Source organism: Neopelma chrysocephalum, unplaced genomic scaffold (assembly GCF_003984885.1).
Source record: "Neopelma chrysocephalum unplaced genomic scaffold, ASM398488v2 Primary Assembly neopelma1_24, whole genome shotgun sequence".
NCBI lineage: Eukaryota > Metazoa > Chordata > Aves > Passeriformes > Pipridae > Neopelma > Neopelma chrysocephalum.
In genome coordinates, this window is record NW_020897693.1 from 1,360,648 (window position 1) to 1,504,826 (window position 144,179).

Below are 144,179 nucleotides of genomic sequence, written 5' to 3' on the forward strand. Positions count from 1 at the left end.
CTACTTCTCTGGGCAACCCATTCCAGTGCCTCACCACCCTCACAGCAAAGAATTTCTTCCTAGTATCTAATATAAACCTACTCTCTTTCAGTCTGAATCCATTCCCCCTTGTCCTGTCACTACATGCTCTTGTAAAATGTCTCTCTCCATCTTCCTTGTCGGCTCCCTTCATGTACTGGAAGGCTGCAATTAGGTCTCCCCAAAGCTTCTCTTTCCCAGACTGAACAACCCCAATTCTGTCAGCCTTTCCTCATAGGAGAGGTGCTCCTTCCCTCTAATCAACTTATTTCCATTTAGACAACTTACTGAAACTCACAAAGCCAAATGAAAATTGGACAGTAGGATTTTCCATAAGGAACTGGCCTGATCCAGTTGTCCTGGCCAGGATGAAAAGCCTTTGTTTCAGAGAGTTTTGAAAAAAGCACAAGAACTATTTATGAACCATAAGAAATATTATTCCCAATTCTCAAGGTTTAAAGAGTGTTCTTTCCAGCAGCATAGCTTGTCTAATTTTTTAGGATTTTGATAGAGGATAGCTTTGAAAACTTTTGCTAATCATTCATATCTGATGTCTCTTAATTTCTGTCAAGGGGTTTGTCCTCTGCTTTACTCCAGGGCAAAGAGTTAATTTGTGCATGAATTCTGTGTTTACTTTTATTATAACTTCTCACCTTACAATTTACTAGAGCATGAATTTACTTTCAGGGGGCGAGGGTGAGGGGAAGGTGTGGTGTGTGCAGCTTCCCAGGCATTGGATCTGGAGTTAAGTAACTTCAAAGATCTAGTTGAAATGTTGACCTTCGTGGAAGAAAATTTGAAGCTGTGACCTTGAGGCCGGTGAATACCTGAGATTGGAAGAAAAAGAGATAAACATAGTTTATTTTAAATGTCAGAATTTTGAGGATCTAACTCTTTCTAATTCTAAAACTCTTAGAACTAAATGCGAACTGTAATACAAAATCTGACTTTTGTTTACCGTTCATATTTGTGTTTACTTTAAGAGCAGAAATGTTCATAATTTGGTTCAGAAACTTTCCTCTCATGTATTTTACCAGGTAATTCTTTGTTCAGCTGAAGTTTATATCCAAAGCATTTATTCGTTGTGAGGTTGGTTTTTTTTTAATTTTAACTAGTTAGCAGTTGGAACTAGTTAGATGGGTACTGAACTAAAATAATTAGGGTGTTTTTTCACCTAATACAGTAACAAATAATGAATGAAGATTTGCAAAGTTGGAAGCTGTAACATTTTCCTTTATATCATGTGTAACACCGAAAACTTAAAATATCTGATAATTTAAAATTAAATTAAGAAGGACTTTATTAAGCTTTTATGAAAAAATGCTTAAAACAACAGTAAAGGAATGAAGGGTTTTCAGTTGCTAGAAGTGTTATAGAGAGGAGCTGAAGGAAGCTCACTTTGCACATGCCATTCTGTCAGCATCAGCTTTTATATGTAAGGATGAGACTTTGTACAAACATGAGTAATGAAATTTGGTTATGGTACCAATAGTAACTGTAACTCAATATCCACAAGTCCTGTGGAGGAGCTGCTGTGAGGTGATTTGTGTTCTTAAAAGCATCATAAAGTATCGGTCAGATATAGCATTTTTTAAAGGGTGCTTTCTCTTTTCCTTCTCCCAAATTTCAGACTTGTATTAGCAAACTTAATGGGTTTGTTTTTGGAAAGAAATGTTCAGCTTTGCCTTTGGTACTTCATAGTACAGTAAATTTAACGACATTCAGTTCCCTTTGTATCTTAAATCGAATTATTTAGCATAATATGTTTAAAAGCATCGTAGTTCTTAGTGCTTGTCACTCTAACTTTTATCAGTAGCACACAAAGGTGGTGGTTTTACAGTGCCAGGGTAATACCCACCTGCCTGTATGAGCCAGTTTAGCTTATTAAGTTAGCTGGTTTTTATCATGGAGATATTGTACTGTGCTTCACCTAAGGATGTCCCCTCATATAAGGACTCCCAGCAATATACTGACCAGAGAGTTTAGCAGTTCTACCTGAAATAGTTCAGTATCAGGTCTTTGTTCAACTTTGGCTAATCTGTATTTCTCTATAAAACTTTCCCCTCTGCCTTAGTGTGGACACTTCATACTTTCTTGCTGAAAATAAACAGTCTTGTTTTTATTTATTACATAATGGGTAATCAATGAAAGAATTTTTTACCCTTCTGCCTATTCCAATGAAGCATATGAAAGGGAAATAGAACAAGTAGTGCCTGTATTAGGAAATAAAATGAATTTGAGCCATAATCAGAGAATTATAGAATGATTGGGATCGGAAGGGATGTTAAAGATCATCTAATTCCAACCCCCCCGCTGTGGGCAGAGACACCTTCCATTAGACCAAGTCCCATTCAGCTTGGCCTTGAACACTCCCAGGGATGGGGCATCCACAGCATCTCTGGGCAACCTGTTCCAGTGCCACACCACCCTCACAATTAAAGAATTTCTTCCTAATATCTAACTTAAACCTACTCTTCTTCAGATTAAGGCCATTACCCCTTGTCCTGTCATTACATGCCTTTGCAAAAAGTCCCTCTCCAGCTCTTTTGTAGCCCCTTTAGGTACTGGAAGGCTGCTGGAAGGTCTCCCTGAAGCCTTTTCTTCTCCAGGCTGAACAGCTCCAACTCTCTCAGCCTGTCAGATAAATAGGATTTCTGGCTGGGTAGCCCTGGAGCATCCTTTATAATTAGTGTTCCTTAGGCGGTCATTCTAGTGATCATCAGGAATTCTTCTGCTCCCAGCAGCTGTGTATGGTTATTTAGGACTAAGGATTATCTTAATTAGAGAGTTATGGCAGGTTCTAAAAGGCCAGGATGCAAATATGCATTTATAACTTTTGTAGTTGATGGTGTCATGAGTCCTGCGGAGCCAGTGGGAGACATGAATCAGCAGTTGTGCTCCTGTGGGGTGTCTGGATACCACAGAGCATGTGGCTGGGGGAGAAGCAAGGTGGGAAATAGCGAAGGTGGAAATTGTGCACATTTCTTCATTCCAGGGCAGGAGTCGTCTTGCAGCTGAAGAAGAGTGTGGAGGACTTCTGAAGCTTACCCAAGGCACTCGTTATTTCATTATACCATTAAGTACAAAGCAGCGTAATACTTGAATTTGAGTATTTAAACAGTTTACAAACATATATTTATTCATCCTAGGGAAAAAAATGGTGGTGGTAGTTAATTGTTAGCTGTGTCTGCTAAACGTCAGAGGAATTTGTAGGCCACAGACAAGATCCAAAGATCTGGATTTCTGGAGTTCTTGTCAAAAACCACACCCCTCTCCATAACTGATAGTATTGGCAACCTCATTTTTAGAAGCAACCTTGGGAAAACATCTGAGTTGCCTGAATGTTAACATTCTTACCTCTGGATAGCTGCTGGTTCAAGCCAACCATGAAAGATTCAAATTTAATTAAAGCTTTTCATAATTCTGAAGAACATCTTGTTCATAGTGAATACGTCTGTTAAATATTATGTTCTTTTTGGACACAGTAAGCTGTAGTTTTACATACAGAATGTAGGTTAAGATATTTGCAAGGGATATTGACTCTAAGCACAATAGTTCTGCCAGAGCTTTTTCATTTTATTTGAAATGCAAATCTCAGACTGGGACTTATAGGGTAAAACTAGCTTAGCAAAATAAGTTTAAGAGATTCAGACCAGTTTGCTCTGTCTGCACTTCCTGGAAGATCTCATTACTTAGGTAATTATAACAAACAGGGTTGCAGTATCTCTGTGGGCTGGGCTCTAAATTAGTATGAGCGTGTGGCTTAGAAGGGTCGGTAATAATTTAGACTTATGTCTGCTTAATAGTAAAACTTTGGCTATTAATAGCGAGGAATTTTTACTGATCAGGCAAAAAAGTAAATTCTTTTCTTCTTAGGGACCTCAAAAGGTGAGTAGATTGGTTCTTGTATTTTGCTGTCATATAAATTAATCTAATAAGTCCTGAAGGTTAGAACTTGCTAATATTAAAGCTTGTACTATAATATTAGGGATAGTTTTTGTTCAGTCCTTATCAAAGCTGAAAAAACCTTTTTTTCCCAAATATATGTATATTTTTACATAGTTAAGTAAGTCTTCACGTTCTGCATCTGTTGATGTCATTCAGGAATGAAAACTGTAAAAGGAACTGTGATTAATATACCAGCAAATAGATGAATCCTGTTTGAGGGATTGATAGAGGTGTCTTATTATTTAATAGTATTAGAAAAAGAATCCACAATTGCAGGTATTTGTATAGAACTAGATGAGAAATGGTAACTGAAAAGACAGGAGATCTAATGAGCTGTTTTCACAATATTGCTCAGAACAGTCCAGCTGTAAGAAGGGAGTGTCTGGGAAAGTAAGACTTGCCCGAAGCACAAGCAACAGGTCTGTCTAGAAAAAGATGTCAAGCAAGTAATATTACATTATCGCTGTGGAGCAAAGAACATTGCTTTTATTAATAAATCGTTTGGTAAGCAGGTTTTACTCTAGCTTAGTGCAGTTAAGCAGCAAATACACTGTGGGTACAGGTGAGAAAACAGGCTGAGTGTGGAGGCTGGGAGGAGATAGAAGACTTACTTCTGGTGGTGGTTTTCAGCAAAATTTCCTGGATTTTGCCAAGGTCTTGATGGAAGGTTTTTCTATAAGTAAATTTTCAAGTTTGTATCAGCATTTTCTGTACCTTTGTCGCTACAGGTGGTCAAATAGTAGATATAAAAATATTAGATGTTCACAAAAATGGTAGTTCTGCATTTCTTGTTGTGACAACAGCCATGCTTTAGCTGCTTTAAGCCCGTGGAGAAGTAGCCTACAGCACAAAGAAGGGCATGGACTGCAATCTAGAAATAGAAACTCTATGCTATTTTTAGTATTTTTCACTCTTTTTCCTCCTCCTGATTTTGAGCCAGTCTGCTGTCCTGATTTACCAGCACAGCTGGTGGCCATACATTTCTGGGGGAGTGGCTGGTGGCCACATCCGCCAGAGGCACAGGGTATCCTTGGTGCCTCTCTGGCATCTGCTCCTGTGGGTGGATTTCCTTTCACTAAGGTGATTATTACTGATGTTGTGGCTGCTTTGAACTAGAGGAAATACTGCAAGCAAGGAGGCTCTCTGCAGTGGAGAGTCAGGGATCTCTCAAGTCTTTAGTGGCATGTAAATGTGGCAACAAAAGATGGAAATCTCCCCGAACCAACAAACTGGAGAAAGAATCAGAGGGAGTGTCTGTAGAGTTCACGTGTGCAGGGGTTCTGAAATTTTAAGTTTATATCAACTGACTTTCCAGATTATTCTGAGCACAATTTTTGTTATTTCCGGTACCATTAAATGAAATATTTGTGTGACATGTATTTTGGTTAAGTTCAGTTACATTTAGCATTGTTCATACTTAAAAGATTATTTTGACAAAAAAATGGAGAGTCCAGAACCAACCATTCATTTACATTAATCTTTGCCTTGGGTGACACTAAAGATAACACATTCTCATATTGCTCTTCAGATCAATGTGATCTGAAGTTAGATAATGGCTCACCCATTATGACAAGCTATAAATGGCAGAGTTCAAATTAGAACATTGTAGTTTCTGACTCATTCCTGCATCTGTCTCTCTAGATAGTGGGGTTATATACATTGACTGGCATGGACATAGGACACTGATAATACAGAGGTTACTAATAAATTAGCTTTCTTTGTGTATAATTCACCAGTGCTATGGAGAAAAGTCTGTGTCTCAGGATTCTTAGTTTGCAAGAGAAGAACATAATTTTGACTTGATAGTACAAATTTTCATTGAATCAGGCTTCATACTGAGACTGAACATCAGTTGTGATGCAGTAATTTGGAGTCAGCCATAAGTGTACTTTTAGAGATTTTTTTTTTCCCTGACAGTCCCACTGAAAGAAAAAACTATTAAGATTTTATTTTAAAGCTAACTTTATCCTGGGTGCTGATTCTACATTCCAGTGTTTAGTCAGGCTGCAACTGAGAGAATAAATGTGAGAGGTTTAGCTACCAGTCATGTAATTGGCCTTGGTGGCCAGTGCCTGAACTGTCACTGGATGAACACAGTGCAAATCTATGTGAATTGCCATTAAAGACTATTGTAATATTTATTTAAATTCAAAATATTTGATTTCTTAGCGTAAGTAATCACACAATAAATACAGATTAGTGGCATTTCAGTAGCATTGGACAAATAGGCCCCACAAACATAGGGCCATTGCCTATGCACTTACCTACAACCTGTGTCATTTGAAGGATATGTCTATCCATTGTCAGACAGATGTCTTTTGTGAGGCTTAGAAAGCTGTCAAAATGGAACAGTTTTTAAATACAGATCTTAAAACTTGCTGTGTCAGAAGACTGAATGTCAAAAGACTGAATTGCACCCTTCATGGAAGAGAAATGAAAATACTGTGACCCTTTGTAGGCTTTGTCAGTATTTTGAGTTGTGTGTTAGAGCACTGTGAAAGTCATGCATAAGTATGTTCCTCACTGTGTGGGCACTGGTCTCATGTTTCAGCGATGAAGTGATGTGCAAAAGGGCCTTATTTCAGAGGGAATTTTCTCACTGGCAGTGAAATGGGCTGCATAAATTATTTTCCCCTTTGAAATGTCATATGTTGACAACAGTGACTGCTGCTTGACTAAGAGTCCGGCAACACCAACTCACAAATAGAGACTCATTTTGGAAGATTTTGTTTGTTGTCCTTAATGTCAGACGGTAACATCATGGCTAGGCTTCGCGAACGAAGATTTGGGAAGGGCTCTACCCATTTTTCATGCAAGCGCGTTGGTGGCTAAAAAGGCCAATACGAGAAAGGCATGTCCGGTTGCAAAAGACACAGCAGAAAGACTCCTTAGATAGTATATTCTGCAAGGTTCGATTCTTTCTGCGTTGTCTTTTCTCCTCAAGAGTGATCCTGCGTGCTTTCTCAAAAGCATCAGCAGCGTTATAAATGGTCTGTCTCCAGGCCTCCCGATTAGAGGCCAGAGTGGACCAGTTATGGTGATCAATATGCCCGAGGCTGAGTTGTTGCTTCAGGGAGTCCTTGTATCTTTTCTTTGGAGCTCCTCTCTTGCGGCAGCCAGTGGCAAGTTCACCATAGAGCAGGATCTTAGGGAGGCGGTGGTCCTTCATCCTAGAGACGTGCCCTGCCCATCGCAGTTGCGTTCTCAGTAACATGGCCTCAATACTCGTAATTGCTGCCTGTTCGAGAACAGATGTATTGGTCACATAGTCTGACCAATGGATGTTAAGGATTGTACGGAGGCAGCGTTGATGGAAGCGTTCTAGGAGACGCAGGTGGTGGCGGTAGATGACCCATGATTCGGAACCATATAAAAGAGTAGACAGCACTATGGCTCTGTAAACACTGATCTTGGTGCTTTTCTTCAAGTGTTTATTACGCCATACTCGTTTATGGAGTTTTCCAAAAGCACTATATGCCTTCGCTAACCTATTGTCTATCTCCCCATCAATCTTACCATCTGAGGAGATGAGGCTGCCTAGGTAATTAAACTGTTGGACTGAATTGAGTTCTGACTGGCCGATGGTGATGTGGGGATGGTGGGGGACTTCCTGAGGTGCAGGCTGATGGAGAACTTCTGTCTTCTTTAAGCTGACTTCCAGCCCAAAGAGCTCAGCAGCATCTGCAAAGCAGGATGTTAAACGCTGCAGAGCTGCTTCTGTGTGGGCAACAAGGGCGGCGTCATCAGCATAGAGCAGCTCCCGGACAAGATGGTTTAGGGTCTTAGTATGGGCCTTCAGTCGCCTTAGGTTGAATAGGCTTCCATCAGTACGATATCGAATGTAGATACCGTCCTGATCATCGAGGTCTGCCGAGGCCCTTTGGAGCATCATACTGAAAAAGACTGTGAAAAGGGTAGGAGCGAGAACGCAGCCTTGTTTCACACCATTCTTTATTAGAAAGGGCTCAGAAAGTGTGTTGCCATATCTGACTTGGCCGTGCTGATCCTCATGAAGTGAGATGATCATTTTAAGGAACTTGGGGGGACAACCTAAACGTTCCAAAATCTGCCAAAGACCTTTTCTGCTCACAGTATCGAAAGCCTTGGTGAGGTCGACAAAGGTTACATAGAGACCTTTGTTCTGTTCCCTACACTTCTCTTGCAGTTGTCTGAGAACAAATATCATGTCTGTGGTGCTCCTGTTGGCTCTGAAGCCACACTGACTTTCAGGTAGAATTTCTTCTGCTATAGCGGGTATTAGTCTGTTCAGGAGTATTCTTGCTAAGATTTTGCCAGCAATGGAGAGCAGAGTAATACCACGGTAATTTGAGCAGTCTGATTTAGTACCTTTCTTCTTATACAAGGTGATGATGACTGCATCTCGAAGGTCTGAAGGTAGTTCGCCTAGTTCCCAACAGCGCACCACAAGCTCATGAAATTTAGCATGGAGTGCAAGGCCCCCATGTTTCCAGACTTCAGGTGGGATTCCATCCACCCCAGCTGCCTTGCCGATTTTCACCTGCTGTATGGCCTTGAGGGTTTCTCCTAAAGTGGGAGCAGTATCCAATTCATACTTCACTGGTTGTTGTGTGATGGACTGAATTGCTGAGTCTTGGACTGCACGGTTGGTACTGAAAAGAGTTTGAAAGTGTTCAGACCATCTATTCAGAATGGAGGTTTTATCTGTCAGAAGCGTTTGACCATCTGCACTAAGTAGTGGGCTATGGACTTGGTATGTAGGTCCGTATGCTGTTTTCAGGGCCTCATAGAATCCTTTGTGATCCCCTGTATCTGCACAAAGTTGAGTTTTTGCAGCTAAATCGGTCCACCACTTGTTCTGGATGTCACGGAGTTTCTGTTGGAGTTTGCTGCATGCAAGACGAAAGGCTGCTTTTCTTGCGGGACAGGATGGCAGTGCAAGATGTGCTTGGTGGGCAGTTCTCTTCTTCCTCAACAATTCCTGGATTTCTTGATTGTTTTCATCAAACCAATCTTTGTTCTTCTTGAGGGAGAACCCTAAGGATTCTTCAGAGGATTGCAGGATGCAGCTTTTAATATGATGCCAAATTGCTTCAGGAGAGGAATCTGCAGAATCTGTGGAATGGTTTTCAAGCCTAGTTTGAAGGTTTGCCTGGAATCTTTCTCTTACTGTGGTTGTGGTTGATTGGAGATCGCAGACGGTAACATGAATGTATTTAATGCTGTTTTAAAGAGGCAGCAGTAACTTCAGACAATTCACACCTGGGGCATTTTTGTTATTTGAACGGAAAGAATTGTATTTTCAGTGTCATGAAAGAAGTGGTGGAAAGACTGAATAGGGATACAGAAAGGAGGAGTAAAAACTTTCAGAATTGTCTTTACTCTTGAGGCAGCAATCAAAAAGGAGAGTTTTGTTTATGGTTAGGTGTGTTTTTCCCCATGTCTCCATTCCTTTATTGAAACCTAGTCAATCCACTTTTTTTCCCACAGAGCAAAAGGTTGAGATGCACTGAATTTGAATCTAGGAAGCCATTGTTAAGGATGAGGAGTAGGGGCATCTCAAGCTTCCAGTATTTGAGGTTGTTTGGTTTTGTTTTCCTTGTTTTAGTAAAGTCTCTTCAAAAAATGAATCAATGATGAATTAAAACCTCAGAAATCCCAAGTCATCTATCAAGAATAGAAACAGTTTTTTTGTTAGTTTTCTTCTTACTGGGCTGTATTTTTGCTAGCATGGACTTCTGTTTCTGTGGCTTGATTTATAGTGTAACAGTGACATATTTTTCTGTCAGGTTATTTAGTGTAATACACATGGTTTCATCTGTCTTTTCAGTAGAAAGAGCAGAGATCTGAAGAAATCCCAGATGATGGCTTCTGACGCGAGTCATATGCTGGAGGCAGCTTTGGAGCAGATGGATGACATCATTGCAGGTATAATAATGCTTTATTTTACAGCATATTATTTTGAGATTAAGTATGTTTCTCTTTTTTTACTTTTTAATAATTATTCTGAATTTATCGAGTTCTCTGACACACAGATTTCACTATTGACACTCTGGTTCAATAGTTAAGTGAAGAAAATTGAAAGTAAAATAAAGGAAGAAAGCCTGCAATTCCCCCTCAGACACGTGAATATTGAAGTAAGAGAGATTTATTTTGCTTTAATGCTATATGGTAACTTAAACACATCCTCAGCCATGTGGTAACATTCCATATTGTATATGTTAGTTTTTTATTTCAGTGTGTCTTTGAAAGCAGTTTTCACTGAGTCTTCTGGTTAGCTGGGTAGTATATATCTGTATTTTACACACACAAGCCCATATGGGGTATATAAAAATATGTGTGTTTATATAAAAATATACATAATTTTCTTTATGATGTATATATTCAAAATAGTTTGCGTAACAATTATCTTCACAGCCTAATGAGTTAAAATGTGTATCTTTCTGTCGACATTTATATCCAGAAATGGAGCTAAGAATTGTATTTTACACAGCTGTCCACTAGAAAGGCATATGATGCAAGACAGGATTTGCTGTCTTTTGGTGCTCTCATGGTAAGGCAATTAAAAGATCTTCTCTCAGCATTACAGCATTCAAAAAGAGAAGTTAATTTCTGTGGTTAGGCCTCGGTAGCCTTGGGGTTTGTGCTCACACACATTCAGTGTGAGCTCCTAAAAGGAGTGTCTGGGTAGGGCCATGTTCTCACCTGTGCACAATGGGAAAGAATTCAGTAAAGCTTTAGAAATCTAAATAGTGACACCCATGCTGTGCCTTCTTCCCTAATGATGAAGATGATGACATCAGCCTCTTGTTGCTGCAGTTCTGCTTCTTCCTCATCTTCTTCCTGCTCTTCTACTGAAGCTTTCTATCCAGAGACTAATGTGGAGCTTCAAACCTCACCACCTGGCTAGCTGTGATTAGGCTGGAAGTCGTTATCCAGGATTTTTAGTTTAAAGAATCTCCAGGGTTTTGGTTTTTTTTTCTCATCCACATATGAGTCTTCGCTTCATTCTAAATGTGTAAGCTTTACCAGACTGCTATTTGTGAATGTGAATATGTGATAGATGTAACTACACAAATAACTTTTCACACTGATGGAACAAGCCCTAGACAAATAGGAAAAAATTAGATATATATTTCCTTCTCCCTTCTGTTTGTGAATGCAAAACCTTATTCAAACAAGGTTTTAACCAACAGAGAACAATTGGGATTTTATTTTTTCACCCCTCACAAAACATATAAACAGGGAAGCATTGAACTCCCCTTAAATGTCTAAGGAGAGAACAAGTAAAACAAGTCCCAAACCATAACTCACAAACTAGGAAACTATAATGTTTTTTAGCCACTGCAAACATTGGATTATGATTCTGGCTAGTGCTATAAAGTAACCAAAGTAGCATAGAAGGCCATATCTGTTTAATGAGGATATGGAACCTGTGTCCACAAATCACCTGCCTACGTGTGGAACTCTGTCTCTCTTCTGTGATGATTTATACCCAGCTCAGCACACACTGGTGATATCATGGATGCACTGATGATTCAATTTTTTTCAGAAAACTCAAGAAAAAAAAAAAGAGTTGTTATATTTAAATCAATTTTCAAATTAGACACTTATTTTTTTCCAGGAACTGTCAGACTTGTGAGTAAGACAATAGATGTTTAGTGTTGGGTGTTGTTTCCATGCTATGGAAAGATAGCCTCATAATATGTGGCATAACTGATTAAATGGCAATATATGACTGCCTAAGAAATACACTATTTTTTTCTAGGTTTCATGCTAGGAAAATAATTGAGGTCAGAAGACAGATTTTATGTTGTTTGTTTGTTTCTAATATTCTTTTCCACACACCTTTTTTAGAGTGTTTGTGCCATTACATTTTAGGGTTCAATTATGATAAATAAAACTTGTTCCAGGCTTCCAAACAACATCACTTTTAACTCCCTCACTGAGTTGTCGTGATAGTGGAGACAGTGATACAGAGAAGCAAAGCAAATGCTGGAAGAACTGTTCTGTGTGAATCAGCTGCATGCAGGTCCTGTTCACAGCTGTTCTGTAGTGGTGTTGGTGACCAAGCTCTAAAACAAAAAGGCATGCCAGTGGTACGTGGAGTTTGTTTCCACAGTGCATGGGCAGGTCATGAGCAGATTGGTAACCTCTTCAAGAGAGCTGACTTTGTGGCTTTCCATTACCTACTTTTTTAGTCTAATGTTCACTGATAATCAGTGTAACACTGAAAATGGGCTTATATAAATATATCTAATGGGAGAAGAACCAAGATGTTTCCCAGACAGTGCATCTGTCAAGTCTCATCAATGTTAATTGAATACTTCCCATATGATTCAGAATTATGTCTACCTGTACCAATAAAGAATCATATTGTTTTATTCCTTTACTTAGTAAAAGCTCAATTAGTTGGGAAGGTTGTTTTACCTTATTCATTTATTTATTATTTTTCATCACTAGAAATAGATAAGATGTTTTAAGAGAGGTTGAGTTAAGTCTGTTGTGGTCATTCTCCTCTAGCTGATGTTCTTTGTGTTCCAGAACTATTTCTTGAATATTCTGGTATGATTTAAGGACCAAATGTATCTGCTGGAGTCTATACTTGGATACAGTTATTATCCCAATTTGTCTCAAATTGAGGACCATAATAATTATTCAAGTTTGATTCTCTCTAATTCAATCCAATAAGCTTCTGTCTGCAATTTGGGCAGGGACTGGAAAACAGGAATGTTCTCTTGTCCTGTATGCTGAGAGAACAAATAAAGTAGAAAACTGCTTCAGAAGGATAACTGGGTGAGTGTCATGAAACAAACCAGGACTGAGATTCTTCTAACTGCAGATTTACGTATACCATAGTTTGCAAATATTGGAAAAATAATCTGTACAAATGTAGCCACTCTTAGAGTTGACTGGAAACAGCAAAAACAGCTAAGAGCTTGTGCTATTTCAGTTCACTGAAACATGGACATCTCTGGGTAGTTCTGGATTCAAAGACCAAGGCTAAACTTCATGACTGAGGTAAACTTAGGTAGATGACAAAAAAAATGTTTCCTTTGGAATGAGGCCTGAGTGGGTACTAGGAGAGCTATGCTCTTCTCTTGACCTCAGAAACCTTGGCTTTAGGCACAAAATTAGTATTAATCCCTATTTTAGAGAAGTGAGAAGTCCACAGCTGAATATCTGGCCCTGGTTAATTTTTGAAACTTGAGTATGTATGTATATATACACACTCAAAACCAGCATCCTCCCCGTTTAATGAGAAAACATTCCTGATTTCTTTTATTTTCTGCAGTTACTATTAAAGAATTGCATTGTGATCTTGTACTCTAAGGTAAGAACTGGGCATGCAAATATATATTACAAATATTTACAGATTTTCAGTCCTACTTTTAGCCTTCTAATTCTAAAAGTCATATCCCTTGCTCCAACTGTTAACATCACTCATACGTGAGTCTGATTAGTCCAGCTAAGTCTCACTGTAGACTGTGCTCCTCAGTGCAATACAAAATGTTTTAGTGTTTAGAGTGCATGAGGGTAGGATTGTGAAGCAAGATTAACAAATTGAATTTCACTGGGCTTGATCAAATTTGACAGATAGGTCAGTGTTCCCAAGTCTTTTATGCTCCAGTACATCTGTACTGATAACCCACCCTCATGGCTATATAAATTAGGCACGCTAAATGATTAGCCTTATTTGACTAAAATAGCAAAAAGGGGCTAATGTGATTGTCAATGGACAAGACTTACCCATTAGCTGGAATGACTTGCACTCCAAACAGAGGCTTCCTCTAAAGAAAGCACCCATATGTCAGGTCCATCTACCCATTCTTTGTTTGAGGTGCCTGACTTTGGCATTGCTTGCCTCTGAGGTTTAACCAAGTCGTTACTCTTCTTTCTATTCAGCTTGTACCCATTTATTAAAATTTGTTGCTTTGTAGGGCTGTAGATTTTGGTTATTTTTCTTTGTAATATAAAATAAACTAAAATAAAAATTAGTTTAATTCATTGGGATATGTCAAACTGCTTCTCTTTGTCAACAGTTTGGGAATCCATTTTTTCCCTCTGTGAATAATGACCATGACTGTAAGATTGAAAAGCTCCTGTCACAATATTAGAGTGTGCTGCAGCTCCAGAGTCTCTTCAAATTCACCAAGTAATCAGTGTAATTATTGTTTCCTTTTAACCAGAGCTCCTTCAATTATTGCTTACTGGAAAATAATGAGAAAGTTAAATGTGTTATCACATGAGTGCTTACTAATATTTCAGTATTAGGACTGCAAGATTACAAAGTAAATATAATTAAAAAGTTGTCCAGGAAGTATGTTTGTTTTAATTCCCTTCTCTTGAGGTGGCAGAATGTTCAGTTCATGGCTTTGGCTTATGTGCTACAAACCCAACCACTTCCCACACCCTTGTTGAGAAAGGGGCCTTTAGAGGTAATTGTACTTGAGAGATGAACAAGTTTTTAATTCAAGTTTAATGTGTTTTCCTCATGGGATACACTTGCCAGAATTTGGAGGACGACCTGTTTGTGGGGGGTTTTTTTCTTCTTTTTTTTTCTTTTATTGTCTGCCCCATCATAATTTTACTAAGAAAACAACAGAGTTCGAGTTCCAGAGCTACACTATGACCGTGGATGTGTTAGATTACTAAATCACTGCTAGTTAAGTGATTTGAACCTGAATTCTAAATGCAGGAGTGGACAAAAAATATCGACATTCATTTGAACCTCTTTGGATGAATTTTAGGTTTTGTGAAATAAGTTCCTATATCAATAATAGGAAATCAAAGTATTTCCTAGTGACCTCATCCTTTACCATAAATAGTCATAGGTCATCACAGGTTTCATTCAGTCTCACAGCACTTTAACTGAAGGAGATAGACACCTCTGTTCTGCTTCAGAAGGGATTGAAATTGTCCAGACCAGACAGAAAGCACTTAATCCTATTTTTTTGTGGTGTGTGTTGTGGGGGTGCTGGTGGGTCTTATTTGAAATGCATGCTGGGTGACATGCAGCTGATGGGCAGTAAAAGCCTGGGTAGGATGACTGGAGAATAGCTTTTATTTTTTCTTTTCAATTTGTACACTTCCAGATGGCTTTATTTCTTTATCACTTATGTCCCAGTCAAGGTTCGCGATATTTTCAAATTAAAAATTTTGTTTCTATGGTAAAGGTGTGTAACTTTTTAATAATTTTAATAGGAATCTGTGTAGAATTCCATTTTAGAGCACTGAACTGACTGTAGTTAAAATAATGATGAGAGAAACAGAACAATTTAAATAATGAGCAATTTCTTTCATTGTAGATCAGAATAATTGAGCAGCTACAGCTGCAGTTGTTTTCTTGTATTTTCCAAATAAATCGTAATTGTGTTAAAAGGCTGTGCTTCAGTTATGATTAGTGTATTTCCCTTTCATTTTCTGTTCTTTTTCAGTCAATAACTCAGGGTTTTTTTTCTGAACAAAAAAATAGTGTATCTACAGCACTTGTTTATCTTGTTACTGCTATGCATTAAGTAAGGTGAGCATTTGTGAAGTTACAATATTGTGGCTTTTTTGAACCCTTAGTTACAGTGTGTTTATGCTTAGATCTTATGGCAATAGAGAGATGAAAAAGGAACTTAAATAGTACATTACTTGAAATGAGGTCTTTGATAGAGAAATATATAACTTCCTGTCATAACAGTTACAGAAAATTATATATCAAAAATATTGTGAGGGGGAAGAAAAGATAAAAATCCAGGATATTAAAGGGGAAAATATAAAAAGTTAACACAAATATTTAAGGCTTATAATTTGAAGTTCTTTATTTTATAACACTTCTTAGAGCTTGTTTTAGATGCTGACATGTATCTTCAGATACTTGGCTTCAGAAAAGCTGATTAGTTAATTCCTTAGATGTCAACAATAACAGATATATAAAAGTTAAAAATATTTTAAAACTTTAAAAACATAGCAGTTCACTCTCTATGTATTTAATGCATAACTTTTCAGGTCAGCTGTCTGTGGTCTAGCTTTTAGGTTTGTTAAAGACATTTTAAGGCACGGCCTCTCAAACTGTGCACACAGTCGAATAACCATTGCAACCATTTGTTACTGTGTTTTGTAGGGCCTTTACACGTGCTGTAGCCTTCAGGTTAAGGCCTTGCACGACTGTTCAGGTGCAGTTTTGATCTGTGTTTTAAGAGCATGTGAAAATCATGGCAACTCGCGTGTTGATTTGTGCGTGTGCAGCGTTGGCTACTCATTCCTCAGTCAGGGTTGCCAGAGCAACCTGAACTTTGGAATTTCCTCAGTTTTGAGTGCTTAACCTCGCCAGAGGTCATTGGAGCTGTTTGGGCTACTGTTCCAAAATATACTCTCACTATCCTAAGCATACTTTCTCACAGATAGTGGGGCTCTGAGCGCGGGATAGAGTGAAGACTCTGAGTCCTGTTTGTAGGACTGATGGATTCCTTCTGTAAACAGGACAGTACTGCAGAACCTTATGAAGCTGAGAGCACTGAGAACTTGTTTCCTAAACACTTAATGATCTTCTACAAAAAATAAGTGTTTAAAATTGTTTTACCTAAGACAAAGTTTTCCTTTCAATGTCCAAGTCAAACTGATTTACTGACCGATTTCATCTTTGACTTCCCTTGCCTTTCCAGAAAAACAACAAAATTAGAAGATTTCTTGAAAGTGAGAGTTTAAACTAATTTGAAATGAGTGAATATTTACAGTTTAACTATGCTACTTTAAATTCTTCATCTCTGACTACAGATAAACAGTTCTGTGAGTTTAAAACACCAAAAATTATGTCATGTCCTCGACACCCACACCAGTTTACCAGAACTGCAGTACTGGATTGCACCTGTGCAAAACAAAATCCACACATCATAGCTGTTTGTATTAGGTTTTGAGGAAGGATTGAAAAGAAACAGAAACGCAAATAGCTGCAGATACAATATGTAGCAAAGAAAGGCAGTTAAACCATGATGGCCATAACCCCATGGGATTGAAAATCTGAGGCACAAAGGTTCTTTTGTGGTTTGTATGATGTGATCTGTTTTTCAGTACATGAGAGAGTCAGTTGTTTAACCAATTTCTGAGACTTAAATTTAAACAAGTTTGAGATCTTTAAATTCAAGATTGTCTTGTCCACTGCTTCAAGGCAATGAAATTGATTTGAGAGTCTTTTTAAAAATCAAAATAGTGTAATCTTTATAAAATAAGTTGCCTTTATATCCTCACAAAATGAGTGCTCTTTTTTTCCCTATGCTTACAGAGACTAATTTTTTTTCATGAAATAATATTCATGTTACCAGTAGTTTACTACTGCTTACTACAAACAGTTATGAATTTTGTACTAAAAAGATGTATTGGTTGTCTCACAACACTGTTTTTCTTAGACTATGGGTTACACTGGCCCTAAATGCCTTCCTTTTTTACTTGTAATTTAAAAAAATAAAGAGAGAAAATTGATGCAAGTATTTTTTATTCTTTGTCTTTAATAAATGTGTTGACCCTGTTTTTCCTTTGCAATGGAGACTCAGCCTCAAACCTCCATCATAGCTGCATAATCCCTCTTACTTTTTTCACCAGCTGTAAGGCTGCTTAGCTTGTGTTTCTGGACAGGAGAGATCTTTTTGTTGTAGCTGTGTATGCAGTACCTAAATGTGCTGCACATCACAGCTCAGCGTCTGTAAGCATTTGGAAGGAATAAGTTTGAGTAATTACATACGTCATTTACATAAGAAATTAGAGGCAGTTTTTGAAAATTGTCTCAAAGATTCCACGTGTGATTGTACGTAGAGCTCAGTGGAAAAATCATCTGAGCTGCATGAAACTTGCATCTGAATGTGGTCATTAACGTTTCTAGGCTTGGAAATTTTTTCCTAGGGCTTCCTGCTAATCCAGCTTAATAGTTACTGTTCCCTGTAGTTAAAGATGTAAAAGCAGAGATTTGAGGAGAAGTTAATGTAAGCTATGATTCAAAACATACCGTTTGTGATGTATTTTGCATTACAGTATTAGAAGAAAGGATTGTGTGAGCTACCTCTTCACTCATTTGACAGAAGGCTTAGGAACGAGGACACTGAAATATGTCCCATCTAGACCTTACTACTAGTTTACATAAATTCACATTTTCAAGACTATCTTCATGAGAAAAAGAAAATTGTGCTTCAAAGAAAATTACACTTTGTAGTCTTGGAGGAGAGAGGAAGAACTTGGACAACCTATTTGCTCACTGAGTAAAAATTCAGGTAAAAAAAAGTTCTCTAGCAGTGTAATGATTAACTGAAAGGCCAGATAAAATATATGTTTATAACTTTATTCTAACCACTGTTGGTCAGATATCGAAATTGTTACTCTTGAGTATTTCAGCTTTATGGAAAGTCATCCTGACCCAGCATAGATGTAGTGTTTGGTTTTTGCTGTGGGGCTTTTGTTGTCTTTTGCTGGTTTCTGATCTAAAGGAGCCAGCAGTTTTAAGAAAATCTCTTTTTAACCACTGATGGTTGAGTTGTGCATTACCAGGATTTTTTTTTTTTTTTAAACTCAGCCAGTTTTAGAGCGAAAAGACTGAGGTGACAAGGAGGAATGCGGGGGATCAGAAGCTAATGTGCAAGGGAAAGTGAGAGATCAGACACAGTATCTACTGCTAAGAGAGATGAAAGTTGTGTGATGGACAAATGTGTAGAATATAAGCTCAGGAGAGTGGATTTTCAAACTGGCAAGCCTTTCTGCTTCTTTCATTATTTCTGCTTAGTAACTTATTTTTGTGGGCTACCGGGAGTGCTGTTTTCTGAATAGGTTATGTATTTGCCCAAAAGGAATGTTTCTTTGAAGCCATTCAGCTAATTGCAAGGAACTTTGAAATAAAAATGTGCTTTAATGGTCAGGGTGTAAGAAATGTGTAACTTAAAAGTTGTTTTCCTTTTTGTACTGCTTATTTTACTTTCTTCCTCCATATAATGTGCAGCTACATTTAACCTCCTGCATCCACTGTCTGTCTGGGGAAGCCAGAAGTGAGATACTTGGAGTGTTGTAGTTTCAACACTTTTTTTCCCCTTTCTTTCCTACTCCTCTAAAGTGGACATTTATGGTGATTAATTGTGTTCCAGTAGTACACTAGGAAACCATGGTGTTGAGTATTATATAAACATCATGACAGAAGATTCCCCTGTGTCCTGTTTATCCCTGGAAAAAAGTGAGGCACAGGAAGATTGTGACTTGCTCAAGAAAAAAATGAGTCTTTTTCCAAGAGTTCAAAACTGCACTCATCTTTCCTGAGCATTCTTCTTTTTTTTTTTTTTTTAATGAGTCTGCAAGGACATCCCAGTTCTTCCTGTCTGGTGCTAAAACTAATGCAAAAAAATGTAATTATTTACTCCTACGCACTTCTGTTTTTCAGGGTGTGTTCTTGTCCTTCTGGTGAGCGATACAGATCCTATTTAATATGAAACTACATGGAAGACAAATAGGAGAATCAAGCCTGTGATTCATTTGAATTTTAGCAGTAAACCAGGAAGCTTTCTGAATTAAAATACTGAGTTGAACTCTGATTTTCTGCATTTCCTTACCTGGTATAAAGTGCATTAATTGTTGCATTCAGAGGAGTTCATTTTCCATTTCATCTAGGAGAATGAAAGGTACTACATTAACGACCTATAGCAAACCAGTTTTAAAGTAATTTCAAATTTTCCAAAATGTGAGGCTGCTTAGAATTCTGCCACTCTGAACAGAGAGTTGAAAAGCCTGGGATAACTCAAGCATGCATATGGAGTATGCCCAGTCTCAGGGAATCACATAATTCCTGACTGGCCCTGCCTGTGCTCCAGCACTTAAGGATATTTACATTTAGAGAACGGAGTTTCTTAAGGGTGACCATTCTTTCACTTGCCAAGATTAAAGAATGTGAGTATATGTTGTTTTTCCTAGTGTTTTGATAGAGGCAAACCAAATAAAGGCATGCTGAAATGTCACTGAATCTTCCTATGGAGTTTAAAGTTATTTTCTGTAAATGTTGCCAGGAATGTTATAGTCATGATGATCTAAGGATGGAGGCAAGATAGGATACACAGTGAGACATTTAGACTGGTGAACAAAGATGTCACAGTGGCATGTATGGTACAGCTGTGTGTTTGTCTGTATAAACTACCTACCAACTCTAACTGAACTCCTGCACAATTTTTTTACATTGTATTTAGCTTAAATGCGATGGTTTTTATTTCATACCTGAAATGTTGTTTGTGAGGTTGAAAGTTTGTGCTGTTTTGTTTGTGTGGAGTTTCACTTGTTTGTTTCTCTCTTGTCTATAAATAAAAAGTACTCATATAAATAACATGAAGAGCTCCATAGCAGAATGCTCCTTTCAGTTTTTCCCATTCCATATCTATTTTAAATCCTCTGTTCACTGAAGGGGTAACTACCAAAGCTGATTATGAAATAACTTTGAATTCTATCCGCTTTTCTAGTGTTAAAGGTACTTGCTAAGCAAAAGATAGAAAAAAGTGACGTGGAGTTTTCCTAAAGAAAGAGTGAGAAAACTATTTGACAAGAACTAAAGCCACAATAACCAAGGAGGCCACATCTTTACAAGTGGCATCAATGCCACTTCATTAGTCAGTGCCATATTTCAATTTGTGTGCACATCTCTCAGAAAGTAAGTAGCGAGCCACCCTGGCTGAATGAAGGTTATATGATCCAGACGGCTCCTACACAATTTGGAAATCTGCTATTTTTAGTCACTAGAGTTTAACATTAATCTACATTAGGAACCACATAAACATAAACAAGCTGTCATGAGTGGCTGAGAGTATAGAAATACATAAGAAAATACCTTTTAACGAGCAAGTCCAGCAAAACAGTCAGTTGATCCTGTGCTCAAAAGGAAGTAATTCAGGAAGACAAGGTTGATTTACGAGGTGAGGTTATCTCATACAGCAGTCTTTGTAGCACCGGATATTAAAGAAACTTTATCTTGGACATGGTCTTAGCCAGAAATTAAGATGAGATCTTGCACTTGGGGTATTAAAATAAACTCATAAGCAGCGGAAGTCAACAGGATCAAAAGGAATATTTTGAGTCTGAGAAGAGGTTAAGATAATATGAAATACTTCGGTAGTGAAAATTAGCGTTGCTTTAAGAAAAAGTTAAAAACCCTACTACTGAGCCTTGCAAAACTTCAGAAATTTCTAGGGATGGTTGATTTTACATTGTTTAAAACAGTCAAACAAAAAACCAAGTGCATTGTGCAGTAGAATTCAAGCCACACAATTTTTTGCAAAGATCTGACAGAACACTTTGTGTCACTAAAACAGTGGTTGAAGGTATAACCTGGTTAATATTATTTAAATTTTCCCCAAACTTTGCGCAGAGTTGAGCATTCACAAAATGAGAGACAAAATATTGCCTTTGTTCAAAAACTGAGTGACATGGGGAATAACATTAGTATTAAATGATCAATTGGCATTTTGGTTAAAAGCTAATGTGGGTGCAGAAGGCATTTCAGGGTACTAGGACCCAGAGTGTCAGTGTATTCATGAGTTGTGTTTCAGGCTACATGTAAAATGAAACACTGGGTCCAAACATAGTTTGTAGTGTCTGAATCATGGTAGATAAATGACTGTAGCAGGCAAACTAACGTGGATTAAGGCAAAGCAGTGTGCATTCGAGAAGAAAACTTGAATTCCTTACACATTTATGCATCCCATTGGATATGTCAGCTCAGGGGGAAAAAAAAGTTAGTAAGTAATTTTCAAAGGCCCAGTGAAGATTTTTGTTCCTTTCATAACTAAGATGTAAATTATGTTAAACACAGAGGTAAAATGAAGAATAGTAAGGAGATTATTATAATACCCTTGTGTTCATCAATTATGTAGTCTTCTAATGAACACTATATGGATCCAGTGAAGTATGAATGATCAAAAACCTAAAAAAATCTCCATTAAGGTAAATAAAAGGGGGAAATGGGATGGCTTATGCCAGAGAGAACATGAAGACATCTGTACAACCTATTACATACATGAGGCAATGAATTGTAAATAAAAACTTTAAAAAGTAAAGCAGATCGTTTTCCACCTGACTAGTTCTTAAAGAAACAAAGGGATATTAAATGATACCAAGGTCTGAAATTCAGGACTGAGAAAAGAGAGTTCACTTTAATGTGCATCTCATTGAAACACAAGGTATTAAGACAGAAAGATTTAGAGATATTAGAATTTGTATTATTTGTAATCCTTCCATAAGTGAGATATGTTTTTTACTGTGCTTAATGTTGTTGAAAAAATAATATTGGTGCTGGAGGGCTGGCAGGAGGGAGGTTTTGTAATTTAGAGATCTTTTTGTAATTTAGAGAGCTAACAAAGTTTTATGTGCCATTTTTATTGCTAACTTCGGGTGGGTTGTTCTTTGTGGGAGTTTTAAACCTGCCCACAGTCATATATTTTCCTAGATCTGGTAACATGATCTATTTTGATCTAAGTTTCTTCCCAAGGGACTGCATCAGTTGTTCTTACATTGCTTAACACTGCTCTGTGTAGGGACTTCTGTGTAGCTGAGAAGTTAGTGACATCTCATGGCAACCGTGGAAAATTACAGGTGACTTGAGAGAAAGGTTTTGGCATTAACAGACATTGCAAATGTTTTCTAGGTCAAATTTCTTTTTTAATATGCCTGTACAACCCTTTCACGTTTAATTCTTCAGTGCTCGTGATTTATCCAGAGACTAATGCAAGTATTTCTAAGCCTGAAATACTGGTATTTGTCAGTGAGCATCTGAAGTCCAAAAGTTGTAGTGTGTAGTATCTGTGTATTTGTCACCTACAAAACAATTATATAACGTTATTGTCTCTCCTGGTTTTATTTGTTTTAGGTACAAAGTCAGCTACAGAGTATGCTAATGGTGGTTATGATATTGTGTCGCCCGCTCCGTCAGTGTACTTGGGCACGTTTCAAATTCTGCATCTCCTGGAAGATCTAAAGATGGCACTGGAAATGCTGGAGGATCCTCAGGAGAAAGAGGCATTGCGAAATCAAATTCCAGGGGCCACAGCAGTGTGCCTGCGGGAGTGGTTTGAAGAGAATCTGGTGAGTAGCTATTTGAGCTTTTCCATTTTGTTTGCAATGGAAACAATGGATTGGTTCAAGTATTTTCATATTACTGTTTTATGTGCTGATTACCAGAGCAATGCAGATGAGAAGTTGATAAAATACCTTATTTTGTCCTGGGTGAGGGAAAGGATGGTAAAAATTAACTACAGCAAAAGTTGCCTTTTCCGTGGGTTGTTTTTGGTTTGGTTTGCTTTGGTTCATTCTTTGCTGGAGATAACAAATTTATAAATAGTTAGAAAACTTTTAATTGTTAAAGTATCAATTTGGAATGCAGTGTTATTGTCTGTTGAAGGACCAAATTCAGACTGGATGATTCTCCTGTCCTTTCCCTTAACTGTTGGTATTACAAATCTCCAAAGTATCTTGTACACCAGGCAGAGGTGGTAAATCCAGGAACGCTCTTGATTCTGCAGGTGAGACATTCATATAGGGATAGATGGGGAATAAACATTTGGCTGTACTGGGAAAGACTGAGGCTTACCAGGTGAGGGGCAGATCTTCAGACAGACCTCAAAAGCAGAGGGACATTATGGATATAAAGGAATAGAAACAACAGGTCCTGCCACAACACCAAGCCTGACACTGCAAGTGAATGGTGGTGTTCCTCATGTGTAAAAGCTACTTTTCATTGTCTCAGCATCAGAAAAGTTATCTAGATGAATGGATTTTCTTCTGGTTTTGTCTGTGGATGTGACCTTTTATGTAATTTTTCCTGTGGCTTATGTTTTAGTGTTTATCTTCTGATGTAGCTGCCCTGTGTCAATTGTAACCTGATGTTGTTGGAAATGTAGTTGCTTTTGTTTGAACTTGTCAGCTGCTGGTTTGTTGGCATTCTTCACAGAGTGCAGGTCTGTGGCTGGAAAATCCTGTTTGGGTCCATATGAGAGAAAGGAATGAGAATTTGGTACCATGTTTGAAAACAAAAGGTGTAGGCAATGTTTGATTTGGATTTATAGTATTAGCTTTTGGATTTAGATATCCTTAGGCCAGCTCTTATTGAATTCCTGCCTCAGTAGAAATGTTTATGTTTATTCAAGTCTTTACAATAGCTAAAAAATGTTTTTAATGCATAAAAGACATAAATTTTCAGAGTTGTTCACAATAAATTTAGGCCTAGACCACCAAGTTGAAGAGTTTGAATCTGGTAATCTGGCTTTTGGTCTTCTGGTGCAGAAATATTAAGCTCACCTTGCAGCCCTGCAACGTAGGTACCCTTTGATGCTTTGACTTCTCATATTAACTATATATGTGTGTCTCTTCTATTTCATGGGTAACCAGCCAAAACAGAAGACACAGACTTCTGCCTTTTAGACTTGCAGTTTACTGATGTCCTAAAAGCCTTATCTGCTGCATCAAGGGTAGTATTTGTTTGATAAAGCAACTGGGGAGTCTGGATTCAGAGCCAACAGAACAGGGGAAATTGATGGCATGGAGTATCTCTAGTGCACTGAGATCACTGTTTTGAAAATATTTTGCTGTGTTCTGTGTCAAGGAAGGGAAGGGCACAGCTGCTGTGACTGTTATTTGAAAATGGATAGTAATCTGTGTATTTGTAGAGCTTTCTCAAATTTTTTAAATGCAAATAATTTGTAAGTGTGCACATAACTCCCGTGACCTTTGAATTTGGGAGAGCTTTCTCCACTGACAAGCTCCAGTTCCACCTGGAAATTGGGAAGAAATCTGGTAAAATTTAGGTCAGTTCAGTGAAATGGAATATGTATTTCATAGTTATGTCCCATACTGAAATTTTCTTCATTCCAGCCCAGAGCTATGAAACATGACACTAACTATGTGGATAAGGACAGGTGAGGTAGTAAGCTGTAGAGAATGAGAACTCTGTCTCCATTAATCCATTCACATTGGAAGCCTCAAATGAAGTTTGGTAACCATTACTCTGTGAAATGCAGAAGTGCCATTAAATAAACCTCACTCAATTCCCATGGTTTAAACATATCAGGATGGACGCAGTTTGCCAATTTATTAAAAACATAATTAACTAGAGATCAGGAAACTATATATTTAGGACCAACATCAGCAATACATTAGATAAACCGTAATACTAGATGCTTAAGAAATGTTAAGGAACACCTACAAATTTCTAAATGCAGCCCTAAAACTAATTCCAAAAAGTTAAAATCCCACAGACATGCGCACACATGTTCACAGTTACACATTTCCTCTCTCACAGCTGGTGTTGGTTACAAGCATGAACAGCCTTTTCTGTGGATGTAGATTCCCCTATTTTTCACATATCTCCTCACATATGTGGGTGCTTTAGCTTTTGTGTGTACCCGTGGAGTACTGATGCCTTTGAGCTTTTTTTTTTAGAGCTATTGCAGATTGGTGTCAAAAATATTCCCCGCTTATAGTGGTTAGGCATGCAGTGGAAACTAAAGAGGAAAAAAAGCAATCTGATGTTTATTTTAAAAGCAGATAAGCATGCTTCATTCAAGAAGAGAGTCTTATTTTATGATTCTTCTTCACTTAAATGTGTAATTAAATATAGTATTAAAAAAATTGTTGCACCTGCCATTGTTAATGAAGAGTACAAACAATGTGCCTTATGGAAATAATTTGAGTATGTGTTTTGCTACTGCCCCATATTGCTTTTATGGGAAACCACAGAAAGGGAAGTCAGAAAGATGACTTGAGACTCGTTCCTGCTGGATAGTATCAAAGAGCAGCATTTAACAGCATTTGGGTTTGAGCAGAATATGGAATTACTGATCAGTCAGGAAGTTTCTGTGATGATTATAGATGCTAGAGCTGATGTCACCTTCGTTCAGTTCCATAGCAGCAAGCTATGGAATTTATCAGACATGAAATACCACCAAGTTATGTTTGGTGGTTTGATCAATTTAATTATTTATTTTTTTTAACCAATGGTAACTGTTCTGCTCTTTGGTCTGTCTGCTCTAGGTGTGAATACCAAATCTGTGGGAAAATTCAGATATTTGACCTCATGTTTCATACCTGATACTGCCTTGTTTACTTGCCCTTTTGAGAACATCTCCTTTCTTCTTTTTCTTGAACCATTGGTGATTTCTTTTTCTCTAAGGAAGAGGCACACCATTTGTGGAACTAAAGGTGTGCTTTTTGGAAAGGCTCCTTTTATTGTTTCCGTGGTCTGGGATCTATGAAGATATCAGGTTCCTGAGTTTGCAGTATAACTGGGCACAGTAACTGTGCTGTCATTGCTCTGAGAGAGACGAAACAGGTTTGACAAAGTTGGCACTGAATTTAGAAAGGTTATTACTATGTACCATAGAATGAGGATTTTATAGTTGCTGCAGTTGCACAAGTCTTTTGACAAACCTAAATAAAAAATTATTAATTATAGACTTTTAACTACTTAGAAATTGTATTAAAAAATTCTTCCTTGAAGAGCATGTCTGAAGTGTTTTACATGGCTTTATGATTGTAAACTCTTTGGCCTTAAAAACAGAACAAAAAGACCTGGGGATTAGCATGCAGAGTTCATATAAAACAAACTTGTGGATGGTATCAATGCTTCTTGTTAAATATTTTAGTATTGCCAGTGACCACGTGACATATCACAAAGCAGGTAGTCATTTCAGCATTAAAAATTAATTGCTGCAGTAACAACTGACTGTGTTTGGCTCTGTGAGCTACGAGAGAATATATTTGTTTACAGTTTCATAACTCTAAATGAACTTCTACGCTGTTTAATTTTGGTTTTTTATTCCATACATCTTTATGGAACTCTTTTCTGAGTATAGAGGAACACTATTGTTCTTATAATGGTCCTTGAGCATGAGTGAAGGCCTCATTTTCAGGATTACAAAACACAATCTTCCTCCTAGTGGAACATCTGTGTTTAAAGCACCACTTCATGATGTAGTTTTATTTACTGACCTTTAAAGTGTTGATTTTTGAAAACCCATTAGTATTTTCCTCATTATGGGGTTGGTGGGGTTTTTTTGTTTCTTGGAAGCCTAAGTCTGAAAACCTTCCTAAATATTCTAAATTTGAGGAAACAGAAAGGGGAGAAGAGCATAGGAAATAGTAGAGGAATGTGTGTTAGAGGCATTTTAAAATATAATGTGATTTGCCTTATGATATATGTTGTGCCTTGTTTGTTTTCATGATCTGTTTTATTGGTAAAACCAGAACTTTTTAGTAGAAACAGGATAAATTCCTTAGAGTCTTGACTGCTATTTGGTCATGATTAAAGTTCAAAAGAGATTGTTTACACTGTGTGTTAAAATCAAGGGATTTTTTTTCTCCAATGACTTCACAGGGACTTGGATTAAAAGAGTAAACCCCAGTTCAGAATTCTGACTTGGTGGAGTTTGTGAAATTTTGAACTTACTTCAAAGTTTTATTTTAAGCATGTGTTAAAGTGCTCTGCTGAAACATAATCACTGGTCTCTCTATTTCACTTTTGTCTAAGATTCATTTCACAGAGTTATCTGTCCAGAGCAGAGGCAGAAAACAACTGCACTTCAGGGCACTTCCATGTACTTCAAAATGTGCTTTTATAAAAGCATCAATAGCATTTTTCAGCAACAGCTGAGTGGGAATCTTAGCAGTGCCAATTAAAGCCAGTATATTTGTCTGCTGGTAGATTTGACTATGGAACTCAACTGTTGAGAGCCATGATGGAGCTATAAATAGCTGAATCTTCCCGTTGCCAAGTGGTATTAACACATGGTAAATTGAAAATGGAGCAGTAGAGCCTGCTTGGGATAGTGTAGAAAAGCCGTCATTCTGAAAGCATTCGTGTTTATTTTTGCCAGCTCGAAACATTAGATGGGTTATGTTTTCTGAGGAGGAGTCAGAGTTCAAAGTTGTATGACCCAGTCCTCCAGCTCCTTTTCAATGAGTTGATGATGCAAGGAAGCCCTGAACTGGAAGATTTGGTCCCCTCAGAGTTCCCCAAGCGCGTTAGAGCAATTCATGGTACATGAGAAACAGCAGAGAAACATCCGTCATATGTGCAGCTATTTCTGAATACCAGAGAGTGCCTTGGAGCTGGTGGAACAGGGGTGTACAGAGCTTGCATGGAATTTTTCTAAACCAGGCCTAGCATTTTCAGTGTTCTGCAGTTGTTTTGTCTGGGAGCCAACCAGACAAACCAGACACCTCTCCCTGTGCCTGCTCACTGCAGTAGCTCTCAGCAGAGGTAGGAGTTTTCTCTGTATGAAGAACTGATAGAAGCTTAAAATAGCTTTGCAGTGAGTAGGACTGATTTAGATCTCTTTCTTAAAATGAGATTAGGTTTTGGCTTCTTCTTTCACCTTTGTAATGATCAGTAATGTTTAACAGAGCCACCTTAAACGAGAATGACCAGAAGTGCTCAAACAGAATTGTGTTATGGCCTTAGGCTTAGAGTACTCATGGAAGAAAGGTCCTGTTCATCTTTCCTTTTGTGTCTGATGTAATATATGGTGTCCCTTTTTCATTTCACCTTATGATCTGTCACTAGAATTTCCAGCTGTTTTGGCTTTTCGTGGATTTAAATATTATGCACTGCATTAATTTAACAAACATTAATGCATAAATGTAAATAGTATGAAGTATCTGCCTTTCGAAGTGGAGATAGAGGAAACATAAGAAAATGTTTTCCATAAAGTAATTAACAGAGGGACTGGTAAGAGAAGTTATTTAATTAAACAATGGTGCTGACAGATATGATGGAAAGGTAATGGTCACGTAAAGAAGATGGGGACAAAATTTTCTTTTAAAAAGTCCTGTATTGATTCAGGTATTACAGCATAACATTGAAGTATTTCTATATATAAACTCTATTCAGATTACACAGAATTTGGATAGGTTGACTTACCTCATTTGCTAAATTTTATCAGTTATGACAAACATAGCAATAACGTATCGACAACAAAATTATTTCGTTCTCTCTTGGATTAGTATGCTAATAACAGCAGTAAACAGACCTGTATTTTAAAGTGCAGCTAAATATATTTTCAGGTTTTGTGATCTTTCGAAAACAGAAGCAAATTATGCTTATTTTAGACACATAGTACATAAATGTTGGCATGCTACTCTTCTTCATGAGTAGATCAGCAATGTGCTTTATTTTCCTAAATAATGAAATACTTGCGAAGAAATTTATGAATATTTGTACATTCCTTATCAGAAGTAAGGACCTGTAAAGGTGTATCTGCAACTTATTCTGAGTCTTGTTACAATTTTTTTCTGTTCTGAAATTTAGAAGAGAAAATCTGATGTGTGTCATCGGGAGGAGAGGCAAAATGTTACTGTTGTATGTGCAAGTATTTGGTAAATATCCTGTTCCAAATGTTTCATATACTGACTTACTGCAGGTTTAGTAGTTTCAGCAGTGCTTTGAAACCTTTCAGACTGGAAACTAAATCTGAATTATTGTAATGTGTTGTGTGGTAGGATGTAAATATATATCTTTAATTATTTTCTCTACGTATCAGTGCACTCTTGCATATAACAACTGGGAGAGGTGTTCACAGTTGTTTTGATGTTCTGCTAAGTAGAAAATATCTTTTGCTTTTCATGTAAAAATATAGTACTCAAGTTTCTTACAATCTACATTCTCTTCTAAATAAGCTTCATCCAAAAAGTCATATTTCTTGTAGAACTTGGACTGAGAAAAGCATTTCAGCATATGGCAAGGAATGTTTGAAACTGCCAAGAATGTGCAAATGTCTGTGAATGAATTAATAAACAGTAACTTCATCTAAGCATCAGTAATACATTCTTTGTGCAAGCCAAGGGAAGAGAGCTACTTATTGCTTGAGCAGTAACCTGAAAGGACATCGTAGTGCTGGAGATACATGATATCATGCAGCCTGCAGATGGGAATGGCTCCAGAGATGTCAGCACCTGTTTGAAGTATTACCTCCCCCCTCCCCCAAATATGGAATAAGAATAAGGGTTAACCATGCTGGCATGGAACTAATGGCCATCTAAATCTGTTTAATTCTGAAATACAGATTTTAATCAAAGAATTAAGCCATTACGATTGAGTGTATTTTATGCTGGGAAAGGATTATTTGTTCGTGTATCTACATAATGTTATTTGTTGTCTGTTTCCCAGGACATGGTTTGTTTTTTTTTAAATTATCACAAGTAAAGCAAATTTGCTCATCCGCAGAATGCAGTACTTTTTTTTCTTCTGTTCCAAGAATTTCTTATTTCTCTTGTCACTTAGGCATTATTGATAGTGATGATTAAGACTCGAAGACATATTTCCTTTCTGGAAATAATTCATCTAGATTCCTGAAGCCATTGCTCACCATGAAAAAGGAATTCCTTCCTCCATTGTTTTCTGCACAAATGGCCTGAATTTCTTTATATACAAGTTTTCTCATATATTCTCTCTCTTTCTTCAGTCTGAAGCTCTCACATATTTCTGCAGCGTGAGAATGACATCTGTGAATTGGCATGCTGAAAAAAATTTTTCCTTTTAAAATCTGGTCCTAATCCCTTTGTTTCCAAACCAGCCCAAACACTAGGACTGGAAAAAACATGTAGGAAAAGTTGATACTAATTCTTGGGAATGGGCAGATTTTTGTTGCATGTGCCATCCTCAGCTGGACTCCCCTGATGAGGCTGGGAAGATTCATAGCTGGGCATTTCATTTCTTGGCCTAAGAAGTCAAGTTTGTTTTCTTTTAGTATTTTCAGAGGCTGATGGGTTTTGAAACCAAAATGATCTGTAAGTTACTGCTGAAAAGGCAGACAGGTGCTATGGTCCAGGGACTTGGACCTGTTGGAGGCTGAAGAACTGCTCTGATTCCTATTCCTTTGTCCTCTAATTTTCCAGGAAGTTCAATGGCAGTAGAACCCTATTGACCATTTGCATTTGTGCTGCTCTGAGAGATCACAAAAACGTGTGTTTTATCGCAAACTTAACTGAATAAAAAGTAAAATTGCTAAAACAACAATAATAAGTATATTTTTATAATGTTCCTCGAGCCACAGTTGGGTGGAAGAAAGAGGGACAAACAACTCTTTTTTTTCTCAGCTCAGCATTGGTGGAAGAGGGAATACACCAGACAGTCAGATTGCCTTTTCTTCCACAGTTCTAAGAGGATTTGTGGATATTTTCTTCCCTCTTCATAGGCCTGGAATGGAGGGACATGAGAAGCATAACTGAATGTTTAAAGCATTCTGGTACTTTCAGTTTCAAAGCTCTTGCAGCATGTTTATTTACTATTTGAAACATTTAAAATCTCGTTTGAAGTATTTGACATGCTGACTAACAGAGTACTGGGTCGTTTAGCTGGGTGTTTTTTATAGGTTGTGTATCAGCAGACCTTCTTTTGACCAGCACCTTTGGTGTTCTGCAAATGGAGTTTTTACTTTTACCAACACTGGCAGGAGTCAGCAGTTTTCTATGGAAGTAGAGAATTGGCAAAGAAATCCTAATGGGTTTTCATACAGGTTGTAGAGTATATAAACTTTGTTAACTTTAAACGTTTTAGTGCTCTAAATTGCATTTGTATTGGAGACAACACTAAGAAAAATAATTTGTTGGGGAAGGGAGCAATAGCTGGATCACTCTCTGTGGGGTAACACTTGAAGGTGGCGGTTCTTAGGTAGTAGTGTGGCATTTTTGCTTGTTTGATTTTTAACTCTCCACTGAATCAGAAGTTGGTGCTCAGTGAAGAACTGCACACAGACATGGATTCCCTGAAAATAAGAAAAACATACGGTGGTAACCTGATGAAGCAATCCTCAGGTTTCAACATATTTTCCTTATTTTCACACTGCTCAGAGAGACTAACCTGCTTTTCTAGTGAAATGGAAAAGCATTCTAAGCAAATCTGGGGCAATTGATTTGCATTCAGTTGGTATCTGAAACTTGCAGGCCAAAGCTCAAGCAGGACGTAAAGTTCAGCATGCAGGTGACAGGCTCAGAGTGAGCATGTGACTGTCTGGAATGTATGCTGTCAACATTCGTGGCTGATAAGATGCAGAAAATTCAGACACTTACCTTTTAATCAGGAAGAATGACTAGCAGAAATCCTTTGCGTGAAATCCAGCAGAAATGACAAGGCAGAAATAAGGTATGTTTGTCATTTTTAATGCTTTTAAAAGAAGAAATGGATACTAACCTAACTGCAGATGGTACACTGAGGCACTAGTAAGTGGAGTAATATAGTTTTTCTGTAGTTTTTATATGAAAAACAAAATCACTAGCTGGTAATGCGTGGTGGAGTGTTTTAAGAAAGGTGTTTCCTTCTTCCCTGAAATGAGAGTCTTAGAGCTCATGTTTTGAAACAGATGAAATGTGGAACTTGAGGCACCAAGTGCTATGGGATACACAATACTGTGAGGTAAAGTTTGATGTATTTGCTGTTCTTCATAATTAGATAACAAGTTTTCAAGGGAAAAAATGCCTTAAGCTGTTGGAAGTTCATTATTTAATGTCAAGAGAACCTCTGTTCAATCTTCAGTTTGTCAGCCATGACAGAGGCTGTAGTGCATGGAGAAGTGTGCTATATTAAGTATTAATTTCTTTTTTTTTTTTAAAGGACCACTGAGAATGTACTGAGACTTTTGCCAGACAGTGTAAACTATTCAAGAAATAGTTGCCCTCATCAACTTGAAGATAGCATAAAAACAACCACATTTTATGCACACAGCAAGCCAAGTCCCCTTCTGATCTGTCTTGTAGCGTGGTTTGCTTTTTGGAGCTGACAGTTCTTTTATCTTGTCACATTTACTGGTGATTTTAGATATCCTAACACCTTTAGAAGACTCTTAGCACTAACTTTCTAAAAATGGTAATGTTTTCCTTGTCATGTGACTTTAAATAAGGACAGTTAATAAATACATGAAGGAAACCAAAAGTCTAGGTTTATATTCTTCCCTCTTTGTGTTATGGAAGGTTCTCAAAGAGTTCTATAAGGTCAAAAGGATCACGAATGGCTGAAACAATAAAAACCCATGTCTCTTGCAGAAACTTCATCACATGGCTGTGACTTTCCCAGCTTGGAATGTGGGTAGATGCCTAAGTGAGGCAGGTCCCAGTAAGAACAGCTTTTCAGCCTCAGACTTCAAGTCCTCTGTATCTATCATTGGTGTCATGGGCTGCTTTGACACTGGCTCTTCCAAACTGCTGTTTTACTGCTTCTTAAATGCAGGAGTCAGTTTGGCTGTAGAATCTGAACAAAATGAGGAGATAACTAAATGTTCTGAGATCATCACAAAAATTCCATGCAGACAGCTGTGTTTAGGTCTTAACAGACATTGCCCAAGCAGTTGTCTTTGTGTGTGTAACAATCAGTTTCCCAGTTCAAGTCCAAAGCCACTTTGAAGTAGTGGGGAGATACAGCATTGAAAACTGGAGTTTACTGGGAAAAAGTTATGAGTTATGAATAACTACTCTGTGGAGGCACTAGAGGACACCGCAGTAACAGGCAACACTTTTAAACTTCCCTTCTTGCCAGAGCATTGCGTTGCATATGCATTTATCTTGGTGTTGCAAGTTTGAAAAGTTGCCATGCTGTGAGATTTCAGCTTCAGCAGGAACAGACAAATATCTTGGAAGGGTATCATCATCTTCTGTTAAGATGGAAAATCGCCTCTTTGGCAATAGCAGTATTTATGGGATCATTAACTTATTCACAGGATCGTCCTTGAATTCCTCCTCTTTTATAATCTCTTTTGAGAGGACAGGCAAGTAATTCAAAGAGCAGAACTTATTTTTAGGTTTAGTCTGAGCCTGAAATAAATTGAGAAGGCTGAGTAGTGTTACAATAAACAGGGAGTAAAACAGAGACAGGAAATAGGGGGTCTTTGGTAATGAGTTCCAGCCACTCTTGAAACAGAAAGCCAGAGAAAGCATTACTTGAAAAATAGTTTCTCAGTGACAGCTTAATAATTTTTAGCTTGTTATTCAACATTAAAGGGGAACAGTTTTTGCAGATTTCTACTGTTCTTGAAAGATCCTTTTTTAAAGATCATTCAGCAAGTTATATTTTTGATGATTTCAGAGTCGCATTGTTCTTGTTGCTAACTGATCTGCTGTTTAAAAAAACCAGATGTTTGGGGGAGAGCCTGAAGTTTATACAGTTGTGTGTTATATATACATCTGTGAGAAGCCTTTGGGATAAGACCGTGGGACAGGGGCAGGAGATTTAGCTTAAAATATGAACAGGCACTGAAGGTTTCAGAAGTTGAGGGTTGAAAGGGGAAGAAATCACAGCTATATCCTGTAGAACAAAGCAGTGCGCTCGCTTCCAAAAGTTCCTTTTCAACCCTGGGAATGTAACTGCTGAGATGGGCCCAAAGCATGGATGGTGAGATTGATATTTACAAGCACTTCACGTGGCTAAAAAGGGTAAGTGATTTGCTGGGCTTTTGTTTTCTCTTTCTAAATGCACTTTAGCAAAATCTTAGAATAGTCAGCTTTGTGAAAGGAAACGTATTCAGTGTCTGAGATATAAAATAGTGTAAGTTTCTTCATGAGAAATGAATTAAAGGCGTTTCTTGATGTAGGAGGAGAAGGCTTAGGGAGGGGGGGAGAGAATCAGCTGTCTTTGTCTTTAAAAATGAAACTCTGGGATCAAACTTTGAGCAAATGGCAATAGATTCTGGCAAGTGCTCGTGCTTTCTTGAGGTTGCAGCACAACAAAGCAAATCCTGCATGGGAATGTATGGCAGAAAAAGGAGAGTATGTTTATCATGTTGTGCTTTAAAGTGAAAAATGTTTTGCAGTATCTCTTCACTTAATTGATTCTTCATCGGGGTAACTGTGTGAGACCTTTCTGGATGCCTTTGTTTCGGATAAAAATGGTGGTACTTTTTTTTGTGCATGTTACTCTGATAAAATAACTTTTTTTAAAAAAAGACAGTGCTATTTATTTTGTGATGAACTGCCTGAACATAAATTAACTGCATGAGATTGTTTTTGTCTTCCTATAAAAACAAAGTAGGTTTGTGTAGTAGTTTCATCATCTTGGAAAAATCACTTTGTTTTTGTCAGATTTTAGAATTTTTTTATGTTCTATTTATTTGTTTTTCAGTGTTAGAGATTATGAATGGTATGTGAATAGATCCCTCACAGTAGGCTGGTTTAAATTACTATATGAATTTAATTGTGTGTCATGGAAGCAGTACATTCTCATTACACTCTTAAAAATCTATTTTAACCTGTGTATCCTTTTTTTTGCAAATTCTTGTATGTGTATATGTATACACACATGTATACATATGCACATGCACTCTGTTTTTTTACTGACTTTATAAACATAAAATATAGGTCCATACTTATGTGAAATATGATTAGGAAGTTTAAGTTGGGTAGTCTCTTGAATTAAATATAAAATATTAACAATGTGTCAGTCTTTAATAAAAGCTTGAGAATCTTGAAGTTAATTTACAAAATATCTACATCAGGTTCTGGAAACTTTTACGCTTCTGGAGTGTGTCTGGGTGGGGATTAAATGGGAAGCGAGTGGGATAGTGAAGGAGGAGAGGCAACAGGAAGTAGCTGTCAGTAGCATTATATATTAGGTTAACCTGTGCTCTGAGCAGTTAAGGCTAATTACCTATAAAAAAAGATGTATTTTGAGCTCACATGTTAATTTGTTAATTAAATGAGGCCATGAATACAGTCTGCCTGCCTGAAATTTCCTGGCGCAAATTTCAATTCTGTAAAGAGAGGTTTGCTAACAAAAAGCTAATAAGGTGTGCTGCTATCAGGTTCTGTGTATTCAGAAAGGATACTGTGTTCAAAGGTAGCACAGAATTTTACAGAAATTAATAATACCCTTGCTGCTGTTGCATGTAATTCTTTTAATGTCAGGTACATAAAGGAGAATATCAGTACTGCTGCTTTTCTTTGCAAGCACTTTAAAGGGCTGAGCACGTGGGGGAAGGGAAGAATACTGAAAATGAGCTTGTGTTGTTGCCAGAAGAACTTAAACAGTTTGCTCCCAAATTCCTCTGACAAGTGATTTAGAAATAAAATTTTTTATTTTCTTTTTTTTTTTTTTAAAGTTTTAACAACATAAGTTGCTTATTTAATTCTCACGTTCAAGAATCCCAACGTCACATGTCTGGCACTGGCTGTTACAGCATATAAAGATTTCAGTTCCTGCAATCATAAACTGTTGCTCTTTGGCTGATAATAAAAGTAAGAGTTGCTTTCAGAGTAACAAATGGCATTTAACAGAGAATAACTGCAGCAGACTTCCATAAAGCCTTGGTGAAGTATGCCAGAGCTGGCTCAAATTTCATCATTAGCAAGAATCACTTCAGAGACCAGGACTGGTTTTGCTGTTGCAGTGGTTGGCTAAGACAGACTTGTGTGGTATCTGCGGCCTGGACTGGGTTAGGGCAGTAAACAAATACAAAAATCATGGGATCCAGGCAGGCAAAATGACAGATACAACTGCTATTTTCAGATGCTTAGAACTGAGGGTCTGGTTTTAAGCAGAGGTCTTGTAACATAGTCTGTATAGTAGCATCAGCTGCTGTTGTTTCCGTGCAACAGCAGCAGGGAAAAAGCATTATTTAGATCAAATCGAAATAAGGTGTCACCACACTTCAATGCTTTCCATTGGACTTCACTGTGTAAACGTAACCTGTGGAAATGCTGTGCCAAGAATGGCCAAAGGTGTGGACAGAGTGGGCGGTAAAATGTAAGAGCAGATGGACAGAGCAAAGAAACAATTTAGCCTTGTCTCAGTTCTATGTGAGGCACAGTTCATGTGCTTTCCTTTGTTTGCTGTTTTTTCTCGTCTTTGCTTTTTTTTTCTGCCTTTTGCCAATAATAAAAATTCCAAGTCTGCAGTGGTACCTCTCACAAGAGAAAGAACTTCCTCTGATAATATCATGCCTAATATCAGAAAGACAAAACTCTTCAGTGGGTCCAGCTATACTGGACTTCACGGCATGTCATACTTCGATGGCAATTTCTGAATTGTCCCAGTTAGCTTATTTTGCCTGAAAAGCTGAATATCTGACACAGGCACACAGAACCACCCTGGTTTCATGCCATGTTGTAAGAGTTTGTGACAGTGCAGGTATTTGAGGATACCTTGTTAGTCAGACTGAAAGCCCGGATAAGGAGGTCACAGGAATTATTAAGGGAGACATGTCTCTCAGCAGTCTGTTTATGGAAGGATATGGAAGAGTCCTTGTGTATGTACAGTGTGCTTTTAACATTACAGTTTGGGCAGCAGCACAGATCTCATAAAATAGCTGGTGGGCAGTTTGTGGGAAGCATTTTGCAGATAACTAACGCTGGGTTCTTTCACAAGGCGTAAGCATGAACCTGTCAATGTTCAAAGTTTCTGTTGCAAACTAAGGAACCTGAGATACCTCCACTACCTGGAGCTGAAAGTGAGCCATTTTTAGCAAATGTTCTTTGGTTCTCCCAAGGGATTTGGGTCAGAGGGTTCACATACAATTTTATGTCATCCTGTTGCTTTATTCTTAATCTTTCCCTCTGACCTTAATTGGAATGCACCATTCCAAATAAAAACAGCTCAACTCCCATTTTGGTATGTAGGCATAACCACAAATTATTAATACAAATGCTAATATTTACTACAAAAAGTGTTATGGGCTCTCTAAGGATATGTTAAATTAACTGAGCTATTTGAACAGGGGTGGATGGAGTCCAAATGAAAGGTCTCCAACATCTGGAAAACTTTGCGCAATGGTCAGATGTCTTATTTGGGAAGAGAGATGCCTTCATGGGAAGTGGAGGCATCTGATTACTCTTGTAGCTTGCTTTAGACTTACCTTTTGAAGTGGTTGCAGCACAAAGCTGATGGTTGGCCTGAAATAGGTGTACATTGTTCTTATCCTTTCCTTTCTTCTGAAGCTGATTCATAACCTGTACTAGCAAGAGGTGGAGTGATCAAACCCATGATACAGCCATTAAGTTCAAGGTACTGAAGGTGAATCTTATGACTTCTGTAAGGATATCTTCCTTTCAATGATGTAACTATCTGAGGAAAAAAACAGGTATTAGTTTTCAGAAAAATTATCCAGGTAAAATATAAGTATTTCTTCAAAATTCTTTATTTTAATGACTACTAAAATTTACCTACCTCTGTCTTTGCTTAATTTCAGACTATGCACTGTTAGCTTTTTCCAAGTGACTGCCACTTTCATTTAACCAACAAGTCACAATGGCAAATAAAAAATCCTGCTGTTGATTTACTAATTACTTTCAGATGAAAGGCAAGAATTATAGATCCAGAAATCATGTTCCAACCTTCTCCTCCTCCTCTCAGGTGCACTGAGGGAATGTACATATATTCAGATGGGTGTGTATCTGAGGTAGCATTAACGTGCCAAGAGATTAAATTTGTATTGCATCCATAGTCAGAAGCAAATAAAAATGTTTACTGTGTAGGCTGTTCAATCATCACTTCATAATACTACTGTGACTCATAACATAATTCTACTGACCGAAAAGAGTATGACAGAGATGGAAAGACCATAGTCTTGTAAATATTATCAGCCCCAAATAGACTGGAAGAAGTCTGTAGTCTACATTTTCTTGTGTTGAAATGTAATACTGCTGTTTGTGTGCTGCTGGTAGTTTGTGGTAAAGCTGACTGGTTGAACTCTGCTGGCTCTACTCCTTGTTTTCAGCTTCTAAACTATAACAAAAGGCAATGCATGAAGCATGTCCCTAATCTTCCCCATTAATACGAATCTTATTGTTGCCACAGTCATCCTATTCAATTATCAGTGGAACTGAAGGTGATTCATGTGACTGAATAAGAAGAGAGGAGGGTTATGACATAATCTGTCTTCTCAAAGAGGCGGGTGACTTGTTGAAAAAGCTTACAAATCACCACTTTAACTGACTGCCAGGTTTCTTTTCCCAGCTCCTCCCCGCTCCACAGCCCAGTATGAGATCCATGGTATTCGTGACAAATTTCTGTGTAACAGCTTGCTGATCAACTTCACAAGTTGGTGGGGTTTGTGTTAAAATTAGCTGTGTTGGAGACTCTTTGTGCTGAAACATCACACACGCTAGGAAAACATAAACTGGCCTGTGCTGAGCTTCATTCCCTGGCACATGTGCTTGCTTTCAGGGTCTTACTTTTGTGGTCCATCAAGATACAGCTAGAAGTTCCCTTACAAAAGCTTCCCAGCAGAACCTCTGTAGAGAAACACCATACAACAGTTGTCACTCTGTTCTGACAATAAACTTCATTCTGAATTGTTTCCTATTAAAATAACATGCAAGAAAAAATAACATTCTGTGCATAACAGACTATGAGAAAACTACTGAAAATTAAGATAGCTGAACTGATCAAACATTTCATCCCTTCCTTGCCATATTCTTTTATACTTTTGCTGATCACCACCATTTTAAATTAAACCTACAGAATCCTTCTCAGAAGTCTGATTTTTTGTGTCATGTATTCTGAAGGAAAATTTAAGCCCTTTTCTTGGAAAATGACTCTGTAATGACTGGATCATGTAAGTGATACTTAGACATTTAGAAGTTTCCAGCAGCTACCAATATTGTGTTCAGATTAAAGAAAGGAGTGTGTTCCAAAGCGAGATTTGGAACCTAAAAATGAACAAGAAGCTAAAGCAGGTGATGGAATGCAAAAGCTTTTTTTTTTTTCTTTTTTTTTGCTTTTCTTTTTCTAGAACTGGGCGAATCAGTTGATTTGGAATTGTTTCAGGAAACTTTTCATGCTAATATCTTTTGCAGTATGATGCGCATTAAAGTATACCCAAAATCTCTAAGGAGACTGTAATGCAGGTGTTCAAGAAATTGCTTTGCAACTCCTGGCTTCCCATGGTGTGGACAGGTGTACTTTTCACTGGGTAAAAACTGGCTGGATGGCTGGGCCCAGAGAGTGGTGGTGAATGGAGTTACATCCAGATGGTGGCCAGTCACGAGTGCTGTTCCTCAGGGATCAGTGTTGGGTCCAGCCCTATTGAACATCTTCGTGGACAGCCTGGGCATTTAGTGCACCCTCGGCAAGTTTGAAGATAACACCACCTTTGGGTGGGAGTGTTGGTCTGCTCGTAGGGTAGGAGGGCTCTGTGGAGGGATCTGGACAGGCTGGATCGATGGGCCGAGACCGGTTGTATGAGGATCAACAAGGCCAAGTGCCGGGTCCTGCACTTTGGTCACAACAACCCCAGGCAGCGCTGCAGGCTGGGGGTAGAGTGGCTGGAAAGCTGCCTGGCAGCAAAGGACACGGGTGTGGGGGTCAACAGTGGCTGAACATGAGCCAGTGTGTGCCAAGGTGGCCAGTGGAATCCTGGCTTGGATCAGGAATAGAGTGTCCAGCAGGACCAGAGCAGTGATTGTCTTCCTACACTCGGCACTGGTGCGGCCACACCTTGAGTGCTGTGTCCAGTTCTGGGCCCCTCAGGATAAGGAAGGAATTGAGGTGCTGGAATGAGTTCAGAGAAGGGCAACAAAGCTGGTGAAGTGTCTAGAGAGTAAGTCCTATGAGAAGCAGCTGAGGGAGCTGGGACTGTTTAGCCTGGAGAAAAGGAGGCTCACGGGAGACCCTATTGCTCTCTACAGCTGCCTGAAAGGAGGATATAGTGAGGTGAGGGTCAGTTTCTTCTCCCAGATAACAAGTGACAGGACAAGAGGAAACGGTCTCAAGTTGTGTCATGGGAGGTTTAGATTGGACATTAGGAAAAATTTCTTCACATGAAGGATTGTAAAACATGGGAACAGACTGCCCAGGGAAATGGTGGAGACGCCATCCCTGAAAGAGTTCAGAAAACGTGTAGATATGGCACTTGAGGACATGGTTTAATGGTGCAAATGGAGGAGGTGCTGGTTGCTGGTTAAGGATTCTAATATTCCCGTAGGCAAAGTATTTATGGTATACAGTTGATTTTTCATCTGCAGTGGTAATACCATCAACATATTTTCAGCTACCTTGCCTTAGCAAATCTTTACTTTGCAATCATGTGTTATCGTGAACTTCTTTACACGTTTTATGCAATTTCTCTCATTCTTTCATTATAAGACACATAATTAATATTAACGCTAACTTATAATTTGTCAAGCCCACGTAACAATTTTTGATCTTTAATGCTACATTTTCTGAAATACTAGCTTTGTAGAAAATCTTGTTGATTCAGCCTTTTAGACTTGTGCAACCACATGACCCCTGTTTATTGTTTGTGAGCTCTTACACCAACTGGAATCATCCATAGCCTTATGTCTTTAGTGTTACAAGTCCTTTATTCAGTTGCTGCTGATACGTGTGATATGTAACTCGCTGTTTCCTCTCAGTGCTGACTTTCACAACTGCAGAATGCACTCCAACCATCCACAGATGGCCTTGGTTCATGTTACATTGTTTTATCTTGTCTTTATACATGCCACGAAGAATTACCAAGTCCGAAACAACTGCTGGGTGTCAATCAGACACTTTTATCTAGCAGGTCATTTTTCTGTCTACTGTACTTTCCTGTACTTATCTGAGCCCTATGGGCAGGGTGGATATTTTGGTGTAGTGTTGTTTCCCCTTTTCTGTTCCCATGGGTGATTCACTAGGCTTTACATTGGTATGTAGTGAAATATCTATTGATTCTATGTTGAACTAATTCTTAATTATGGATTATATGTTGAACTCCATTTTGCATTCACGGCAGATTGCTTAGGTAACAATGCATTGGCAACAATGCTTGCACAAGTGGTTACAGGTATATTTCTTAAATCTAGCCTGGAAAAAATAGCACATGATGGCAGGAGAAAGTGCAAAATCTACTTGATTAGGTTCTGTCATTAGGAGACTCTTTCCTGCCTAGCAACGTGCGGTTCTTCCCTGAATACTTGATGTTCCAGGTGCAGGAAAGCCTCCCCAGCCACTGGGTGTGAACCAGAGGTATACTGAGTAAGGCTGGTGGGCTCTCCATTGAGAAAACTCATTTAATGGCATTTAATGAAGTCTTAACCCTAATGGAAACATAGCTGCTAAGGCTAAAGATTTTGGATTCTTAAATGCAGTATAAGACTTTGCTCTCTATGTGGAGTAAGGACCCAGGCGGGATGTCTGGCAGGATGATTGAGGATGCAGAGCTGAGGTCAAAGGATTGTCTATGCAGACATACAGAAATGCATATTGTTTACTTATAAAGAATCTTTAGTTTCATTACAATACCACAAAAATTAATAAGGAACGAACTTTTAAGACCACAGAGAGTGACTGGCTGACTGACTAACTCAATACAGAGGGCCTAAGTTAAACATGTTTTATGAAAACTGGGCGGGGGGGTTAAGGGGTGGGGGTTTTACTTTAATAAGAGGACAAGGCTTGAAAAAATTACACTGAGATGTGAGGACAGAAATTCTAAAAAATTAAAACTAGTTAGGAGAAAAATAGTGAGTGAGGTCATCATTCCTTTAATGCATGGGCCATCTCCCTGCAGTTGCCACGGTAAAACTTTATCTGAGACTTCTGTTTGTGTGTGTTGTGCACTCACATCTGTATGTTTAGAGCCATTTCTCTGAGGTCTTGAATCTTAGCTGTACTTGCTATAAACTGGTCAAAACCTTGTGACAAAGGTTTATTCTGGGTAGAGTTAACATGTTCTTCTTTTGACGATGTAATAAGTGAGGTGTGGAGTGAGATTCTGCACATCCTGTTTTTAATGTTCCTGTTGACCCTCTAAACAGGGACAAAGGACAAAGCTTAGTGAATTTATAGGTGATTCTAGTTAAGGGCCTTGCAGCCTTTGATTAAAACGTAAGAGCCTGATGTGTAGGAAAAGATTATAAATAATAGGATGCAATTCAGTGTAGACTAGCTCAAAGTTACACATTCAGGCAGAAACTGCGAGTAAACACTGAGTGAAGAAAAGGATGGCAGCTAAATAAGAGCATTAAAAAAGGATCTGGAAGTTATGGGTCCTAGGCTGAAAATATGTGAGTTTTACTGTATGGTTAATATGAAAAGAAATATGGCCCAAGGGTCTATGAAAAGGTTTTTCCACTGAAGCCAATTTCAGCTGGAGTGCTGTGTCTCCTCTTAGGCACTTAATTTCAAAAGAAGTCAAGGAACAATTGGTGCAAAGGAACCAAAAGAAAGCAACAAAACAGTTCTTGAGAAATTAACCTCTGAGGAAAAGGCAGAAGAACTTGTGTTTGTTTAACCAAAGGGGGACGTGCTAGTTAGAGACCCACAGACAGTCTTCCAATAACTAAAAAAAAATTCTGAAGTGAAGAACCTTTCTTTTATCCATGGTGGTATGATAAGCACCAGTAGGTTGAAGTTGAAGGGATGATGGTTCAGGTTAGACATTAAGGAAAATATTCTAATGTTGGGTACCTAAGAAGAAGATGGAAAGTCTCTGTAATCCAAACATGAGTATCGGTCCTAGGATAGAACAGTGAACCAGATGATCTCTTCAGACATCTCTCAGCACTGTTTGTTGGTGTTTTTGTAATTCTCTCCATTTCTTTCAACATAATCAGAGACAAGGGTGCTTGGTTTCTCTCAGCTTGTAAAGATTCCATGCTTCTATCTAGTTTAGCACTTTATGGCTTGAAAAGTCTCTTCTGATTGAATAAAAATTTGATTTCTTGGTTTGCATTAATTAGCACCACATGTATTTTCATCATCTGTGTTACATTTGTGCCTGTAGACCTCAGTGTAGATCAAGAAGCTATGTATATAGCTAACATTTTTTAAAAATCCTGTTCACAAATGTTCAGTTGAAAAAGAAAGGACAGTTGGGGAGGAGGATTATAATTATATTGGTGCCATTATGCAAGTAACTATAAATGAGGAGTCAGCTGCAGATGAGTGCAGTTGAAGGGAACTCATTGAAGTTGGATTCTTGTGTTAGCTGACAAGCCAGGCCCAGTGTTACATTCCCTGGCAGAAATGCATTGCCTGCAACGGAGCTGGGAAATGAACCTCTGAGGGCTCAGGTTACTTTTGATGCTCTGAGCCAACATTCCCACAGTTACACAATGGTTTGATATGGAGGATAAGACTATGAGGCTCTTCCAAACTTTTTAAAATAAAGCTGCAGATTTTTTTTTTAATTTTGGTGTTTCTATCTGAAGTATTAAAATTCATAGGAAATGGGACCTAACAGTTAGAAGCAGGCCATGTTTTAGAAGGTTTCGCTCCCTAGAGCCATTTAGCAATCCATAAGTGATTACGTGGCTAGAGTAATTCCCAATGAGTATTTGATAATTTAAATAGTTTTTTAATTGCTAACAAAAAAATTCTACTTTTCTTTCAGTAATTTCTAGGAATGGTATAATACCTATGGCAGTTTTTACCACTGAAACACCAAGATTCCTTGACTTTGGCAAAAGACTGTCGACACTAGATATTTCAAATTAAAGGGTTTTTGTTTTGATAAGATGGTATTTTTCATTGATATTATCATTTGATAGAAAATATCAATCTATTTCTATACCATTCTTGGTTGCTGCAAATGATAGAGTATTTAAAATCCAGCTAAAAAAAGGTGCATTCAAATGTTCAAAGGTACATTTAATGCCTATGAAATGAACAGTTTTGGTCTGCACTTTTTTTTCATATTTTTGGTATCATAAAACCCACTTAATATATATAATTTTTCTTAAATATTGCTTGAAACTTTAACTGTAAAAATTCTCACAGCACTTTTTTCCCCCAGTCACAGGTGAATCATCATTCATCTAATAATGAAACTTATCAAGAAAGGTTGGCACGATTAGAAGGTGATAAAGAGTCGCTCATACTGCAGGTATGTCCTAAAGAGAGAATATTGTCTACAGAGTTGCTATTCAGTGAATAAATGATGAAGTGAAAGAGTATTTTCTGTTATACAAATGTCAGCAGATCACCAAATGTAACTGATATTTGATCAGGAATTAATTTATAATTTGTATAATCCCTCTGATTGATTTCGTGGTGGGGTAGGGGGAGTAACAGCAGTAAGAGGAGGGAGACCGACAAAGAGATGAAAAATAATGCTGTGGAGTCCCAAGACACTGCTGTGATAGTGGTTCTCATTCTAGGTTTACTCACCTGTACCAGTTTTCTAGGTTCTGTGTCACTGTTTTTAGTGAACTGAAAGACTGTTGTGTAGAGAGAACAGCTGTTTTTCCTGCTTGTATGCTGTACCAAAATTGTTTACATCATCAAAAAACTTAAGGGGGAGATAAAGGGGGGAAAAAATGACATTTTTTAAATTCATGCCTAAGCTCCTCCAGGTTTCCTGTTTCTCAGTTTACCAACCCTTTGTCAAACAGATCCTCTGTCCCATATAAGTTTTCCTCCTGGAGAAAACACATGTTGCACAACTTAAAAAAAACCCTTAATTATTTTTTTCTGCATATTTTTGCTATTACTAAACTGTATATTCCATGCTTTTCAAAACTGAAGCTGGAGATTCTTTAAATGGTCTTTGCCTATCCTGCCTCTTCTTGCTTACAAAAACATAAGCATATATATTTATATCAAACAAAACTTAAGTGTGTTGGGTAGCTGTTTCAGTCACCAGTTTCTTTAAGCATGTCTTATCCTGTATGTTCTGTTCACTCTTGTGTTCATTTACTGAGCAGAAGTCTCACTGCTGTTGTTAAATAAACAATAAATGTTTTGTGAGACACAAGCTTTGGCTTGGTTGGATTTTTTTCATTACTATTAAACTAAAATTGCTATTGACAAATTTAGGAAAAAAAAAAACAACTTGAGGCTGTCTGAGGGAGACAACATCACAACTGGTATCTATGAGAACACCTTTCATTAATCAAATGATTGTTAACTCTAGCTCCTGATTCCATTAGTAACAGCAAACAACTTTTCACACGGTGCGTCCACATCGTGCACAGTTCACTCGCACACATGAGCAGCTCATAACTGGAGCAGCAATTAGGAGGCCAAACCCAGCTGTTTACTCCAAAGCAGAGGGTTGCACTGGTGCACCTGTGGCTTTGCTTGTGAGACCCTCCTTTGTTTCTCACGTGTCTGTTTAGCCCTGTGATCTTTCTGCAGATCTGTTGGTGCTACCCAGTGGTTGATGGTTGTGGGTGCTGGTGGGCTTGAACAGGTTTGGCAGAGTCTTGATGTTCAAACTGTATCAGCTTGTGTGGATTTAACAGGACCACAAGTCTCCAGTGCTTACAAGTTCCTGAAGATTGCTCCAGGCTACTGCTCAGTATGTGCTTTCCCTAACTTTGTCCTGCAGATTTTTAGTAACTATTTCTTCATCCGCACAAATAGGTACCCAAGGATGGAGCAAGCCAAATGCACAAAGGAGGTATTCTTATTACATGGTTTGGAGACCTGCCTAGAGTTTTTCTTAAAAGGAATATAGTAAAATCAGGTGTAGAAATTGTCCTTCTCTTGCCTTTTACTCCCATCACCCTCCCATAAAATCAAAAGGCTTAGTCAATATTTATGAATTTTTCCGTTCCCGCTGCACAGCACTGCAGTAGAATTGCAAAAACCCCAGGCAAATAAGATAGACAAAAACCTCAGTCTGGTAGATGAACATCAACAAAAACAACAACAACAAAGGTGCCACGATGGTGCTGGGTTTAGAACCTGGTTTGCACCAGCTGTGCATACTCTGTCTAGGCAGTCGAATATGAGGAGCGCAGGCAAGTCCCGTGGTGAGGTTACAGTGGCCTGAGGGAGTCTGCTGGTACAAACCTGGCTCCTGGGTGTGACCATTGGCATGAAGGATGAGAAAGGAATGGGAAACAGAGCACCTCTATTCTATGGCTCATGTTGAATTGTGCTAATGACTGTGGCCTGCAGCTGTAATCTGCAGGGAATATGAGGCTGGGAGCACTCCAGTCTTGCATCAGACTTGCTGCATGAGCAGCAGTACAAGGCACTTTGTACTGGGCACAGGCAGTGCCCACTATTCCTGTCCACCAAGGCTGAGTCAAACAGTGCACCTGGAAACCTACTTCCACTGTCCAGTCTGAAGTGGAGGCTGGAAATGAATGCTACAGCATCTGGGATACCTCTTACAGCTCACTGCCTATGTGAAGCAGCTAATGTTCTCCTCTAGGCATTTTGGGGGGGGTTTTGGGGGGGGGATTGGTTTTTTTCCCACAAAGAAGTTTTTAACCTTTATACCAGTTGGTTTTTAGCTAATTGTTCAGTATGCCTCACTTTTATAGATACTCACAGAAAATATGTTACCTACAGGCTGAGTGTGGCAGGTGTTGCCCTCCTAAGGCAAGATGGACTTGCTAGGGTAGCATAAACTGGGATTATGTTCTGTGTGCAGCCTGCTGATTCCCTGAAGAGTCTGGCAGATGTGCTCCTGAGCAGAGGGGAAAATATGAGCTCAAAGTGGCTAATGTGCCTCTCAGCCTAACTACTGGAACAGCCAACACATGCTTTTAAAGCTACTAAGGTTTTACTGAATTCCTTTGCAGGTCACATTTAACATACAGAGTTTTGCTTCTCGGTTGCAGTGCTGGTTGGAACCTAACCTGACACCCTAAACAGAGCTGGTTTTCTTTCTCTGGAACCTGCATCAGGCTGAAGGAGAAGATTCAGTTTGTTTCTTCCTGCTTTCTGACCTCACAGGGGGGTTTTGTGTGACATCCCTGTTTTAATGAGAGCAAAACAGAAAAGCAGACAAGCAGAAGACTTCTGTGCAGGGAGTTCTCCTCCTGCCCCAGCTTGGATGTGTCCCCCTGCCATCTGCCTCCACCCACTCCTTCCTATCTTCTCTCACCCTGAGTTCGTCTGTACTCTTCTGCAGCCAACTACTTTAAAGGGGGAAAAAATAGTCTTTTTTGGTCTATTTCTTTTTCTTCTGTATTCCTTTCCCAGGCATGCTTGTCATTATGTTTGCAGGTAAAACAAATACATATCATTCAATCTCTCCCTCTGCAGCTTCCCTGAAATGAACTCAGTTGTTTACTGGGTTTTAGAAATGCCACGTAGTGGGTACATCTTAAAAGTTTCCCTTAGATATACTGTACCTTTGTTTTTTCTTTTTTTCTCTATTAAAGGTGTTGCAGAGTTGGATATGAGAGCAGGGATAAGATTTTGTTAATGCATTTCCCTCAAAGTGGAGTTTAAACACCTAAGGCTCCTTTTCTTTGTTTGTTTGAGATAACATTTTTCTAGTATAATCAAGGCTTTTACATAAATAAATAGTGAAAATGAACATACAGAGAGCATGTGCTGCTTAACACAGGAATTAACACCGGGTTTTTTTTCCACGTCTTTCCAATGTTATCCTGGGTGTAGTTTTTTCTGCTTTGCAAGCTTTGAATTCAGCTGCTGGGCTTTTCTTATTACACACTGGTCTGTACCACCATTCCCACAGTCCTTTACCAGTATTGCTTATTGTTTCTTTTCCTGGGATTCATTGTCTGTATCTCTCTCACTTCTTTTGGTTTCGTGTTTTGGCTTGCCAAAGCCTGGGAATTTTTCTTGGAATAGAACTTTGTCACTGCTAAAACATGCCTTTTACTCATTACATTCTTTATAACTTCAGAAGGCTTTATTGATAGGTAAGCTGGTTTTCTGTTCTTGTAAGAAGTAAAGTAATTGGTTGGTTTCGGAATGAACAGTTTTCCTATTTATCTGTTTTAGGGAGTGAAATGCCAACAGAACTGGAAATGGCAGTGTATGCTCCAAAACCACATAAAATATTTTCAGCATCCTATGTTCTTGTTTTCTGCTTTCTAATTTTTCAGAAATTTTGCATGAAATGCCTACCTATAGTTAGCATTCCATCTCTTCTAGAAACGCTCTTTCTTTTTTATATCAAAACAAAATAATTGTGGGGGAGGGGGATGAGAGGGCGTGGTTGAAGCGAAGTAGAGGTAAGACTGAAAAATCTTGGTAGAGCAGGTTGCTGCAGTGCACAAGAATATTAAACTTGCTGTTAAAACGTGCCTTTGGATGTTATGTGTATAAGGTAATTGACACTTATTTACAGTCAGTTCAGTAGCGTTGTACTTCTCTGCTCAAATTACAGGTGAGTGTTCTTACAGACCAGGTGGAAGCTCAAGGAGAGAAAATCCGGGACTTGGAAATCTGTCTTGAGGGGCACCAGCTGAAGCTGAATGCTACAGAAGAAATGCTTCAACAGGTAAAAATCTGGATTGCAAACAGTCTTGCATAATCTTCTCCAGCGGAGGGGTGAACATACATGGTCAGCTTGTCTGCATGTGTGAGTGCCTTTGGCAACAAGATAAAACAGGCATAAAAAAAATGCCTCTTTTATTGTTCTCTTGCTGCTTTGTACTTTTTTTTCTCCCCCCAATGAATGTTTCTTTGTTTTCCTGTTGCAGAAAAGTTTTACTGGCTGGTTGCATAATACTGTACGTGGCAGCATGTAAAATGAAACTATTGTGTCTTATTTGTACTGTGCTCATTTGGACATGGCTGAGTAACTGGTTAGGCAGGTTAAATGTATCTAATATATGTAGGAGTTATAGAATTAAGAAGTTTTATTTAAATGTCTTCTGTTTTTCTATGGCTTTGAAGTTGAACAAGTAGCTAGTTGAAATGAATTACTCTAACAAGTTCTGTTCTAGAACCATTTTTGCTTAACTTAAGAACTTTCTCCTTATTTTTATGTAGGAAAATTAGTATATAGTGACATATTTTTCTTTATTTCAACTGGCACTTTCAGGCTCTTTGATGTTCTATGTTGAGGGAGCAGAACAAATGATAAGTTAAATATGTTTAATTTCATATGTTACTGCAGAGCTTGCAGGTCTGTTGATGAAAAAGAACTTTCATGTTTTTACAGATGCAGATCTTCTGTTAATACAGTATATAGATACAAAACTAGATCTGAAACTGTAAATAACCCTCAAAATCTATGCCAGAAATTTGCAGGATGGATACTGTTCTTGATGAACCTAGTTCTCCCCACACGAAATTTTTATTAAAATTTACTATTTTATGTGAAATATAAAAGTCTTCTTATGAACTGATCATAGCTTGAAATTATTATAAGCAGCCTTGTACATATCTGTGTAAGCAGCAGCAGTTTCTATAAGATAAACTTGTATCCTAAACCTTTGAAATTACTACTCTCAAAGATTCTTGGGAATCTTCCATCTCGCACAACTATTGTTGCTTCTGACTGGAAAAGGTTTTATTCTGAGGGGACATTTTTAAAAATGCAAATAGTGAGTGCATTTAGTTGTCCAGTGAGATCTGAAGTGAAATTCAAAGAACAGTAACTGTTTAAGTTATGAAAATCTGTTTTCAGACTTCAGGAAGGCATTCACAATAGAATGTAGAAGCTTCCTGTTTCAACCTAAAAACTAGATAGTTGTTCTGTGGCTTCTGCTGAAACTGTTCATTGTTTCTCTGACTTCAATTTTTTTGCCCTGATAGTCTTCTGAGGAAACTGTGAATTTAAAGCCTTATTTAACATAAAACTGAGGCGTCTGAAAATAGAATATAATGTTGCACGTACTTTGCTATTTCAGTGAAAACATTTGCATCTACTCGTCTGGCATTATGCACGTGCACAAACTGCTTACAAAGCTGATCCTAAAGGGATAAGCTACAAAGCACTGTACTAAAGCTAAAGAAGTCAGAGGATCTCCAGATACGTTTAACATAAACCTTAAATTTAAATTTTGAGATAACTCTGAACGGCTGTAGTTGTTGTTTCTCACACAGATTACATCTCCCAGTAGAGAGTGGGTTGTGGGAAACCCAGGTTAGGTCTCTCAACATCTCAGTAGTCAGAGAAGTTGTCCATTCTTTAGGGCTCAGCAGAGGGTCCTATTTATTATAATTTATTTTGAAGGTTCTTTTCTCAGTTCATCTTGTTGAAAAGATTAGCCTCTACAGGGAGTGAGCTGAGATTTAGAGAGAAGAGAATGATCTAATCGTGTGGTGATTATGACATTCATGTAAGATATGTGGCCAACAGACCTTCCCGCAGACCATTTGTCAAAAGCAGAGTGAGTATGTGGCCTCAGGGGCTTCAACAGATGGATTTGGGGGAGAGTTGGGTTCAGATCTTCTCAGCCAGCAGTTGCTAGTGTCCTGCTTTTCAGAATGACTTCTGTTACCTTCCTGAGGTGTGTGTAAATTCAGTTTCATTTCATGGGTCTGCTTGTTTATGTACAATATATTGAATTCCACCCGTTTTTGTCTTTGTGAACTTAAGTCAAGTGCTTCTTCTAAATGGAAAATGGAGCGATAAAGATAATTGCTCCAGCTTGAAAAATCTTTTATGTTTATTAGTAGAACTAAGCTAACTGCAGTATGGATAAGCATATTATTTACTTAAATATATCTGAGTTCAGGATAAACCCTATCTTTTTAATTTTGGGAATTGTAAGAAAAGTGACTCTTAATTAGTTCTGTGCCCAAAAATAAAAACAAAAATCATAAACTTTAGGATAATTTAATGATGATACATGGCAGTTCCACAACAGAAAGGGTATGCAATGCTACCCTGAAAAATATTTTTTGCTGAATCTGTGCTAGCAGAGACTTGTTCTCTTTGTCAGGGTGGGGTTACTGGCTAAAATCCTTCTGGCTTATGGTTTATGCACAGTTGTTTTGAACCTTGCTACAAAGTGATCATGGAACCACTTCTGAGACAGCAGCTAAAATAAAATTTACACAAATAACATAAAATGGCTGTTCAGCATTTTGGGTGGGCATCTTGGATGTGGAATAGTAGCGACAGATACTGCTGCTGCTTTGAAGAAAATCATGGTTCTTCATTGCTCTGAGAGGATGGTGCAACATCCTTTAGTCAAATCTGAACTTTCAAGAAATGAGCTGAGCCAATCTAAAGGTTGCTGTGACAAAAAGGAGAAGGTCTCATTCTCTTTTCATCCTTCTCCCTCTTCCTGACCGTGTGCTTCTGCAACTGATTTGATGCTGTCATGCTCATCAAACTTTTTCCTTAATGACTGGGAGAAAACTAACTTGGGGTTTAAAAGGAAGGGGATGATTTTTCTGCTGGGTGAGTTGAAACAGCTCACAGAAAAGGTCAAGGTGTGGCATAAGGGCAATGGAGAGATGTGTGTTTGACCTACTTGTCTGTGGAACCACAGCCAAAGAAAATACAGCTGAGCAGCGTTTGAGGAGCAAGAGAATCCTGTGTAAGAGAGGCAGAGATGCCCTGGTGTGCACAGTTACAGATAATGCAGGCATGTGATGCTTATGGTGTCAAACTCAACATTTTACCTTTGTAAGGACACTTTTTCCACTACAGGCTATAATCAAGAAAAGCAGTTTTCACCTTGAAGGTGTTCACATTTTCTTTCTTCAAAAACAAAGCAGGTCTTTCGAAAACTCAAGAAAGTCAATGGCAAAACTTCAGATCACTCTTTAAGTATGATTCTTGTTTGGGCCAAGAAACAAGGTCATCCTTCATAGTAAATGATAAGAGAAAATTTCCTGGAGCATGACTGGGAGCAACACACAAGTTTGATCTCATTGACTTGCCTTCCAGTGGTGTCTCTGTCTTGCCATTAAATGTGTAAATGATATGGAAAAGCTGGCCTGTGTGAATAGTTACCTGCATTTCCCCTTAGCACATTGTAATGAATATGTCAAAAATAAAAGAAAAAAACTGCCTAGAATTATCCTATGAAAACAGAATATGCTATGACATAGTCCATTTCCAGTACATCAACCGCTTTAAAATGTAAAGTTACAGCCAATTTTAGGAAGCAATGATGTATGTGTCTTGTTCCAAGTTACTTTGTGGCATCACTTAAGTACTTTCTTCCAGTCAATTTTAAGAAAGAAATATATTTTTTTCCACGAGAAAAGAGGATGTTGAACATTGCTATGTTAGCCTTGGGGGAATCTCCTATCAACTTGCTATAGAATTGGAAAGCAGAAGTAAATTTTGCTCTATAAAGTTGCCTAAACTGTCCCATAGCAGAAAGTACCAGCCATGCCTAATGTAAACACATCAGTGCTATGGAATCTGTGCTGTCAGGCTTGACAGCTGAGTTAAGTCAGTTTGAAAAGTGAATTTTCTGCACATACAGATTTTACCTCCACAGTTCTTTTACGTGCATTTTTTGGTAATTATTGTAAGATTAGTTAGTTACCTCTTTGCTATTCCAGAGCTGCATTTGATGTATTTAACAGATACTAATTCCCTCTGAAGCTCTCTGGCATAAAGTATGGCAGTTTGTTTTGCCAATGAAAATACTGGTCTGTGTGGCAATGTCTTTCCTGTAGCTGATCTGTACCAAATCCTGGATGTGGTTTGACCATGTCCTTCTGCCTTCCACATTATTTCTGACACATAATTGCAAGATGCAATCTAAGGGACTCTTGTTGCATGGTTGTGTTGTGTAAACTCAGTTTTGTCTTCAGTGAAGTAAATTATCTTGCAATGTAGAAAGCACTTGGTTTTAGGACGCTTTCTATCTTAAAAAATAAACTAAGAAACTGAAATGTTTGAATGCTAGCAGGAGTGGATTTCTTTTCTCATGGCAGTTTATGTCCCACTTCTGCCTGAGTGCAAGGGCCAGAGGAAGGTGTGGCAGACAGTGCCCTGTGTGGGGCACAGTGGAGGATCTTTTAAAAAAACAGTGGATTAGAAGAGTGAAGGGAGGAGCTGTATGAGAGTAGGAGCTTGAATCCAATGCTGTTTCGTGTGTACCTGCTCTGGTTTTGCAGTTGTCTTATACTCAGGGGAGCCAGAATCCTGTCTTGGTTGCAGGGTATAAATCTGGTGTGTATCTATTTGCTTCTCAGGAACATTGCTGGCTGGCAAAGATCATTCCTTCAACTTTCAGTTGCCTGAGTTATCTGATCTTAGATGAATTTCAGCACTTGTTTATAGCATGCAGTAACTTCTTGCCAGCAGCTGGCTTAGCGTTTCAGATTTTGAAGTGTGCTCTGTGCTGCTCTGGTGTGAGCCATAAGGTTTTCAGAGTGTTTCTCTCAAGTTGTCCAGCTTATCTGTACAGGTGAGCATTCCACTGCTTTGTTATTTTGCAGCTAACGTAGGCAGGAGTCCTGCTGGTCAGGCGGATCCGAATTGGCAGTGCAGTGGGAAGTTCTGTCCTTTCCCTTGCTTAACTATATATAATGGGCAGATGATGAATTGGAGGGCTGTCATTCACTGACTGCTACTGACTTGCACCATTTCATGGTGATTACAGATGTACATTGCTCTCAGCTGTGTTTTCAGCTAAGCAAATATCTTATTTCTGCCACAGCTGACACACAGCACTTGAGGAGTGCAGTCCTCATTAGTGGTGGTTCTGGCTGGATGTTGCTTACCAGGTAGGTCCGTTGGTCTGTCTGTCTCTCTCTCTCAACTCTTTTAATAAGCGTGAAAAGTAAGGAATTTTTTGAATGTTTGTATTTTGTGTGGTGCACAAGTGCAAAATGGGATCTTTGGGGGGGGTTCTTCCCCCCCCACACTTGACTAAAATCTTACTTATGGTTTCTCAATCAGCATGATTGTTTTTTCTGTTATATGAAGAGCTAAATATCCTGGAATTTTCTGTGCTTGCAGCTGACACCCTAGAAAAGTGTAGGGTCCTCTTTTCAAGCTGTTTTCTGTCATGTTAAATTTTATAAGCTGCTTTAGAAGAATTATGTATTTCCAAGACAATAAAATGTGAATGTGAGATATAGAGCATGTGCTGCAGTTTCACTGGGAATATTGGAAAAGTCGGTTAAATATTTTAGAAGTATACAGTGTGAATTTTAAAAATACGTTTGTATTTGGAAATAGTTTGCTGTTCCTTGATCTGTCTGGTACATGCATATTTTAGCTTCTGCATGACTCATCTTTGTAATTATTCTACTAAAAAATAACTTTTTTCCCTTAATTTTTAAAGTTAAAGGTTGAGTTTCAAATAAAGAACTTTAAGAAATTAAATTATACTTATAGTACATTTTAAAATTAAAACTAAAAAGAAGTATCTTATTTCTAAAGAAGATTCCCTATGATATGTTCTATTTCTGTTCTGTATTTCAGCTCTTTAGGATCCTCCTAAAGCTGCTACAGCCCAAATTACCACTTTGCCTGTCTTGTATTATCTTTTTTTTGCTTTAAAATCAATAACATAAATTTGTGTTTTCTTTTCTTACAATTGCATATTTATTCTGGCCGAATTGAAGTTACATCATACCACTGAAATACACTATAATTTCTCTGTAACAAAATGGGTCACATTCTTAATGAGCTGTTCACTGTGAGCATCTGCTTGAAGATGAAAATAATTGCTTCCAGATGTTACCATTTCAAGAGGGGACATTTACTTTAAACGGCACTTGCTTTCAAAGCAAAAGTTAGATTCTCTAGATGCAAGAGAAATTGTCAGCTGTTTTAAATCAGTGGAGCTCCATTGAAAACAAACTAGGGATAGTTAGCTGTTTTGTCTATTTTAAGTCAAGAGTTTTGTGCCAGTTTACTCTAGCTGGGAATCTGATTTTCCAGCTTCAGAGCAAACTGTAAAATTTTGTCAGAGCTGATTAAAAAAAAAAAAAGAAAATCAGCTGCCTTCATGCTCACTTGTACCAGGTGGTGCCTTCGTGTTCACACGGAGCTACTGAACTTAGAAGGAGAGCAGTGAGTGTGTGTTGCTCTCCATTGCATAACTTAGTGTAATTTAGAAGTCTATAGAAAAAAAATAAAGAGTAATGCCAGATGGTGCATTCAAAGGATAGATCTTTTGTTAAAAATCTCCAGGGGGATGCTGTGTCTCCTTGCCTTATTAAGAAATCCTTCTCTCATATCATGGAACGTCATGTCAGTGTCCAAAACAAATTCTAAAGTGTTGTTTTAGTTCAACAGTGAATGGAGTCTGTCCATTCAGGCCAGAGTTGCCTCATCCTGCTACCCTTTCTGATGTTCAATAGCCTTATTTCATATCAAAATTCTCATTTATAGCTATGTCTTAAGCTGCAGTAGTCTGCTATGTCAGCAGCTGTACAGAGCCTGTTCCAGTCTGGACTGAAATGTGCCTCTGAAATTCATGCAAGTTAGTGTTTTTCTGGAAGATAGAGGAGGTATTTGTAATTATAATTGTAATTTGCAATCACCTTTGTAGGAAGCAGCTACTCTTGGGATTTCATTAGGTGACTGCCTCTTGTAGTTTCTCAATAGTCAAAGTCAGTGCAATATCTTTTCCTGATTAGTGTTTGATTTATTTCATTTAGAGAAGAAGGAAAAAAAAAAAGCCCAAACTGTGAGGCTACATTTTTGTTTATTTTCCTGTCCATACACAAATATCATTGCTGATGTCAGCAGGAATGGACATGGCACTGGGAATAGTGGTGACTTAGATAATTGGTGTTGCAATGCCGATGCAAGTTTAGTACTATTTTTAATTTGTGCAGTATTCCTCACCAGACTAAACCAATTCACATGTAGGGCAGATTGGGCTTCAAAACAAACCTTAGCTGTATGATTTTTAAAATAACCTTTGTGGCTTCCTTGGTTCCAAGCCTCAGTCTACAACACACTGTACAGCTTGTGGGAGAGAAAGAGGTGAGAAAAGAGTGATGGACAAGGGGATTCTTATCACTCAGTAACATCAGCATAGACCCAGATTAACTATGGCAGCTTTGGTTAAGTCACTTCCATGTAATTCAAAGCAGAATCAACTGTGACTCCTCAGTGTGTTTCACATGATCAAAACACTAATGTGATTTATGAATTACCGTAAACACTTGTAACCATTTAGAAATGAACATCCTTTTGAAAAAATTGATTGGGTGCTTGGAAAGTTTAGGCATGAATTTTTCAGTAAGGCTTAAACTCCAGAATGAACTTTTGGAAAATGGAGACCAACATGAGCATTTTATATATATTTAAATAAATGCTGTTGAATTTTTAATGATTTTTGGCATTGGCTTTCTTGAAAACTGAAGGATGCAATGAAGGTGTGAATATTGAATGATTTCCAAACACAGTGAGATGACTCCATCCAAAGTATGTCTTCTGCAATCTGAAAAACAAGCCTGGGGCACAAAAGCAAAAGTCAAGGCCAGTTGTTTCTCCTTTTCACTGTTACTCAGTTTAGAGATTGCCTTTTAGTTCCAGTCAGGACATACCACTTTCATTTACTGCTGTTCCCTCCAACAGTGTGTAGCCTTCAAAAGTTACCAAGTACTACATGGTGTAAGCTCTCAAGTACTATTAGTGTGACTGCAGAAGCATTGCTTGTCTTTGTCAATTTGGTATTTTTGTTAGGGTTCTCATTTTGTAACATGTCCTGTATTGAATAACAAATGACAAGAAGGTCTACAATGTAATACTAAAGCATAGCTTTGTCTGATGGGTATTTTAGGAAGACGCCAACTATTTTGTAATGTATCATTATGTAGGTTTGTGTTTGTTCAGCCTTGGTATTGTTCTCGATTTCATGTCTTGCCCAGGGATTAACTTTGCCACACATTTTCTTGAAATAAGGAGTGGGGCACAGTGGTTTAGTGATTAACACAGAAGAACATTTAGATGAAAATAACTGCAGCACTTGAGAAACACACAGTTCAACTGTGGGGTAGGGACTTTAGTGTGGGCCTGCCAATAATTTACATAGCAGTCTGTCAGTGTTCAAATAAATAACTGGAGAAAATACTCTGCTTTGCATCCAGGAATTGCTGAGTCGCACATCGCTGGAGACACAGAAATTAGATCTAATGGCTGAAGTTTCAGACCTGAAGATTAAGCTGGTTGGTATGGAAAAAGAACAGAGTGAATATGAAGAGAAACAGAACAAAGCTGAGGTGAGTTTTGTTTTTTTCATTAGCTTGTTTTTAGGTTTTTTTCTATCCCGTGTCTATGATGTGGTGTCATACACCTGAGCTTTTGAGCTGGTCAGCATGCAATAGGATTTTCCATGCTTACAGCACAGCCCGTATCATTGATCCTATGAATTCAGTGAGGAGTGTGATCATGCATTTTTGGGATGTGGTTTCCTTTTCCCCTCTGTCATTATACTTCAGAGTTTGCTCGTTTGGCTTTAATCAAGGCTGAGTCCCTTCCAGAAGCATATATTACAGTTGGTGTTCATTTAACCCTTTCCTTTCCACAGGAGCTGGCCTGGCATTCCTACCAGAGCTCTTTCCTTGTTTCTGTGGCAGAAAAGACTGTCGGCTCAATAGTATCAATGGTGCTACAAGCACCGAGGTGATCAAACTTGGGGATTTTAATGCATTTGTGGCACTTGGTAGGGAAAGACATGGGGCAGGGCATTTGCCTCAAATGAGTGTTTTGCCATGTGGTTACATGATAAATAATGGAAAAAAAAAACAACAAACCAAAATGTCATGGACTGGAGGCAATTCCCTTCAGATGTGGAGAGTTCTGGACATCAAAGGAGCTTTGCTTTTTGCTGTGTTGGTTAAGAAAGACAATATGAAACATGCTGAATGAACATGTGAAACATCGTCTGAACAACACCCATTTCATGGTGGTGGGCAGCAGGTGGGAGCTGAGAAGGAAAGCAATCCTGGAAGAGAGTAATTCATACAAATTGCCATGTGTTGCCTGACTCAGTGGTCCTATAATGGGACCAACTAGCAGGAGAGGATTACCTGGAAAAGAAGGATTACATTTTCTGAGATTTATACATTGCTGACTGAAAAAACCCCACAACTTTGTTCCATATTGGCTCAGGAGAATTTGAAATTCAGGCAGACTGTTTGCTCTCCATAACGTTGCTGGTGGAATATTTGATAACTGTGCATCGGTAATTTAACTGCACCAACATAATACATTTTGGGTGTGTTTGTTTTCCCACTTATTTATTCTCTGAAGTTTTCTTTAGAGATCAAAAGATAACTTAAAGAGAGCAATTCCTGGCAGAGCTTGCAAGCCAGAGAGGCACCAGCTGCTGCTTTTACCATCTGTGGCCCTTCTCATGCTCTTTCACGCATAATTGTCAGTGCCTTTTGTACGGAAGGTCTGAGCGCCTTCACAGTACCTGAAAACCTGAACAGGTCTGAGCAGCTCCTAATTGCTGCAGATGGGAGCCTGCTCCCAGCAGCCGCCCTCGGGAGAGGCTTTCAGCTCTTCTCATGATGTGTGGAATACCGGGATGAGAATGCCCAAATGATTGCAGGACGTGCACAGTCAGCCTGACTCCTGGAAAGCAGCAAAGCTTTTGGGTGCATTTTTATTGACGGGACTTTTGAGTAGCCCATCGGTCTGGTCCTGCAATGAGGGTGACCTGTGGAATTCTGCCGCTGGAGGAAGGTGTGTGTGCCCCCTTGGGTGGAAAAGTTGAGCTTTATTCACCTGGAAGCCTTTGTTGTATTGCTAAGTGATAGGACATGTTCCTGCTGAGATGGAAAAGGATTCTAATCTGATGGAAAAGTTGAGAGTCGTTGTGTTAAGTATGTGCTGAATTATTAACTACCCCAGGATGTGATTAGATTTCTGGCCTGTTGAAAGTCAAAAATGTGTATGAGCAAAGCAAGGAACATGGGTGTCGTAGGTGAAGTTGTGGGGAATAAACAGCATTTTTAATTTGCTTGCTGAGATACTTGTATCATTATTTCAGATTATCCTGAATAAGCAGTAATCCAATATAGCAAGACAAACGGGTTGTTTCCCATCAAATAGGATGCTTATTTGAATTCTAATGCTATAACTCTATTTCAGCTTTGTTTCCTGTTAATTATACTAATTTTTCGATACAGACACAATTTCAAACATCAGAATGAAATTTATTAATGCATTTTCTTTATTAGACCACAGCTGCTTAAATTTGGTAATAGTTTGTTCTCCTAAACTTCTTGCCTCCTCTTTCTAGTGAATAAACCACTTTGACGTGCACAAACAGTCTACCTGTGGTTTGCTCTTGTTTGTGCACACACAGGTGTGTTCTGGTCACCTCATTGCTTCAGAGTGAGACAGTTTTCCAAACTGACAAGTGATCAAATGAAATTAATCTTGCTGTAACTGTATCTCTGCACATCGTGGCCACTGCAACGTGCTCTTACAGCGTGTAATGCCTCAAATGAAATTGCAGTTAGTTTGTTTTTTTACATGAGTGGAGCAAAGCTGTGGTTAGGAGAGCAAAACCCTTTCTCATGGACTGCAGCTGGCCAGTTGCTGCTTCCAAAACTGAGTTTAGGATTGACAAAGGTGATCAGAATAGTGATTCGATGGATTTGCTGCTATCAGTTCTTTCACGTGGATGCATGTGTTACAAAGGCATCCAGTAGTTAAACCATTTTAAACAGCTTGTTAATTATACTTCATGGCTGACCCTGCTATTTCTAAATATAATAATGGGTTTTCAGAAGTTTAAAATTAAATGTGGCATTGCAGAATAATTCAGCTAAACTGCGTTTGCTCTGTATTCTAATTTTGTGCTGGCTTATTTCACAGCACCTGTTTCCAGTCACATAGGCTTTGTCTATAGAATTACTTTTCTGATTGGGTTGGGAGGAAACAAAGCAAATTAAGATATCTTTCTAAATATGAGCAAGTTTTAATGTGTCAGATTCGTTTCACTTTATCTTGTGCAGCTGTCATTTGGGTTTGGTTTTAGTTAGCAGCAAAGAGTTTATCAAGCATCTCTAACCTCCTCTCAAAGGTATTGATTTCACACTGAATGCCACTTGTCTCTGGCTCTCCGAAAGCACATACTAAATTTAAAGTGCCATTTATTTATATATATTACACAGGGGCCAGGAGAATAGCTGCTTGTAAGTGGACTGTCTCACTCTTGGCTTTGTCATTTTAATTCCTTTGCTCTTCTACTTTTGCCACAGTAATGCTTTGAAGGTTTCTGAAGTCTCACCTGAGGGGTTTGTGCAGCTTTTCTCTTACCTGAGAAGCCTCAGAAATTTTGAAAATGTGGGTTTTTTTTAATGCAGCAAGGTATGAGTGAGGAGCGTTATCAAGTGATTAACAGCAGCCCAGATCCCTGCTCTACCTGAACGTGGACAAAAGAGACTTTGTGTCACTGCCCAGAGGCTGCAGTAGCAATTGTCCATTTCAACTTGCCTCACAGCCCTTCTTCTAGCCTTCTGCTTTCTTTTTTAGCATGGGATAAGTGCTGTGGTTTTGGCTAGAAACTGTTGGCAAGCATTTTGTGGCTCTTGTAACTTCTGAATTAAATGTCTAGCGCAAACTTACTTGCAATTCCAAAGAAACTTGAGTCAGTGAGCCACCGACTCTCACTGGGGAGTTTGGTGTGTTGTCCTGTCTGAATCAAGATGTCATATGTTAGTGTTAATAAATGTTCATGCTGTGAAAGAATCTCAAAAATGAGAAGCCTGTACTACCTTGAAAATAGAAACAACTGTAAAGGTACATATTGCAGCTGGAGTTCATCTGTACTGTCAAGTTTGCCCTGAGGACAGTCTGTGTGGACACAGAGTGTTTCCCATTCCCATTTTTAATGTGAGGCAAAAGAGAAAAGAATTGCAAGTCGACAGCAGAAGTGCTTCTGAACTCCCCCATGTTGCCACAGCTGGAGCAGCTCTCTGTGCTCAGAAGTCTGTGCATCCTGTTTGAGCAGGAGCACAACCTCGTGTGGGTTAACAGTGTTTGTGTCACAGACAAGCACAGACCAAGCCCTGGTGCTCAAAAGAAAGCAAGGGAGATGGATGTGTGTCCTGACAATCCCAATCCCCAGCTGGTACTGCTCAGTGGGGTACCTGATTGTGGAGATGAGGGTAAAAAAAGAAACAAAATCCAAGTATGGAAGATGTTGTGGATAGTATCTGAATTGTACAGACAGCTAGTAGTGTAGAGGATGAGTTAGCTGGGGGGATGTTCCTCTTGTTAGTGTCTTATTGTGTTGCTGTAAAGTGACTCTTGTGTCCTTTGAATGAATTATATGTTTTCACCGCGGGGAGCTGTCCTTAACATGTGCAGACCTGGCAAAACATGCCAGCCTAAATAAGACTGGACATTGCAGAATTGGTCTCCTAGGGACCAGTATTCTTCCTAAATTTTTTGATTGTTTATGGAACTACTCCTCATTTATGTGACTTAAATGTTTGTTGGATGACAGAGGATTAGTATCAGACGTTGTGATCCCGATTGACAATAATACGTATAAAGTGAAATATATGTAACTGCTTTTCTGACTTCCATCTTAAGCACATCTTAAGCCCACATCTTAAGCCCCTAGAAAAATACTTAAACATGTGAAGCTCTCATACCTAACTTTGTACACACGTTTTGTACGTCTTTGTGAATGTTCCAAGTTGGCTGCAGATGCTGATAACAGTGTGAAATTGGTTGTGTTAATACTTACCTGGTCAGAATAGTGTCCTGTCCATGCAGTAGCTGTTCCCTAGATTTGAGACTGTTGATTCACCAGAGAGCTGAGGTTACAGAGTGACTGTTGTGCACTGTAATGAAAAAAAAATTAAAAAAAAAAAATCCTGCCATTTTATCTGTTGTTCTGTCCACTAAAATCTCTTCCGCTCCTTTGGGAGATGGATTAAGCTCATCAAATTTATTCCACTTGAGAAGGCTGAGAAATCACAAAACATATGTTATTAAATGTACATGAAATCCAAGAGAGAGTCGCTCCCAACTTGTAATACCTGAGAAAATACCCAGCTCTATTTGCTACAGAGTTTGGGGGCTTAGGTGCAATGTTATATAGATTTTAATACTTGACTTTGGTTTGCTTTCTGAGCTGGCTATTTTTTTGTGTGTATCACTGATACACACAAATCCAAGAAGCTGACCAGCAAATTGGCATACATTAAAGTAATTACTTTTTCTTCTGTGGTATCCTTTGATTTCTCCTAAGTATGTTTCTTAACTCCTTCTCTGTGTCAAGATCCAGCCCAGATAGCAGGAGAGGGAATGGAGTTATTTTTCTGGCCCATGCTGGACATGGAAACAGAATTACTTTACTTGTAAATTTTGTGTATAAATTGTGAAAAAGTAGGTTATGGCCCCAACTGAGCACTTTGCAGTTTCTTCCTAGTGGATGATTTGGCAGTAAAAATGAATGTAATCAAGTCCCATTTCAGCAAAAGTGTACCTCTGAGCCAGCATATCAAAACATGTTCCAGATTTTCCTTTATTTGACTTCATGTGACTGTAAAAGTTTCCAAAAATGAGGAACCAAATTCTGATCTTAACTTTAGAATCAGAATCATGAAATTGTCTGGAATGTACATTCTCTTCCATTTAAACTGTAGCTTTGTGCAATATTCCAGTTTTATACTTCTTTGCTTATGCTTTATCAGAAGGGAAACACATAATCTGTCTTTTTTTAGTTTACCTTTGATGTGCTTCATGTATTTCTTTGTGCTGCAACTACAAAGATATCTTCTTTGCATCATTTTCTTTCTCACCTGTCTTTTTTTTTTTGTCTTTTTTTTTTCCTTTCCTCCCATGTTTTCAGTCAGTAGTGAACCTGATCAGTGACCTACAGGAGCAGATGTGTAGACTGCAGCTGGAAATTAATAGTAGAATCCAAGAAAGAAAGTCTCAAGATAGGAAACCAGACTTGACACCTAATGGTCCTCAATCTGGCCCAAGATCAGTAGAGACTCTGAGCCAGAAGAATTGTTCTCGGTGTGATGTACGAGAAGTACCCCTTGGCAGAAGCCTGTGTATTGCCTCTTCTCTTCTCTTGCACAAACTAAATCCCACTAACCAGAGCTATGCTGTGAATGTTTGGCATTAATCTTTGTGACTTTCATTAGCAAAGAGTTGAGAGTGTCATAAAAATTACCAGAAAAAAAAAATCCCACCCCTGATTATTGGGACAAATTTGGTCACCGTTGATGAATGTCTACTAAAACACAGATACCTGTAAGACCCAATCACCCCTTTCAGGTTTTTTTTTTAGTTTCCATTTTACTTGTAAGTCTGTAGTGCTTGTGTGGTTTGGGGGGTTTTTTTGGGGTTTTTGGGTTGAGATTTGTCTGATACGCAGCATGCCAGCATGGTTTGGTAGTTTGCTTGATGGTGCACCCTCACCAGTCCTCTGAACACAGATTATTGAATCCTGAATATCTTAAAAGCTTAACACAGGTATAAAATAGCTTCAGCTAAGTCTATCTGACATGTATCCTTTCTTTTCCTAATGATAATGTCAAAGTGAATTAAAAGCGCCATAGTAAAAATAATCTGCTTGTACTTTTAAAAGAGCAAATTCAACACCTTTTTTTTTAAATCCCTGACTTTAGCAGTTACCAGAAAAGCATTGTTGAATTTACATGACAGATCCTGGTTGTATTTGATCAAAATGTGTCACATGTCAAAACAAAAGCTACTTTGCATATACAGCTTAAATTCACTGAAGGTGGAATGACACTGGTATGCCTGGAAAAGACCATTTTAATATTTGTTTTTAAATCAGATTGCTTTAGTTGCCTTTAAAATTTAGTTGCTTAAAATTTGAATCACCAGAACTAATTTTATAAGTAATCTGCTTATATTGTGAGGGAGTTTTTCACTAATTTCTCTTATAGGTTTATATTACAAAAATAACTATTTTTGGTATATCACCTATTTTGAAAATAGGGCTGTTGTTTCTGAGCTTGCCTCTGTGCAGAACTGCTGAATGGACTATTACGCTACAGGACAAGCTGCAGATTGGAGAAATAATCTGAGAGTCAAATCTGGGAGTAATTCAAAATAAATTTGAATGTAATCCGGGATATTAATGTGTATGTTTAATGTATATACTACACAGGAATTCCAAAATTGGGTTGCCTCCAAATTTTTCTTTTCCTCAGTTCATTTTAAGACTTTTTGTCTTGTCAGAGCTCCATCAAGGATTTAATAATATTGTCCTTCAGAATGAGCAATAAGATATAAAGGAAAGGGAGAAGGGACATTTAAGGGACAACTTCTTAGACTGGTCACAGTTTTTAGTGTGGTGGTTCAGTGTCCATTTACTGTGTGTTTCATGCATGATCTTTAATTCAGGACTATGAAGAATTCACATCTGCCAGAGAAATCTTACTTTTAGCTGCTGTTCTTCCTTTGCAGGGTTTGCTACAGGAACTTAGGCACCTCAAAATTAAAGTGGAAGAACTGGAAAATGAAAGAAATCAATACGAGTGGAAATTAAAAGCAACTAAAGTAAGCAGAATAAGCATTTTCTAAAAACAGACTTATTTCAGCTGGAAAGGGATGTGCTCCACTTCTATCAGTATTTACTGTCCTTACATTTACCTTGTGTCAGGGTCTACTAGAAAGTCAAGTTTTCTCTAAGCATTTTTGGAATAAGTATTTTGGCTTGAAGGTTTTGTAGGGGGTTTTTTTGTGCCTTTTGCTCCTTCCAGTACAATTTCCAGTCTCCTACCTTTTTGTAATTCTTATTTTAAGAAACCAAGAAAGGCATTTTGACTTACAAAGATCTGTTCTGAGTAAAGACCTCTTTGAAGGTTTTCTTTCTTTCATTTGTGTAATGGTGACAAGCCTCTGTGGAATATTCTTTCCAGCCTGAAGAGAAGAGACATGCAAAGTTTGTTGGGTGTTTGCTTACTATGGAATTTATTTTCATAGACATTAAGCCCAAAATACACCATTAGATCATCTGCTTTGACTCTGTGTATATCAAAGTGCATGGCTGCCTTACCCTTCTGTTGACCTTAAATCCTGGAAAGCATTTGGATCGTAATCTGGAGAAGCTCAACATTTGAAACATTTCATCATTTTCCCCAGTAATTAATTTTTCTAGTTGAACATTCTCACTGTTATTTCTAGCTTGAATTTTTAGCCCTTTTCCACTAGATTAAAAAGCACCTTAGTATTTTTCCTTGTTGAGGTGCACTTTGGTGCTATAACCTCATCTCTTTTCATTCCTGTAATCCTATAATCCCTGTTCATATGAATTGAGTTGTGGTTGGATCTTGGAGAAACATTTCAAATTATTAAACTGAGTTTTCTTTTTAATACTTGATAGCTTGATCCAGACATGACAAACAGCTACTATTTGTATAAGCATTTCTTTCTTTTGAGAATTCTTGGATGAATAATGAAATGTTGCTGTTGTGACTTTTTTTCCTATTAAAATAATAGCTCTTCTATCCATGAAAATGTTTTCTCTGACGTGGTGGATATGAAGAGTCTTTGGGAAAATATTTTCTCAAGCAGTGTGTGGCCAGCTGCCAAGACAGATAGAGATTATGGAAAGTGTAGGAGCAGATTGAAAATAAGAAAGAAGAATCAAAAAACTCATTGAGTGAGAGAAGATGCAGGACTAGAAAGGAAGAAAAGTACAAGGAAAGAGAAAGGAAACAGAAAAATAATCGTAGAGAGGACAGGAATGAGACATTAAAGGAAAAGAGGACATTTAAAAGATCAAATAGACTGGGGAGGCACATCCAAATCTGGTATTAGGAGGTCTGCAATCTTTTGTCTTCCTGTTGTTCCAGCTTCTTAGATGAGAAATTGGAATATTTCCATTACTAGATATAAAAAGCATATTAGTCACTGGGAATTGTAGGAGCCCTTCAGAGATGCAACGAGGCAGATTCTTCTACTCCACGTGGAATTTTAGGCAGAGTGGTGATGTTGTCCTGCAATCCAGACACTTGCTTCCTGGTGAAAATAAGTTTGTCTGTTAATTAGTCCATGTTTTTCCCTATTTAAATAATGTTGTTTGGTGTTTTGCATTTTTTCCTGCTTTATTGTAGTATTTTGAGAAACTAGTCACATTAGTGATTTTTTTTTTGACATTGTTCTTTCCTTTTTTTCTTCCTTTTTTCCCCCCTTTTTTATTCTTTAACTGCAAGAAGGTTTGGTATGCTTTTGCTGGGTAAATTCAGAATGTTGATAAATGGAGGGTTTAAGGCCTCTGAAGAAAATCTTAACAAACTGCTGACTTAGTAAAGTATGCTGTTGGCAGTATTTCTCATAAATAGGGAAAAGAGATGAGAGTTGCTGTATTTCAAGCTGGACTATCACAGAATTCTTCTCCCTCTGTATTGTTGAGGTCTTTAATGTGTGATTTTTTTCTGTCCCAGTCTAATGGCAGCACAAATTGCAGTAAATGTAAATGAACACTGGTATTTTGTTGCATGTATGTGGTTGTTTTCCAGGCCATGCTTTCCTTCTTAGCCTGTTTGCTGTTGTGAGGAAGAACAGTTTTGTTATCCTGCTGAGAAGGCGGCTCAGAATTAATAGATTCTCAGTTATCCTAATAAGTAGTAACTAGGATTAAAAACCAAAAAACAGTATCTGTTTCAAAATGCTTTTTTTATCTTTTAGTAGTCTTAATGCAAAGCTCAGGAGTTGGCCTATAATGGGCATTATTATTATTATATGACCAGGATTGTAGCATTGAGAACTTCCCAGAGTTTCTTTACCTACATGAATCCTTGAAAATGGTACCTTTTCCTGAGTCTGTCTTCTCCAAGAGCTAATTGCAAAGGAATTTCTGTAATAGGAATAGGATAATGCTCCATAAATATGTATAGTTGTTACAGTGTTTATGAAATGTTTTGAGTTGGTAACAGATATCAATCGAAGTGTTATACTTGGATATCTTCTAGTTCATAGGAAAGAGTCACAGAGGATTGGTGCTGATGTTATTCTGATTTTGTTGTGCTCTCTTTCAGGCCGAGATAGCCCAGCTTCAAGAACAGTTAGCTCTCAAAGATGCAGAGATAGAACGCCTGCAAAGTCAGCTCTCTAGGACCTCGTCATACAGCGAAGTGGCAGAAAGAGGTAAGAGGAGAGGAAACAATATTAAAAATCCAAAACTGTACTTTAGCTTCACTTCGGTAGCAGCTTGGCTGAGGATTTATTCAAAGGAATACAAGGAGATACAAGAATGGACTTTTGGGAGGGAAAATGGTGTAAATTCATTGTGTGTACAGTTGAGGCCTTTAATGTGTGAAATTCTATTCCAATCTAGAAGCAGCACAAATTGAAATAAGTATCCTCAAGGCACTGAAACTTTTTCTGTTGGTATTTTATTTATAATTGTAAAGCATCACTGTAGTTCAATAGGAATTTATTTCTTGTGTATGCCTGGAAAATTTCTTTGAGAAATCTTACAGTTTCTATTTTTTAAGGAAAAAAAAAAGTCACAGTAGTAGCTAAGCATAATGTTTAAATGTCCAAAGATCCCAGAACAGAGTCATTGATTCCTTTCTTCAGAAGTATGTCTCTTTTAGGGTCCCTGTCCCATGAAAGGTTGGACCAGATGGACTTTAAGTGTCCCTTCCAGCCTGGGCTGTTCTAGGATTCTGTGATATTGCAGGTTTCTGTTTTAAGACTGCACTGTTCATACAGGACAATGGCAAATAAACCAGTTTGTTTAGCCTTTGGTCTCAACCAGTCATGTCATAGTTCTCCGAAATGTTGACTCCCTGGGGCCTCTGTCCCTTGCTGGGCCATGAGAATGTGGTTTTAGTGACCTTGTTCTTCTGCAGCACTGACACTTTTCCAGGCAGGAATATTTGCGTGTAGTTTACCACAGTGCATCAGCTGAGCTGCACTAACTTCTTCTGTGGGTGTTAACTAACGCTTCTGAAGGCTGCCCTGGTTGAGATGTGAAATTTCAGGTGCTGTGCTACATCTTTCTCAGGGCTTACCCAGAGTCTCCTGTTATTTATTCCAAGGAGGGGACTTAACATATACTTGTGCTGATTTCACTCAACTGCAGAGCTTGTGCATGTAGAGAACTGCATGTCTAACTAGAAGGTTAATTTGTCTAACAGCAGTGGTTTGTAGAGGAACTCTTCTACTAATAGAATGTTGTTTCCTATGAGGCTCCCAAATAATTTATGGTATTTCAAAGGAAAGGTAGTGGTCTTGACAATAAATCAAGAGCTCAGCATCATTCAACTTCTAGTAGTGTGTCTGTTCTGTTCACGCTGAAGGTGGGTGAAACTGTCCTTGACTTCAGTGACAGAAGAACCAAACCCTTCTTTGGACTGTGTTCAGGGAAAGCACTTAGATTGTATTGGAATGGAAACAGTAATAATTCTTCTGCAAAAAAAAAAAATTACTGATTTATCAGATTTTTGGGTGGTTTTCTCAAAGTTGTAAAATAATGTCGATGTACTTGTAGTATGCTAGAATGCATATTCTAAGTAAATTGCAAAATTTATCTAATATGTGCTTTTTCTACATACTTTATTTGACTCTCACCATTTCCCATCGTAGAGGAAGTTTATAGGAGGAGGCTAAAAGAAAAACGTAAGCCTTGCAATTCACTTTTGGCTTTACCTCACTGTTCTTTTCACACCAATTATAACTCGGATGCATTCTGCACCAGTAATTCAATGTTTGTTTAGATTTGGCTGTCTAATTGTAATATACATGAGACACTGCTTTCATTGCTTGCAGCAAGCAGACAGCTACTTGCCCTGTTCAGTAAGATTTCACTTCAGAAGTAAAAGTCAGAGGTTCACGAATCAGATCGTTGGACTTCAAAGGGAAGATGTCAAGTTTAACAGAGCCAAAGCTTAACCTTTACCTCTTTCTGTTTGCACATGTGTAAACCCCACGTAATATCTGGGAAGATGGCTCTAACTGAAGGTCTTCTTCCTTGGAGGGGAAGGATTTTTGTCTTAAATCAGTGCAGTAAATTAAAAAGAAAAAGTCTGAATAAGTGTCTCCATATTTGATGTTGTTAAAAAAATATTGTAAGTAAAGTTTCCTTTACTGTGCCTAAAACTGCCTTGACACCAGTCCTCTTTGAAGTCTAATATTTATAATGAGAAATTAGCAGGACCGTGATTTTTTAAAAGTCTTTCAATTGCTTGCCCACTGCCTGCTGACTTTAGTTTTTGATTTGGCTGTGCCTGTGCATGCCCTGTGTAATTAAGTCTGCAAGGTTCATTTACATGTCCTAAAACTTAATCATTGAGAGGTATGCATTTTCCAGAATCACTGCAATAAAAACTAATTACAGCTTTTGCAAGTAGTTTGGCCATGGCATTGTATGTTCAACATTTACTTGTAAAACTTTTTTTTTATTTACAGATGTCTTTAGCAATATTGATTTTCTTTCCCCTCTCTCACGTCTGACATATCTGTTTTCATAGTCTTTTGTGAACAAGTGGGTCTGGTTTAATGTCAAAGCATGAATCCCTGGAGTGGTAGTTACAACAGATGAACTATTTCAGGTTCTGTCTCCATCACTTACACTTGATTCTGTATTGGTTGGTACTGGAGGACTTGCTAGGAATAGTGTCTAGAAAAGAAATGAAAGATTTGGTTCAGCTTTTACAACCTCATACATTTTCAGAGGGTGTGTTTTGATTGATTTGACTATAACATTCCTGAATAGCTTTTATCAGGTAACACTAAATTGTGTGTGAGGCAATTCTGTATTAGTTCATGATGTAGATTTTAATCTAGTTATTCATACTGAAATGTTTAAGAAAAAATATTCTACAGATTTTCCTTCTATCAAACCAATTTTTTGTTATTTTTCATTTCCAAGTTCCATGAATGTCCTTGAACTACTTCTCATAAGCGGCCACATATTTTTCTCAGACACAATATAACTCATTTTCAGTCCCACTTAAAATTATTTCCTTAAGTATATAACAGCAAACACACTCTAATCTTTTGCAAAATGAGCTTCAATGTTTCAGGGTTTTTTCAGTGCTTTACTTTCATAGTTTAAAGTGGTATTATGTAGCCTTTTATGAGCAAAAACCAGGATGTTTGTGTTGTGCAATGCTTTAAACAGTTCAGCTTTTGAAAAATTCCAAGTTAAATGTAGTTTAATAGTGCATTGGCCCTGCCATTGATATGGCTTAGGTTAGTTATAAGAACATAGGGAGAGTATCACAAAATATATATTTACACTAAATATAGCAAGTGGGTTTTTTCTTATAACATTTTAAAAACATTTTTAGATCAAGAAGTTCAGCGACTGAAGATAGGAATGGAATCGTTATTGGCTGCAAATGAAGAAAAGGTGAGAAAAAAAATCCTCATTCTACACAGTAAGGATGAAATTGTGGGTTTGAATCTCTGAAACGTTCTGAAAACACACTTTCTGTAAGAGTGGTGTTGTCAGGATGTTTGTATTATCCTATGAGGTTGTGACAGAAGACTGATGTTTAAAGAGAAAGTGTGGCTGACTTTGCTAACCTGGCTGCAGAATTTGGGAGGCTCATTAGATTCCAGAGGGGAGGACAAAGCCAAGGCTGTAATGAGCAAAATCTCCTGTTTTCTGCTACTGAAAAGATCCCTAAGGTTTGCTTCTCTCTGGCAGGTCTTTATCTTCCAACCTAACCCAAAGTGCATCTAAACCCAATTTAGATTGTAATATTAAAAGGAAGTCAAAGTGGCCTCTGATGCAGACTCAGATTTGGGGAGAAAGGGAACAGGATGTAAATAAATAAGAGGAAGGGGGGAAAAAAAAGGGCACTAAAGGAGAAGGAGTGGAATTAAATCTATTTAAATGGGGGATTCATTCTTCAGCAGATTGTAGTTTTTATGATAATAAATCAAGCCATAAGATTTTCCTTTATGGTGACACTCTCCTCTACAATCAAATAAACAATAATTAGCATCCCTAAAATCTTCCTTTAGTAAGTGGGTGATCTGGACAGGGCAACATTGATTCTGGAGAACATTAATGTGGCTCATAACAATATTTAGTTCTCAAAAATGCCTAAAAAAGCCAAAATTTATATCTGGAAAATAAAAGACATGTTGTTATCTCTTGACAAAATTATTCTAAGGTCTTTTTGTATATGAAGGGAACACAAAATATTGTTGCTTATGTCCTAATATCTGGATGTACTCACAGAGGAAGGCGGGTGATTTCCTTGAAAACTGTAGCATTTAAACTAGTGGACTGATGGTTGACCCACAGCTTCTTCAGTGTTTCATGCAGAACTGTCACCTTCAATAATATTGCAAAATAAAGTATTCTTCCTGAGGGAAAGGACCTCAGAATAGCTTTTGGGATAACTTTTAAGTATTCCCTGTGTCACTTAGGACAGAAAGTGCTGCACTAAGTTGGTAGTAAGTGGTGCACGTATTTCTGGTTTTTTAAAACTGGGTATGTTACTCTCAGGTCTTTGCTATGAATAGGAACCTGCTGCTTCCATCCATGGTTGGGATAACGGGGTATTTGGTTTAGGCCTCCTTTTCCTCATGTTATACTTTGCTGAGGGTGAGGGGAGGATCAGCATCATCTGCTGTTTTGTAAAGTGGTAAAGATCTGGTTTCTGTGCAGTTACTCCTCCACCTTGGTGGGTATCTGCTGTGGCTGTAATGTAGCATACATGTGCCAGAGCAGATTTTAATTGAAGTACCTCTGACACTGACACAGTTGTGGCAAGGCAGCAGCTCGGTGTCAGATAATTCCTTAAATACTTGTCGACTTCCTTGGAAATTTTTCTTTTTCCAGTGCCCACTTCTTTGTTTCCGGGGCTTTCCTGACACCTGCTTGTGAAAACTAGTTCTTTAGTCTTGCTTGGGTTTGTATTCAGTGCTCTTGTAGTCACAGCACTGGGCAGGATTATCACAGAGGAATGGTTTAGAACTGGGGTTAAAGAAACAGGACAAACTGTGAGAGTGCAAAAGGCAAGTGCCCTCCCTGAATACGTGGATCAAGATGCTTTCTGCACGTAATAGGAAAGCATTAGGTACTGGAGAAAGAGTGGAGTCAGAAAATGCATCAGACATTCACAAGGCCTCATTTCTTTGGTCCTGTGGGGGTTTGACTGCCTGACTTCAAACAGGTGTGTTCAAAACTGGAGAAAGTGCAGCTGTCAGAATGGAGAACATCCTACACACAAGATTAAAGAGCATGACTAGATGGTTAAACTATACAAAACATAGACGTGATTCACTTTATGATGACAGGTATGGTAAAACACTGCCCACTTCAGGCAATTGAGGTTCAACTCCAGAATATTGCCATCACTCTTAGGAGTGAAAGCAGATTTCCAAATTATGCTTCTCTAAATAACTAATTTACTAGTAACGTAAAGCTCCTCTTGTTTCCTTACATCCATAATTTCACGCCATCTAGCAAATACAACGAATAAAGGCCAAGAAACATTCCTTACAAGGCATGGGAGAGACTTGATCCTGCTTTCGTGAAAATCACAGAAACGTAGCACAGCGTTTCTGCATGTTAAAAATGTAGGATTTTAACTGTGATCTTGTTTAATGTTTTTCGCAGGACCGTCGAATAGAGGAGCTGACGCTGTTGCTAAGCCAGTACAGGAGGGTCAAAGACATCATGATTGCAGCTCATGGTAAAATGTTTTGTGAATTATTTCCTGATATCAGGTCTTTTAAAAACTGCATGTGCTACAACTGCTGTTTGCTGTCCTCTTAAATATATGTATGTAGTAATATATATTTTATTATGCACGTCTTTGTATCATGAGAGTAAATATATACTTTTTCAGATACAGAGAGAACCACAGTATGCCTTGATCAGACTTGTGTTATTACCTGTTATTGTGGAGTTTGCCTTTTTGTTCCCTATGCTGTGGGCAGTACAAAAAAGGCATTATATCCCTCTCAAAAGTCTATTACTCAAAATTTAAATGACATTATGTGATTTAAACTAATTCATCTGTAGGAGATGAATAAGGTATACAGATAGGTATTAAGTTTATGTGGTGTTTCCTGTGATCATTATGTTATGAGTAGCCAGTTTTTACAGTGTGAAATGATACCAGGAGACCTTCATGAACATTAATTGATTAAATACATCCTATATTCAGATTTCCTACACCACAGTTCAATTCAGGAATGGCAGTAATGCTCAGCTGCCAGAGAGCTAGTGGTAATGTTTGATGTCATGTTTTTTATATGGCATTCATAAAAGGAAAGCTGATCTCAGGTGCAATTTGATACTGTTAGGAGGACTTTTATTCTGTTTTGCTAAAAGGAGTTGCAATAAATCTAGTAAGTTCTGTTGCCCTTCCCTTCCACTAAATAAAAATCCTGACAGCTGACTAGGCAAGTTCTTTTTGGAAGGAACAACTGAAAACCCACGTCTGCTTTGGTGTACACAATATTTATATATTTTACTTTAAAATCTACAGAAAGATCTTTGTCCTATTTCTCAGTTACACTGCAGGAAGCAGAGTGCAGAATCTCATTTTAAGCTGCCACCATACTTTCCAGTACTGAATCTAGTCTGGGAAACTTGACCTTCTGAAAGGACAGTTTTGTTCAGCGCATATCATCACGTTAACAAACACGATATTTTCAGGCCTTCTGTGGCAGAATGGAAACTTGTATTTAACACACAGGAGTCAAGTAAATCTCTCTCTTAATGTTCATTAAAAAAGGTGTGATTGTAGCTTTTGTCCGCTGTCCCTGGCCACATCCTGGTTGCACAGATCTGAAGATCCGAGTGCACTATCCCCCTGTGGAACATGATTTTGGAGGCCACTTGTGCACATGAACAATCCATGGTGCTCTGGATTATTGAGTTGGTACCACAAGCCTGTGTAGGACCTACAGGGTACGGTGAGATTGTCCACACTGTGATCCGTGGTGACTAAGAAAATGGTACCAACTTCAGCTCGGCCCAGAACATCAAACTATGAATTACAAGTGGTTCAGAAGGTGCCTGATGAGCAGCTCAGCTGCTCACAGCAGAGCAAAGCATGCAACTGAAAGTGATAAATTCATTGCTCTAATATAAATCATTTTGCTGGTAAATCAGAGCCCAAAGGAGGGGTGGGGAGCAGAGAGGGTGGTAAATTACAAAGAAAGACTGAAGGGGAATTTAGAGACTGAAGAATTTAGGCTGTCTGATATGGGCCTAAATGTCACTTTTTTGCCTGTTTCTCTCCCTTTCTACTTCTACTTTTTAATGCTTACAGGCTCTTCTGTCTCTGGTGGCAGTGAAGAGGAAGTTGAGATAACTTTAAGGAAGTGGAATCTTTTGAATAATTCTCAAGGAGAATTACTGAAAACAGAGGTACTTAGTAAAGATGTTTTTAGAAGCGAGTTCTGCTGTTTATATGATTTTTTTGGTGTTGGCTTCTCTGTAGTAATGTAGATGAGGGTTTAGCCCTGGCTGAATTTTTGTACTTCTTGGTGTGGGCATGGTAGATTCAGCATCAGACACCAGAATTACAGGCTCGAAACTCTTGTCTTTTCCAAAGGCCTCTTCAGGAGAATTGTCACAAGCTGTGCTCCCTCCAGTGCCACACAAAGCTATGGAAATCAGGCAAGACCTTTCTCTCTCGTGTTTCATGTGGGTTGTCCTAAATCTGTATTATTTGGACTGTTTAACTGTTGGTATCTTGTCTTGACTGTTCTTGGCTTTGCTGTACTTCTGGGTACTTGTGAAAGCAGCGTTTGCCAGGGAGGTTTGCAATGCTTAGTTCTGTAAGGTTTGAATTACATGAATAAATCAGCACTTTTATATATCAGAAGATACATGTACTGCAGCACTTAAAGCTGTGATATTTATTTGTATTTAAAGTGGAAGCATTCCAGTATCTTCGACTAATTTGACCTCTCCACAAGAAGAATCTTTGGAAATCATAAATAGGTAAGAATGAGTAACTTTGAAATGTGAAACATTTTTCCTTTTTAAAATCCCTTAATGTGTCCACATTGCTCACAGAGAGTTATTGCCCTATACTTTTGCTTGTTAAGAGCTTCTAAAAAGTCATGTGCAGGTACAAGGTTTAAAGCTGCACACTGGGCCTTGTTGCCTTTCGTTGCTGATCACAGGATGTCTTGTTGCTGTTCCTGACTTCATCTACTGCAGTTTCTAATACTGCGATTTTTAGACTAAAAATAATCTCTCGATTCTGAATTATTTGTTACTTGCAAATGTAACAAAGTGTGATCTGTACAGCTGTCATAGGAGGCACCTGTGGCATATACAAACATACTATGTTGTATTAACTGCTGCTTTTTTCCCCTGTCACTTTTTTAAGGGTTCCACAGAAAAAGAAGTCAAGTAGTTTAGAAGATTTGCAGAGTGAATCTCTGGAAAAGGTTGGTTTATTTGTAATCACAGTTTCTGGTCTTTATTATCACAACTAAAAGACAAAGGTCAAGTATAAATATTTGCTTTATTTCACATAAAGTAACTTTAACCAGCACTGACATTGTATGGGGGGGGGAAAGCCCTGATGATAAAACTGCAGTATTATTTTGTTTATAGGTGTGTTTAAAATAATTTTTACTTCCAAATCACTAAAAATCTTAAGGCAGCAAATCCTGAAAGTAGTTAAATGTGGAAATGGGCATTTCCACATAGGGTTCCTTTCTAAGTGTTTGCATGTAACTATGAGTGTTGCTCCCTTAGATTTATGATATAAATGGCATTTCTGAAGATGGCAGTGATGCTGCCTTAGTTAAAACAGCAGGAGCACTGTTATTACTTCAAAGACTTTAATTCCGTTCCAGAATAAAGACTTCCCAATTTGCAAAGTCTCGTTACATTGTGGTCCAGAGTCTTGTTTTGTCATTATGTACTGACATTGTTCTGCACTTGTAATTGTGCTTTGTGAGACTGTTGTTGATGCTTTCTGTACTCAAATTAGGCTTAATACTAGGTTACTTACACCCAGTAATGTAATTTAAAACAGATACTGGTAATATGATTGCTCCAGTGCTTAAATTTTTTAAAAATTTTTCTTAAGTCACTGAAGATGGCAGTGAACAACTAGAATAACTGAAATTTGTGTTGCACTCATTTGATTGTGGTCATACACGCACGTTTCATTCCACGAAGAATTTATGAAGGTCTGTTTTCTTTTCATAAATTCAATTCAAAATCCTAATTTGTCTCTGTGTTATGCAGTGATTAGGCCGTACCTGCAAGTTTGTGCTGTAAATTTGCTCTGTCCATGAAATCAGAGCCCATGGAGAAAGGAAAACCTACCAAGGATATGAGAGAGCTGCAGCAAGCCAGCCAGCCCCATGTTCAGCAAGGCATTTAAATTGTGTGCCCTAATTTAGGCATGAGGCCTCTTGGTGAAAGAGACCTCCCTGTCCATAGGAGTGAGTGGCTAAGTGTGAATGTTACAACCAAAACTAAGGCCAAGAAGACTTGTTTTGCTCACCCAGCACGACAGACTGCTTTTTGCATTAATTCCAAGAGAACCTGTGCTAGCAGCACTGTTTACTGGAGCTATTCTGCTTTGCATAAAGCTCAAATTCCATTTCCTTCCAGCAATAATAATAATAATAAAAAAATAGCAAGCCACACTGGTGTCCCTGACCTAGCCATGCTGGTATTTTTATCACTTCACTTCTACCACTGCTCTTTATGATTTCAGCTGGGTACATACAGTATTGTGTATGTTATTTTATGTCAGTCATTTTCATACTGCTCTAACTTTAAAACAGCTGTTATGTTCCCAGCTTAAAGTAAGTCTAAAGGGACCACCCAGAAGCCTGAAAACAGCAAAACTCCTTTGATCACAGCAGAACCTAAACAGGGCCCAAATTTTGTAGAGTGGAGAATGAGCAAACACAATTGGTATTAAATATTGGATTGAAATTAAATGAAAAGATAACAGTCCTTGTAATATGTTGTCCATACATTAAGCAGCATCACTATAGTAATAAGACTACAACTGATGTTCCATGTATGTATGTTAATACTAACATTTGTCTGTTGCTTTTTTTCCATAAAACTTTGAAATTGCCCTCCCTGAAACTCCGTAGTATGTAGATGGAAAACCAGCACAGCCTGTTGTAGAACAAGAGGTATATTAACTGCAACCTTTCCTAACAATTCTCTGTTGTGATGTGCTGTGATGGTATGGCTGGGTTTTCATTTTATGTTCATTTTCTTTTTTTAAAAGGCTTGCATAGTTTCCAGTGCTGACAAACTCTGAGAACAGGGGTAAAGATTTGAGAGGGAAATTTTTTTTTTTTTTTTAAATTTTTATCTTAAAGTTGTTACGTGAGGTTAGAAGCTGAAGTCAGTCAGTTTCAGGAAATACAGTGCTGATGTTAGAAGCAATTTTTTTTCTACTCATACAAATTTTGGTACAAGTTGGGATGTACTCCTGCAGCTGCCAAAAAAGGAGCAGGAGCTGAGGAGCTGAGCAATCTGGCCTGCAGCTGTAGTATCCCAAGATCCCTCTAGGCCTTGAAATAAGAATAGATTAAAGCAGTGGTTATCTCATTAAATATTTAATGTCTCATCCTGTCCCAGACAGTGTTTTAAAACAATTTTGTTAGAATGGGGTTACTAAATAGTAGCATAGTGTATGTTCCTGTATACTAAATATGGTTTGCATATTTTCAGTACAAAGTTTTCCTACAAAACCTCCGTTCTGCGATTGAAACATTGACCTGTTTATTCCAAAACACATGTTTAATGTACACCACTCCAACTAATGTCAATTGGAGTTGCAGGTTTCCTCGAAAAGCATCTCTCTCCCACAGTTTTGACAGTTTTGGGATATACATTTTTCCCAGGGTGGTGGCTTGTCCATCTTTTCATATGGAGCCAGTATTCAAGAAGTCTCAACATTATATTTCCAAAACACACGTAGTTTGCCTGGAGAAGTATCTTCTTAAGCTCAAAACTATCAGATTTATTAGGCCCCTTCTCATCTACCCTTGTACAAGGAGCAAGATCCCCAAGTGAGATGATCACTTGAATGCAAAGAAAATTAAGAGATATTCTAATTTAGTTACCAGTTCCCTTTCAGTACAATACAGTGAGATTTTGGGGACCACTGCTTGGGGGCTGTGATGCCTGTGACACTGAGTGTGTGCAGGAGAGCAAAGCTTAGACTCTTATTTTAGCCTGATGTGGACAAAACTTGTGGAGTCAGCCCTAAAATATAGTTCAGTCTATGCTTTTTTTCCCCAGCATCTATAAAAAGTATACCTTGTGCTTAAGTTCTGTAATAGAATTGGCAATGATAGTAAACTTGTATATTTGGCAACTATATGTTTAGCTGTAATTATTTTTTTAAAAAAAACCTTGCATTTGTAATTTTGTCTGTGCAGAGAGATCTCAGTCCTTGCAAATGTTAAATTTCTGTACCCTGACTTTGCTGTCGATTCCTTTACTGTTATTAATGGTGGTGGGAAATATGTTTGAGAAAATTTGAGGTGTATAAATACTTTTGGTTCAAATTCCAGCAAGATAAAATCGTGAGGCAGAAACAGAGACAGTCTGGTGAAAAATAAGGGGGGAAAAATTGGCAGAATAAAAAAACAGTCTGAGAAGTAACCAAATGCATTTTTGGCACTATCAGAGTTGACCTTGTAAGGACCAAGTAATTGTATAGTGCTGGGGTCTAGAGGAGAAGACAGAAAAGTTCTTATGACAAAAAACAGGTAATATTCAACATATATTTTAATGTAATATAGAGTCTGACTAGAGTGGGAGGAGCAGATGAGGGAAGACTTAGCTAGAAAACTGTCAGCTGACTGTTGGGTTTAAATTGAGTTATCTGTAAGCAGGAACAGGGAGGGAGTGGAGTCATTTTGAACCGTGAACTTCAACCACTTTTCCCCAACTTTGAAAACGTTGTGTACTGGCTTGCAAATGCTGCGATTTGATTTTTTTTTTTTAATTTATTTTATTTTTTCCTCTTTGAAAAAACAAGAGTAAGCCAGTTGTGAAGGGCAGCAAGTACCAAACCTTGCCAGGAAAGATGCCCCGACCCTTGCAGAATGGAGAGCAGGGAACGTATCACTCTCCGGACGGATGTGGGATGAGCGACAGCGAGGAGAACGGTGTCCCGGGCCTGAGTATGTACCCACACCTCTCTGAGAGGGTTATGGGGAGGGGAGAAACTGTTTGAGGGATTGGGACAGAGCATGGGATATAATCTGCTATGCCAGAGCAATGGTGTTGTTGGCATGATTCAGCTAGGGAGCATTCTACTGCTTTTTTTTTTTTTTTTTAAACAATGTACCAAAAATTAGCTCACTGGGGAGTAAAGGATGGCTTTAAGGTGGAGAGTTCTTTTCTGTTGCACTTGACAACAAAATTTGCTGAAATCATTGATAGCTTAAGTAATGAAGAGACAGGGTTTTGGACACTGTGGACAGAGCCTTTTGAAAGTTGACGAATCTCTAATTAAAAATCAGAACTTTTAGAGAGGCAGACATATTCACAGTATGAACAAGGAGTATTTTTTCCAGACATGCTTCCAGTGCTTGAGCTTGCTCATCTGTTCTCTTAAAAAAAAAAAAAAAAGGGCAAGAAAACAAAAATGCACAGCCAAGTACATCATCAATGCTTTTAAAAATGCACACTAGATTGGAGTATTAAATAAAACAAACAAACCCATTCCTTGACATCCCCACTGCATTTTAGTGGGTGAAACTTTACAGTACAAGTAGCACTAACAGGCACATTTCAAATAAAAATCCTTGTATCCAGCACTGTCAGTTGCTGTAGGTTGTGGGGACCCACAAGTGAAAATTTAACTTGCTAAATGCAGAAAAACACCCGTGGATTTTGGAACTACAAAAGTATTGTTATTCCACAACCACGGTCCTGTGGAAACCTGTAATAATTTCTTTTCAGTGACACCTTAGGCACAGATTTATTGACAAGAAGTATTACAGTGAGGCACAGAACCAGGTATTTCCCAAGGACTAAAGAGCTTGGGAAGCTCAGGCACGAGAGTATCCCTTGTGATTCTGAGGTGTTTCTACAGTTTAAAAGCCATGTGGGGGGGTTTTTTGTTTGGCTGGCTTTTTTTTATTTGGTGGGGGTTGGTTTATTTTAAGGCCTCGTGCTCCTAAAAGCTTCCAGGGTACTGTAGTTTCAAGATTGCCATAGGATGTGGTAGTGTAGGGCTTTTTTTAAGAGTTTTTCTATTATTGCAACATTGTAGGCAATGACATGAGCCATGCTGTTATGTCTTTAACTGCAGGATTATCCAAGGATGGGTGAGCTTGTAAAGGAAAATGTTCTTTTTCTAGAAACAAGCAATGGCTTCTTAAGTACACTGAGTTAAGAGAATTTTTTGAGCAGGTTGGTTTGTTTCTTGTGCAGTAAACTCAGTGCACCTCCAATTCTGCATTTCAGAGGAATTTGATGTAATCTTAGACATTGCTTCATTTCAGACTCTGCAGGCTTTGTGGAGCTCTGTAGTATATGCTTAATGTGCTTAAACTGGCAAAGAATAATTAAGAAAAAAAAACAAACCCAAAACAGATAATTGATCATCCCTGTCTATTCAGGATGATCTGTATTCAGAATTCTTGGGGCTTGTGCACACCAAAGCATATTCACTTTCACGTCAAGCATAACTGCTTCTTTTCTTTTTGTTCCTGCTTTTAATGCTTAGCTTACTACTTTGCTCTCCTGTAACTTTATTTTGCTGGTGTTTTATATCTTCTTTGCTTCTTCATCTGGCTTTCTGCTTCTTGGGATGACTGAAGATCGCATCAGGAGTGTCAGTGCACCAGTGCTAGGTACTGTATACAAAAAAGATGCAACTTTAACACCAGTTTTGCTGCTCACTTTTTTTTCTTTCTTTTTTTCCCCTCCCTTTCTCTATGAAATGCTAACACCCAGTGGGTCACCCAGTCTGAACTCCTTATGTGCAGTACTGAAATGAAGTGACAGCTTTTGCTGTATTGGCATTCAGATGGGATTTCTTTTTAAGACACTTTTTCCTGGTTTCATTCTGTTTTCACTGAAGTCAGAAAACTTCCCACTGATTGTGATGGAGGAGTTATGGTATTAAACAGCAGGCAAGGCAAAAGTCTGAAGACCTTAAATGAACTAAAATAATGTAGTTAAATACAAATGATTGAAATAACAATACTATTTTACCCACGTTTTATTATTTTCTTTTTTTGTATCAAATCTACAGCTACTGTTTTTTTCTGAGCATGTTTTGGATTTTTTTGATATGAGAACAATTTTACAGGTATCTGTACTTTTTTATTATGGTCTGCATTAAAGTATCAGTCTCCCAGACAAAAACTTTACCAATAATTAGTATAAAATGTGACTGTAATGCTGTTCTTAACCCAGGAGAAACAGAGAACATGGATGGTACAGTAGTCTCAGATGACCTTTCACCTCTTTCTTCGGGAACGGATTCGGGTCCGCAATCTCCATGGTCTCCAGAAAACAGAAAGAGTCCAAAAGGGATCAAGAAAATCTGGGGAAAGTAAGGTCATTTTTTTTAATTCACTCTCAAAGCATTTCAGCTGAGAATTAATCCAATTCCCAACAAAAGCTACAATTATCTACATCAAGAATAAACTAAAATTCAGGAAAAGGAGAGGAAGCAGCTCTGGGATTGCACGGGTGTGTCTCTGTGGACATAGGGGTGTAGAAAAATGGATGGGAGTGTTCCCAGCGTCATGCTGGTGAAAGAAATATGACACTGCTGTCATCTTAATACTATTAATTTAGCATGCCAGCAGTTTCATTAGCCATGAAAAATTAAATGATAGTAGGTTGTTCGTTACAGAAGGCATCAGGTAAAAAAATGAGAGAAAACAGGAGGAACAAAAAGCAGGGGGACTGAGTTGTGCTGTGCTCACTTGAGCCACTTCAGAAACATCAGCCATTTCCAAGTCTGGATTATTAATTGGATTGAAGTGTTATGGCTGCTCCGTGGAGCTCTTTTTTCCCCCCAGGATTAGGTCTAGACTGCATTTGCTGGAACTTTCTCAGCTACCACTAGAATTCGGCATTTGTGGTTTGCAGGAAGGTTAATACAGCTTCTAGTTGTCACTGTAGTTTCCACAGAAACCCATGCCCTCTGTCACAAGCTAATAGTACTGTCATGGCACTCTTGTCTTGCAAGAATAAGAAGAACTCAGTCAGGTAACTTCCCTGCAGACGACCTGGGGTTGGCAGAGTTCCGAAGAGGTGGCCTCCGTGCTACAGCTGGGCCTCGGTTATCCCGGTCCAAGGACACCAAAGGCCAGAAGAGGTAATGGCTCCTTCTTCACCTTACACAGCACATCGTGGGGTTGTGTTATAAATGTGCTGAACAGCCAAACCCTCCTCTTGTGACATGCATTTTTCACTACACGTGGAATTTCACAAGTGGCAAGAATTTCTCTGGTGGCAAATGTATCCCGAGAAGCTCCCCTGTCAACACTCCTGCAGCTGCAGGTTGCAACACTCACTCCTTGGTGGAGTGTCCAAAATTTCACCTTGTTACAGAACAAGGAGACTTATCCTATGAGAACATCTGCACAGTGATGAGGATTCAGCAATTCCCTTTTTCCTCTTTTCAAATAGAAAATGGGAAATTCCTGTCCACACCCCCAACTCCTCACCAGTTGTGGCTGGGCAGCCAAATTAACAGGACACTGGTACTACAGCAGCTACTGCCAGAGGGGCTGTTGGCTTTTCTTGCTGCACAGGGCAGGGCACACTGACAGATTCGCTGCAGTGCTGCATCTGGCACATGATGAGCTTTCCAATGCAAAACATTCGTTCTTTTCTTTAAGATTTTCCCCATGTTTCTTGTACTTTTCAGTGACTACAACGCTCCGTTTGCTCAGTGGAGCACCGAGAGAGTTTGTAACTGGCTTGAGGACTTTGGTCTCGGCCAGTACGTCATTTTTGCGCGGCAGTGGGTGACGTCGGGCCACACACTGTTAACTGCCACACCTCAGGATATGGAAAAGGTACGTTTTCTGTCCCTATTTCTCTCAAACAGCCACACCTGTTGGTTCTTTATAACCAGACCCCTTCAAACCGTTGGCAGTTCTGCCTTTCTGAAATGCATAGTGTCAATTTTTGTAGGTGCCTCAGCGATCAAAAGAGCCAGAGGCGAGGCAAAATCTTTGTTAATGGTTAATTTTTGCAGGAAATGGGAATAAAGCATCCGCTGCACAGGAAGAAATTGGTTTTGGCCATTAAGTCAATAAATGCAAAACAGGATGAGAAGTCTGCACAACTTGATCATATCTGGGTGACACGTAAGTGTTTGAACTCTCATGGAATTGTTTGGAAAGGAATTTTCCCCACCGCTATGAACGGGATGCCTGATACGTGTTTAAGCAGTTACCAAATATCTTTTAAAAACACTAAGTTTCACTATAGTAGGATTTTTGTGTTTTTCTTAACATCCAAATATACAGCTTACAGTATGATCTCCCACGGGGGAAGTCTGTCAGATTGCTGGGAAGTAAATGGGGATGCTCAATCCAGCAAGAGCTACGTTATGCTGCAGAAGGCGTGTGCTCCATCACGTGCTGCATGTCAAGTATCACGGGGTAGTATGGACAAAGCTTTTTGGTGGGAATTGCTTTCAGGTTACTAGCAAGAGGCTGTCCTTTGGAAAGGGAATAGGTTGAATGAGCTACCTGAATGCCTCGAAAGGAGCCAGGCCAGACAAAAAGGGGGAAGGGCTTCGTTCTCACTGATCCGGATATGGTTCCCCATTGCTCTCATACCTGCAGGATGGCTCGATGACATTGGCTTACCTCAGTACAAAGACCAGTTTCATGAATCCAGAGTTGATGGGAGGATGTTGCAGTACTTAACTGTGGTAAGCTACAATCCTTTTTTTCCTCAGTTAACCCAAATTTAACTTCATAATGAGTGAAAAATTGTACAGTTTCTCTTTGAATGTGAGCACCTAAAGAATTTTTGTGAGTCAGAAATTTGTGCTGCCTAGTGCATGATTACTATTCCTAAGGTACATAAAATAAGTCATGTGTTACAGCCAGCTTCTGCAAAGTCCTTCTTTCACTATCACACCATGATTAAAGACAAAATGGCCTGCTTCACATGTAACTTCTGGAGCACATTGTTCTCCACACCAAATTAGAAACAACATTCAGTAAACCGAAAGCAGCAAATCCAGTGATCTGTACAACTCCAACCACATTCACAGCACACCATGTACCACATACAGCCACAGTGTTTTCTTCCCATTGCCCTGCCCAGGTCTGGATAGTCAAGTTTTTGGGATTTGGGTTTTTTTTGTTAACTGTGCTATGAAAGGAATGCCTAAAATAGCTGTTATCAAAAGTACAGCCTTGTCTGTGCTGTTTAAGGATCCCTTGTTATAGGAGCACAGTCCCTACTGTTCCGTGGTTAGGTGTGTGTTGGTAGCTGTGATGATCCTACCCACAGCAGCATGTTAGCCAGGTCAGAAGCAGTCCAAATATTTTAAAACTATCCTTGAGCCTGCATTTGACTTAATACGCTACATGCCAGTCTTCATTTTTTTAGCCGTGTCTTGTTATGGTGCAATGTTTTAAAAAAAATCAACAACAGAACATCCCCCCCAAAACCTCCACCCTAAACCCCTTCTTTAGAGTGCAAACTTTCATTTTACCTAATCCACACTTACTGTAATTTAAACTTGCGATGTAGTTTGATATAAAATCTTTCTTCATGGGTAAAGTACCTGTTTTGGTGTGTTTTCTGTGCCACCTAAAAGGCTCTCTCCTTCACAGAACGACCTTCTCTTTCTGAAAGTCACCAGTCAGCTGCATCATCTGAGCATTAAATGTGCCATTCATGTGCTGCATGTCAACAATTTCAACCCCCACTGCCTACGCAGGAGACCAGTTGAGGAGGTAAAAGAATGTCCAAATAAATTAATTTAAGCAAGCCCTAAGTACCTGGTTCCAGCCAAAAAGGATAGAAAGTTAGCAGTGTACAATGCTAACAGAATCATTGCTACTAGGGAATTGCCCCTAAAGCAGCAGTCATGCTGCCTTCCAGCTCTGGCATGTAACATGTACTAACTGATAGTAAAAATCTATGCACTCCTTAGGAGTTTGAGCTACTTATTAGTTGAACCTCATGCATTTTTCTTTAGAAGTTATTTGCATAGTTTAAAGGTTAATTCAACTTCCGAGGAAATAATCTGGAATGATTTTTCTTTGCCTGTCCTAATTTTTAACTCTCAAAATCCGTAAGGTTTTTGCCTTACCTGATCAGCATATCTTATTCTCTTAGTATTAAGTGTCAGTAACACTGTTTTCAAAATGGTCCCTTTTTATACCCATAATCTGTACTGTTACACTACTTGATGCAATTCATGGGGTTTCATCTGTACTGGATTAGACAGCCAACCAGAGGCTGCTGAAAGAGGCATTGAACAGCAACAATACCTCAGTAAGGGAAGAGGAGGAAGGATGTTTTTATCTGAACTGAGGATGCACGTCGTGCACGTTCAGACAACACAGGCTGTTGTGTCATCACCTTTCCTGGTTCCTTCAACAGAACAACGTGTCGCCTTCTGACGTGGTTCAGTGGTCCAACCACCGAGTGATGGAATGGCTCAGATCAGTGGATCTGGCAGAATATGCACCAAACCTTCGAGGAAGCGGAGTGCACGGGGGCCTGATTGTAAGAATTTAGCATTTTACTACCTATCTACTAAAAACTGACAGGCTGGAATATAAAACATCTTTTATCTGATGTTCGTCAAGCAGGAGGAAACAAATGCATCTGTGATCAGGCCTTCTAAGGAGCCTCTTTATCTTATCCATGCATCTTAATTTTTCAAAGGAAAACTAAAATCAAAAAGGCGCTGCTAGAACATTTTTTATAGGCAAAGCTGAGTGTGCACAAGTGTTTGACAGCCGTACATAAAAAACCCTGAACTGTACCTTGAGAAAGTTACTTATTGATAAGGCATCATGGAGTGTTTCTTTGAGTGGTTTTACCAGAATTCTAAGCATGATAAATAACCATCCTGAACTCACAGTAGTCTTGCCAGCAACCAGGAATGACAATTTTTTCAATTCAAATAATTTAGAACTATTTGCAACTAAGTAAAGTCAGAATTCTGAAATACCATGATTTACTACTGTAGAATTTTTGCCAAAATGAAACAGAAGAAACTGTACTAGGATTAAGTTTATACTCTGATTAGGGCAGAAAATTCTGAAAACAAACAAAAAATTATAAATACAAATGCATATTTGCTTGATCACGTTCAGCATTTCTCATTGCTCCTTTCATGTATTTCCCATTCAAACCCTTGGTATCATATCATGAGTGAGCTATAAAAGTTCTAATGTGGACAGATGGCTTAGTAAGAGTGAGAAATCCTCTGATAAGCACTGGAATGGTTTACTATTGCAAATATTTAACCATATAAAAAATAAATATGCTGCCTCCTAAATAGATTCTCGAACCTCGCTTCAACGGTGACGCGCTGGCCATGCTCCTGAACATCCCACCTCAAAAGACCCTCCTGCGCCGCCACCTCACCACCAATTTTAATGTATTAATTGGACCAGAGGCACAGCAAGAAAAAAGAGAAATAATGGAGTCAGCAGCATACACACCTCTGACCACCACTGCCAAAGTTCGGGTATGTGCTGCTGTCAAAATGAGAAATCTCAGAATGTCAGACTTCTCTACCCTGTCTGATAAGGAAAATAAGGGACAAACCTGGACAGGGGGAGGTCAGTTCTAGAAAGAGTGTTACATTTTCCTTAACTCAAGATACCAAAGCTTTTCATTTGTGTCTGTTTAAATGGGCTTCTGAAATAAGCATGCAATCTGTTCTGCCTTTTCTTAGAAGGAACGCAGTGTAAATGCATTTAATGTCAACCGTAATTCTCAATTTGAAAACAAATATATTTAGTGCAGAATCTACGTACTTCAATGACCAGGGTATAGCAGTAAATGCAAAAGGAGAACAACCTTATTTCTCTTATTCAAAACTACTTCTGTTGTCTTCTTATTCTAGCCAAAGAAACTTGGATTTTCCCATTTTGGAAACTTGAGAAAAAAGAAGTTTGATGAATCAACAGACTATATTTGCCCTATGGATACAAACCCAGCTGCTACGAATGGTACTCCAAAAAACTATGGTGGATACAAAGGACTTAGTCCTTTCACTGATAGGGAACTGGATCAGGTGGGACAGACAGACTGATGCCATTCTCATCTCATCCTCTCCATGCATTCCAAAGCTTGCAAATAACCAAACATTAGCCTGTTTGCTACATCCGCATGAACTTACTGAGAAAGTGTTGGCTGTGGATACTGGAAAGAGTTCTCTACTAAGAATGCTGGGTTATTTTTTTTTTTTAATCAACATCATCATAAACTCTTCCATCTTCAAGCCCTTTTTCAGGACTATGACACCTTTACACTATGAAGATCAATGTGTTTTAACAGCTAAGGGGGTGGTTGCAGTAAACACGAAACTTTTGTACTTCCAGCTTTCATAACCTCAGTATGGCACACTATTTTTTTCATTATCTTTATGGGTGGTTTTTAATGTGATAAATTCATTTGGACAAATTTGTACAAAGCTACCGAGTTATATCAAAGTACAACTGGATTGTATTTTTTAACAGACGTTAATCAGAGAATCCAACTGAATTTTTCTTTCATTGTGTACAGTGGGGAGTAGTTTTGCTTAGACAGTATATGTGAAAGCAATGCATCAGTAATGAACAAGATTATTAATAAACCAATACTTAAATAATTCACTTTTGTTATGTAGTAGTGAACCTATGGATGAAACTGTCTAGACATCATAAAGACAAATGATGAAGACTAAAAACCATTGAATTTTATTTCAATTTTGCTGTTGTGTGTAAAGGGATATAAACCCTGAAAAATGGAGCTCCTGGAGCCTTGTGTGAACATTGGCAACACACAAGAGCCAGAGAGAGGCACCTGGGGTAAACTGCCTTTTTTCCAGTAACATAAAAACATTTTAAGCCTGATAAGAGATTGGTCACAACATTGAAAAGACTAACTGTGAAGGTATTTTTTTTCATTTGCATGGTTTAGTGCATCTAACATCTCATTTGTGTTCATTATCTAACCATTGTCTTTTTCAAAGTACACCTTAGTAAAATAAGGTACTGTTCCTAAATAGGGAGAATACCAAATCCTGTGATTTAGTATTCATGTCCACTTGTTCAGCTAGGAGTTGTGACAGAATGCATTAACTCTGAGCCAAGAACTTGCACTATGCAGTTGTTCAAGCATTACAGAAATACTGGATTTTTCTCTAGGAGCATGGTCTTTCACTTAAGCATGGTTCTGAGCACGTGGTCATGCTGTGAAGTCACAACACCCTGAAACTGTTTATGCTTTTATGTTAAAAAAAAGTAGGACTGTATCATCAAGGACTTTTACTTCTTGCCTGTGAAAGAAGCTTACCAGAAGTATAAGCAGTGTTAGACCATCTGGAAAATACTACTTTTCATTGATAATATCAGTTAAGCTTCTTTTTTTTCTCCTGTGAAACAGAGTCAAAGTTTCATGGAATCAATCTTTCCTAACCAGGATTCACCCTTCCTATTGTTAAGTGCATTTTTTGTGTACCTCGTATCATGGAGGCAGTTTTGTGAACATGCAGAAATCACCCTTTAAACTTACCACAACTTCATTTGTCCAGCCACAGATACCTCCCAAAGATGCATGTAGAGTGAATAAAATTGCACGTGCTGTCTGATTTGAACTAGTTCCTGAATGCTTTTACAGATGGAACACTCAGAAGGCACAGTAATGCAAATAGGGGCTCTTTCTCAAGGCATAAGCCAGCTTACGGTAGGTACTCATTTCACTCTTGTTCTTAAGTCACAAATGTGTTCTGTCTGTTGCAATTCAGTGAAAGTTTGTCATTGATGGTAGTAGTTAAGAGTAAGTGGGTCACTGTTCTTGTTAAATACCTCCTCATAGCCTGGTTGGGCATTTGGTAAAGAAACCACCCCGCTTTTAAATTGCTCTAGAAATTAAGTTTCACTTAGGCCTATTTAAGTTTTCATGAACTCTGCTGTCTCTTTAACACAATGACAGATATTCATCCCTTTAAATGAAAACAATTCTTCAAAGATTTTGCACCACCAAATGCCTCGGTCCCAGCAAGGACTAGGAATGAGGTACAGACTTGAAAATGTACATGAGCTAAAACTCCATGGAAAACAAACAAACTCCCCCTCCTCATTATTAATTCCTCACTCCACAGAGGCTAATTTATTAAAAAATAAAAATAAGGGACTGAATGATATAATGAAAAATTATATAAGGTAGTTGAGTTGCATGCCACACGCAATCTCTAAGGATTTCCTCAAGCAAAAAAGTGTATTTAAAGCTATATTCAAGAAATTCCTTTTAACTGTATGCAGCTCTAACCCCCCCTGTTGTGAGCCCGATCTCATTACAGCTGGGTTTCTGTGACTGAACCCGCTCACTCCTTCCCTCCCATCTTGCCTTTTCAGACGCTGTTAAGCCAGGATGAAATGCTGAATGACAGCAAGTTTTTAGCACCTACCTTTGAAGACTGGAGATGATGTTCCAGCGTGACCAAGAACACTACTCATACCTCATGCCTGTCAGGAGTGGCCAGGAGCAGCTGGAGGCCCTGGTGCAGGATGGCTTTACCTCTCTTCTACTACTGTGACTTAGCACGTAGCATTTAATGTAGCCACACCTTACAGGTAACTCTCCTCTGTGCTGTTTTCCCACATAGTGTTACATGAAATAGGTGTTGGGAGAAGAATGGGACTCAGATCCAGAGTCTGGAAAGCCAAGACTGGCACCATGTTTTACCCTTTTATTCAGTCCTCTTTTACATGGTGTGTTACATGAAAGACCTTTTGTAATTTTTTATTTTTATAATTAACTTGTAATGCAGGAATACACTATTAATGAATACACTGTTGTACCATGTGGGCTTCCATCAGAGCTACCTGGAAATTCAGATGGATGCTGGTGAGTGAAGCAGTGATGACTCACTCAGTACTACTCTGGTCTTGCCAGACTGGTGCCCATAAAGGATTTTAATCTCTCATCCCTTTCACTTGCACATGTCCTGCCCTCTTTTTATCTAAGTCAGTGCACTGTCAACTGGGAAGAATGGAACATGATGCTGTCCATCAAGCCCTTCATTTTATCAGGAGGACAACAAGGTAGCATGTTCACAAATCTTTGTCTCATGCAAAAAAATGCTGAACTACATCTGAGTAGTAGTACTACTGAGTTACAGGATTGTAACTCCAAGACTACCAGAAAAGTATCATAATAAAACAAATATTTATTTCTTTAAAACACCTGACAACAGATCTGTTGCTATTCTGCTGAGCTAGGCATGACTGCAGCAGAGGGAATTATGGCCTCTCACTACTTACTGGAGGGGCTGCTTGAGGGTGGAACTGTCTCCTTTACAGCAGCAATTACTTGTGGCATCTGTTTACATGTGCCTCTCCTGTATTAATGAGCTAGTAACAAGCTATGTTAGTAAATAGGGAAATGCCAGACAGAAATCTGTTTAGCTGTAAGGAAAAGACTTTGTATCTGGCTGGTTTGCCTTACCCTCTGACCCTCTTGCAACACTCACTGACTGCAGGGTGTTGTTTTACATACTAATAGAGCCTGAGGGCAGGTCACTCCCAGCCACAACCCTCCCAAATAAAGAGGAAATCTCCAGTATTGTCCAGAGCATGCAGCAAGGGCTCTTTGAGAACTACCAGTGGCACTTTTTGAAGGTGACCTATCCTACCCCTCACTCCATGAATTTCTCATGGCAGACCTTGGAGTGTACAGTCAGATTTAGGAAGCTAAACACATGATTTTTATGGTTCAAAATGGTAGAGCTGAAGCAAATTCTTTTCAGTTGCTGAAAAATTAAATGATAATGGAAAATCCAGAGGCATGAGAAGTCAGTCTGCACATCACCAAACCACAAATGTTTAATAAAAGGTATTAAATGTACCAGTCTGGCAGTGCAGTCAGTACTAGTGACCAGATCAGGCACCATGGGCATTTGAAATACTTTTCCAGGTTAATTAGCCAGCAGACTGCAAATGGGATGAACTGCTCCAGCAGAGGCAGCCTTAGTATCACTGGGATATTCCAAACAGATTTTCCCATTTCTTTCAAAGCTGTGTTTATAACTCAGCGTGGTGTTGTGCTAACTTGGCTGTGAATAGTCAATCTACAAAATTATTGATTTTTTTTTTAAATATAAGTAGTAAGAAATCCTAATTAGCATAACACTGGTATAAATGCTTATTTTTTGACTGTTACCAATAAATTCTGGATGTTCCTTTATCTCTTCCTGACTGTGGAATGATTTAACACAAATACAAGTAGCTGACCTATCATCAGGAACAGAATTCCAGTTTGAATCCCCATGTCTTTCCTTGCATTATTGCTACAAATGTAGCTGATAAAGTACAAAACCCCTATTTAAATTTTAAACTAGTAGAGTCCTTTAGGTTTGCTTTAGATGAATAAAAATATTTAGTAAACACCTATATTAACTGCTGAAGAAGCAAGTCTGCTGGCCCAGGGATTTGTCAAATATAGTGTGAACTAATTCCTGGAAATGATCATGAAGGACTTCAGGCACTGAAGACTAAAAATTCAGTGCTAAGTGGTAAAAACTCTTAAGATGAGGCACTAGCTGAGTGTGATCAACTCAGCATAGTTTACACCAGGCAAAAAGAAGCCATGATATCTCTTAAGCAAAGGAAATTTCTTAGCAAGCCCCAAGAGAATGACATGCAAATGATGCAACATCCCTTGGCAGTGCTTCTTTAGCTAAGGCTGTTAGAAGACAGCATGAAGGCATGTAATCCTCCCAAATAAATTTCACACTAATGAGAATTTCTGTTACAATAACAAGTAATTTTCACGTTACCCGAATTCTGCTCGCTTTTTCAGTAGCAGACTGTGACTTCTTTCTTAGTCCCTGATAAAAGGGCTGTAAAACAGCATTAAAAAAAAGGAACAAAAAACCCCAAAACACAAAAAACCCCTGTGCTTCCCCAGGATTCACTAAATGAATTACCTATGGAGCAGTCAAGTGATCCTACACCAGTTTTATAACCCACGTTGAGAAATAAGTGGTTTTATCTCTCCCTCCTACCTCTCCGATTACACTTAATTTTTTTTTCCCCTCAGAATTCATTTTCATACTAACTCTTAAGAGGTTAGACTAAGTTACTGCCACACAACTCAAGATGATTTCTCAGCTTCTTAGTATCAAAACACGGAAAGGTAACTATGAGGTTATAAACCACAGAAATTACTTTTAGGGGTAAAAAACAATCACACACACAAACACCCCCAAAAAAATGCAGCACAGTTACATATCAGTTGTTCCTGTAGGAAAATACACAGTACTTACAAAAAGGTAATCAGATGGCATCTGTGTTAATAAGCAAATGTGCTGCTCTTGGGATAGCCAAGCTTGTCCAGGTTGGGCTGACAGGCAAACTGAATCATTGGAGGTGGCCCACACATGAGAATGAGGGTCTCACTGCCTGGGGGAGGGAGGTGGGCTTTCATCATGTCTGCAGTGACAAAGCCAGAACTGTACTTCCAGTCTGAAACAAAGAAATTAAACTATTAATTTGAAAAATCTATACAGCCTAAAGCCTTTTTAAACCGTATATGTTGCACTCACAAAGCAGCTGAAGAATCAGCAGTCATGCCACCACCACTGCGAGCCAGGAGAGAGTTAAATTTATCCCTGAGCTTAAACCTAGTTGTCCCCTTCCATAGGGACAAGAAGCATGGGAATAACAGGGACCTGGTTGATAAGTCTGTGAATAAATGTTAGATTTAAAAGAAATGAGCAGGCAAGAATAAAAAGGAAGAGTGAATCAGCTTTTCCAGTGAAGAGAGCTCACCCAGTGGCAGTTGTGCAGGGAGAGGTGGTGAGACCTGTGCCATCCAACACATTTTTGCATTTGTTTTTTTTTTTTGAGATTGAGGTGACAAAGTTTGATGATGGCAAAAGTTCCGCCATGTATTTAAATGATAAGAGGAAAAAAAAATTAAAAGAGGAAAGAAATGCTAAATTATTTCAAGCAGTAATATTATTGAATGTACCTGCCATTTGAAGTGAGCAGTAGGAAAACTGCCTTCATATATAAAAATACGTGCTTTAAGCTCATTTCTCATGAGCAAGATATGAAAAAAGCAGCAGTCAAAAGGCATATGAAATGTCAAGAAGGGTCAGGAAAGGAAAAGGGAGAACCACATCAAAGCAAAAATACAGTTTGCCTACACCTCGATTGCTGCTGCTCAGTTCTGATCTGCTCAGCTCAAGAAGGGACACAGCAGAGCTGGAAAGGGTTGAGGGGACACAGATGAGCAAAGGTATGTAAACACAGCAATCTTCAGCCTAGAAGAGATGTGGCAGCAGGGGTGATGGACAGAGGTCTGTAAAATTAGTAATGTGAAGACTGTCACACTGCCAACCCAAGGATTAAGAGGTAAATGGAAACCAGAGGAAGTTGTTCTCCACAGAAATGTGCTATTCCTATGGAACCACTCACAGACTGTCAAAACACACAGGAGAGACACTTTGTTTTGACAAATGTAGCCTACTGAGAGTGACTGTATCTCTAGAGACACATTTGGCTCCAAACTGAGAAATATTAAAGGCTGGAAGAGTATCAAGGCCTGCTGATGACTCTTCTCTGGCCATTTACTCATGGCTGTTGCTGACAACAGGTACAGAACTTCAATGTGACTCTGTTTGGCTCTTATGTCTGTTCAGGAGGTGCTCAGATCCCTTACATCAGCAAGCATGAATACCCAGTTTCAAAGGAAATATGAAGAGTTCAACCCCTACACCAGCCCACAGGCAACACACTAGTCTATAATGGCAGCCTAGAACCTAATCTAGAGCTGCTGCAAAATAAAGATGTGCATGTACTATTTACAGGTATTAGGCAATTTAATGCCAACAAAATGCCAACATATACTGGTCTGGGAGACAGCCCAAAATAGAGCTGAACTTTTGCTGAAAAGTCCCAAAAACAGGCACATCCTGAAATACATGAAAAGATCCACTGAGTAACATCTCTGACCCAACAGGAGTTAACTATTAGTTCACACTTTCTAAAGGCCCACCTGGCTTAGATCACTTTTTAACACAGGGTGTTTTTTTCCTGAGGAGTTGGGGAATGTCTTTGCTGTTTAAAAGTGTAAAACAAGAAGACTTGATCTAATGTTCACCCGAACAAGAGTGGAGCTCTGCCTGTTGTGCAGCAACAAGCAAAGGCATTCCCGTGTGTCCCAGCCTACCTTGAGGAGGTCTGTCCAGTGTGTACCACAGCACAAACTGCTCAGGATGCCTCTTTGCAATATCTTCTAGCTCAGCTCTCAGCAATATATCACTTTCTGTCTGCAAAATGAGATGCTGGTTAGCTCCAAACCATCCCAAGGGCCCTCTGATGTGAGCTCTTCTGGCATTCAAGACAAATGCAATGATAATGCAAACCAAGAAAGTGATTTGGATTTTCCCCCATTCTGTGATATCTGTTATTACAGGCTTCTGTGAATTCAGTTTAAGAAAAACAGACTATGAGGCTTATTAGACACCTAAACACAGTCTTAAAGATGGCAATCTGAACAGCTTTTTAATCCAGGCTAAAGTCACAATGACCTGGATTTGTCTCTGATGCTGGCAAGTATGGCCCTGGACCAGCATGGTGAAGGTTAACTGTACAAACAGATTAGCAGAGACAAATCCTTTTTCCTTGAAATCAGTGAAGGAGTAAGACGAGTAGAGGGATCAGGATGGAATTTGTTCCCTAATACATGAATTAAGTGAAACTATGAAGAGACACCTTCAAAACAAATGAAATAAGATCATAAAAGTCCATGACAGCACCACACAAGTATTTATAAAGGGCCTTAAGGATAATTCTTTAATTCAGTTTCTCTTTCTTAAATAATTTTAACCCAAGACAATATATACATAATAACCATTTCCTGCTCTTCCCTATACTGATCATTTTTAAATGTGCTATCTCAGATGGTATTTTCTCATAAATGGCTGGGTGAAAATGCAAACCCAAAGACACTGGAAGAGTATGAAACATGTGCCATTAAGTTTAAAAAGCCCAGAGGCCAGCAAACAAAAATAGGCTAATGAAGAGGAACAAACAGGTGGGTCAGAATACTCACCTGATTGGCAAAAAGAAGGTAACACTTTGTGGAGTCCTTTGGATCATTTGTGATCTGACGAATCAGCTGCAACATTGGAGTTATTCCTGTTAAAAAACACGGTGGTTATAAAATGGGTATTTCTTTCTATGACTACAGTTTCAGTATTAATGCTGCCTTTCTTCAGTCTTCAGTGGGAGCTTGGTTTGCACAGGGCTACATATCTCTGAATTTCTAATCCACATCAAATGCAGGGGTTGGGGGTTTCTATTATTACAAATAGTTTCAAAACAAACCCACAGTACTTGTGTACAGGGCTTTCCTCTTCATCATTCTGTCACATACAGTAATTTTACCCTCACGACATTCTCCTAAAATACTCTTTGTCACTGAGAGATGAAGTGACTTCTCTGAGGTCTCAGGGTAAATCAATATTCAAACTGAAGTTGCTATCCCCCAGGACTGAGCTCAAGCCACTGGAGCCACTGCTCAAGCAACTCTGTGTTGCCAAATGCTCATGAGAAAAAAATACAGGTGTAAGTACTCTGCTAAGGTACAGTGATACTTCCCACACACATCCATAAAGACATTTTCATTCTCTAGACATTCCATATGATGAGAATAGTTTTACCTGTTCCTCCAGCTATCATCCCAAGATGCTTTGCAAACTTTTTCTCTGCTTCAGACTTCTTATTAGGCTTGATAAGAAAGGTACCTGGAAGAAATATTCAAAACCTATAGTTACTTTAACTTCCAGACAAACATGGATACAAATTCCATGGCAATAAATTACTACAGCCTACCAATTAATTAAGAGAAATGTTCTGGAAATGCTCAAGGGACTCAGCACAGCACTGAGCACAAGTGTGGAAACCTCTTTGTCTCTGTAAACTCCAATCCTTGCTTTGAACAACAGATTTACTCCTTTCCTGCTACCCAGCATTGCTTCTAATAAACTCCAGGATTCTCACCTCACTGCCTATAACACAACTCACAACGGTGAATGTCAGTGGTAGCTGAAGGTAACCACAGCCCCTACTACAGAGAAACAGGTTTCCTAGGCCACCTTCATCATCCTCACTTGCACTATGGATGTAGCCATTTGTGTATGCCTACAATTAATGGAGTTGTTATTAAACCAGCATCAAGCAAGAATCCCTGCAAAAATTAGACTTAGGAATGTAGGAGCCTTAGTTTTATCACGTTTTTCATTATTGTAATTAATTTCCAGTTAATGAGATGCCCATGACACTCACAGTCAGCTAGGTGACTGCCTTCATGTAGCTTGTGATGAGAAGACCTCTGCCAGTTCCTTCAGAACTATCACAAAACCAGGCAGTTTGTAATTAAATTAACCTCCAAGGACCAAGCCCAATGAAAAGCCTGTGAAAAGAATTCTATATGAAAAGCACTTGACATGTTCCAATCTTAAAAGATCCATAACTAGCAACAAGCTTTCCTAGCTACTACTTTTTATAGCTGCCAAAGCAGAGCAGACAGGAACATCTATAAAACACACATCCACCACCTCCTCTGAGATATAAAGGACTCATCAGTTGATGACCACAGGAGGTCACGACCCAGAGAAGCACTGAGCACTTATCCCCCAGAAGTAAGACTTAAGTGCACAACTCCTCTCAGTCAAGATCAATGCAAAATCTTTCAGTTGTATCTTACAAGAGGATTACTTCTCTGAGCTTATTTCCTCACAGTCAACTCAGACCTGGTTTAATTACGCAGTGGAGCTGGCTCTCAGTCAGTGGGTTATTCAGTAACAACGCTGAGATTCTCAGGGGCCTTTAATTATATAATCCCAGGAGTGTTACAATCATCAGTTATTTCTTACACAAAGTAAACACAAAGTACTCTTTTCTGTCATATCAACTCTGATGGGCTCTTGGTCAAGTCTAGAAAAGGTGGATTTTGTCTTTTCCACCTCACAAAAAAAAAGGTTCTCTGCAAAGTTGTCAAGTTTTATAGAACACCTCTGAAAATAACCAATACAAGTTCCTCCCTTTTGCTCTCCCACCTTCGTGTCACAGTACCTGCCCCCTTATACACAAGGAGTCCATTTGGCCCTCTGAAATCAATAGTATCTCCAATCTTCATGCTATCTAGGTACTGGGACATCTTCCCACCTTCTGGAAACTTGGGATTCACATTTCTGTGGTAGACCTGTAAAAAAACAATAACTTGTACGATATCAACCGCTAACTTTCCTGCAGACATTATTACAAACTGTAGAACACAATACTACAGGTCTGAAATGGAGCACCTGAGAGAGAAATTGAGGCAATTCTTTGTTCTTACTTATCTATTAAACCTTGCAACAGGAAACAGCCAAAATAAGTTAAATGTGCTGTCATGCACATGTCCCTGTGCTCTGCAGCCAGGTCAGCAGGAATGGGTGGCAGGCAGATTATCTGCTGGTGCCCTCATTTCACTGTCGCTTCAGCAAGAACCTTGTGTCACCCCATTTTTGTAACCACTCCTCCTGAAAATAGCATTGCTGCATCTTTTTAAGACTTTCCCAGAGACTCAGCCACACGACAGCTTTTTCAGCTTTCAAAGCACATAGAAAGTATTAAGTAGCTAATAACAATTCACCACACTTGTAGCACGAAGAACAGAGCATGCGAAAAAAAAAAAAAGCCCAGACTGCCTAAGGACAAACTCTATTGTAGAAAAGGATTAGAAAATCCAGAAGTCCTGGGATCAGATCATCCTGCATTTCCTGGCTTAAATGATTTCCCTTGTTTGACTTCTTTTCTACTTAGAGCTGTTGGTAGTAAGCATTAGCAGCAGCACAGGCATCTTGAGGGAGAGGGATCAGTTTTCATGCATTGCCAAATAAAAGATACTGGGGAAGTTCCTGCACTACTGCCAAGGAAGTGATTCCCTTCTCCATCTACTCTACCTCTGCTATCTCTAAGTGCCACACAGCAGATACACAGGATACAACTTACTATTCAAGGGTAATGTGAAATGAGTTGTTTGCCATGCATTCACCCTATTTGAAAGAAGATGAAACCTGATGAAAATGAAATTTAACAAGATTTGAATGAAAGAAGGTGAAATTTGATGACTAAATCGAAACAAACTATTTCATTAAAATGAACTATTTGCCTTCCTTCCAGTTAGCAACTTATCTATATTAACGCAAAACAAAATTTACCTTTATAATTAAATCAACGTAACCTTTTGTCTCGTCACTGGAAACTGGGGTATAGGCCCGAATCACCAGATTGCCATCGATTTTTGCAGAAAGGTAAACATGTTGGCCTGGGGAGAAAGAATTACAATCTGATTATTTTTTCACCCCTGGAGGACAAGAGAGAAAGGCAGGTGGTATAACCTGTTATACACATGCAATGACAGTGAAAATCTTTGCCATATAAACACTGTACAACACATCTGGTTTCTTCTCTTTTTTTTAGCAACAGTTTCTGGAGCATGGAGTGGAGAGCTGGTAAATACAGAAACAAGGATAAGGTACAGGGAAAGTAGGAAATTGATGGTAAAAGAGCAATATGGAAAGTTTGCTGGTCATTCTGAAGTGCTCTCTGTATTTTGGGTTCTGCTGTTCTCATATTCATTGATGAAGAGGATGTATGGGTACACCAGTTCACACAGGCACAGAAATGTGTACTGTTTAACAGCAGCAGCGTCTCAGAGCAAACTTCCCAGAGATCCTGCACCAAAAGATCAAGAAAATGCCTTGGGCCATATTCCTTCTCTGTATCTTCTGCCTCCATAACCATAATGACCTGATAGAAAGCAGAAGGCAGGAATCTCCCAGAAAGTAACCTGGCCCGTACAGTTTCAGGATCTTATTCCTAAATTCTTAAGAAAGAAGTCTAGATGAACACAATCACTGCCAGGCACATCTTGGGTAGTTTAGCATTTGTCTAGTTAATGCAGACAGTTAATTACTCTTTCCCATGCAAGCCAGAAGAGAATTTGGAGGAAGACAGCTGCCCTTGACAGGCAGCATGCAAGAAGGACGAGCTCACAGCATGGAATGGGAAAACCCTGACACTTGCCATCCAGCACGGGATACTGCAAAACAGTACAGAACAAACTGGGCTGCATCTGCTACATCTGCAGATCAGAGAGAAACAGAGACTTTCCCCTACAGAGATTATCATCAATTCAAGGTCCAAGGTTCAGTGCTATCAGTGTTCCAGGGTACAGGAAAGTAGAGTGTGCCAATCCTAGCCTGAAATTAACTTTATGCTACAGAACTCAAGACAAAGTTGCACAGAAATGTGTGTAAATCAAAGGTATGTGCATGCAGGCTCTGAATAGTTCAGCATCTTCTATATACGCTAGTTGTATTTCCCCCAATAGTTACAAGCTTCCCAGGCAGAAGACTTGTTCTCTTTCTCATTTACAAGTGTAACTGTGTTTTCCAAAAGCACGAGGCCAGCTGGCAATAAACTGAGGGCACCAGATGGAAGTAGAATGCAAATAAGAGATATGAAAGAGCTTTGACAGCTACCATTCTTGCTTATATCCTGACTGGTGATGAATTCCATCAGACAGTTCAGTTTCACTGCTCTTGTTCTAAACCACGCCACACAACTGAACACAAGCAGAACAAAGCACACACAAAAGATCAGAAATACAACCCTTTGTATTTCAGGGAAACCTGACATTTCTCTCTGAGAACAGCAGCATTCAGATGCAGCTTTTAACTCCTTGCTTTGCTGAGCCTTAAATTCCCAAACAGTGAGAAATCCAAGGACTGTGAGAACAGTTACAAATCCTAAAAAAAGAAATATATGTAATTAAACGTTTCCAGTACTTACCTACAGGTAATCCTAATATATGATCAGTTGAAGGTAGCCCAAAACGGAATTTCTTAGTGTCGTGACTGATTTCCTAGAAAGCAAAGTTAGAATAAGGTCAACATCACCACTGCTCTGAATTTCAAACTATGCTCAACACAGCAGGCTTTAGTAAGCCTGCTCTGTGTGAGCATGTACGTAGAACGCTGGGAAAGGACACAGAAACGGCTTTGAAAAATAAAGTTGAAATAAATCAGAAGTTTTAGAAGCGGGCTTATCCTCTTTAATTCCACAAGGAGTGACATTTTGCCTGTCCGTGCAATCCCTACGGCACCTTTGCGTGCAGTAAATCTGGAAACTCTATTGCTCAAGGCCGGCGAGCACATGCCGCGACTGTGGCCAAAGATCAAGGCAAGACAGGGCGTGCAGAAACACGCGGGGCTGCACCTCGCCGATGGCACACAGGGCAGAAACCCGGGCAGAAACGCAGCCGGGACTTAAAACACACGAAGCAACGAGTCTACACCCTGTGGAAACCCACATTCCCCAGGCCCCCGACCGACGGCCCCGCATCCCACCCCGAGCCCGCGCTCGGTCACCTCCTTGTCCAGCAGCCGCAGCGGGTACTTGGCCAGCGGGTCCTGCAGGGTGACGGGGCCGCTCATCCTCCGCCCGCTCCCCCGCAGCAGCAGCAGCAGCAGGGCCGAGGCCGCCACCACGGCCACGGCGACGGCCACAGGCGCTCCCTGTGGGGAGGAGAAGGGCAGGCGGTGAGGGCTTCTATCCCGGCTCCCGTCCCAGCTCCCGCAGCTCCCGGCCCGGTCCCCCCGCCCGGCCCCTCACCCCCAGCGCCTCCATGGCTGCTGCCTTCCCGCCCGCAGCTCCCGCCGGCCCGGCACGGTCCGGCTCTGCCCGCCCTCTGCCCGCCCCGCCCCGGGTCCCGCCCGCTCCCGCCTCCGCTCCCGCCTCACGGTCCCGCCCTGCCGGTCCCGCCGCCGAGCGGGCCTGGGGCAGGGCTGGAGCAGGACATGGGAACCGCGTCCGGAGCCCCGCTCCGAGCTCGGCCCGGCCGCCCCGGGAGCCGAGTTACCGTGTGTGCAGTGTGTCTGATTTCACGGAATCACAGAATCAGTTAGGTTGGAAAAGACCTCTGAGATCACAGAGGTTTACAGAGAGGGTAATCAGGCATTGGAAAGGGCTGCCCAGGGAAGTGGTGGGTTCTCCGTCCCTGGAGGTTTTTAAGATGAGACTGGATGTGGCACTCAGTGCCATGGTCTGGTAACCACGGTGGTGTTGGATCAAGGGTTGGACTTGATGATCTCGGAGGTCCTTTCCAACCTGGCTGATTCTATGATTCTATGGTTCTGTGATCATCGAGTCCCTTTCCAACCTGGCTGATTCTATGATTCTGTGATCATCGAATCCAAGCTATGACCGAACACCACCATGTCAGACCGTGGCACTAAATGTCACGTCCAGTCTTCCCTTAAACACCTCCAGGAACGGTGACTGCACCACCTCCCTGGGCAGCCCATTCCAATGTTTAATCAGTCATCCTTTCTGTGAAGAAATTCTTCCTGAAGTCCAGCCTGAACCTCCCTTGGTGCAGCTTGAGGCCAATTCCTTATCCCATCTCTAGCTGCCTGGGAGAAGAGGCCAATCCCGCCAGGCTACAGCATCCTTTTAGGAAGTTGTAGAGAGCAATAAGATCTCCCTTGAGCCTCCTTTTCTGCAGGGTAAAATCTCTCTCAGCTACTCCTCACAGGACTTACCCTCCAGACCCTTCATCAGCTTTGTTTCCTTCTCTGGACCTGCTCCAGCACCTCAATGTCCTTCCTGAACTGAGGAGCCCAGAACTGGACAGAGCACTCGAGGTGTGGCCTCACCAGCGCTGAGTACAGGGGAACAATCACTTCCCTAGTCCCGCTGGCCACATTTGTAAATCTAAGGCACATTTCAGAATTCCAAGTGTTTTATCAGCACTTCACATGTCCCATGTGCAAAGCTCACCAACAGAGGGCTGCGGGACAGTGTTGGAGTGGATGGAGCACACCATGGAGACACGGCCACTGCAAACAACCAGACCACTCTGCACAGAACTGCAGGAGAGGAACAGCCACACAGTCCAGTCTGCTCTTCCTTCCCCTGCCTCAATTCTCATTGTGTTCATGTTCAGCAACAGAAACAGCGAAGCAGGAGCTCTGGTCCAGAGGCCTGGTTTGCCACACTCTTTCCTATAAAATAGCAAAGAAATAGCAATGCAACCTTAAAAGCTATTGGTGCAATGGTCACAGATACAGTTGGCATGTTTCTTTTCCATGCACAAACATCCTCCCTCAAGGCTGCAATAGGTACAGCCCTAACTAAAGGCCATTATGGCTGGGCCATCGTTTCAGGCAAAGACTGTGTTACAGTCCCAGTACTATTCCTAATGCTCCTTTAATTTTTGTTGATTATTTTCTTTTCTGACAAAGGCAGGGCTTTGGTCTGTATAAAATAAAACTTTTTTTTCCTCCTCTTCAAAGCACCAAGCCTAATCCTTTCCTCTTGTTAACTTGTCTTACACAAACATAACACCCACAGTTCATCTGGTGTTACTGTTAAATTCACTCTTTTGAAAGTATACAAAGAACCAGGACTAGTCACTTCAGATGAAGAAATAACACTATTTCTGTGCACCCAATGTATGACAATAAATGGCAGCTTACAGTAGACTAAAAAGATGCAACAAACAAAAGCCAAACTAGACTACTTGTAAAACCATAGTAGGAGAAACACAGAAGGTCAACATGAAGCAGTCAAGCAAAAAGTAAGTACCCTAACAAGCAAATCAAATACCAGTATTTTAAGACAGCATGCTGAATAGATGAAAGGAATTTTCATGAGAGATATCTATTTATCAGCATATAACCACTGCATTCATTATCAGCACAGCTGACGCCACCTGTAGATCTCCCTTCACCTTTTTATTTTTCTGAACACATCTATTTGAAATCCTTGTGTTAAATTAATAAACAGATAAAAACTTTACAGGTATTTTAGGTCACCTTGTTCCTATTAAGCAAAACAGAATAGCAACTAGGTGATTATACAAATCTGCTCCCAACATAAAGTGACACAGCCAGTAATGGAAACTTCCACTATAACTAAACATTAAGAGACTTCCATAAAAAGAAATTACAAAGGATATTTTCCCTCCATTGCCCTTCAATGATCTCTTCAGAGAGCCTATCAAAGGTAGAACAAGCATACTCTATCAATAATTAATACAGCTGTGAATCTGAATCACTTAATCTGAATTTGCTTGTAGTCCTTCCACTATGAAGTATTTTCATGGCTTCACAGAAAACTCATTCTCAATATTTTGTGGGGTTTTGCCTCAAACTTTACACTGAGAGAAGAAAGTGGTCAATATGTTTACCTTACTCATTTGGGAATAAAGGCAGAGATTATTTTTTCCCCAGCTACAAAATAAAATTATAGCTTTAAAAAAAAAAAAACAAACAAAAAACCAAACCAAACCAAAAACAAACAAAAAAATCTCCCAGAAGTTCTAAACTGATATAATCAAAAGTGTAGGATTACTGGCATCAAATGCTTGTATGGGAAACAACCCTCTAAAGATTTTTGCCATTAATATCAACAGAAACAAAATGAGGTATCTTACTTTCTAGTTGTTATCTGGACCATTGAGTCAAAGGAGGACTGTACTTGTGCTTTCAGTACTATCCTACTGATCTAGTTTCTAAACACTGAGGCTGTGACCAGAACAGTCTGCAAAGCTACTTGGAGCCTGTCATCCTGTGGACATTTAAAAAACTGCTATTTATAGGTTAATGCTTTGCAGTGTGTGGATTACACAGTACCTCTGTAATTATATGTCTGGATTAATTAGGATAGCTGTCAGTTCTTGCATAGTGCCAAAGGCCCTTGGCCTGTAACACCTGCCTTTTCAAACACTCCTATCTGTTTAAACAACATGCAATTCATTAAAACAGAGACTGTATTAAAAATATCCTGCAGTATTTTTATAATCTTCAGTACCACATTCAAGGACAAGCTTGGCCCATGTGGTTTGTTTTCCCTCTCCTTCCTTCTAAGACAGATTACCAGTGTCAGAAGCCTGCAAGTCACTTGTGTCTCTCCTAATACACTTGTGTAAAGCCAAAGTCTCAGTTCAGGTAAATCAGCAGTAAATTCACCAGGGTAAGTATCAGCTATTTTGGAATCTCTTCATCAATTATGAAACTACATGATCTCACCAAATTTTGGTTTCAGTTACATTTTGTGCTTTGGAAGTGTTTTACAATGGGATCCATCAGAACCGGTTTTTTGACAGTCACACCATGAAAACGGGGAGATCTGAAAAAAAGAAGAAAAATAAATCAGGGTAAACTTTGCAAAGATTGTCAACAGAGGCAGGCTGTAAACTTGTCAAAGTGGACTCAGCTGCCATCACGTGTCAGTTCATGCCTCCCTACACCCACCCAACCCTGAGAAATGAAGTAAGGAAAACATTCATCCATGCAAGAAGAGGGGTATAGGTAGAGAGGGGAATAATAATAATCCTGCAGAAATAAGATTTTCAGAAGTTACTACTGATTTAGATTTGTCTGTTTCTGGGCATTCAGCTAGGGATAGTTTAAACAGCCAAGATCTCAGGAACTGCTAGACACCCAAATATAAAAATGGCACCTTGGAAAAGACCTCGAATTAAACATGTAGCAATAGCAAAAAGATTAATTTAATTGTGGTGTCTCTTTTTTTTTCATACATATCACTACTATTAACATTCTTCTTGATCCAGTCAAGAAAAAACCCAGCATTTGTGTATACTCCTGGGTAGTTCTTCCTTCCACATCCAAAGCCCAGGTTGGTAATTCCGTGAGCAGCATAAAATCCCGAGTTGTCTTCTGAAGGACAAACTAATGGGCCACCAGAATCACTCTGCATGAGGACAAAGGAACCTTCTTATGAACTTCTGGTTTTAAAATATCAGTTCAGCTAGGAGAGGTCCCAGCTGCTTCCATGCTTGGGGGGTTCTGTTCTTAAAAGGCAGAGAAAGAAACAACCTTTGTTCAAGGGAAGTTACTGTTTTTTGCAATATGAGTAATTAAAATTCTGCTACTAAGGAGTCTTCTGCTGTAAATCACCACAGCCTGTTTGCAAGAAAACAGCTTTGTGAGGTTTTACACTTCCCTTTCCAGAGCCCATCTGGCCATACCCCAAAGCTGATGTGTGTTGCTTACTGTGCATGAGTCCTTACCTTCTTCCAGAGGGAATCCACACAGATCATCCTCTGGGTCACCTTACTGGGAAGGTTTATGTAATAGCTCTGACATGTATCAACCACATGGATGGGAACTTCCAGCTGCTGCAGTTTTTTCCCTTTTTCTCTGTCTTGAAGTCATACACATGCCAGAAACCAGTAGAGGCATGAATTAGTGATTCCAGAAAGAAGCTTCACTCCTGCTCTTTTCAGATGGTCTCAATCTAAATCATCTGACTTCCCTCTTCCCACCTATTTCCCTGCATGTCTAGCTGAGTTTACACCAGTGAAAACTTTTTAACATGTATGTTCTCCGGAAACTAATGTATAGGCAGAATGAATGTTCCAACACAGAACACAATATTTAAAACACAGCCACAACATGATGTTTAAAACACAGTCAACCTTTGAAAAGGTAAAGACTGCATACCTGCTTCATGTGCACCCCACCCTGTGACCACGCACATCTTTGAGGGCTGGACTTGCTTCTCCTTGGCAGGGAGGCACGTGCGGTGCACGTAGTGGTTGAATTCCAAGGGCTCAGCTAGTTGCAGTGAGGCAATATCAGAGTCCATAGTGGCCTCATTAAAACTTGGATGTATGATAAGCTGCTTGACTGACCTTTTCTAGGAAAGCAAAGTTTTTGGGATGACTTCGGAATTTGAGTCTTTAAGCAATTTTGTTTTATGAATTTCCAGACCATATGCAAGATGCCTCACAAGGAGGACGCATTTAAAAGCAGCTGCTGAAGCCACCAGGTTTCTTACATTAGCAAGTCAAGATTATGCATCCGTGACACGGAACAGGGAACATGCCAGAAACTCCATCCAACAAGTTTAGGAAGAAGGTCTTGGAAAAACATTTGTCCAGTGTGAGTGAAGTGGCAAGTTGTGCCCCAATTATTTCTGTCTTACTGACAGTCACTAGTGAATATACAGACAATACTCCTCTCACTCCCACATCCTCCAGGATACTGAGCTTTAGAGCTCATTACTGGTGAAGTCACAGATGTGTTGATACAATTCATTGATATGCAAAGAAGCTGTTGTGTAAATGCAGATTAACGTCACCATGCAAGCTCTTAGATTGCTGCATCATCAACAATCTGAGAGATGCATTTACATTAAAACCAATTTTGCAAGATAGATTTATATTTTATTACTAAGCAGAACACATAGTACCTGTCTGTACTCTTGCTCCTGTTACCACTATCCATAAATCTCTGTATAGTTCCCTAAGGGGAAAAAAAAAAGTTCATTGTCAGGCTGATAGAACATCATTCTTGAAACCTGTGAGTCTTAAAACCTACTGAGTTCCTAGAACGTGTGTGGAGCAAAAGAATCCAGTACCAGTGTGAGCTGTAGGGAGCTGGTGACCATAACTGCTCCAGCCACCCCAGACAGAACCACTGTCACTGGACAGAGACACATCATGCAATTACAGACATTCCCAGGGAAGGGTTCATCCCAGTGTACTTACTTGGAATCAAGGCAGTTGGCAGCTGTGACAACCCATTCTTTGGCAAGAACTGTTCCTCCACAGATAGGCTCATCTGAAATTTGTACACTGACCTGCCAAGGCCATGAGTGTGGTACAGCTTCTTCACCTCCAATCATCCTTGCTGAAGATGAGCCTGGGCTGATTTGAAGGCATTCCACAAATATCATCTGAAACAGAAAGAAAGCACTGATGTTTCAAGAAGTCTTTAGAGCTTAAGATTTGGAGAAGGAAAGAACATTCCATTTAAGGATTACCCCATAGCTTTTCAAGCCTCCGCTCCCCACCCTTTTTTGCTAAATCTTCCAACCTCCCTCATTACAAAGGATCCAAATGTTTAGAACTAGCAGGAGGAGGTGGTCTTAGCAAAAAAAGAGCTGCACCAAGATGAAAGCTACTACTTCAAAAGTTTTAGCCTCAAACCTACAATGAGCACGGACTCATTCCATTTTCCATAAAGTGCTGGAGGGGAAAAAGGGAAGCTCTAAAATGCTGGCTATTATTTTCAATTACCCTGTAGTCTTTGCAATTATTTTCACCAAAGGAAGGAGGTGTAAAATGACATACAAGCTAAATTGTCATTGCATTGCTGTACATGATTTAACAAGATGAAGGAAAAAAGAAAAATTAGGTTCTGCTAAAGCCAAAGCATGTGTTACTGTTCATATTTTTATTTCCTTAAAATATCTTAATGAAGGAATCTGGGATAACAGCAATCATTAAATAATTGTAGAATTTATAGTCCAAAAGTTACTCTCTATCCCCATGAAGAAAATATAACTCGGCTTGGCTTACCTCTTGTAACCTGTATTTCTTCTTCAGTCATATCCATATTTCCAGACTCTTCTTCACTAGTTGAATTTAATGTATCTAAATCTAGCAAACAAGAATGGCAAATGTGTTAGTAGGCTGTCTTGAGTCATATTTGTATTATAAAATCGCTTTTATTTCCTTAATTTTTTGGGGAATAAAGGTGGAGAGATTAGAAGGAATAAATTTCTGGTTTAGGGATCTGTGCTACTACATCCTCACATAGGATGAAATGCCATTTAAAATGCACCAAAATACTCTTACACAAATAAATCTCTCAGATTTTGCGTAGATTCACTGTTTCTTCACCATTCAGTAGGCCTCAGTTTAATGCCTCAATAGGTTCACAATATTTTTTTTTCCACTGAAACAATTTGCTAGAGGAGAATCTCCTTGAGCAAAATAATTCTGAATAGCTGATTTACTGAAGAGCCCTTTGTGCTGCCCCAGAGGGGCATTTTCCCAAGTTACTTGTGTTACCTGCTACATGAACAAAAGAGGCTGTGGCTCTGAATCCTCCAAAGGTCTCTGTTTCATCAGAGTGAAAGACAACCAGCATCACAGTAGAGGACCTTGGGACAGGTGCCAGTAGGGTAAATCCACAAGCTTGGCTAAAGATGAGAAAGCAAAGACTCACTTTGCAGATTAACAGGTACTTTTTAATCATTCTCTCCTTCAACAGCAGGTATGCAATATTCTGTGTATTCCAGCTCTCACACAGGAGGGTAAAAAATGACCATATACAGGAGATAAGGAGACTGAGGCTGAAGGATTGTTCTATCATTACTGATATCCTGTCCTTGCTCAGTAATGACCTCATCAGCACATCTCTGGCAGGATTTCACAACAGTCTATTGCAGCACCCACACCCACAGGTTGCCATTACACGTGAAACACACCAATTATCTGATTTCCCCTTATCACTGTTTCAGAAGTAGTCTCTGCTAGTGCCAATCTAAGTACCAGGTTCAAGCAAGTGCTGAAATCAGCACAGATTGGGACAGGCCTTCCTCTCATTCAGTGTAAGCCAGGTGGCAGGAACACTGCTCTGGAGTAAAGAACAGCAGATTTCTTGGGTGTTTTCCGTGTCTGATCATCACTATAAAACCAAATTATTGTGTTATGTCCTTTTCTTCATTTAAATGAATTCAGAGCTGCATTTCATACAGAATTTAAACACACAAAAGCGATTCTGTTCTATGTGGTTTTGTCTCTGTAAGTGGAACAGAGGCAGCAATACCTGCAAGTACTTTTCAAGGTACTGAAACTAGTACCTATAACATCACCTGACACTCTACAGGTGAACTTGATTTTAGATTGGACAGTAGGGCTAGTGAAAGTCATAAAAGAAACAGGTCATCCCCAAAATTAAGAATCAAAAGTCAAACCCATTTCCTCCTCTTTTCCCACATCTTCATACACAGCCACTGCATTATAGGAGCAATTTTCACTCGCTTCTCCTTCAAAGGACTGGTAGGTAAGCTTTAAATAAAAAATGAAAAACTGAGCCTTGTTTTTGAAAGTCACATAGAAAAAATTCAAAGATCTGTAACAGGGTCATTAGTATTCTGAATGATTCTTGTAAGGTTTGCTTTCTGTGACATTCAGACCTCCCATAGGTGATACATAATACATTACATGTTCTAGAAGAATCTGTCATGATAAAAATCAAACCCAGGAAACCCTATTTTACTACAATCTATAGGACAAATCAAAACCTCTCTGTCTTTTGGGATTGAAAGTGATTTCTCTTAACTGCATCCAGCAGCATTATTCAAGCTCATGTTGCTTGATCTTCCTTGTCCTTAAGCTGAAGATTTCTTGTTAAACCAATGGTGCCACTTCCACCCCATAGACATAAAAAGGTTTCATGTAATACCTTGATTCCATGGTCCTCTGGTGCATAAATAATCCATTGACAGTCTGCCATGTTGCTGTAGTGTTCTGGGTAGTGTGTACTCTGTAAGACTCTTTTTTCAAAAAGGACAGCTGGGGGCTCACAGCCAGAATCTGAAAGTCCAGGAAAACAAAAATGGAAGCACTGTGACTTCTTATTAAATAATTCACAAAAAAAAAAAATCCAGAAAAACTCTTGTGATGCTTTTTCACAGCTGAGGAAGAGAACAGGACAAGAGCAGGTCTGAAGAATATTTGCCAACTTTGTTTGGAGAGGAAAGCGGAGACAAACAGAAACAGAGGATGTGTCTTTCTGATGGGCTGTGCAGTGGCAAAGCCCTCAGAGGGGATTCCTCCCCACACTCTGCCCTCGCACTCTACAAAGGAAAGAACCAGCTGGAAAAGCTGCAGAAATGGGAACAACATAACTTAAGACCCAGCAGGTGGCCCTAGGGCCCGCTCCCCAGGGATGGTGAACTGCTCTGCACAGCATAACCAAAAGCAATTCTCTATGACATGAATTTTAGCATCAACTGCCTCCCTCAGGGCCCCTCCATGAAAGCCCAGGACTAGCAAAGCAGCTTTCATCTGGAAATTCTGCTCCTTTGATTAATCTCATTAATTGAGTTTTAAAAACATTCTGGAAGCAGAGAAGGAAATGATATCTTATATAAAGTGGGTGGAGCAGATGCAGAGTTGAAGGAGGACTTCTCTCAACAGCATCTATCCTATCTTGTTCTGGCATCCTAGTTTTTCCCACAATGTCACATGGCAGCCTAGCCACACTTACCTTGTTCATTACTTCATCCACATAGGAATACCACAGGAGCTTCCTCTGATTTATTTTCTCCTGATTTTCATTGTCAGATCACCGCCCAAGAGTGCAGACAGGTGTATTACTAAACTTAGACTTACCAGGAAGAATATCTGGGTGTAAGAGCTTTGTAGGTCATGGAAAAACCGGTTCCATAATCCTCACTGTCAGAAACAAATTTCAGCCTCATACTATTGGAGCCAAACAAAATTGCTAATGGAGGATCTCCTTTACAGAATTTCCCTGAAATATAATATTAGAGAATCATCACTGTTTAAAGTCTTTAGTCACTTGAGAAAACCTGCATATACCATTTCTAGTACTTAGCTATAAAAATTTTATGAAGGAGAGGAAATTGCCTATTCATTCATCTATTTTCCCTATTAAACCATTAGCCCAAGTAGATTCACACTATTAAAAATTGAAAATCATTGACACTAGAAAGTCATATGCTGACACGTTTCCTTACCAGGCATTTTCCAATCTCTTCTCTCCCCACACTCTTGATCTTTTACTTTAGATGCTATGTCACAACACATTAATCATGAAAATGCAAGTAAAACAACCAACCTCCATGTCCTCATTGGGTGCCCTTGCTGTTGGAATTAAAGAGTACTGTGACATGTTATAGATCTTAAAGGTCTTTTCCAACCAGAATGATTCTATGATTATTTCAAAGAATAAAGGGACAACAACTCACCCACAAGATTGCCATCTTTTAATAGACTGATAAAGAACCATAGTCACAAAATGTTTCTGGCTCTATATCAAAGTGGGAAAACTGAAGCCATATGTAATTTCCTTCTGGCACAAATAGAGTCCATATACACAATCTGGAATAACAAATTAGTTCCTTTTCTCAAAAATACAACAAAAAAACCCCCAGAACCTACCCTGGTATGGGGAATAGTTTCTGGGGAAAGGCTGTGTTTTGTCTACTTGCTGGTGGTTTTCATAGAACTGTTTGGGACTTAGCAGGAAAATGTGATTCCCCTTCCCTGTCACGGAGTTTGCTATCCTGAACGCTACAAAATGCTGTTTTGGAGAGTTAAAACAAAATAGAAGGAATCAGGTTTAAGACATCTGTCATCATCTGTTCCACCAAAAAGATCAAACACCTGGAGAATATTGTGAGACTCAAGATTGCTCAGCTGTACTTTGTTTCTCCTGGCAGACTGATAATAGGTCTTCTCTCCTTTATTTGGAATTATATAAGTCAGTGTTAAAACACATAATTTGGGAGCAAAAATGAAGCCCTGCCAATGGGCCATCGTTTTATTGTAAAAATGGCAGTGCTTGCTTTCTACCTTAACAAAACTATTTTTTATGTGAAGATTTCAGTACAAATTATTTTCAGGGAGGAAAAATGCAAACTTCAGGACATAACAAAAGTGTTCATGGCAGCCCATTTGTAACAGTGTCCTTAGTTATGTTACAACAGGAGACTTTTGCAACAGTACAATATGCTGACACTATAATAGAAGAAGCAGAAGCTTTTCTCTCCGACCAAGTGTCGCTAGAAATGCAATTAATTACAAAAATCATCTCCTCTTGCCTTTCCTTCTCTTTGCAAGGTAACACCAGAAAAGCAACATTTGTCAGCAACTATGTGTAAGAAAACAAATTTAAGGACTCAAGTACTTATAAGATTATCTTACCTGCAGCATCCTAGAAAGCCCAGTAAAAAATTTCAAAAAGACACAAACAGCACTTAAATACCCAGTTCTCCCTGGCCACAGCAAGTCTACACAGACTGGCCACGTGCCCAAGTGTGTTTATCGTTTGAGAAGTCTCACTGTAGATTACTAAAATTAAAAGTTTTAAGATCTAGTTCAAAAGAGTTGTTTCTAGTATTTTTATGTGAACTTGTACCTAGATGAACAGTGTCCAAGAACAACATTAACAGGGCAGGCAACATAAGCCTTCAGTTTTAAAACATGTTACATCTGGGGATGGCTTTTATGGGTTTTTTTTTGGTGTTAGGTTTTATTCTCAGAAATAGACAAGTAGATTCATCACAGACTGTGCAAAAGCACTACTAATTCACCACATACTTTCTATTTAGAATGTACATTTTTATACAGTATCAAAATCACTAAGTTTCATGCATTGCTAGAGGTTCTATTGTACATTTTCCCCATTAATTTTATTTGAATTTCAATAAAAATATGGCCTTATATATAGCTGTTTTAAAGACAATTCATTTTTTCAAGTCAGCAATGCATAAACACAACCCTCCAAATGTAATTTTGTTTTACAGAAGCAGAAGGAAAAAGTATCTACTTAAAGTATACCTTTAAAAGTGCTTTGATGAGTCGAAGATTCTTTACATTTCTTCCTTTGTAAATTATACATCTGACTATTTTAGGGGTCTTTTTATGCTCTAACACAGATAGAAGATACTGAAAAAACCCACTGTACTCGCCTGTGGAGCTTCTCATTTTCAGATCTAATAAGGGGAGGATAGGGAAGGGGGTGGAAAAAGAAGAATAAATTACTGTAGTTTCATATCCGCAATATAGGCTTTACTTTTATCTGTGTGAAACAGCAATTTTATACAACTAATACTGAGGCAAATTCTAGTGCTTCCTGGGAACATCCAGTACCTACAATAAACTAGGGCTTAGAACCAAAACAAAATTGCAAGTTCAGGCAATGCTGACTTTGGAACAAACAATTTTGGAGTGGCCACTGCTAGAATTAACCACACATTGACAGGCCACTGCTCAGCCTGAGGAGCACAGCACTCGCTTTCTACACACGTGCTGAGTAAATACCTGAAATACATTTCAGGGAAGAGCAGCAGGATCCAACTGGCACCGTCACATCAAGGATATGGAGACATTCAGCCTGGCAACAACTGCAGTTCACATCTTTCACACCACTGAGACAGTACAAAGGGGTGAGCAAGCAAACCCTAGTGCAGTGCAACTGAGGATTGTGTTTTCTTTCCCTATCGAATCACTTCTGCTGCTCACTGGAGCCAACACATTTTAATTACTGCAATAGCTAATCCTATTATTTTTTCCTCATAATAAAATGAATCAGCTAGTAAATATTTAAAAGAAGACCCTATCTCTCTTTTCTAAATTGAAACCCCAAACATTTTTTAGAAACTAAACCCTTTTCATTTTTCTCTGACATTGTGTTCATTTTTCGAATCACAAGTTGGAGATGTTTTCTAATACGGAATTTTATTTTTCCCCTCTCATTTTTTTTTTATTCTTATTGACTAGCTAAACCTCTTAAATAACCCTCCCTCAGTTTTTCAGTTCTCTGTGGAAGATTTAACACAATCTCCAATACCTTTTAACAAAAATAGCCCACAGTGGAAGAAAATATTAATTCAGTTTCTTAATACACTCAGTAAAATTCACCCCTGTCATTTCTGTCTCCAACTCCACGGCTTTGGAAGTAATGGCTAATTGTGACACTGTTCCCATGATAGGGGGCACACTTGGCCTTTTGGGCAGAGTAAACAAAGAAACTTTTGAGCATGACTTGACCCCATGTTGTCAAATGTCTGATCCAACATGTTCTAGCCAAGAAAAATGACAAGTGACTTCAAAGAAGTGCATATGGAATCTCAGACACTTTCAACTGGTGAACTTCCACTTTAAAAAAAATAATCAAAAAAAAAGGCTAACAGGCTAGCTGGATAAAAGGACCATTCTTAAAGTTAAAAAAAAAAAGGGTCCAAGTAGGGAGCAAAGTATAGCAGAAGGGTAGCAAACATTTACAATGCTTTCAATTTGGTTTTGGCAACTGCTAATCAGTATCATACATTTAAAGGGATTGTGAAATGCTACAGTGTTTTGCCAGGAAACAATGGGAAAAATTTAAGTGCTACATCCTGAAAAGACAAAAGTAAATAAAATGTCACGGGACAGAGGAGTTGTCACAAGTGAAAGACACATTACTGTGGATACTTAACACCAACACTCATGTTCTCTTGAATCCAGGAAAGCACTGCACTGAGGCCTGTGAATATTCCAGGACAAAAGGGGGCCTCCTGAGTCTCCCTGCAAGAGAAACCCAAACAAGCCAAAGCTCGTGACCCACATCTTACAGAAGTACCACTGAGGAGCCTTAAGAAGTTTATTGAGCTTTCTTTTGTGCCACAGTAACAAACCTGCAACATATACAGTTATTTTACATACTCATTTTAAAAGGAGCTGTAAATACACACAGCTTTTTTCATTATGTTTAGTCGGGATTGTCAAGAGGGGAAAAGACAGATTAATTCCCTCATGAGCGTATCTGTGTCGTGGTTGAGCATGTAAAAAGGAGTGAGAAAAAAAATCACTTAACCTTTATCTCACTTCCTTTCCTTCCTGCAATCCAAGGCAATACTTTCGGCTTTCAATCTCAGGATCTTTGCAACCTTAATTAACTTATCAAGTGTTCTGAGGTTAGAAAGCCCTAAGCATCATTGCACTTGGGATGCATTGCAAAATTGCTCTCAAGAACCTGTCATACAACTCATACAGTAATTAAAATGGGATCATGTCATTAAGTTCATTGCCCCACACAGAACTTTTGAAAGAAATCATATATCAAAATAAATACACTCCAAATCTCACAGTTTACATTGTATTTATTTACTTTGGCACGCAGAGCCTTCAGCTTCTGAGAAACACTCCTGAAAGGCACACAAGGCTCTGTTCAATTGACCTGGCAGGCATCTTTTCCTCCATCTGGAAATCCAGCACAGATTACAGTGTCACCTTGGATGCGTTTCTTTAAAGTTGATAATGCTCTTGAACACTCTTTTGCTGTTCAGGATTGGTAGATCAACTTCATACGAGACATGAGGGAGGAGTCCATCTGAAATACACAAAAAATGTTCATAAGAAGTGCTGAAAGGTGAACTTGGTGTCACTGCTAATACACCACAAAAATTAGTTGGAGACTTGCCCCAAGATATTTTACGGTTACAAGCATTTTTTTGTATATAAGCAGTTTTACTTGAATAAATTCCAACATGTTTCAAAATTGAAATTCAAATCTACCCTTTGTAGTGACCAATTTTGAGGTAATTCACAGGTAGGCATAGAAGCAAAGACCTCATTTTGAGATTACAGTTCTTTAGACCAGTTGATAGTTTCTTCTGGTCTGGCTCTGACCTGTGCAATCAAGGTTTTAGCTTCACAAATAAGACACTGAAAAACCTGAATGTCACAGAACAGTGTGAGTGACTTACTTCCATCTAAACAGCCCCAGCCACAAGCAGTGCAGGCATATCCTGCTTCAAACTTTTCACCTGGATGAGGAAGACATGCTGGCAAAACTGTTGTACCTGCCACATGTGGATGTGGATTTTATTGGTAAGTATTTGAAAGGACATTAACAAAAAGCTTCCTTTATAAGTTTTCAGGTTTGGGGTTTTTTTTTTAAACCAAAAATTTTTGTTATTTTTGTGGAATCTGAAAAATTAGTCTGATATTGACAATTTATCCTCTGCATGCAAAGAGCAATAGCTTTTTCTTCATGGGAGAAAAAGATCATAGATAATTATGGTCTTACTGAAGTTGAAGGCTCCATCCAGCTTCAGAAGGGGAATGTCATAGTTCATGGGCCTTCTGGGGTCAAAGTTTGGATGCTTAATGACAGATTTAACAGGCAGTGTCTGCTCGCCATTCTCCCCGAGCCTCAAATTATGCTCTCCTGCAGTGACAAACAAGTCCTGGAGTAGGTTCCTGTAGAAAAGAAGAATTACAGTTCAGCTACACAATCTTCAAAATGAAAGGCAAAAATATAGTTGTTTTTAGACAGAGAGATTATTACTTCTGATACCTGATGATCAGAATCTTCCAGAAGAGTTGCTCTGTTTGTGTGGCTTTGAGGTGTTTTTACAGGGGGTCAAGGGCTGGTGGGAGGGGAACACAGGCTGCTTTGGGTCCACTGAGGTGGTTTAATTCTTGCTAGAAAAGTTGCTTTGTGTTGCTGCTCCTATCTGAGGTGGAAGGAAAGTGGAAAATGTGTTAACCTACTAACAACGTGAAGTTTAAGAGAAAAGGGAACAAGGAGTGAAGGACAGAGGGTGAGGAGGATAAAATAAGCAGCAAATGTTGGTTAGTAATTAATCTGTTAGAAGATTGGTAGAAAATATAAGATTTAAATGGGATTGGGTTCTGTTGGGTTTGGTTGTGGGTTGGTTTTGGGGTTCTTTTTAATTGCAATGAGCTGTGCTTTCAAAGGTCACTGATCACATCCTAACAGTTTGCAGGGTCATTGCTGGAAAACTGGAAAACCGGAAAACCTATTAGCTCAATAAAATTAATGATTTCATATTTTAAACAAGATATAAATATAATGTATTATATTTATGAATCTAATAGTTCTTAACTGAATGTAGACTTAGTTTTGATATGGATTGAATGTATTTATGTTTGTATAGTTGTGCAGGAATTTTGATTTTCCAACAAACTTATTTTTCACGAATTTTAACTATTATAATTCCAGTGACTATTTTAACTACTGTAATTCCAGTGACTCAGTTTGAATTACACCTGAATTTGATGTAACAAAAGAATCAAGCCTAATTCTGAAGATAAGCCCATTATTGCCTACCATTTCCCCAAAATGAAAGACAACATTAAGATGCACATAAAAGATCCTGAATGGCGCAAACACAAAACTCCCTTCAATTTTAATATGCTTAAAAAAAACACCACCACCACCCACATACACACTGAGAGAGGGGAGCTTTGCATTCACTTTTTTCAGCCAGAGCCTTTGTGTTACTCCAAAGATCAATGGATAGAAAAGCTGAGGGAACTACCTCAAGATTCTCAATTCCTAGAACCACAACGTGAAATAACTTCAGCTCTCAACCACGTTTTTCCCTCTCCCACTGTAGAAATAAAGTCACATCTCAGAGAAGAAAAATGTGATGCCTTCAGTTGGGATTCATGTACTTTTTTAGACCAGCAGAGGTCACTGATAAATTCACTTGACTTGCAAAAGACAAACCATATAATTTCATCTCAACATTCCCACATGAATCCTAATTAGTCTTCTAGTTTAGGGTTATAGCTAGGTTTGGGTAAACATTGCAAAAAAGGTGTGCAAACTAAAATTTTGCAGTAACAACATTCACCATGCTATCAATTCATTTTTCAGAAAGATTCATATCCATGATTTTTCACTCAAGCATTTTTTGGGGAGCAAAATGTTTGTCTGAAAACTAAGCAAATAAATATTTGTGAAAAGGGCAGAAACAAAAGTTTTAAGTCAATGCCATTTTGAACTTATTTAATTTCATCTGCTAGTAAAAATGGTGCTGACAATTGATTGTTTCCATACCGAGGACAAACAAACAGTTGAAAATAAGGCAGATGTTTCACAAGTGATCCAAAACAACTGATGCATGTTCTCACAGTGCTTGCAGGTTCATGATAGCTTTAAACCAGCCCAAGTTCAGGCTGCTCCCAAAGAGGGCAGTTGTGCCCCAACTCCCATGGAAGTGTCTGTTACAATTCTTTTCCAAGCTTTGTGACAACCTCCTGTCTAGTTCTGGTTAATAAACATGTCTCAGCCAAATGTTCTGCAATATTAAAGCATCATTTATCACACTCTGGGGATTTTGAAGTCCCTTTTGAGTGTGAAATCCCTGAAAGAGCAAAGTATCTTTATAAGACTTTTAGCAGCACAGCACAATTTAAAATATACAGTCACCTAATAACTCAGTAGTTCAAATAGGAAAGTTGCTACCACCCCTGCACAACTTAGGTCTGCTCCACATCCTCCCAGGTTTTAGATCAGATTCCCCTGGATGCAGACTGCTTTCTGAGACTTCATGCCTTTAACATTTCCTCCCTCTCTCCCGCTGTGTTCCCGTTACAGCCCACCCCAAAACTGAGTGTTCTTGCCTCAGAGACACATTTAGTTATGTTTTATTACTTCCAATTAACTCAAGTATGGACTCAGAGGGAGCAGTAAAACTGAAAGGTTGCCTTTTGATAATGCTTTTTACTTCAACTTGCTCCATCCTCCTAAATTCTTCAGTTGACCCGTCAGGGCACAGAACAACGTGCACAATAACAAGAATGTTCAAAAGAGCACTTGGTGGAATAAGAACCCACAGAAACCCCCCCAAGATGCTGTTTCCCAGAACATTTGGTCTTTAATTCAGGATTTTGGGTACACATCAAGATCTGCTTGAGTCTCCTGTGCAAAAAGAAAAGGAGTGCAATTTTAGTGGAAAATCCACTAAGCTCTTTTTCATCCTGCAAAGCGCAGTAATTGCTGTATGAGCCAAAAGCAAGCAGCAACCAAGAACTAAAGGAAACAACACCTGCTGGCCTTTTCCCATTTTTCACTAAAGCTCCATTTTTCCTGCTTCGAGAGCTCACCAATATATAAGAATTATAGATACAGGCTCAGTTACTGACATCTATGATGAGTAATGTTACGACGTACATTTTCCTTTTGTAACTAAGTCTTCTCCTGGACAGAGATTTTACCTTTCAAAGTAAACAAGACCAAAAACAAACAAGATGAATAATGTCAACAAATGCAAAGATACTGCAGGCTATGAAGAGCACAGTGGATTAAGATATCAGCCAAAGCTTCCCTTGGATAGAGTCCAGCCTTATATCTATGGCATAACTGATTAATTGGGAAAGGACAAATGAAGGAAGAGAAAGGGAACAAAATTGTGCTTAGCTCAAGTATTTGGCCTGAAAATGCTCAAAATGCTTCATAAGGAAAGATCAATACTGACATTTTTCAGATACAGAAGATCTGGCATATGGATTAAACAAATCAGCAACAGTCAGAAGCAAGCTGGTCACTTAGTTCCCAAATGTATAGCATCCTCTTGGGAATGTTTTGTTGCTAGTGAAACACATAGTCTGAATACCACAGTGGTAGCTCCTCAATGTAGATAAAAAATAGAGGAACACTAAAGCATCCATTTTGTGTAACTGCACTATTTTATACATATTAGCAATCACTGCAGGTATCCAGACCCTGTATTTAGCACCCTCTATCCAGAATAGCAAAGGTGGAAATTCAATGAGCCTGAGCCCATGAGGAATTGTACGACAGAGGAGCTATGACGAGCAAAAATGGTGTGAGCTCCTGGCTCTCTTCACTCGGATATCAAGAGAAGTTTCTTCACCCAGAGGGTGGCTGGGCAGTGGAACAGGCTCCCAGTGGGAGTGGTCACAGCACCAAGCCTGATGGAGCTCAAGGTGTGAGCCACTGGAGAAACAGGCTGCCAGCTGTCCTGCACAGAGTCCATCCATCCATCCATCCATCCATCCATCCATCCCTCCTTCAATCTTCCCCCCACTGTCAGAACTGAGCACACGGAGATGTCTAAGGATGCCTCCCACAGCTCATTGTTGCAGGACAAGCACTCCAACTAATAAGCACATTTTTGTCTCATACCATGTTCTGACAAGGACAGTTGAAATGATGCTGGTGAGACCTGGCACGATTTGGCTGAACAAACATTCACCAAGCAGGCTTTGGAGACCAAGAGACTGAATTGTTTTTCACAAGAATGTAATTTCTTCTCTCAGCATGCCCAACGATAAAGAATAGAATGCTTTCCAGTGTAACTAGGTAAGTCACTTGAAAAAAAATATACACCTATTAAGATGTATTATTTGAACTCCTCACCATCCTTTTGATAGGATATCATTCTGATGTTGACCAGCTTGTAGGAAAAAAATTTCAGCTCACCTAAAGAAGCATCAGCTCGCACTTTGCTCACTGTCTCTCTCACATTTGGGCCTAATACTAGGTAAAAATAACTGGACATGTTAGATTTTCCATGTCTAAACAACCCTTCTGATTAAGCATTTCTGTGATGGCTTTAACATTTTATCATGAAACACCAACATCAAATACAATTGACACTACAGTCCTAAACTTTATCCCCTCTCCAGCTTCAGGTAGGTACTCGTGCCCCTGATTACAGACTCTCTTCCAACAAGGGTCAAAACATCATAACAGAGCAAGTTATACAAGACTAATTTGACTGCTGCAAAGCAGATACTCATAATAATTACATCAAATCAACCGCACATCTCTTATTATGTTGATGCCTAACAGACACATAGCTCAAAATAAATCAAAGAAATTACTTGATTCTTGGAGAGCACAGTGAATATATTTTAACATCTGATTTTAATGTGCAAAAGATTTACAGTATTACAGTGCTTGCAGAATATGTTCAAAATACACAAATATGCCACCTCAGGCAAGCAGCAGCGAGAGGAATTCTTGCAGGATTTTCCAGAAACATACTGAAGGTAAAAATGTATTATATCAGCCTGGCACTGCTGTCAGTATAGTGACTGCACTTCACATCACATCAAGAGCTGGACATGAAAGGAGAGCACTCCAGGTAACTCCACGCATCGTTGCACAGCCTGTTTCACGGCGGGTACCGCTGCCTTACAGGGACATGGAACTGAGCCCAAACAGTAGGGAGAGGTGAATGATTTGTCAAACTGGCTTATAAGTCCAGGAGGAGGAAGTTCAAAAGTAACCCGTGTATTTTCTCTTGATCAGCCAAAAGAGACCAGCTTCCACTCTTACAGGAGACTGGCACATAACCACGGTTGGTTTGCTCTCGGCCAGGCTTGTATCCATGGCTAAAGCACTTATTTTCAGGACCTGGGAGAAAACGCAATCAGAGAGCAGGCTCACAGTCCCCAGCTACTGGTTTAGACTGAGAGATCAACCCAGAAACGAGGGGAGAACAGTGACAAAGCAGCATGCTCATAAAGCTAACTTGTACTGTGTCAGAACTGTTGAAAGGTGGATTTAAAAATTTTAGGGGGAGCTTTCCGGGATGAAGTCTGGGGAGTGGGTTCGGGTTTGTGAAAGATTGCAAGATATACAGTCCCCACTTTTGCGCGTGGAAAAGAGAGAGAACAAGAGAGACTGAAACTGTAACGAAGTTAAAATCAGAACTATGTCTCCTGACACTACCAGAGTAATGTGGGAAGCACAAGCAAAGTCGGCCCAAGCACAGAAAACAAGTCAGTCTGGAGAGACGGGGAGAGCCAAGCCAAACAGAATTACTGAACGATGATGGGATATCCCCTTTATTTTTAATTAAAATACAGCCAATAGTAGGATCCATCGCATTCACATTTACGCTTCTGGCTGCCCCCCAGCAATCTTGGTTGCTCTGTCTCAACTCTGCCATGAGGTGGCAGAGCAGCACCATTTCTGCCGCGGAGGTGGGTGATCTACATCCTGTAATTTGGTGTTGCCTGGTGTATAAACCTGCAGCCACGCAAGCAGCTGTAGAAATCAAAATCAATCGCTTTCCCTCTGTACATTTTGCAAGACAAAATTCGTTCAAATACGGCGACATATCTAAAGTAATATCAAATAGTTCACGATCATTAACAGACTGTGTAGAAACGAATTTCAATCTGTTTTCACAGATTGTAGCGAAGGCTTCAGGAAAAATGAGAAAACTGCAAAGTTATCTAATCATAATGAGGAACCACGTGATGAGTAACAGTGACATGTAGTCAGCACAGATCTTGCTGCAGGGCTTTTGTGTGGCTTTGCCAGTTTTTCGTCTCATTCTCAATGCTGAAGATACCAGGGACAGTTATTTGCAAACCCTTTCTACCCCACAGCAAACCTAAGTAGGATTCATCCTAATACAAATAGATGCACTGATCCCAAGTCATCTGGGTTTAAGCTTTATGTAGCTTAGAATCCTCAAGCTGAATTAATATTCCTATTTTTTCACTTCCATAACTAACCCCTTGCTTGCAAGCAGCTTGTACCAATGCAATCACCTGCAATATCTGCTGCCACAAGGGACTTACAGCTTAGGTACTACCAGCAATGGAATATTAGTTCTTTCCTTTAGGGAAAATGGGTTGTACTTCAGTAAATATCACACAGTAGAATGAAAGAAGGGAAGTAGAAAACTTTTCTCTTGAAATTGAGGGGATTCCCTGTCTCTGCAACGGTTGATGTAGCCATAAATACCCAGCAGGAAATGAGAACTCTGCCTTACAAAATATTCAGTACTTAGAGTGTGCAAACACAACTGAAGTCTTTGGAGAAATAATTGTGACAGGGTGAAGAGACAGAAAGAGTAAAAGCAAAAAAAGCTAAAAAATGGAGATACTAAAAAAAAACAAACAAACTTTTTTATATGTATGTAATATGATCATGCTGCGAAGTAGAGACATGGATGTACAGCCATCTCATCACACATCTGTTTTGGAAGGGATAAATTACAACTGTCTCAGCAGTATTTGGCAAAGTTGACAGAGATTAAGGGTTTAGGTTACTACTATCAGGCCTGCAATGACAGGCCAGAGCAAGCTCCCAGCAGCACATTGCAACAAAACAACAACAGAAGAGCCTTAAAAGCTCAAGAAAATTCATTTAAAGGAGTTCCCAGGGCCTATGTGAAACCTCAACAGGTGGAACACTGAACTGTGCCCCTGGTCAGTTCCCTTGCAGCAATTCAGTCAAGAACTGGAGGTCTTTAAGGAGCATCAGAGAATGCTACAGAAACCATGTTATTCTCAAAGTCAGGGAGGGGCTTTTGCCTTTCATCTGCAGATGTCAGATATTCACACAATGAGCAGGAGTTGAAGCTGCTGAATTCTTTACAAAACAACTGCAATACAGTCCACCTACACTAAGCAGGCAAGTTTTAATGCCAGCCCTCTTTCTTTGAGGCAGTTATTTCTGGCACTGGGAGATTGGGCACTACATTTACTCACGGCTCAAAGACGTGTAAATTCAACCAATGCAGACTTAGTGTTACATTAAAATGAACAAGCTTTATTCTCAAGTTGATATAAACAGGAGACAGAACTAAACCACCTACAAATTCTGTTCATGCCTAAGACTTCATTGCCATGGGGTTTGGCCACAGAGTTATGAGCAGCACTGTGCTGATCACGCAAGATCTTTGGCCAGTTCTGAAAAAAAAAAAAAAAGCCAAAAAAACCAACCACACAACAAAGTAGACAGCAAATACTAACTCCCTACAGAAAAAAACAGCTGAAACACACTGAATAGCAGCGTTTCTTTCACAACTTTGTTCACAATGCAACCCTTTTTATATAGAAAAGTGCCATGTCAAGCCCTCAGAACGCTGCAGTTCACAAATACTGCAGAATGCTGTAGTTTTGTGCCACTCTGTGCTAGTCTATATTGAATTAGCACACATCACTTGCTGCACTGTTCCTTGCTCTAATGCAATATGTATGGGGTTGCATCACTAATTCATGAATTAGGAACTCTCTACCTTCTCTAGAGCAACAGTCAGGGGTAAACTCTAGTTTTTGATATCTTTTCGTGTAAAAAAAAGCCTCAATATATAAACCTTGAGTGGTACATTTGCGTATGGACAGATGGATGGAAGGAAATGGGGTAGGAAGGATAAATCTGCAGCCAACTTCAGTGAGGCACATCTTTACTTCCAGACTAATCTACCAAAAAAAGAAAAGAACCCAAAGCAACCAAAGAAAGGAAAAAAAACCCCAAACCAAAACAACAAAAAAAGTGCAAAAAACCCAAACCAAACACTCCCCCCCTCAAAAAACAAACAAACAAAAAAAAAAACCCACCCTAGTATTTCTACCTGCAACATTAGAGGTACCCCTGTGGGCTTGGTATAGTTTTTGGAATACTGAACTGTTCCTAGGTGGCAAGAAAGCAAACTGAAAGGTTCCTGCAACTTCAGACCCTCTCTCAACTTGCAGGAAGGATGCCAGATTTAGGACTATGAAGAGTTAATAATTCAAGTAGTCTCCAATATTGTCATTGTTACAGGCAGGAAAGAATCATGCAAGAAAGGAGTGATTACTTAATAGGTGTGTTACAATGTGAGTCACTTTTCAAACACCAGACAGAGTTTAACACTGCAGTGCCCCAAAGCCCATCCTGTGGACTGGGATTCAGCACTGAGCACAAGAAACTTCTGGTTACAGCCTGATTTTCTGTGCTTTCACAGCCTTTGTCACTTGGGAGCTGTGTCCAGCCAAGGTTCTCCTACTGCCTAGATTAAATTAAAAACAAAGTTGACACACATAAAGCAACTGTCTACAAAAGTGGAGAAACCTGGACAACAGAATTTGGGTGCACTTTGCCTTAGAACTTCCTAAACCAGACATTTTATTTTCTTTTTAGTTACACTCATTCATTCCTCATTCTGAAATACCTGGTTCATGGTGCAAAATTCTATTATTAAATGATACAAATAGGTTTTGCTTACATTGCACAAGTGGTCACTGCAAAGGACAGAATAGCAGAATGGCTAAAATAATTAAAAACAAGCAAAAAAAACCCCAAAATGAATTCAGAACCTCTGAACTGCCACTCTTCTGTTGCACATTTTACACATGTTTCTGACCATTTGGACATCAGAAACTTCAATATGTAAAAATTCATTTGAGGAGCTATAGAGGAGTTATGAGAAGTCCAGCTGAGGTTGATAGCCTTGACTTTTTGGCCAAAAAACTGAGGCCAGAGGAAGCTCCATTTTGCCATAGCTTGATTACTATTGGCACCAAAATGTCCCAGCAAGCACTGCAGCCTCCATTAGTGTAAAGTTCTCCACTATAGAGAGCTTGTGATTCTTGAAGTATAAAAATGCCGCTTTTAGAATTAGTTTGTTGGTTATCAAATCATCTGCTGCTGTGTAGCTTTAATTGGCCAACCTCAAATGTCATCTGAGCTGGGTTGTTTGCTTGTTTAGACATTTCTCCCTTTCAGGAAAATTCTCTTTACTCAGAACAACTCTCTTTCCCAACGAAGTGTTAAGAGTAATTTTGCACAAGAATAATAGAACGGCTTGGATTGGAAGGGACTTAAAGATCATCCAGTTCTACTAAGCCCTCTGCTATGGGTATGGACACCCCCCACCAGACCAGGTTGCTCAAAGGCTCATCCAGCCTGACCTTGAATCATTGGAAATAGTTGGCTTAGCCATCCAAAGCACCCTTGGTGCAATATCTGTTTCAACAGAAGACTCACTTTGCCCTTTCAGTTGCACTCCTGCAGTTGGAATCAACAGGAGCAGAATCAGGCCTGGCCTGTTTGCCAAGTTCCACCCCGAGAGGCTTTAGGCTGCAGAGTTTGCTGTGGAAACCCTGGCAGACTCCTAACAACAGGGAGACGTTGCAGGAACACGAGCGTCGCGGAGCCGGCGTTCGGAATTTCCCACATTCCCCATTTCCACACGCAGAGCGTTCGGAGCCGTGTCAGCAGTGACAGGGTGCGGCATTGCCGTGTCACAGGAGAGATAAACAGGTGTGTGGAACCAGAGATTAGAGAGCTCTGTCTCGGGGCATCCCAGCACCGTGACATGGCACGGCGCAGAGTCAGACAGCGGGCGAGCAGCAGCTGCCACAGCAGCCCATGTTGCACGGCCCAATTGAGTTTTCAGAAACAGAGCAGGCAGTAATTACCATCAACACGCTCTCTGTCTGTTCATCACTGCTCACCCAAAGGTCTGCGTGCGACAACAGCCCATTGTACCAGCCCTGCTGTCAAACCTCCTCTTTTGGCTTGCTCTCCCCTATTCAAATGGGGTTGTCACTCCATCAACACACTGAAGCAACAGCATCTGCAGCATCGTTATTAACACCCTACCAGCGCTTTTGGCCACTGCTCAGCTGTGCATTCAAGCTGGCTTTAAAAACTAACTCCACAACACAGCTCCTACAGAGTTGTAGAAAAAGTAAAGCTAAAATTATCCCCCCCCCCCCCCCAATGTGTGCAGCTACAAGCTTCCAGGTTGTTTTCATTAACTGGCAGGAGGAAAGTGCCTTTCGTGGAATGCGACTGAACCTACTGGTCTACTTTCACCTTTCCACTTATTGCTCCCTGCTCAAGCACGTGCAGAGGGTATTTTTAAGACTGATGCTGTCTCTCAGCAAGTTCATTTACCAGCTGTCACGCTTTCAACCCCAACAGTAAACAAACTACAGCCAACACATCTTAATGCAGCCACAAAAATAGCTCTTATGACATAGTTTTTAATATCAGACTCTATATTAAGCCTTTCTATTCAAAACTCAGTTGTCCTGCAGTAGAACTTATTGACTATACCTGCACCAGCCCTCTGTGCCGTAAGTAACAACTTAACAGAAACAGAACTGTAAGGCTCCAAACTGCACAGTGCATTCAATACACCTGTAAGGATAAAATGGATATGAAAAACCTTCCAGCTCTCTAGAGCAGTGGAAACCCTCCTTCCCGCTTTGCAATGCAAGTATTTAAGCTTTTACTACAAAGACAGACATTGGAAAGCCACTCATACATTTGTGTACATATATGTGTATATGTGTATACATATATATGCTTGTAGAGCTTACACAAAAAATAAGAAAATCATGTAATTTAGAGGGGATTTTATTTGGGAATACTTAAGCTGGGGCTAGCATTTTTACCTGCTACTCAATAATGAGATGGAAAATGTTTAATTTTATTACAACGTGGTCTGCCTAAACATCACAATATAGCAAGTATTGTCTGCAAAGTGTTAAACTTCGATTCATTCAAAGAGTATAGATTATTTACTCAAGTAGTTTGACAGCACCACTTACAAATAGACCCCCTGAGGCAAGACTCTGCTTAGGAAGTTAATTACCACATAAGAGAGATTTGGGCTCTGCGTTTCTTAGTTCCCAAAAAAACAACTAATCTTTAGTCATTCTTTTCTAAGGGAAAAGAAGTGAAAGAACAGCAGCATCAGAAAATCTGCTACGATAACGTTACAGTCTTAGTACATAATGAGGGTAATTGTGTGTCACTGCTTCAGAACACTGAATATTACATTTCTAGTGAGCTTACTAACACACAGGGTTCAAAATGTGAGCAGTTAAATCTACTGCAGAGCTTATCAATTCACATCACATGTTTTCAAAATTACTTTAGCTCCAAGACATCCCAGCCAGCAGCCAGGAGTCTGTTGTTCAAAACCTGCAATACAATCAACATTTCACTTACAGCCTTGGTACCCTTTATCCTTTCCTCAGATACTTCATTTTGGCAGAACAGAATTAAACAGCCTGAGAGACATCACCCTAAAACAATTTTACCAAAAAAAACCCTAAAATCAATTCCTGCAGGAGCAAAAATCAGTGCTGGCAATAACCTAGTAAGGGTGTTTACTTTACAAACACAGTCTCTATGGTGGTTATAATTTCCACCCTAAAGGAAAGGACAACAGTAGAAAGATTTTAAGAGCAGTGATTCATCATCCACCTTCCTTTTCAACTCTCATTTTCCACTCCTCTTTCAGACAGGTGCAAACACTACCACACGCTCTGTAAGTTTTATTTAACCCGGTTGTACAAAATCGGACACTTTTTTACCATTTTCCCATTCCTTTTATGCACAGGTACTTCTTGCTATCACAAGGTAGCAGGACAGAAGGCTTTAGACGAGTCTCAAGCAGTAATTTCTGCAATAAGGATGCAAAAATCCCATCTTCTATGTCGAGACACTGATGGCAACCCATGCTCCCCCACTTCAGTTCTGGTGCCCCCCCAGTAAATGATAAGCTTGGAAAATCTGTTAACATTTGAGCATCTACCACTTGTGCACACTTCAAAAGCCTCCTTTGGGAGGTCACCAGTGGACACAAACTTAAGAGCATTTCGTTCCACAGCACAGCATCAGTCAGCAGCCCCAAAGAACAGCAAATAATGCAATATCCACACTAGCTTTGTGTCCTCTCAGGCCAAGCAGGGCTCTTTCATGCAGCGTGGAGCCCATGGCATCCACTGAGCAGAACTTAAGTTTTGAGACAGGCCAGTCACCCAAGTGCTGGCACAGGTCAGCACAGCCATCCTATATTTAGCCTTCCTGTAAAGCAGCTACGCTTTGAAAATAGTAGTGGTCGAGTGTTTCTTCCCTCAGTTCCAAAAGGAGCCACAAATAAAGCAGCAAACCAGAAGTCAGGAACAAGCACAGAAGAGGAAACATTGGCCACATCCATCGCTCTCTATACACATGTACACGGTTATGGAGATTATGAGACAGGTACACATCAGACACTTGGGAATTTTTATGAATTATTATGGAATGCTTTCAAATTGCAAAATTCCGAATGCGACTAACACAATTAATAGTGCAAAGAAATGTGAGAACTCAAATCTGTTGTGAATATACCTGTTCTAAATAGAATTCTGTCAAAAAGTACTATTTCCAGTGAATGTAAACCCAGCAATAAACCAGAAAACTGGACACAGAAGTCATGTGCGCTGTATATACAGTTTGAGAAGCCTTATACAACCCAATAATTAATAGACAGCATAGTACTACAAACAGATGAAAGGAAAAAAAAGTAAAACCAGTTGTTTTCCACTTCACACATTTTATATTAAAAGAAAATTTAAAAATCAGTTTTTTACAAGTTGGAGTGCTGGCTATGTACACATGAACACACATTGATATTTTCCTGGCAGACTACGTCTAGGAATTTGTACTAGTCCCCCAGACTAACTAGGCTAAGGATACTGAAGGACTGAGGAGATGTAAAAGCAGCTATTGGCCATTTATTTAGTAGGACATTCAAGAAGTTCTACAGAACCCAGCAGCTGTGAAACATTTTGAACACCCACAAAGACACTATCATCACAGAATCACAGAATGGTTTGAGTTGAAAGGGACTTTAAAGATTTCCAACCCCCGCGCCACGGGCAGGGTCACCTTTCACTAGAGGAGGTTGCTCAGAGACCCATCCAACCTGGCCTTGAACACTTCCAGGGATGGGGCATCCACAACTTCTCTGGGCAACCTGTGCCAGTGCCTCACCACCCTCAAAGCAAAGAACTTCCTCCCAATTTAAACCTACTCTCTTTTTGTTTGAATCCATTCCCCCTTGTCCTGTCACAACTACACATGCTCCAATTAAAAAAAGAAAAGACAGAAGAACTGCAATCAGAAGAACTATGGCTGCAAGAGGCCTGAAGTTGAGGAAAAATGCTTTATTTATATGCAGGGATGGGAAGGAAGCAGGCTGTCCCTCTGGAATCAAGTGTTTACAAGTCAGCATGGAGGGGCACATGGATGATACGGGAAAGGTGAACAAGTAGAGCAGCAAGTTCACTGTAAGTCAGCTCAAACAAGACACTATTCAAAGGAACCTCTGAGCCTTTTCTGCTCTCTCCTTAAGGAAACTGCCTATTTGCACATTTATCTTACCTGCAGTCTGTGTCCACATCCATCTGTGACAGAATTCCTAAGGAATCCTATGAAACTGCTGCTGCTGAAGAGAACAAGCAACAGCTTCTAGGAGAGCGACTGAGAGGATGCAGCAGCAATCAACTCTGAAAATCCCACGAAAGGCATGGGAGACAAGTTGGGCAGGAAGATTAACAACAGGTGCCCTCAGTTTAAAGTGGTGGCAGCCCATCCTTTCAGCATCACTGGAGGCCCAGGGGAGCCTCATCTTCTGCTCTAAAGCCCCAAGTAGTTACTGTGCTACATCTGTGTCTTTTTGCAGCACCACACGCTAATAACTGCCTGCTCTAAACTCTCCCACCTGAGTTTCTAAGAATAAGAATATCTTGAGATAGGAGCCACTCAATGTTTCATAGGTGGGAAAAGGAACTAAGAGAAAGATGACCTGCAAGATTTCATGCTTTAAAGATCATAACGGTTCCTCACGATTCAAGTCATCATCTTCACTTGTCATGTTTTAATAGCTTCATAACAGAAAATGCAAAAAATATCTTGATGTGATGACAACATCTCAGGATTATGAAGGCTGTGACTTTCAGTGTGCAGGTGACGTTGCCTTTCCACTTAGCATGTTACTTCTAAATTTGAAGTGCCTGCAGAGATGGTTCTTTCAGGCAAGTTATCTTACCATGGCCACCAATATACCCAGCTTAACCCTAAAAGATTATGCATGATCTGACATAAGAAAGTTAATTACTTAACCTGCATGCCAGGTACCAAGTGAAAGGAGCACCTGTTTCCAAATTCCCCATTCAGCTTCTATGTCAGCAAAACTGATCACTGTAATGTAATAACATTTCACCAAGACAAGAAGCACAAAGGCCAAGAGTTTCTACCAGAAGGACTAAAGTGACAAGGCTGCGTTTAAGCCTAAAACAACAAAAGAAGTGCCAAGAAGAATTGGCTGATGTTTTTGCACCTGCTTTCTGGTCTTAGCATTTTTTTCGTTTACAAAAGTTAATTTCTAATTAGAAGCAAAGTTATTTGATAGGTATTAGAACAACCTTTAAAGAGAAAAGCACCAACTGCTTCTATGTTCTGTGGCTCCAAGTTTTCCCAGCACTTTGCTTTCTATCAAGTCTAATTAAAAATATTTTAGCTCATTAATTCATATATAACTAGTACTTACTACCAATGCTTTAACTCATATCAGTACTTTCCCTGCAGTAGTAGTGGAGACTGATAAAACAGTGAGATCACTTAACATTTGAAAACATGGAGCTGTTCTCTGTTCTCTGTCTAACCAGAGGGCTGCTACAAAAAAAGCCTTCACAGAATACTACTGAAATGTAAGTTCCTAAAATATCTTCAGCCACCTAATGTTCTGCAGAATTTCCAGTCATATTTCATGCTCTTTGAACTCCTATATAGGTGCTAAGCACCCACTGGCTCTGAAATGCAGAAACCATGTGGAATGCAGAAGCCAGCAAAGTAGCAGCTAATCTACCCAGAAGGTGACTTACTGGGCTAAGTGCAGCACATTCCTATTAAAAATGGATAGACTTGGTTTTAAATTAGAGTCACAGAGTGGAAGTTACCTTGCATGTTTTTCTTTCCAAATCAAATATTTAACAGAGGAAAACCACAGGTGTCACTGACAAGGAGAGATTAGCTGTGACTTAAAACCACACACCTGGATTGAGAAATAGTGAGACATGCTCTCCCCACTAACCTTGCAGGTGCATAATTTAGACTGAAGTGTGTTATCACAGGCAAATTTAGAAGCCTTTCGTTTGCTTCCAAGAATTGGAATTTAATAGTATTAAAAAACCAAAGTGGCATTTTCCCTGGTGTCTACAATGCCTGACACTAATGAATTGTTTACAACCAGCAGTGTACAATCTTTTGTCTTGAGTCAGTTGGGTGGGTGGCAAGAGCAGAGGCACCAATGGTGGCATCTGGGGTGGGGATGAAAACAAAGGTTTGCTCAGTGCAATCTAACACTCCATAAAATACTCCAAACATACCAGAACTTACTGAAGCACATTTAAACCCAGAGCTCTGGTCTTCCTTTTTAAAAAGCCTCTTCAGCAAGGGGAGATGAAAGCCAAGACCTAAACATGGAAGCAGCCTACTGGAATGCCACTGATACAGAGGAAAAAGGTGATTATTAGGAGTCGTACACCAGATTGTGCTAAGTAGGTGATTACAGGCAAACAAACAAAACAGAATGCTGGGGGGAAATCCCTTTCTGGGTCCCTCACTGTTGTCTCTGGAAGAGAGCTCTTTCCCTTGCAGGCCTGGAGAAGGGTGAATGAACAGAATCGCCTGTGTTGTTAACTCGCAGTCACTCAAGGGAAAGCCCAACAGCTTCAGCAGGGTTCTGCTGCCCTGGCCTGAAGCAGACTTGAATCTTTACCCCCATCACCAGGCACAAGACTCTGAAATTATGAGCTGTGTGCACTATGCAGCAAATAGCAGGTTTCTGACCTAAATTGGTAGAGCCCCTATGAAACAGGAAAGGTAAGATGAATTTGAAAAACAGAGGCAAACAAAAACCAACTGGTCTCTCTCAAAGGAAAAGTCACTTCAGGTATTGGAGAATTACACTTAACTTAGTTAATAATACAACTTAAAACTTAAGCATATCAAATAAAAAGTCCTTGAAGGAACATGAAGCAAGAAATTGTACATCACAGCCAAGTGCATCACGAAGTTTCCATTCTTCCTGCTAAGAACTTACAGCAGCTATCAAGTCCTTTTGTTCTAGCCTAATTTGTTCAAAATTAATTACCTCTTTAAGGTACAAGACATTTTTTGAAGCCTATTTGAACAGATTGTGAGTCTGTTAATGGGAACGATTAACATGTACTGCACTTCAGGCTAAGTGAGTAACTTTAATTGCAAGATTTCCATCCTGTAAATGGCAGAAACCTCGTCTTCCACAGACTCTACAAACTTTCACACTATCAGCAATATTCCAAACAGCTCCTTAGCTGCTGTGCCTCTCCAAACTGAACCTGAATCTGCAAGCTGAATAAGCACTGCTCTAGGAGAGCATGGTAACTGAGAAGAGCCAGATGACACACCTGCTCCCTTAGAGTTAACTTGCTGTCTGATTTATCTGCCTGGACCACAAGCTTTACATTGCAAACCAAGAACCACAGGACACAACACAGTGTCAATACAGAGTCAATTCCACATACATAACATAAGAACTAATATTAAGCATATTCACCCTGCTTCTCCCTTAATTTAACCATTTCCTTTTGCTTCCACAGGTCTCTCTCCCCCCACAACGTGACTGCTTCTGCAAAGTCTCTGCTTATTTTAAGCTTTTGCCTTATGATTCTGAATCATGCTGAGAAAGCTGTATACTAAAGGAAATCAAGTCTCCTAGCTTTAGATTCTTGAATTCCACCCAAGTTAGGTGCCTAAAACAAGCAAGCCTAACTATTTGTGTCCCTGGACATCCAGTTCTAGGATAATTTCATCAGGAATGAAGGAAAGGATGAGCTATTGAGTTTATGCCATCTTGAATCTTCATTAAGGCTGACACGATACATGAAAGTTAATAGTGGCTAAATATTGAATCATTTTCACTTAAATGGTGAATCAGATGGTTGTTGATTAAAACAAGAATACCATAACTACTTTCTGCTGGTGGTGGACTGGATTGCTGTTTCTACACACAGAGGACATAGCACATATGAGGCCAAGGCAATTTAAGATTTAATGTTCATTCTACATCTACAGAAAACTGTAACTAAGTGGTGGTTACAGTTTTTTTCATTTCAAAGAATCTACGGCAAGTTTATTTTTTTCATATGTTCATTAAGAAGCAAAAGAGGCCTTGCATCTCCATGTCAGGACATGAATTTTTCAGAAGTGGTAGTAGCTACAGAATTACCATCCCGAAGGGTATAACAATTCAAATAGAATGAGATTAAAGGTTTCTGGTAATAACCACTACACTTGCAGTTAATGGCTATAACTGAAACAAGAGTAAAAAGTCCCATTCACCCTACCTAGGGCCCATGGCTCCAAGCATTCCAGTATTAATCAGTGCATTAATGTGTTGGAACTTTTGCTTTCACCAATTAGTCATGGTTTCTCCTGCTTCCCAGAGTAAGAATAAAAGCTGCTCAAAGCTGTCATTGTTCCATATTCCAGAAAAGACAGTTGCATAATTACTAATTAACTATCAGTGAGTCATATTAGTTGCAGAGCAGGGAAAGCCAGAGCTTCTGCACTGAAGAAAAGTACTAAGATAACATTGAGGAGGGAAGTGTTTATAAATATCTTGAAAGTGGAAGCAGGGTTAAATTTAGTTCGAGATGGCAGAGCAGCAGCTCACAGTTTGGTTACACAACCTTTAACTCAGTCATCTGCAGGCAGAAAGGAGGACAGAGTGGTCTGAAACTCTGAAGAATGCTCCAGAAGAGAGGAAGAAAACCTAGAATTTAAAGTGAAAAGTGAGACCTGTCAACCTTCCCTTCTAAATTTCTGACGGTATGGCACGTATTGAAAATAAAGAGCAGACAATTCGTATCAGCTCCACTGGAGGTATTTTACATTTCCTGGAGATTTATTCAAACACAGTGAATGCCTCCAGGCTGCAAAAAACCTGCACATACTTCAGCACAAAAAGATTGGTAAACAACAAGAATACACCTAAAGCAATTCACTTACATTTCTCCAGAGTAGCACTACTTTGGTGACTTTTCCTCATTTCTGTTTTGATGTCTGCTCAGCAGATCGGAAAACAAGTGAAAATAGTATCGAAGTTTTACTTCCCAGCTCAGTGCAGGGTGCTCCTCAGATCCAAGTTACCTTTATAAACCTGTTCTTTGTTTCTGAACAATGTAGGATGTAACACTGTGCTATGAAGAAAGGGCAAAATGTTCAAGAGCACAAGACATAAGAGACACATCTTAAAAAACATTTTTGTTCCTTGTTTCCACTTATGAATCTTTGAGAGCAACAAAAAACATCTATATCTGGTAGTTTTAGTCTTCAAGGAAAGGTTATGTTTAAAGCTGTCAGACCCCAAACTACAGCTTACAGATCATGCATGATCTCTAGAACTGTGTTCTCAATAAAAGGAAGAGGAATCCGTGAAACCTGGATATTCCAAGAAATTAAAGTAAAAATCAAAAAACCCAAGGCATTTTGGTGATGCATTAACTTAATGCTACCTTCCCCTCCCTCACCACAAAATGTACATGCCATAAATAACTGTAGTTGCTTGTGATTCCCTGAAATATTAATCCTAAAGCTTCTGCAAAACCACAGTACCCTTTTAAACCATATGAAAAAGCAGATGGTTTATGCTATTTAGGAGAATTTGAAACTAAGGCTACAAATGAACAAGCAGTGACAGCAAGCAGAAAAGTAGCTAACACACAAAAAAGTCACCATGACTAGGCAAATCTCACCATGTGTTTTGATATCACCCCATAAAGGTTTGAACTGGGGAGGTGTAGGGGGTTGTGGTTTATTTTTTGTTTTGTGCTAGTGAAGGTTTTTCTGTTTTGTTTGTTTTTTTTTTTTAAATGCAGAATCAGTCATTAACTTCATAGTTTCTCACAAAGGGCAAGTTCATGTATATTAAGCTGGCATTTACATTATCCAGTTATTTTCCACAAATTAGACTGAATGCACAAAAAGATACAACCAACACTGTAACAACACTTTCAAGGGATTTGTTTATTTTTGGTTTACAAACAAAGGCACCCAATATTTCTGTTTATGTCTTATAAAAGCTCACAGATTTAGCATTTGTTTCCAAACATGTTCCTACAGCAGAGAAAAACATTACAGGAAAATGTAATTTTTTTTTTCCTGGTCCCAAATTTAAATACCAGTAACAGTTAAGTGATAATGTTGTTTCAGTCTGATCTTCTTCCTATTAACCAACTGATACCCCTCCTGTAACTTGCAAGTCAAAACAGTGAGTCGAGCTCCATGTACCAAAATATAGTTCCAGTATATTTTTGACCAACATCCATTATGTGCAAACACTGTGTGAAGAACTGCAAGAGGACAAGGCTCTGATATGGGAAAAAACCAAGAGCTTCAGATAGAATTTCACAGACTGACCACAGGAAGTGACAAAACCAGTGTAATAAATGTGACACTGAATCTACTGGCAGCTAAACAGGATGACTGAAGAAATCATGTAAGATACCAATAGGGCACAGAACAACAGTCTCCAAAAAGGGGAAAAAATGCGTTTCTAAATTGGCAAATATTTAAAGAGTAGAGGTTAAATATCCTTATGTTTAAAGTAATCCTTCTCTTTGTTACTTATTCAAAAGACTAGATTTCTAAGCAGTGTTTTAGACCAGAAATAAGCAGTTCGTTGGCTTCATAGTTCTCGGTATTAACAAATCAACATTAAAAGTATCATATCATAATGTTTATAAACCACCAAAATTCATAAGTTTTCATAAGAATTGTTTCACAGAATAACTTCCAGAATATGATGTACTTGTCTTTTGCAAACTTCAGCCATGTGCCATCATGGGACAAGGGGTGTAACTGGACAGTAGGCACCTCTGAAAAGAGTCTACAATTCAGGAATGCTTAAGCATACTTTCAGGGCTAGTAAGATACTTGGGGAGGCAACTAAAACTGTAATACACCTAATGTACTTGTTAAAGTGTAACATCTTCAAGCACAGAAGCCTTACTTTATTTTCAGCCACAACCAGAGGTCTCTCACACAAGGTGTGGTCCTAGACCATTTAGGCTTTTCACCACTAGCTTTATATATACACAGGTCATTTTAAAAAGGAATTACAGCTTAACTACTTACTACAGAATATTTAGCTTCAACAAGGAAGCCATTATCTTTTCAAAATGAGATATACACCTGCAGGAAAGGTGTTCTCTTTAAAGTAAGAGTTTTCAGAAAAATAGCAAAATAAGTTCTTTATATATTTAATTCAAATAGGACAAAAAGCTACCAAGGGCAAGCATAATGTAGTTCTTGTGTAATTAAGTCATTATTTGCCTTTCCAGGCAGATTCAAGAACAAATTCATCAGTATAAAGTGATTTTAATGAACAAACACTGGGCAAGGGTGCTGGTCAGTGCATCAATTAGAGGAACACTACAGTGTTCTCAAACCAAATGCTGTGCAACCAAAATTTAAAGGGAACTTCATGTATTGCCTTGGGTTAAAGAAACAAGGATTCAATCTTTTCTTACAACTTGCCATTTTTACAGATGTTTTCCCTACTGAAACAAAGTAACATGCAGAAAAAAACCCCCAGATTTCGTCAGATTTAAACCTGATAATTTAAGTTAAAAGACGGATGGAAGAACTGTTAACATCTATTCATTTTGAAGCAAGGTGCATCTTACTCTGCTTGCCCAGTATGATGAGGTTTACTAGGGCAGGGATGGAAAGTGCTTGAGCATTGGTGTTGTCCATGCATCAAATCTCATAGCTCAAAGACTTAAAAAAATTGTTAATTCATAAAGTATTTGCTAACATTGCTTACGACTTAAAAACAGGTATATCTCTTAATGAAAGTCTATAGTTTTCCAGCTACTATTACCAGTAATATAAATAGCAACTAAGCATAATAAATTCCTTTCCATTATATTTACCCTTTGAAGTCAGAAGTGTAACAATCAAGTGCTGGCTCTGTGTTCCCAATAAAAAAAATCATTAAAAAGAGGACAGTCAATGACTTTATTTGCCCCCCTCAGGGTTGCATTTCCTTTTATCTGCTCAATGATAGAATCAATTCTGCTTTCAGAGAAGCAAACTGTTCATGTCAACATAAATGCAAGTTGGACACAGCCAGTTTCAAGCACAGCTGAATCACCAAGTGCATTCTGAGGCCCAGATTGTACAAAAGGCCCTTCAGTAAATAAAGAAGGTTGGTTCATTTTTTAATTCTTTTTTTCTTTTAAAGCAAAGGAGGCACCATTGTTGCATCCCTACTTTGAGGAGAAGGGAAGAAGTGGCAAAACGTAAAGACAAATTACAAAAGTCCTCAATTTTTTATTTCAGGAGATCCACCATCATTTATACACTTTTGCAACTTGCAAAACCCTCTGTAATTTAGAAGAATTTCAAATAAATAGGTCTATAGCAACTAGTATCTACTAAGTCAATATTTATCTTGCTCAATGTGGAGTAAAACTTAAAAGAAAAAAATAATCATGTTAAGGCAGATTTCAATCAAACACGTTCCAAATTGCACAGTTATGTTGGTCAGTGGTCTAATATGTTTTCCCCAGGTCAAAGAGTTACAAGTTACCTAAATGCTTGTCTAATGCCAATTCAACCTGGCACTTGACCATTTTATTTCCTCTGTTTCCAGGAAGGTACACAACTAACATTACATATACCATAGCGTTTATTTCGCACTCCAATTAAAAGATGAAATTATGCTTTTACAAAATGTGAGATGACTACATGTTACAGGTTTTGTGCAGTTAGACCACCATATGCATAGATGTCCTAATGCTAAATTCTCTTTTTTCAGTATCTCATAGTACTGGAGGCTCTGAAGTAGGAGAGGAACTTGTAACACAGACTAACCACGAAGTACCAGATGTTTCTCGCCATCTGCGACCTCGCGATGAAGATGCGCCAGATCAGGATCACCAGGATTGTGTTGAAGCCGTAGCGGATGTTCCTTAACCTGGGGAAAAACCAAAGGAATAATCAAGAGCCAAGGTACCAGGACTCAGAGGGAAGAAAGGACACTCTAAAAATTAACTGCTAGTGTAGAATTTGTTCATCTGTTCATCTCAAGATTCATCGTTCACTTAATACAACTCGTAATGTAAGTAAGTGGATAAGTGAAGGACCAAACAGAGAAGGTTTCTCACTGCTGAAAAGTGGAATGGAATGAAAAATAAGGAACAGAGCCAGCCCTGGAGCTAACCATATGTACTTCTGCTTTACAGCTGCTTGACAGAAACCTCTTCAAGCCAAGGTCACAGACATGGTAACTTACCTATAGACAGCTGCCAACCACGCCAAAAGCTAGGAAATATTTACACTATGAACTTCCCTCCTCCCCACCACGTATTTAGAACTTCATATATATGTAGAAGTAACTCCAACTGCTGTTGACAACAACAACAACAAAAAAATGCCACTACACCCCACCAAAGAAAACTCATCGGATTTTCCAGACACATTTCCAGCCACAGAATCTGGAATCTTCACTGCAATTTTAAACTCCTTAGTTCTCAGGGAACTATATCTAAAGATTAGGAAAAAACTAAGTTACCTTCTAGGGCAACTGTGATTTTTAAGCAAGCTTCTCACATATAGAGATGAAAGCTTCAAGACAAACAGCAACCAGAATTCACTCAGATTTCTTAGAAACAGAGCAATCTCTGTGGCTCAGTAGATCATGACAATTTGTGTTTTAAAGGCAGCTCTTTTTAAGGAAATACTGCTCTTGTTTTACAGGTAGGCTGCGTTCCTTTACATACTTTATTTGCAGAAAAAAAACAATTTAAATTTCTGTGTTACAAAAGCCAAGTCCCCTTTTCTATTTGAGGAACAAATCTACCCTAGAGAAGCATTTTCCCTAGGCTGCCAAATCTGGTCAGTGCTAAAGTGGTGGACTCCTCAAATTCAGATTAGAGTTAAGACCTAGATGGTAACAAGAGATCAAATTAATACTTCAGAGTAAACATATATTAGAATCTAAACCTCTTGCAAAAAAATCCACTTATAAATTGAGAGCTGGGGCAACCAGATGCTGCTCCAGCACAAGATTATTTCTCACGTTATTTTCAACATGATGCTTTGTACAAAGAATGGCAACTATATGATAACTCCTATGCACTTTCTAACAGTACCTAAATTAGTTAAAAAAAAAAAATCAGAAGAGGACACTTCTTGAACTATTCCCACCATTATCACAGATACCATCTTTCAAAAGTGTATTTGTGATTTTAGCATACATCAAAACACTCTACAACTGCAAATCCTTGTCTTTAGAATGGCAACACAAGTCATGACCTAGATTGTTTGTCTTTGTGCTATCAGAGTAGCAGACATAATGTAGTACTGCAGAACAAGATTAATTACTTTTATTCCACACTTAAAAGAGACAAATCAGAAATTCTACAATTGCCTTTATGAATCAGCCAAGAACAAAACAAGGGCAACTGTGCTAGTAAAATTCTGGACAGAAGCAATCCACTTAAATTGGAGGAATTAAGCCACAGAGGAAAGGCTAAGGGAAGCCATCTTAGAGCACCAACATCAGTGTCCTGCTCTAAGTGGAGAGTCCCTGCCTGTTTACTCAGCTTCAAAAGATCACGTTCCCAGAAGAAATAACTATTGTTCTACTAAACCTCCTGAACAAGCTATTCTGACCTTGTGTAACCGTGTACCTTTTTACCTTCCAAAAGATACTCAGGTAAAATCAGAAACCTGGATTACATTACACACTCCAGTGATCAGAGGTACAACCATAATCCCAGACTAACACTGTAACTGTTAATACTCAGAGCAATTCGGGAGCAACAAACAGAACTTCTTTAGAGAATGTTCCAGACCACTGGACTGGAACAGAAGAATTGTGAAGGACCAACAGGTGCTATAAAGAAAAATTAAGTCATAACATGGAAAAGTGAAACTGGATAAAGGCAGGAAGATACAGAGAATATAAAGACAGGAAAATAAAAAATTATACTTACTTGTTCAAGTGTTTCCTAGCTGCAGGGATGCCTGACATTTCTTCATTCAGCACATATTTCTTTGTTCCCATGCAGTAATTTTCCATGTATTCTGCCCAGTGTAGGTGTCGAACATCGAAATTAAACGTCTGCACAAAATAAAAGCTTTCACTGTTAGTTGCCTAAAAATTCACCTGTTATATAAAAGAAAATAAATGTCTTTATTCCAGATAATTCCAATTTGTCTTTGATGCAAGAAACTTATCCTATCCTTAATCCTAAGAATGACTCAGATTTAGATCCCATTTCTGACTTGACCACCAGCTTCTTAGATCATCTCTTCCAAATTTCAACCATTTCATGCCTAATTTTCCCTCCTCAGCAGTAACATTCTTCCCTCCACTTCCAAGTGAATAGTTTTCCCATTTCAATTCTCCGTAAGGAATTCCACTCTAAAAACTGTTCTCTATTATGTTGTTTACTTTTAGGCAACTACAGAATTCTATTATGCTCTGTGCCAGGTTCACTGTCTGATAAATGCAGGGTTCTTTTAGCTGTGCCTAGAGTTGTACAGCTAAATTTTAAAGACAACTATACAAGTGTCTTCCTCAGCAGAGGAAGTTACTGTGGCAAATTCACAACTCAAGTTTTCTCTTTGTAATAAGCATTGTTTGCAAGTTAAAGGTCAGGTGCACCTCTAGTCATATAAAATACGTTCATGCCGAAAAGCCTTCTAGTTCTGTTACTGGAATCCCTCAAACTTTATTTTTCATAACACATTATCAAAACAAGAATGTAAAAGTAACACCATGTTCAGTTATTATTTTCACTAATTCTTTCTTGCTGTATGCACATCTTACTGAAAAATTCAGTTATTTGAAAATGGGAACAGTCCAAAGCTCTGGGGTGTTGTTTTTGAAACTTTTCCTGAACTCAAGTTGCTGGGAAGAGACCAGAGGGCAGGAAGGGGTGGAAATATCTTCCACACACAAAAAAAAAAAATCACCAAAAGGTATTACATTTCTTACTTTAAGGCAGTTTATCTAGAAATTTGGCAGCTTTTCTTCAAAATAACTATCGAACTGATTCTGAAAAACAGTTCAATAGGAAAGACAGCTTAAGAATGACAAAACTGTTCCAATGCAAAAGGGAATTTGAGTGTTTAGAACTGTAAATGATGATTTTTATTTGGCTGAACATTAACCAACAAAGCCACAGATAAAGGGAAGTTTAAACTTAGTTTAAACTGAGACACTGTGGGACGAGAAGGTAGAGAAAATTGGGAACAAAGTCAAGCCTGGAAGGAAGGAAGTGGTAGAGGAAGGTGTTTTAAGATTTAGGTTTATTTCTCATTATCCTACTCTGATTTGATTGGTAATAAATTAAACTAATTTCCCAAGCTGAGTCTGTTTTGCCCATGACAGTAACTGGTGAGGGATCTCTCCCTGCCCTTATCTCATTACATTTTCTCTCCCCTGCTCAGCTGAGGAAAGAAGTGAAAGAGCAGCTTTGGTGAGCACCTGCTACCCAGCCGGGGACAACCCACTACACAGCACTTAGTTTGAGAGTGGTTTTCCTTCTTCCAAACAACAGTCTTCCTTCTTCCTCAACAGATTGTCATTCCACTTGTTTCACTTCTCCCCCTGCATGGGGCAGTTTTAGTCACACAGCAAGAGTGTGCTTCAGAAAGAAATGAGAACTTACATTTCTTTGAACACATGTGGCTCTGTGGCCAAAGCATGGAAAGCGTATATGAAATTTGTTACTGGTTTAAAAACAAGCAAAAAAGTCCCTCAAGACATACCTCCTGTTCCTCGGAAAAGAGGCAGCGGTCAAAAAAGTAAAGCCTTGTTTTATTTTATGAGGCAGGTAGAAAGGTAACAGCTTGGCCACTTGGCTGATATGATACCAGAGCACATGATCAGGCCACTCCAAAGACAATCCACTCTTATATCAGGCCCCCTTCATGGGAGTCCTGCCCTTCCTCATCTCTGATCACGTCCCTGATCCAGCTGGTAACACGGCCCTGGCACAGATGAAAGGATCATACAGGAATCTCCAGCGCCCAGTTTGTGCTAGGTTAGCTCCACACCACAGGGACCAGCATTACTAGATCAAGTCCTTATTCAGTCTTCGATTAATAAGCTTATATTTCACTCAGTCTCCACGCCCACATCACACAGCTACTTGCCTTTTTGTCATCAGGGTTTAGCTGGTTCATCAGCATAGTCATATTTTCATTACTCCAGGTCCAAGAATGGCTTGTAAAGTATTCTAACAACATCATGGCCTTATGAAGACGTGTTATTGTTTTCATCATCCTACAGTCCAAGGCATGGAACGGACAGATTAGAGGGGTAAAGATTAGTTCAAACAAGTGAAACAGACAGTAAGATTATAAATTTTTTACCCTACAGCCCCATACCTCCATGTTAACATATTCCATCTTGCTCTGTACCTAAAGCTCATTATATAAGATCAACAGGATATTTCTGCATAGTATTGAAGTGGACTTTGGCTGTTCGATCTTTACATAAAATCAGAAATTATCAGACAGATCTCTTTTCCTAATCCTACTTCCCAGTGCAACAGTATGTTACCACCTCTTCTTTTCTATTAGGGGGAAAAAAATATGTAGTCTTCTGTTGGTAACTCTTAGTTTAGGACACAGAGATGGAACATTTTTCCCTTCAGTACACTGGAATATCTAATTATACTGAATAATCTGACTTGAAGAAAGAGTCAAATTGCACAGTGTAGAACATCTGTGTAGGACAACTTTAAACAAGGCAGGAAGTTTCCCTGATCTTTCTGTATACTGTGCAAGACCAGAGCTCTGTAACAGAACAAAATTGTCACTAAGAGATCAAGGCTTAAAACCATCAGCAGCAAAGGGCAGGAAAACATTTAAGGGCACAGACAGATCATAGCAAATCCTGTTACATGACTGTTCTATGCTACTTCAAAACATGCAGAAATACCTTCCATCATCCCTTATTATGCAGAGAAAGCAACTCTACAAAACCATCACTTGGAATACAGAGAAATTATGTTATAAGGATCAATTTGGGCAAGTTTCTCTTTGATCATACCATCTGAAGTGGACCCAAAAAATAATGTGAGTCATCTCTCAGATGCAAAGCTTCCATACTTATGACAAGAAAACTGTTTCAAGTATCACAGTGCTAGAGACTCAATTTTAGTAAGTACTAACTAGTACCACGTGACCTTATGCTATTAAATTCCTGCTGCAGGTGCTCAAGGTATATCCATCTTGCAGAAATGGAAAACTGCTTCCAATTTGATCCTTATAGCAGGACACATCGAGCATTTTAAGCACAGAGTGATACGAGGGGGGTGGCAAGGAAAGCAGAACCCAGCAATAACAGGAAATTGCTTTCCAAAGGTAAATTTTGTTCAATAAAGTTCATAGAAGCAATAGAAACCAACTGATTTTTCCCTGAAAGCTGCCTTGATGCATTCCTACTTGTAGAAGGGATATAGTACATTGTCCCAGAAAATCTCCTAAAGAAAGTATTTTGCATCACATTAGTGTCCCCTACTGTCACTAGCAGCTGGCATCTCAGTATCTAAGGGTATATTAACATTTCCTCTTTTTCTTCTTATGGAATAGAGGAATACAAATCACCAAGACCACTGAAAAATTATTGTATCTCTAAAACACAAAAAGCAAG

The 144,179-nt window shown here is 39.1% G+C and overlaps 4 protein-coding genes and 1 long non-coding RNA gene across 5 annotated transcripts in view; 1 reads left to right on the plus strand and 4 right to left on the minus strand.

Moving 5' to 3' along the window:
• Positions 1–3,874: 3,874 nt before the first annotated feature.
• Positions 3,875–90,181, plus strand: PPFIBP2 (PPFIA binding protein 2). Its single transcript, XM_027699441.1, has 30 exons — positions 3,875–3,906; positions 9,779–9,873; positions 22,808–23,022; positions 44,628–44,717; positions 48,933–49,046; positions 57,524–57,655; positions 63,259–63,438; positions 64,857–64,949; positions 67,433–67,541; positions 68,988–69,020; positions 70,694–70,755; positions 72,982–73,057; positions 74,648–74,745; positions 74,933–74,997; positions 75,256–75,324; positions 75,719–75,779; positions 77,460–77,501; positions 79,367–79,511; positions 81,159–81,191; positions 81,760–81,898; positions 82,544–82,672; positions 83,228–83,378; positions 83,561–83,672; positions 84,156–84,244; positions 85,161–85,283; positions 85,936–86,061; positions 86,846–87,034; positions 87,416–87,586; positions 89,173–89,238; positions 89,910–90,181. Exons 2-30 carry the CDS (start codon positions 9,807–9,809, stop codon positions 89,979–89,981), a joined length of 3,051 nt encoding a protein of 1,016 aa, XP_027555242.1. The 5' UTR covers positions 3,875–3,906; positions 9,779–9,806; the 3' UTR covers positions 89,982–90,181.
• Positions 4,604–20,814, minus strand: LOC113975451. Its single transcript, XR_003536828.1, has 3 exons — positions 20,774–20,814; positions 6,231–6,301; positions 4,604–4,639 (listed from the first exon to the last, which is right to left on the minus strand). It is a non-coding gene; the product is annotated as an uncharacterized LOC113975451 (long non-coding RNA).
• On the minus strand, positions 81,617–101,292 carry LOC113975436 (NADH-cytochrome b5 reductase 2). The gene is made up of 10 exons (XM_027699426.1): positions 101,229–101,292; positions 100,985–101,131; positions 100,407–100,479; positions 98,771–98,877; positions 97,641–97,770; positions 96,227–96,310; positions 95,617–95,702; positions 94,732–94,831; positions 92,822–93,020; positions 81,617–81,889 (listed from the first exon to the last, which is right to left on the minus strand). Exons 1-9 carry the CDS (start codon positions 101,241–101,243, stop codon positions 92,848–92,850), a joined length of 915 nt encoding a protein of 304 aa, XP_027555227.1. The 5' UTR covers positions 101,244–101,292; the 3' UTR covers positions 81,617–81,889; positions 92,822–92,847.
• A 3,367-nt stretch (positions 101,293–104,659) lies between these two features.
• Positions 104,660–125,909, minus strand: OVCH2 (ovochymase 2). The gene is given in 27 exon segments (XM_027674202.1): positions 104,660–104,747; positions 105,160–105,332; positions 105,635–105,672; positions 105,675–105,785; positions 106,085–106,280; positions 106,836–106,851; positions 106,853–106,888; positions 107,134–107,273; positions 107,275–107,321; positions 107,947–108,027; positions 108,442–108,567; positions 109,350–109,443; positions 109,841–109,971; positions 110,773–110,788; positions 110,790–110,972; positions 111,399–111,504; positions 111,615–111,634; positions 111,636–111,706; positions 113,097–113,120; positions 114,608–114,803; positions 115,346–115,444; positions 115,446–115,498; positions 115,875–115,970; positions 116,198–116,370; positions 121,180–121,306; positions 121,925–122,101; positions 125,792–125,909. Coding segments are annotated over 27 exon segments (2,736 nt in total).
• Positions 125,910–135,508: 9,599 nt separating this feature from the next.
• FAR1 (fatty acyl-CoA reductase 1) overlaps positions 135,509–144,179 on the minus strand; it is a 25,466-nt gene continuing 16,795 nt past the window's right edge. The window contains exons 9-11 of the mRNA XM_027699460.1: positions 142,676–142,805; positions 140,506–140,633; positions 135,509–138,482 (exon numbers count right to left, since the gene is read on the minus strand). Of these exons, the coding sequence (XP_027555261.1) occupies positions 138,320–138,482; positions 140,506–140,633; positions 142,676–142,805 (421 nt within the window). The 3' untranslated portion in view covers positions 135,509–138,319. The remainder of the gene's footprint in view (positions 138,483–140,505; positions 140,634–142,675; positions 142,806–144,179) is intronic.

Coding starts and splice junctions, on each gene's coding strand:
- PPFIBP2 (XM_027699441.1), top strand. CDS start 9,807: ATGATGGCTTCTGACGCGAGTCATATGCTGGAGGCAGCTTTGGAGCAG. Junction 74,746..74,932: donor GAGAATTACTGAAAACAGAG/GTACTTAGTAAA, acceptor TCTTTTCCAAAG/GCCTCTTCAGGAGAATTGTC. Junction 85,284..85,935: donor GCAGGAGACCAGTTGAGGAG/GTAAAAGAATGT, acceptor TTCCTTCAACAG/AACAACGTGTCGCCTTCTGA.
- LOC113975436 (XM_027699426.1), bottom strand. Junction 100,480..100,984: donor TGCGGCTGCTGGACAAGGAG/GTGACCGAGCGC, acceptor TTTGCTTTCTAG/GAAATCAGTCACGACACTAA. Junction 97,771..98,770: donor ACGTTGATTTAATTATAAAG/GTAAATTTTGTT, acceptor GTTTTTTTACAG/GTCTACCACAGAAATGTGAA.